Here is a 131,630-nt window from a genome sequence, read left to right on the forward strand (position 1 = left end):
TGCATGAAATATTGTCCAAAGTAACACACAAAGAAAGAAGTAAATAAAAAATTATAAGAGTAAGAAATTATAAAATGCACAAATATTTGGAAAGTAAACAAATTCTACGAAACCAATGAATCAAGAAGTCACAGACACAAACAGGCCCTGAACCAAGATGGCAGAGTAGAAGGACATGCTCTCACTCTCTCGTGAGAACACCAGAATCACACCTAGCTGCTGGACAATCATCGACAGGAAGACACTGGAATTCACCAAAAAAGATACCCCACATCCAAAGACAAAGGAGAGGCCACAATGAGGTGGTAGGAGGGGCGCAATCACAGTAAAATCAAATCCCATAACTGGTGGGTGGGTGATTCACAGACTGGAGAACGCTTATACCAAAAAGTCCACCCACTGGAGTGAAGGTTCTGAGCTCCAAGTCAGGCTTTGCAACCTGGGAGTCCGGCAATGGGAGGAGGAATTCCTAGAGAATCAGACTTTGAAGGCTAGTGAGATTTGATTGCAGGACTTCGACAGGACTGCGAGAAACAGAGACTCCACTCTTGGAGGGCACACACAAAGCAGTGTGCTCATCAGGACCCAGGGGAACGAGCAGTAACCCCAGGGGAGACTGAACCAGACCTACCTGCTAGTGTTGGAGGGTGTCCTGCAGAGGCAGGGGGTGGCTGTGGCTCACCGTGGGGACAAGGGCACTGGCAGCAGAAGTTCTGGGAAGTACTCCTTGGCGTGAGCCCTCCCAGAGTCTGTCATTAGCCCCACCAAAGAGCCCAGGTAGGCTCCAGTGTTGGGTTGCCTCAGGCCAAACAACCAACAGGGAGGGAACCCAGCCCCACTCATCAGCACTCAAGCGGATTAAAGTTTTACTGAGCTCTGCCCACCAGAGCAAGAGTCAGCTCTACCCACCACCAGTCCCTCCCATCAGGAAACTTGCACAAGCCTCTTAGATAGCCTCATCCACCAGAGGACACACAGGAGAAGCAAGAAGAACTACAATCCTGCAGCCTGTGGAACAAAAACCACAATCATAGAAAGACAGACAAGATGAAAAGACAGAGGGCTATATATTAGATGAAGGAACAAGATAAAACCCCAGAAAAACAACTAAATGAAGTGGAGATAGGCAACCTTCCAGAAAGAGAATTCAGAACAATGATAGTGAAGATGATCCAGGACCTCGGAAAAACAATGGCAGCAAAGATAGAGAAGATGCAAGAAATGTTTAACAAAGACCTAGAAGAAATAAACAAACAAACAGACATGAACAATGCAATAACTGAAATGAAAACTGCACTAGAAGGAATCAGTAGCAGAATAAGTGAGGCTGAAGAACGGATAAGTGACCTGGAAGACAGAATGGTGGAATTCACTGCTGCGGCACAGAATAAAGAAGAAAGAAAGAAAAGAAATGAAGACAGCCGAAGAGACCTCTGGGACAAGGTTAAACGCAACAACATTCGCATTATAGGGGTCCCAGAAGGAGAAGAGAGAGAGAAAGGACCAGAGAAAAATATTTGAAGAGATTATAGTCGAAAACTTCCCTAACATGGGAAAGGAACTAGCCATCCAAGTCCAGGAAGCGCAGAGTCCCATACAAAATAAACTTAAGGAGAAAACACCGAGACACATAGTAAGCAAAGTGGCAAAAATTAAAGACAAAGAAAAATTATTGAAAGAAGCAAGGGAAAAACGACAAATAACATACAAGGGAACTCGCATAACGTGAACAGCTGATTTCTCAGCAGAAACTCTACAAGCCAGAAGGGAGTGGCATGATATACTTAAAGTGATGAAAGGGAAGAACCTACAACCAAGATTACTCTACCCAGCAAGGATCTCATTCAGATTCAATGGAGAAATCAAAAGCTTTACAAACAAGCAAAAGCTAAGAGGATTCAGTACTACCAAACCAGCTCTACAATAAATGCTAAAGGAACTTCTGCAAGTGGGAAACACAAGAGAAGAAAAGGACCTACAAAACCAAACTCAAAACAATTAGGAAAATGGTCATAGGAACATACATATCGATAATTACCTTAAACGTGAATCGGTTAAATGCTCCAACCAAAAGATACAGGCTTGCTGAATGGATACAAAAACAAGACCTATATATATGCTGTCTACAAGAGACCCACTTCAGACCTAGGGACACATACAGACTGAAAGTGAGGGGATGGAAAAAGATATTCCATGCAAATGGAAATCAAAAGAAAGCTGGAGTAGCAATACTCATATAACATAAAATAGACTTTAAAGAATGTTACAAGAGACAAGGAAGGACACTGCATAATGATCAAGGGATCAATCCAAGAAGAAGATATAACAATTATAAATATATATGCACCCAAGATAGGAGCACCTCAATACATAAGGCAACTGCTAACAGCTATAAAAGGGGAAATCACCAGTAACACAATAACAGTGGGGGACTTTAACAGCTCACTTACACCAATGGACAGATGATCCAAAGTGAAAAAAAAATAAGGAAACAGAAGTTCTAAATGACACAATAGACCAGACAGATTTAATTGATATTTATAGGACATTCCATCCCAAAACAGCAGATTACACTTTCTTCTCAAGTGTGCACAGAACATTCTCCAGGATAGATCACATCTTGGGTCACAAATCAAGCCTCAGTGAATTTAAGAAAATTGAAATCATATCAAGCATCTTTTCTGACCACAACACTATGAAATTAGAAATGAATTACAGGGAAAACATGTAAAAAACACAAACGCATGGAGGCTAAACAATACGATACTAAATAACCAAGAGATTACTGAAGAAATCAAAGAGGAAATTAAAAAATACCAAGAGACAAATGACAATGAAAACATGACGATCCAAAGCCTATGGGATGAAGCAAAAGCAGTTCTAAGAGGGAAGTTTATAGCTATACAAGCCTACCTCAAGAAACAAGAAAAATCTCAAATAAAAAAACAAACCTTACACCTAAAGGAACTAGATAAAGAAGAACAAACAAAACCCAAAGTTAGCAGAAGGAAAGAAATCATAAAGATCAGAGCAGAAATAAATGAAATAGAAACAAAGAAAACAATAGCAAAGATCAATAAAACTAAAAGCTGGTTCTTTGAGAAGATAAACAAAATTGATAAACCATTAGCCAGATTCACCAAGAAAAAGAGGGAGAGGACACAAATCAATAAAATTAGAAATGAAAAAGGAGAAGTTACAACAGACACTGCAGAAATACAAAGCATCCTGAGAGACTACTACAAGCAACTCTATACCAATAAAATGGACAACCTGGAAGAAATGGACAAATTCTTAGAAAGGTATAACCTTCCAAGACTGAACCAGGAAGAAATAGAAAATATGAACAGACCAATCAAAAGTAACAAAATTGGAACTGTCATTAAAAATCTTACAACAAACAAAAGTCCAGGACCAGGTGGCTTCACAGGTGAATTCTATCAAATATTTAGAGAAGAGCTAACACCTATCCTTCTCAAACTCTTCCAAAAAATTGCAAGGAAGGAACACTCCCGAGCTCATTCTATGAGGCCACTATCACCCTGATACCAAAACCAGACAAAGATACTGCAAAAAAAGAAAATTACAGACCAATAACACTGACAAATATAGATGCAAAAATCCTCAACAAAATACTAGCAAACAGAATCCAACAACACATTAAAAGGATCATACACCGTGAGCAAGTGGGATTTATCCCAGGAATGCAAGAATTCTTCAATATACGCAAAACAATCAATGTGATACACCATATTGACAAATTGAAGAATAAAAACCATATGATCATCTCAATAGATGCAGAAAAAGCTTTTGACAAAAGTCAACACCCATTTATGATAAAAACTCTCCAGCAAGTGGGCATAGAGGGAACCTACCTCAACATAATAAAGGCCATATATGACAAACCCACAGCAAACATCATTCTCAATGGTAAAAAACTGAAAGCATTTCCTTTAAGATCAGGAACGAGACAAGGATGTCCACTCTCACCACTATTATTCAACATAGTTTTGGAAGTCCTAGCCATGGCAATCAGAGAAGAAAAAGAAATAAAAGAATCCAAATTTGAAAAGAAGAAGTAAAACTGTCACTGTTTGCAGATGACATGATACTATACATAGAGAAACCTAAAGATGCCACCAGAAAACTCCTAGAGGTAATCAATGAATTTGATAAGGTTGCAGGATACAAAATTAATGCACAGAAACCTCTAGCATTCCTATACACTAATGATGAAAAATCTAAAAGAGAAATTAAGGAAACACTCCCATTTACCACTGCAACAAAAAGAATAAAATACCTAGGTATAAAACTACCGAGGGAGACAAAAGACCTGTATGCAGAAAACTGTAAGACACGGATGAAACAAATTAAAGATGATACCAACAGATGGAGAGATATACCATGTTCTTGGATTGGAAGAAGCAATATTGTGAAAATGACTATACTACCCAAAGCAATCTACAGATACAGTGCAATCCCTATCAAATTACCAATGGCATTTTTTACAGAACTAGAACAAAAAATCTTAAAATTTGTATGGAGACACAAAAGACCCTGAATAGCCAAAGCAGTCTTGAAGGAAAGAAATGGAGCTGGAGGAATCAGACTCCCTGACATCAGACTATACTACAAAGCTACAGTAATCAAGACAATATGGTACTGGCATAAAAAAAGAAACGCAGATCAATGGAACAAGATAGAAAGCCCAGAGATAAACCCACACACCTATGGTCAACTAATCTATGACAAAGGAGGCAAGGATATACAATGGAGCAAAGACAATCTCTTCAATAAGTGGTGCTGGGAAGACTGGACAGCTACATGTAAAAGAATGAAATTAGAACACTCCCTAACACCATACACAAAAAGAAACTCAAAATGGATTAGAGACCTATATGTAAAACCGGACACTATAAAACTCTTAGAGAAAAACACAGGAAGAACACTCTTTGACATAAATCACAGCAAGATCTTTTTTGATCCATCTCCTAGAGTAATGGAAATAAAAACAAAATTAAACAAATGGGACCTAATGAAACTTCAAAGCTTTTGCACAGCAAAGGAAACCATAAACAAGATGAAAAGACAACCCTCAGAATGGGAGAAAATATTTGCAAAGGAATCAACAGACAAAGGATTAATCTCCAAAATATATAAACAGCTCATGCAGCTCAATATTAAGAAAACAAACAACCCAATCCAAAAATAGGCAGAAGACCTAATTAGACATTTCTCCAAAGAAGACATACAGATGGCCAATAAGCACATGAAAAGCTGCTCAACATCATTCATTATTAGAGAAATGCAAATCAAAACTACAATGAGGTATCACCTCACACCAGCTGGAATGGGCATCATCAGAAAATCTACAAACAACAAATGCTGGAGAGGGTGTGGAGAAAAGGGAACCCTCTTGCACTGTTGGTGGGAATGTAAATTGATACAGCCACTATGGAGAACAGTATGGAGGTTCCTTAAAAACTAAAAATAGAATTACCATATGATCCAGCAATCCCACTCCTGGGCATATACCCAGAGAAAACCATAATCCAAAAAGACACATGCACCCGAATGTTCATTGCAGCACTATTTACAATAGCCAGGTCATGGAAGCAACCTAAATGTCCATCGACAGACAAATGCATAAAGAAGATATGGTACATATATACAATGGAATATTACTCAGCCAGAAAAAGGAACGAAATTGGGTCATTTGTTGAGACGTGTATGGATCTAGAGACTGTCATACAGAGTGAAGTAAGTCAGAAAGAGAAAAACAAATAACGTATATTAATGCATATATGTGGAACCTAGAAAAGTGCTACAGATGAACTGGTTTGCAGGGCAGAAATTGAGACACAGATGTAGAGAACAAACGTATGGACACCAAGGGGGGAAAGCAGCGGGGGTGTTGGGGCGGTGGTGTGATGAATTGGGTGATTGGGATTGACATGTATACACTGATGTGTATAAAATTGATGACTATTAAGAATCTGCTGTATGAAAAAATAAATAAAATAAAATTTTTCTTAAAAATGACACACACACACACACAAAAGGAAGTCACAGGATGGGAGTTCCTTGGCAGTCCAGTGGTTAAGAACCCGCCTTACAATGCAGGGGATGCGAGTTTGATCCCTGGTCGGGGAACTAAGATACCACATGCCATGGGACAACTATGCCCACACACCTCAACTACTGAGCCCACGCACCACAACTAGAGAGAAGCCCACACACCACACGAAAGATTCTGCATGCCGCAACTAAGACCTGAGGCAGCCAAAAATAATAAATAAATAAATATTAAAAAAAAAAAAGTCACAGGACACTTAAAAAAGTACCTTGGACTAAATGAAAATAGAAACACAACATCAAAATCTGTGTGTGCAGGGACATCCCTGGCTGTCCAGTGATTAAGACTCCGAGCTTCCACTGCAGGGGGTGCAGGTTCAATCCCTGGTCAGGAAAGTAAGATCCCACATGCTGCATGGTACGGCCAAAAAAAAAAAAAAAATTGTGTGATGCAGCTAAAGCAGTTTTCAAAGGAAAATACAGAGCCTTATGCCTACATTGAAAAAGAAAAACAAAGCCTCAATTCATGAGCTTAAATTTTATCATAAAAAAGCAAGAAAAGGAAGGGCAAGGGGGCTTCCCTGGTGGCGCAGTGGTTGAGAATCTGCCTGCTAATGCAGGGGACACGGGTTCGAGCCCTGGTCTGGGAAGATCCCACATGCCACGGAGCAGCTGGGCCCGTGAGCCACAATTGCTGAGCCTGCGCGTCTGGAGCCTGTGCCCCGCGACGGGAGGGGCCGCGATAGAGAGAGGCCCGCGCACCGCGATGAAGAGCGGTCCCCGCACCGCGATGAAGAGTGGCCCCCGCTTGCCGCAACTGGAGAAAGCCCTCGCACGAACCGAAGACCCAACACAGCCAAAAATAAATAAATAAATAAATAAGAAAATCCTTAAAAAAAAAAAAAAAAAAAAGAAAGAAAAGGAAGGGCAAGTTAAACCAGAGTACAGAAAATCCTAAGGAATCCAAAAACTAAATAAATAAAGCTAATAACCATGTTAACCAAGGTTGCAGAATACAAGATAAATATGTAAAAATCAGTCGTATTTCTATACACTAGCAATGAACAAGCCGAAAATGAAATAAAGAAAACAATTCCACTTACAATAGCATCAAACAGAATAAAATACTTAGAATCAATCCAACAAAAGTATAAAACTTACCCACTTAAAGCAACAAAGTGTCATTGAAGTAAATTTTCAAAGACCTAAATATGTCAGTCCCAAACTCCCTATACACACTGCTATATTAAAAATGGATAACCAACAAGGACCTATTCTACAGCACAGAACTCTGCTCAATATTATGTAACAACCTAAATGGGAAAAGATTTTGAAAAAGAATAGATACATGTATAAGTATAACTGAATCACTTTGCTGTACACCTGACACTAACACAACATTGTTAATCAACTGTACTCCAGTATAAAATAAAAAGTTCAAATAAAAACAAATATAAAGTTCACATTTTCATATGTTTATAGAAATACACAACAATAAAGTGGCAGTTATGATAGTAAAACATAAAAAAATTTAAAATAAAAGACCTAAATAAATGGAAAGACACATACCTCATATTCAAGGATCAGAAAAGTTAGTATTGTCAAGATGGCAATACTCCAGAAATCGAGCTACAGATTCAACCCAACCCCTATCAAAATCACGGCTCTATTCTTTTACAGAAATTGACAAACTAATCTTAAAATTCATATGGAAATGTGAGTTACCCAGGATAGCTAAAATAATCTTGATAAAGAAAAGTTAGAGGGCTCTCACCTTTCAATTTCGATTACTCTATGTTTACAGAAAACACTCCTGTTTTTCCCCTGTATTACTGTAACACTCTAGTCACAGAATACTTCTGTATCTCAATACTACTTCACTGCTGGTCACTGAATGTGTAGAGGTTTTTCACATTACCAAACAATTCTGCAACACCAGCAGGGTGTCCTACAATTCAATTCAGGCCTGACTCTACCTACCTGGACTCCACAACAGATCTTACCAGTTAGAAGTTCAGCTCAACAGGACTGCCCCTCCTTACACTTCAGATGCCAATTACAGGTCCAGATTGCCACCTGTGCTTGTGACCAACTTGCTATAAATGGGACAGCCTCATCCTCAGGTTCAGTTAATTTGCTAGAATGGCTCACAGAACTCAGGAAAATAGTTTACTTACTAGATTGCCAGGTTTATTACAAAGTATACAACTCAGAAATAGCCAGAGGAAAAAGCTGCAAAGAGCAGTCTTCTATGCCCTCTCCAGGAGCATAACCCTCCCAGCACCTCCACGTGTTCACCAACATCAAATCTGTCCAAAGCTCTCCATAGTTCAGAGATTTTTATGGAGGCTTCATTATGTAGGAATAATTGCTATTAGTGATTAAGTGAACCTCCAGCTCCCCCCCACCTCCCTAGAGGTCAAGGGGTGTGCCTTCAAGTCACAACCCTCTAATGACTTAATTGGTATCCCTGGCAACAAGCCTACATCCTCAGGGGGGGTTCCAAAGGTCTCCTCATTAACATGAATTCAAGCATGGTTGAAGTGGCTTGTTATGAATAACAAAAGACAACTTAATCTCTCTTATTACTTAGGAATTTGCAAGGGTTTTAGGAACTCTGTGCCAGGAACAGGGATGAAGACCAAATATGTCTTTCTTATAAATCACAATATCATACTATGCTACTAAGGTATAAGAACAGACATCATAAGAATAAAAAAACCTTAAAAGTACAATGGAATACAATTGAGAGGCCAGAAATAAACCCTTACATTTATGGACAACTGAATTTCAACAAGGGTGCCACAATTCAATCAGAAAAATAATACTCTTTTCAATAAATGGTTTTGGAACACCTGAATATTCACATGCAAAAGAATGAAGTTGTACCTCTGCCTCACACCATCTATAAAAATTAACTCAAAATGAGTAACAGACCTAAATGGAAAGACTAAAATTGTAAAAAATGTAGGGAAAAAAGAGGAATAAATATTTTTGATTTCTGGTTAGGCAAAGTTTTCTTAGATTTGACAAAAACAAACAAAAGAAAAATAGACCAACTGGATATTACCAAAATAAAAAATTTCTGTGCTTCAAAGAACTCCATGAAGAAAGTGAAAGCAACCCACAAAATGGGAGAAAATATTTACAAAAATTTAACTGATAAAGAGGCTTGTACCCAAATCATATAAGAAATCTTACAAGTCAACAACGAAATGACAAATAACCCAATTTATTAACGGAGAATGAATGTGAACAGACATTTCTCCAAGGAATATATACAAACAGCCAATAAAAAATTAGAACACGAAAAGATGCTCAACATTAGGGAGATGCAAATCATGACCATAATAAAATCCCACTTCACATTCACCAGGAGGGCTTTTAAAAAAAAGACAGACAATAACAATGACTAATGGTAGTTGTGGGAAAACTGTAACCCTCATTCATTGCTGATGGGGTGGTAAAATAGTTCCACTGCCTTGGAAAATTGTTCTGGCAGTTTCTAAATTTGTTGAACAGTTACCTTATCGCCCAGTAATTCCATTCTAAGTATATACAAAGTAGATTGGAAAACTGGGTACACACAAAAATGTTTACACAACTGCTCATAACAGTCAAAACAGTCATAACAGTCAAAACAGAAACAACAAATGTCTATCAACTGATAAACTGATAAACAAAATGTGATATATCCATACAACTAAATATTAGCTTGGCCAGAAACTGAACTGGATTACTGATGCGTATTACAACAGTGATGAACCTTAAAAAGGTCATGCTAAATGAAAGAAGCCATTCACCAAAGGGTACATATTTTGTGATTCCATTTATAGGAAACCTCCAAAATAAGCAAATCTCTAAAGACACGGAGTAGATTAGTAGTTCCTAGGAGCTTGGGAGCAGGAATGGAGAGTGACTACTAAAGAGTACAGGGTTTCTTTTGAGGGTGATGAAATTATTCTAAAATTAAATAGTGGTGATAATTCCACATCTCTGTGAACATAGTTTAAAAAAAGCACTGCACTGCACAAATTAAAAGGGTGAATTTTTGGTACAAGAATTGTACCTCAATAAAATTGTTATTTAAAAAAAAAAATTCTGACAAAGTAAACTTCAGGTCCACATTGTTTCTGTAGTGAATTCTAGAGTGAATTTTTAAGGAAGAAATGACACTAATTTTATAGCACTAGGAATAGGAGGAAAAGAAAAGATCTGACAATGAGAAGCTATTTAAGGCATATGACTAACATCATACTTAGCAGTGAATAAATGAATTCTTTCACATTAAATCCCAGCCTGACTGAAAAAGAAATTAAAGTGCACAGAGATAGAAAGAGATAAAAAAATATGCTTATTTACAAATCACACTATTTAGTATGTAAAATCAAAACCAAAAAACTAGAACCCATTAGCAAGTAGCATCCATACAAGAATTCAAGAGTAAGTTACCATTCTAAAATCCATTTCAGCTACCTCGAAAATTTGCAGATTAAAGAAAATAAGCTATACCTTTACTACAATACATACAAAAAGGTATTCAATATAACTCAAGAGTGTACATTCCTGACTCAAGTAAAATCTTAGCAAACTAATCATAAAAGGAAAATAACTTACATTGATAAAGAATGTATAAAACAGGCTGAGAGCAATCTGAAATCAAGAGTTAAATCCATCACACCACAAAGTGGGAAATGAATAGAGAGCTGACCTCAGATATGTTCATCTTCTGTAGCGTTTAGGAAGGTGCAGAGGACTGAAGATTCAGCTGGGGGGACAGAAAAAGGACACTGTCAGGACACCTGGCCTGCTTTACAGTTCCTACATTCATTCACCTCCCAATCACATCAGCAGCCCAGCTGAGAAGCAGCCTCCCTACAGCATCCCTTCAGCCCTTGAAATGGCAAGGGAAAGATCCTGTGGAAACACCATCTGTCCATCTACCAGTTTGAAATGATCACGGGGCTTAAACCTACCGCTCTCATTTGGTAAAAATAATTTTGTCTATTGATTTAAATTGATTTAATTAAATACAAACAAAAATGGAAAAACAGATGATTGAAGTACAGCAAAGGATGACACTACTTCATTAAAATTAACAGTAAAAAAAAGAGACACAGGCTGCATCCTTTATCTATTTTCCTAGCAAAACTGTTTACCCCTTGAGTTAGAGAATCCACAGACTGCCCAATAAAAAGGATGCGGTGCTTTATGGCAAAGTGTTAAAACTTACTACTTTCTAGTGGGCTGAAGTTTCTCAAAAGGGACTCTTGATAAGTTTCTTTTGATTGACTGAACAGTATGAACGACTGTTCGACTCCTGGCTCTGTCACAATCCGGTTAAGCCTAGAGAAGTCACCGGCCCTCTCAAACTCAGGACCACCTCACCAACCTGAGACTCAGATTTGCTTTTTGCTTAACGTGTGTCTAATGCAGATGCTCATACCGTTATCACGAGATAATTGGGAGGCTTATGTAAACCACCCAATGAAAAGAACAAAGTGCCTTCTAAATAACAACATTATCACTTTTTCGACGGTTAGTACCTGGCACTTGGCTCTTTTTCCAAACGACCCATACAGAATTCTCAGAACAACGCCATGAAGCAGGCATTATTCATAGCCTCCTTTGCAGACCTGACTCGCCCCCAGGTTACTTCTCCCGCCCACAGTACAGGTGACACGGCTGTAACTGACCGGGTCTCTCCCGCTCCAGAGCAGGGCTGCCCAGCACACCCTCCGCCCGCGCTTTCTGGCCCGCTCACGGCCAGCGTGACCACCGCGCTTTCCCTCCCACTGTCCGCCCCGGCGTCCCCCCGTCAGATGCGGGCGGGGCCGGGCATTCCGTCCCCACACGCACCGTCCCCTCTCCTAACGGGTCTCAGCTCCACCGGCCCCCGAGACCACAAGGCCCGAACCGGGATCGCCCCACCCACCTTCCCAGGGCGGAGGTCCAGGCCAGACCCGGGCACTGCAGTCCCGCCTGGGCCAGAGGACGGCCCGAGACGTCCCGCGACGTCCCGCTTCTGCCCCCGCCACAAGAACGCCGCTCTCAGCGAAGCTTCAGGCCACGCAAGTCCTGCACCTGCCACGACCAAAGCTCCAGGTTCTTCTCACCTCGAGGCGCATGAAAGCGGAAGGGGTGAGGCGGGCCCTACGTTGCACATGCGCAGAGGAAGCCGCTAAAGACCAGGAAGACAGTAAGAGGGAGAAAGACTACATTTCCCTTGGCCCCCTGCACCCTGGGTTGACTGTGAACCAAGCAATCAATTTAGTACTTCAGAGTAGAAATACGGGGGGAAATGCTTATCCCAGGGTCCTGGGTGCCCTGAGACCCCTGACTGGGTGTGTGTCTGAGGCAGGAGATAGAGGGGCCCCAAGCCAGGCATTCACAACTAACCTCCCGTTTACATTTCATGGGGCAGGAAAAAGTGGGCTTCCGACACTTACAACTTAGTCTCCTGTTTACATTTGCTGAGACAGGAGATAGATGGGCTTCAGTTTAGACATTTAAAATCAGCCTCCTGTTTGCTCTCTGAAATGGAAGTAACTGCAGAAACAGGGTAAATACCCAGGCTTTGTCTCCCGTGAACACCTTAAGATAACAGTCATGGCAGGAATAGAGAGGGGCTAACCCTTGTTTGAGTCAAGGATCAAGAGGTCATATATTTCCCATCCTTGGGGCAAGGGAGACACTGCACATGTGCAGAAAGGTTCCTTGGGGGTCAAAAAGGAGGGCACACCACCCCAGAATATGTGATGCTAAGGCCGTCTCATAGGCCTCTGGGCTGAAATCCATCTTGGAAAAAAGTTGCACAGGCATATTGGGGAGGGTCCTAGGGCAGGTCAGGTGTAGAAGAAGAAACCAGATAATTGGCCAAAGGTACACAAAGACCCAGAAGAACTGCCCTGTATAAATGATTTAACCACCTTTTTACTGCGCTTCTCCTCATTAGGGGGGACGCCCACACCCTCTCTATCCAGATGTGCATCTCTGCCTTGCTTCTGTCTTAACTAAACAAACTGTTTCTCTGTGTGCTATGTCTCTAATAATAAACTTTGTACCTGTTTTTACAGTTTTTGCCTCCGTGAGCAATGCATTTTTCACTGGGGGCAAGAGCCGGGGGTGTGGTGGCTAGGATTCCTGGTTTTCATCCAGGCTGCCCAGGTTCAATTCCTGGGCAGGGAATTAAGATCTCACTTCATGCCACCACTCACTGCTGCCTCTCCAAGATCATGTCCACACTGTGGCTCTTAGGCCATCTGTATACCTGGGTCCCAGGGCAAAACTAGGAAAGCTCGTAGCTGAAATCATATTCTCCAAATTGCTAGATCCTGATAGTCCCGAGAAAATATCCTCCTAATGGAATAGAATTTTCCGTCTCTGCATTAATTAACCTACTTGGCATCAAGGGGGCATCCTTTGTGAAGGACAAATAGCATATTTTCTCAAGAGTGAGTTCACTGGTTTAGTCATAATGGAACAGACTTCTTTTTTCATTTATTGCAATTTTCAAACCAAGCAGGATGCTGCAGGGCCTTTCTGGATACAAAAGCCTTTCCCTGTCCTCTGCTTCTTTGGAGGAAAAAGGTTTCAGCTCCTAGACTGTTGTCGCTGAGTTGCAAAGGACAGATTCAGACAGTTACTAATAAGGAAGAAGAGAAAATACAGAAGCAAAGGAGGGGCAGTCAAAAACAATAGGGTAGCTATAAAACGGGGACCTGTTTCCTCCTCAAGGGATATACATAGCAATATCTATGTATGTGTCTTGTTATGCATAACAATATGTGCAGGATCTAAAACTCCCACTCTGCTGGAGGATGGTAACTTCAGATTGAGTACAATATTCCTAAACACCACCCAGTCACCTCATTACCAACAAAAGTCACACATCCTATAGGCTTCGCCCCAAATTTTTACTATAAAAACTCTTCCACAAAAATCATCCAGGAGTTCAGGTCTTTTGAGCACGAGCCACCAGTTCTCCTTGCTTGGTCTTTGCAATAAATCTTTACCTGCTCCAAACTTCGACGATTTTGTTTGTTTGGCCTCACTGTGCATCAGGTACATAAACTGGCATTTGGCAATCATTTCCTATGTAAAAATCCATGAACTCCTAACGTTAAAGGTAAATATGAAAGTATAATGAACTGACAGCCATACCATGTTTGTTTTATGCAAACCAGATGGCCCTCCTCATGACATAGGCCTAGCAAAATACTCAATATTGTTTGCAAATTTTTTGTTCATACACCTCCAATTCTGACCTGAGCAAGGCTGTTGAAAAATCATTATTCCTTCAACACTTGATGGAATATTTTCTGTGTTCTTTATTGTATATAAATATATTTCAACATTTTGTTTTAAATTATACAAAAACACAGGGTCAGTTTAATCAAAAGCATAGTGCTTGATGGGATTATTGGAGGAAATTTCCACTCTGCATCTCCTTCCCAAATGGAACCAATGTTCATTAGCCTCAACTTTATTCAGTGCAGTCCACTACACAAATACATTTTTCAAATAGGAGCTTTTCTTTTTTCCACTTATTTACAACTCATTTTGACTCAATTAAAGTGTAGTCATATTATCAAGTCAAATTATTTAAAACTACATAGTTGGGCTGCAACACAGAGGCTTGAAAGAATGAAAAAAGAGCCCAAAATCAGCGACAGAGACATCAACGATTTAATGGATGGAGGATCTTACATGTCTGAAGTGTGGTCCTTGAGTGACATCCCACCCTGTGCAGCAGGCCACAGGAAGGACGTGGCAGTAGTCTTCCCTAGCAGGGGTTGGGGGGAAGATACCAGTTATAGGGGGAATTGACCTCAGATTGGTTCATCAGTTACCAGGGAAACCAACAGAGCTACATGATTCTCACCGTCCCTTTGATAAGCTATCAGCGTGGCGATGTTCTGCTCTAAAGCTAGAACAGTCATTGGCTGGGGCATGGGGCAAGTATGCAGGAAGGTTACTCTTCTGAGTAGGGTGTAGGTGAAGCAAGCACTGGTCAAGCAGGAGATGTACAAAGAGCAAGAGAACAGGCATTTTGAGTGGCCTGACCATACATACATCATACTTTTTCTTGGCTGCATGATATTTTATTGGAGGGGTATATGATTTACTTAATAAAAACCTTTTACATGGATGTTTAGTTTGTTTCCAAATTTCATTATTGTAAATATGCAGTAAATATTTGTGTCTATACTTCTTTGCATATTTGCATTATTTCTGCAATACAAATTCCAAAATATACAATTGCTAAATTAAAATAGATACGTAAAAGTTGGTAGATGTTAACAATAGGCCATCAAAGAAGCTATGCTAATTTATACTCCCACTAGGATTTGTGAAAGAAAAAGCCTTTCTGACACTTAGTAAAACAGTAAGACTTTTTTCAAGAAAATTACAATAGGGCAGAGAGATCAGACTTAACTCCAAATACAGCAAAGAAAGCTGGGGACTTATAGCTGATGAGCAAAGTGAGGGAATATGTGGATGGAAAATGACTAGAAGGAGACTTCAAAAGTAAAGGGATTCTTACTAACCTGACCTAACGAGATTCTTGCTAAAGAGAGGCCAAGTGCTTAGATGTCAAAGGTGAGGGATGAGGCTCAAGGATGAAGATTCTATCTAAACTGACTTAGCAGGATTCTTGCTAAAACTGGACTGTGTACCCCTGTCAAGGATGGGATGGATATGGAATGCTAAGGTCAAGGCTTAGTCTAAAAGAGGGTTTAGAGGAACCTGACTGAAGTTTGGTCAAGAAGGGCATTTGGGTCACATTACATGAGAGTTCCACTCCCCTCATCCCTATTCCAATACAGGATTTCACTGTTCTTTGATAAATAGTTATTACAGAGGCTAATCGAATAGATGATTTACATCTACATATTTCCATTGGGCATTTTCTTACTGTATGTGTGAGAGTTACAAGTTCCAAATTTTTTATACAAATAGGTTCTGAGACCAGAGTCCTTTGTATTATTCTGAAAACCAACTTATATTACATATAAAATTCCATTATATATTTGGATCTATTGATAGAGTTTTGTTGTTGTTGTTCCCTTGGTCTATCTATCAATGCACCATTTACACAATGTGTTCATTACTTTAGCTTTCTTATAGATTTAACTATGGTAATCATATCTTTTGACTCAATTTTCAGAATTTCCCTAGCTATTCTCACAAGCTCTTCATCAAGAGAAACAGTATAACTTTCTAGGGCCAAATCTCTAAAAATAATCATGCTGAGGTTCTGATTAGCATCATACTTATGAATTGAAGTGAGACATAATATTGTTACAATGGTAAAATAATGACATTATCCAGTCTGCCAATAATATACTTCTGGCCACTGTATATCTCACTCTCCTTTAGATCCCTTATGTAGTTTAATAGTTTTCTATATATAGATATACATATAGGCAAACATTGATTCAGTTCTTTCAACTGGATTCTTATAGTAAATGAAACATTTTCACATATGGTATAATATGTATTTATTTGCACATGGGAAAGTTGTTGGTTTTGATATAGTAACAATGTTTTTTGCTTTATTCTCTGATTTATTTTTTCAACTAGTTTTAATGTTAATGATCTTGGATATTCATGCACATAATGACAAGCCACTGATTTTCAACATTTATCATTATTTGTACTTCTATTATGGGCTGAATTGTGCCCAACCCCTCAAATCAATATGTTGAAGCCCTAACCCTGAGTACCTTAGAATGTAACTATATTCAGAGTTAGAGCCTTCCAAGAAGTAATTACATTAAAATGAGGCTGTGAAGGTAAGCTCTAATCCATTCTACCTGGTGTTCTTATAAGAAGCTTTGGCTACACAAGGAGACACAAGGAATGCATACATACAGAAGAAAGACCATATGAAGACACAATAAGAGGGCAACACTAAAAAAGTCCCAGAGATCTCAAGCACGATATAGTGAATATAAACAACAGTATTGTATTATAGTCATCAAACTTGCTAAAAGACTAGATCTTAATTATCACAATCACCAAAAAGAAATGATAATTACATGACATGATCAAGGTGCTAATTGTCACTACAATGGCAATCATATTACGATACCTAAATCTACCAAATCAACATGTTTTACACCTTAAATTTACACAATATTATATGTCATATATTTCAATTAAAATTGAAATATATTTCAATTAAAATATGTCAAATATATTTCAATGTTATATGTCAAATATATTTCATCTCTCCTTGGCTTGAGACCATCTGCAAGCCAAGCAGAGATGCCACAGAAGAAACCAATTTACTGACACCTTGATTATGAACTTCTAGCCTCTCAAACTGTAAGAAAATACATTTCTCTTGCTTAAACACCCAGTCTACACTTTGTTGTTATGGCAGACCTAGCAAACCTATACACCTTATAATGAATTAAACATAATGAGCACAAAAAAGTCTGGTGGAGCTATATTAAATAAGTCATAATAGACTTTACATAAAGATTAATAATAGAGATAAAGTATATATAATCATATACTATATACATAATATATATAAATATCTTTTCTGTGTATTTATTATTTATTCTTTGTAATTCTTATAACCTGTCGTGTGACACCTGGTCTTCCAGATGCCGGATTGACAGCAGGGAAAAAGAAATAAAAATCCCTCTACTCTGCTCTTGGGTTTGTGTTCAGGGTTGTGTGGGGAGCCTATTAGATGGAGTCACAGCAAGAGAGCAAGGGAGTATGTCCCTACCTGGCAGAAAGTCCTGACGAATTGGGTGCTGCTCCCTTAGGTGGAGGTGCTTGGTCATGGCTGGCCCTTGGTTCAGTATAAGATAGACCAAAGATGAGCCTTCCTCTCATCTCACTTAACGAATCTTAATGGCAAAACACAAAAAGATCAAACAGGTTACAAATGACAGAAATACATCTCAGAACCAAGCTCAAGAATATTTATATGTCTACAAAATATCCACCACCCAGCAAGTCTGGAATCCAATTAAAAATGACCAGATTTAACAAGAAAATGGGACCCATGAGGAACAAAATAAATCAGTTAAGACTGTTGCTAATCTGGGAATTCCCTGGTAGACCAGTTGTTGGACTCCATGCTCTCCTGCGGAGGACCTGGTTCGATCCCTGGTCAGGAACTAAAATCCCACAAGCCACATGGCATGTCTGGAAAAAAAATTTTTTTTAAATTGTTGCTAATCTGACACAGGTGTTAGAAGGGTATTAATACAGTCATTAGCACTGTATTCCATACAGTCATTATCCCTGTATTCCATAGATTCAAAAAGTTAAGTACAAGCATGAGAGATAAAACAAAAGATTCAAATTGAACTTCTAGATGTAGATAAAAACTACAATGCTTGATATAAAAAATAAAATGGATGGGATTAAACAGCACATTATACATTTCTACAGAAAAGACAGGAAAAAAACAGAGGAAAAATTAGCAATGAACAGCAAATGGTACAACAATTTCAAGTGGTCAGATAAATATGTAATTGGAGTTCTTACAGGAGTGTGAGGGAGTAGGGGAGAAAATTGAAAGAAATAATGAGTGAAAGTTTTTCAAACTGTAAATCCATACATCCATGAAGCTTAGTGATCTCAAGTATAAGAAACATAAAGCTACACTAAGGCACATCACAAACAAATTGATCAAAACCAGTGATAAATATAAAATATTAAAAGCAGCTGGAGGAAAAAAAATTGTTTGTACAAAGAAGCCAAGATCGGGGGGGACCTTCAAGATGGCGGAGGAGTAAGAGGTGGAGATCAACTTCCTACCCACAAATATATCAAAACTACATCTACATGTGGAACAACCCCTACAGAACATCTACTGAACGCTGGCAGAAGACCTCAGATTTCCCAAAAGGCAAGAAAATCCCCAGATACCTGGGTAGAGCAAAAGAAAAAAGAAAAAACAGCGACAAAAGAATAGGGACGGGACCTGCACCTCTGGGAGAGAGCTGTGAAGGAGGAAAAGTTTCCACGCACTAGGAAGCCCCTTCACTGGCAGAGACAGGGGATGGGCGGGGGAAACTTCGGAGCCACGGAGGAGAGCACAGCAACAGAGGTGCTGAGGGCAAAGCGGAGAGATTCCCGCACAGTGGATCAGTGCTGACCAGCACTCACCAGCCTGAGAGGCTTGTCTGCTCACCCACCAGGGCAGGTGGGGGCTGGGAGCTGAGGCTCCAGCTTCAGAGGTCAGATCCCAGGGAGAGGACTGGGGTTGGCTGTGTGAACACAGACTGAAGGGGGCTGGTGCACCACCGCTAGCTGGGAGGGAGACAGGAAAAAAAGTCTGGACCTGCCGAAGAGGCAAGAGACCATTGTTTCGGGGTGCACGAGGAGAGAGGTTCCTTCCCTGTGTGCCCACAGAAGGCAGAGCACTGCCTAAGCAAGTTCCAGAGACGGGAGCGAGCTGTGGCTATCAGCTCGAACCCCAGAGACAGGCATGAAATGCTAACACTGATGCTGCTGCCACCAAGAATCCTATGTGCAAGCACAGGTCACTATCAACACACGCCCCCAACCCTGAGAGCCTGTGGAGCCCACCACTGCCAAAGTCCCTTGATCCAGGGACAACTTCCCTGGGAGAACACACGGCATGCCTCAGGTTAGTACAATGTCATGCCAGCCTCTGCTACCAGAGGCTCACCCCACATTCCAGTTATGACTACCATACCCCTCCTTCCCACCAGCCTGAGTGAGCAAGAGTGGCCTAATCAGCCGCTGCTTTAACCCCTCCTGTCTGGGTGGGGAACAGATGCCTGAGGGTGATCTACATGCGGAGATGGGACCAAAACCAAAGCTGAACCCCAGGAGCTGTGCAAACAAAGAAGAGAAAGGGAAATTTCTCCATGCAGCCTCAGGAGCACCAGATTAAATGCCCACAATCAACTTGATGTACCCTGCATTTGTGGTATACCTGAATAGACAACAAATTGTCCCAAATTGATGAGGTGGACTTTGGAAGCAACTGTACACTTGGGTTTTGCTGTCTGCGACTGATTTGTTTCTGATTTTTATATTTATCTTAGTTTAGTTTTTAGCGCTTGTTATCATTGGTGGATTTGTTTATTGATTCAGGTGCTCTCTTATTCTTTTTATATATTTTTTATTTTAATTACTTAATTTTATTTATTTTTTCTTTCTTTTTTTCTCCCTTTCCTTCTGAGCCATGTGGCTGACAGGGTCTTGGTGCTCCTGCCTGGTGTCAGGCCTAAGCCTCCGAGGTGGGAGAGCCGATTTCAGGACATTGCTCCACCCGAGGCCTCCCAGACCCACGTAATATAAATCAGCGAGAGCTCTCCCAGAGCTTCTGTCTCAATTCTAAGACCCAGCTCCACCCAATGGCCGGCAAGCTCAAGTGCTGGACGCCCCATGCCAAACAACTAGCAAGACAGGAACACAACCCCACCCATTAGGAGAGAGGCTGCCTAAAATCATACTGAGTTCACAGACACCCCAAAACACCACCAGACGTGGCCCTGCCCACCAGAAAGACAAGATCCAGCCTTATCCACCAGAACACAGGCACCAGTCCCCTCCACCAGGAAACCTACACAACCCACTGAACCAACCTTAGCCACTAGGGGCAGACATCAAAAACAATGGGAACTACGAATCTACAGCCCGTGAAAAGGAGACCCTAAACACAGTAAGTTAAACAAAATGAGAAGACAGAGAAATATGCAGGAGATGAAAGCGTAAAGTACAAAATGAAGAGGATATAGGCAGTGTAACTGAAAAACAATTCAGAGTAATGATAGTAAAGATATCCAAAATCTTGGAAATAGAATAGAGAAAATACAAGAAACGTTTAACAAGAACCTAGAAGAACTCAGGAGCAAACAATGATGAACAACACAATAAATGAAATTAAAAATTCTCTAGAAGGAATCAATACCAGAATAACTGAGGCAGAAGAACGGATAAGTGACCTGGAAGATAAAATAGTAGAAATATCTGTCACAGAGCAGAATAAAAAAAAAAGAATAAAAAGAATTGCGGATAGTCTCAGAGAGCTCTGGGACAACATTAAACGCACCAACATTCGAATTATAAAGGTCCCAGAAAAAGAAGAGAAAAAGAAAAAGAAATATTTTCAGAAGAAAATATTTGAAGAGATTATAGTTGAAAACTTCCCTAACATGGGAAAGGAAAGAGTCAATCAAGGCAAGGAAGTGCAGAGAGTCCCATACAGGATAAACCCAAGGAGAAACATGCTGAGACACGTATTAATCAAACTAACAAAAACTAAATACAAAGAAAATATATTAAAAGCAGCAAGGGAAAAGCAACAAATAACATACAAGGGAATCCCCATAAGGTTAACAGCTGATCTTTCAGCAGAAACTCTGCAAGCCAGAAGAGAGTGGCAGGACATATTTAAAGTAATGAAAGGGAAAAAATTACAACTAAGATTACTGAAAATCTGAAAAGTAAATTAAGAAAACAAACCCATTATCAACTTCAGTACAAAGAATACAATACTTAGAAGTAAACTTAACTAGAGGTGAAAGACCTGTACACTGAAAAGTGTAAACAATGATGAGGAAAATTAAAGAAGACACTGATAATATGGAAAGACATCCCATGTTCATGGTTACTATTTTTAGAATGTACATACTACCATAGTGGTCCACAGATTCAATGAAGTCCCTATTAAAATCCCAATGGTGTTCAATACAGAAATAGAAAAAGCAATCCAAAAATTCATAGGGAACCACAAAAGAGCCCAAATAGCCAAAACAATCTTTCGAAGAATAAAGCTCAAGGGATCACACTTCCTGCTTTCAAAACATATTACCAAGCTACAGTAATTAAAACAGAATAGTACTGGGTTAAATACAAACATATAGACCAACGGAACAAAATAGAGAGCCCAGAAAGAGACCCATGTATATACAAGAAACAAAATATCACCACTGAATACTCTCAATCAAATACTTATGAAAAGTCCTAAATACACTTTTGTCAAATGTTTGAATCCTAAACGTTAGTAGCATGGAACATAAAAATACATCCAAAAAAAACCAACACCATTTTATATTAATTTAAAATAAAGTCACAAAAAAATGGTATAGGCTTCTCATATCATAAAGCTTCCTTCCAACCTGTAACAACCATTACATCTTCCCAAATGCAATCTGGATTTCAACAAACAGGAGCAATACCACCACCACCACCACCACCACCACCAACAGCAACAAACAGCTGTAACAGAAAATCCTGATGGGAAGGGAGAATCTGATTTCCGGAATTTCTACTTTATGTTATTTAACATATAAATTTTCAACAAAGAGTTATGAGGTATGAAAATAAACAACAAAGTATGATCCATGAATGAGGAAAAAAATGTATATATACATATATATATATATTTATATATATGTGTCTGTGTGTGTGTATATATATACATACACATTGTCCACACAATGTGGACATACACATATACACATTGTCCAGGCATAAAAAAAGACTTTAAATCACTCTCTTAAATATTCCCATAGAACTAAATGAAATTTTGGACAAAGAACTAAAGGAAATCAGGAAAATGGTGCCTCACCAAGCGATGAATACTAATAAAGAGAAAGAAATTACAAAAAGGAATCAAATATATATTCTAGAGTTGAAAAGTGCCACAACTGAAATAAGAAAGTCATTAGGGGGATTCATTAGCAGATTTAAGCAGGCAGAATAAAGAATTGGCACATTTGAAGAAGAACTGATTGAGACTATCCACTCTGAGGGGTGGAAAGAGGAAAGAGTGAAGAATAACGAGCAGAACGTAAAAGACCTACAAGACATCATCAAGTATGACAACATATCCATAATAGGAATCCCACATGGAGAGAAAGGGATAGAAAGTCAGGGAAAATATTTGAAGAGATAATTGTCCCAAACTCCTCAAATATGATAAAATACATGAAAGTACATATCCAAGAAACTCAATGAACTCCAACAGGAGATCTACACAAAAACACTATATTAAAATTGCAAAAACTAACAACAAAGAGAATTTTGAAAGCGTCAAGGGAGAAGGCTGGTGGATTTCATATTCACGTGTTGAAAGAAAAACACTGTTCACCAAGAATTCTATATCTGGTAAAACCATCTTCCAAAAATGAAGGACAGCAGTGATATAGGTAAGATGGCAGAATAGGAAGCTCCAGGTATGTAACCCCATGAAAACTCTGAACTAAACAATAGAATACAAATAGCTTTGTGGGAGCTCTAGAAACCAGCCAGTAATCTGAAGCAACAAAGTGAATGCCCAGTAAAGAAAGAGTCACTCTCAAAATGAGAGCAAATTTCGTGACATTTTTGCTCACTCTTATCCTAACCCATTCCTGGCTCAATATGGTGCAGTAGAGTGAAAGCTGCCCAATTACTGGTCCTCCATTGGGAGAAAAGTAAAAGAGTGCAACTTGATTGCAATGTGTGGCATGCCAGGCAATGTCTGAGAGTCTGATTTCTGTCTCACATGACTCAGAGCTGAGATAGGAATAGTGGAATATTTTGTATATCAGATTGGTGGCTGTGAAAGCAATGATGGATTCAATGGCCCATGAAAACTTCATGGCAACTGTAGACCTGCACACACCTGGAGGGCAGAGATTATTGACAGAGGAATACAACAGAACATTTAAGGGCCAAGAAGCCAGGGGTGAGGCTCTTGGAGAAATGAAACAATTAAAAACAGCTGTGTGTGTGGCAGAATTAGGGGCTTGAAGCTGGGCTTTACACACAGGCCCAGTGAAGGCACATCCTCATAAAAGATCGGAGACGACCTGAAGCCTTTACACCAGGCTGATTAGTGAAGGTTTTCCTCTGCAAGTATCCAGTCTACAAGGCTGGGAGAGGTGGCTGTTTTGTTCAATATGCAATTTTTGACAAAAACTCACAAAATACAGAAAAAACAGGGAAATGTGGCCCATTCAAAGGAACATAATAAATCTCTAGAAAGTGACACTAAAGAAACACAGGCTTCAGGGGCTTCCCTGGTGGCGCAGTGGTTGAGAATCTGCCTGCTAATGCAGGGGACACGGGTTCGAGCCCTGGTCTGGGAAGATCCCACATGCCGCAGAACAGCTGGGCCCGTGAGCCACAATTACTGAGCCTGCGCGTCTGGAGCCTGTGCTCCGCGACAGGAGAGGCCGCGACAGTGAGAGGCCCGCGCACCGCGATGAAGAGTGGTCCCCACTTGCCACAACTAGAGAAAGCCCTCGCACAGAAACGAAGACCCACCACAACCATAAATAAATAAGTTAATTAAAAAAAAAAAAAAGAAACACAGGCTTCAGAGTTGCTAGATGAACTCTTGAAAACAACTGCCTAGGAAGTCAGGAAGGTGATATATCAACAAAGTGAGAATATCAACAAAGAGACAATTTATTTTAAAAAAGCAAATGTGGAGCTAAAAGTGTAAATTGAATATTTCACAAGAGGGGTTCAAAAGCAGACTGCAACAGGCAGAGGAAGGCATCAGCAAAGTTGAAGACAAATCACTTGAAATTATTAGTTCTCAGAGCAAAAAGGAAAATGAATGAAGAGACGTGAACAGACCCTAATGGAATTATGGGAATCCAAAAAAGAAGACATTATGGGAATCCAGGAAGAAAAAAGAGTGAGAAAACAGCGGAAACCTCGTCTGAAGGAATAATGGACAAAAACTTCCCAAGCTGTGAAATACTTGGATATAAAAATACAAGTTAAACGAACTGTAGGGTGAAATCAAATAGACCCACACTAAAACACAGAGCTCCTTAACAGATGAAACAAACATTGATGGAAGGGAGAAACAGTAAGAGTTGGAGACTTTGATAGCCTTCATTCAGAAATGGGAGAGAACAACCACACAGAAGATCAGGAAGGAAACAGAAGACTTAAACAACAGTATCAACCAAATGGACCTAACACACACATATATACACAGCTCTCTACCCAAAGACAGTAAATTATAGATTTTTCTCAAGTGTACATGTAACATTTCCAGAATAGGCCATATGTTAGGCCACAAAACAATTCTTAATAAAAATTAAAACTATTGCAATCACACAATGAATCTTTTTCTATCACAACGGAATAAAAGTGGAAATCAGTAACACAAGGGAAACGAAAATTCACAAACATGTGGAAATTAAACAGCACGCTTTTAAACAACCAATGGGTCGAGGAAGAAATTACAAGAGAAACTACAAAATACCTTGAGACCAAAGAAAAAAAATACAAAATACCAAAACTTACGGGATGGAGCACAAGCAGTGATGAGAGGGAAATTTATACCTGTAAAGGCTTACATTTAAAAAAGAATAAAGATCTCATATCCACAATCGAACATCTTCCTTAAGGAAGTAGAAAAAACTTAACCCAAGGCCAGCAGGTGGGAAAAATAATAAATATTACAGCATACATAAACAAAACAGAAAAACAATATGGACAGTCAATGAAACCAGGAGTCGGTTATTAGAAAAGATCAACAGGTACCTCAAGATGGACACAGAAGAGACTCCTGAATTTCCCTCCTTCCATGGATGCACTGAATATACAGCTACACACAGATCAATTCCCTCTGAAAGATATCAAGAAACTAACTTTAGTGACTCCTACACATTGGGAAACTGAGAAAATACCCACAAGGAAATGTGTAGGAAAGGATGAGACACACTCTTACTATAAACCCCACCCAAGAACAGCGCCTTATAATCTTTCTGAAACCACCAACTCCTAGCCTCTTCCCAATTAGCGCACTGTTTGCACCACATTTCTAATGTCCCAAATTTTAAGGCTGCCGCCTGAGGGATGGGCCCCCAAATCATCTAGCTCTGAGAGCCAAACGGGCTTCCCTTCACAAGTCCCATGGTATTAGAGCAAACAAATAAGCAGTTTTTACAAGGTGCTTGAGCACTCCCTCTGGCTATCTCCCCAAGCTCAGAGCAGAGGGAACACACACAAATGCTTATCTCCCAATTTCTTCCTGGAGGGTGTTGGACTACATACTTTGCCAGCTACTGTCTGAGGGCCCAGCTTCTAATCAGCTTGCATTTCAGCTGACTGGAATCCTGCCTAGAGCCCCAAAGAGCCAGTGGGTACTTACCCTGCTCTCTCCCCCCAGCTTCCTTCAACAATAAAGCCAAATCTCCTGCATGTCCCTGGAGGGAGCTTGTCTACACATTTAGAACCCTGACTTTTAAAACTGCCACCTGAGGGATGGACCCCAAAATAACCTGCCTCTGAAAGTCAACTGGGCTTGCATTCCTGAGCACCACAGTACTATAGCAAACAAAGAAGCAGTTTTTAAATGGATGCATGAGGATTCCCTGTAGCTATACACCCAGACCCAGCATGGAGGGAGATGACAAAATAATGCCCATCTCCCAGTTTCTCCCTGGAAGGAAGTTGTATATTTTCCTAGCTGCTGCCTGTGGTTCTGGCTTCCAGTTAGTCAGCATGTGGAAGCTCACTGGGATCCTTTTGTGAGCCTGGTAAACCTGGTGGACATGTCCCCTGCTATCTCTCCCAGCTCCAAGTAAGACCAAATTTTTATCTTCTCTCCTGAAAGGAGCTTGTCCACACCTCTAGCACACCAGTTTTCAACTGCCACCTAAGGGACTAGCCCCCAATTCACCTAGCTCTGGGAGCTGAAAGGGCTCAGCCTTCATGAGTCCCTGGGACCACTAAAAACAAAGGCTGTTTTACTTGGACAGAGAAGCATTCAGAGCAACTATTTCCCTTGGCTCAGCACAGAGTGAGGAAGAAAAAACTCTTCCAGCTCTGGATTCTTCTTCATAGGGGCTACCCGGCATATGTCATATTCTGACTTTTCCAACTCCTGCCTGATAACTGGGCTTCCAATTCACCTGCATCAGGGAGTTAAAGCAGCAGGCAACTGGCAGTTGTCCAGAAGCCTACACAGGCATATGAGCATTAACCACATCTTTGAGGACACTGATGGGTCTTGGAACACCCTCAACTACTGGAAGTCACTAAGAACAAAGACAATGATTTCAACAACCAGGCCAGGCTGATTAAGGAGGTTCATATCCTACACAAGGCCAATCTGTCAAAACTGGGAAAAGTGGCTGTTTTATACAAAAACCAACACAGAGAGTCAAAGAAAGTAAAGAAACGGGGATGTTTCAAACAAATAAACAGATCTCTAGGAGCTGACCTTAACGAAGTGGATATAAGTGAATTACCCAACAGGGAGTTCAAAATAATCGTAATAAAGATGCTTACTGACGTCAGGAGAATAAAGCATGAACAAAGTGTGAGTTTCAACAAAGAGACAGAAAATATTAAGAAGTACGAAACAGAAATCATAGATTTCAAGAATAAATGAACCGAAAAATTCAATACAGGGCTTCACAAGCAGACTAGGCCAAATGGAAGAAAGAATCAGACAAGGCAGTGGAAGTCATCTAATCAAAAGAGCAAAAAGAAAGAAGAACAGAAAAATGTGAAGATCACATAAGGGACACCAGTAAGTGGATCAATATATGCGTTACAGGTCTTCAAGAAAGAGAAGGAAAGAAAGGGCAGAAAGCATATTCAAAGAAATAATGCTAAAAACTTCCCTAATGTGGGGAAAGAAAGAGATACCCAGATCGAGGAAGCCCAAAAACTTCCAAAGAAGATTAATCCAAAGAGATCTACACATAGACACACTATAATGAAATTTTCAGCAGATAAAGACAGAATCGTAAAAGCAAGAACAGAAAAGCCACTTGTCTAATACATGGGAATCCTCATAAGATTAACAGATTTTTCAGCAAAAAATATTGCAGCCCATAAGGGATAGGAATGATATATTCAAAGTGTGCAAAGAAAAAAAAACTGCCAAGAATACTGTATCCAGCAAACTTGTCCTTTAGAATTGGAGAGACAGAATTTTCACAGACAAACAAAAGCTGAAGGAGTTTATAAAAAAGTTGTTAAAAGTTCTTCAATCTGAAACTTGAGGAGACAAGAATATACAATGGAGAAAAGATGGCCTCTTCAATAAGTGGTGCTGGGAAAACTGGACAGCTACATGTAAAAGAATGAAATTAGAATACTCCCTAACACCATACACAAAAGTAAACTCAAAATGGATTAAAGACCTAAATGTAAGGCCAGACACTATAAAACTCTCAGAGGAAAACATAGGCGGAACACTCTTTGACATAAATCACAGCAAGATCCTTTTTGACCCATCTACTACAGAAATGGAAATAAAGACAAAAAAAACCCAAATGGGACCTAATGAAACTTAACAGCTTTTGCACAGCAAAGGAAAACATAAACAAGACGAAAAGACAACACTCAGAATGAGAGAAAATATTTGCAAATGAAGCAACTGACAAAAGATTAATCTCCACAATTTACAAGCAGCTCATGCAGCTCAATATCAAAAAAACCGAACAACTGAATCCAAAAATGGGCAGAAGACCTAAATAGGCATTTCTCCAAAGAAGATATACAAATTGCGAACAAACACATGAAAGGATACTCAACATCACTAATCATTAGAGAAATGCAAATCAAAACTTCAGTGAGGTATCACCTCACACCGGTCAGAATGGCCATCATCAAAAAAATCTACAAACAATAAATGCTAGAGAGGGTGTGGAGAAAAGGGTGCCCTGTTGCACTGTTCATGGAAATGTAAATTGATACAGCCACTGTGGAGAACAGTATGGAGGTTCCTTAAAAAACTAAAAACAGAACTACCATATGACCCAGCAATCCCACTACTGGGCATATACCCTGAGAAAACCATAATTCAACAAGAGTCATGTACCACAATGTTCATTGCAGCTCTATTTACAATAGCCAGGACATGGAAGCAACCTAAGTGTCCATCAATAGATGAATGGATAAAGAAGATGTGGCACATACATACAATGGAATATTACTCAGCCATAAAAAGAAACGGCATTGAGTTTTTTGTATTGAGGTGGATAGACCTAGATCTGTCATACAGAGTGAAGTAAGTCAGAAAGAGAAAAAGAAATACCGTATGCTAACACATATATATGGAATCTAAAAAAGAAAAAAAAATGGTTCTGAAGAACCTAGGGGCAGGACAGGAATAAAGACACAGAGGTAGAGACTGGACTTGAGGACACGGGGAGGGGGAAGGATAAGCTGGGACGAAGTGAGAGAGTGGCATGGAAATATATACACTACCAAATGTAAAATAGATAGCTAGTGGGAAGCATGCACATAGCACAGGGAGATCAGCTCAGTGCTTTTTGACCTCCTAAAGGGCTGGGATAGGGAGGGTGGAAGGGAGAAGCAAGAGAGAGGAGATATGGGGATATATGTATATGTATAGCTGATTCACTTTGTTATAAAGCAGAAACTAACACACCATTGTAAAGCAATTATACTCCAATAAAGATGTTAAATAAATAAATAAATGGAATCATATGGTATTCATGATTAAGTATATCTGCTACGCCCAAATACATTATAAAAACACCTTCAGAGTGGAATCCAAAGAGAATCCCATAATAATATTGTAATTATCGAAATCTTTTTTTTGACACACAGGGTTAACATAAATTAAAATGGCACATAAATGATGCACATGGGTCCAATTATATAGTACAACACGTATGTAAAATCTGACAAAAATCTTTCTAACACCTACATCTAACAGCAGCTCTTTAAAGAAATTCCATAACATTTCAAAATCTGTGGCTCCTAAACCAGGTCAACTCCCAAAAAGAATATGGTGTAAGATTAGAAAAGTATATCTGGGGAGTGAAATTAATGAACAAAGCAGAAAGAACTTCCAGCCAGTAACATTTTTGGAACTTTCCACTTTATTAATAATAACCTCTTATGGCTCCTAAGTACTCACCTCAACATGAATATGTCTCCCCATTAAAGCAACAGCAATATAATTAACAACACTTCCTACACTCATGTTGTGCCTCTCTTTCCTTTTTCCTGTGGCCAACTCTTGAAAGTGTCATTTACGTTTCACATCCTCCACTTCCCAGCCCTACTGACACCCAGTCCATGGCAATCTGACTTGCGTCTTAACCCATCCATTAAAACTGCTCTCACTACAAGTCATTAACCGTCAATTATTCCTAAAACCAACAGACACGTTTCAGTCTCTGTCTTACTTGAAAGCTCAGCGATACTTGCCTCCTACAATTCTCCCTCTCAGTTTCCTTTGTGGGCTTCTTGCCCTCTGACCACCTCTCTAATATTTATGTTCCTTGGTCCTCTGGCCTATGTCCTATTCTCTCTCACTCTGTTTACTCTCGCACTGGAAGTACAAGCTCAGCATGTCCAAGGAACCAGGCTGATAATGCCAGAAGCTAGTCATTGATTTTAGCTTTACCACAAATGGGATGGCCAGACATTGTGTGCTCTGATGTGTTCAGTGTGACATACAAAACTAGTAAGAAATTACTCTTATTAGAAGCCGTTAATGCTCATTTTCAGTTGTAGGAAATTCAGGACATAGAGGAAGAAGTTAGAAAGCACCACGAGGAAACAGACAGATCTAGATTGTAGAACATCCTACAGGAGAGCAAATCAATGGTGTGGAAAACCACTCAGGATTAGAAGATATTTAAGAGTTAACCACAACATGCCATGTGTGGACCATTTTTGGATTCTGATTCCAAGAAATACACTGTCAAAGAGATGTCTTTATGATAATCAGCAATATTTTAATATGGACTATTGGATGGTAAAAAAGAATCATTGGTAATTTCTTCAGAGGTGGTAATAGTTTTATGAGAAAATGACCATATTTTTAGAGATGTATGTTAAGGTGTGTAGAGGTGGAATGAAAATAATGTTTGGGATTTTATTTCAAATACTTCAACAACTCAACAAAAAAGAAAAAAATTAAGTTATCATATTCCTTCCTCCTCTGCCCATCTGAATCTGTCCCACCTCGTGTTTTATTATCTCAGTAATATCAGTGGCATCACTCATTTGCTCAACTAGGAAATCCTGATTCTCTGGTCCCTGAGCTTCCACTTCTAATCAAAGCTTTGTAAAGCAAAGTTTTGTCAATTATATCTCCTCAATATCCCTCAACTTGTCTCCTCTCTATCCCAACTGTCTCTACCGTACATAATTTTAATCCACAATTTCTACAATGACCTCCTAGTTGGTCTCTTGGGCTCCAGTCTGATCTCTCGTTTATCGTTTACCTCACCACTAGAGCCTAGGCATTTTTCTGAAGTGCATCTCTAACCATGTCAGTGCGTCTGTGATCTGGCTCATGAGAACTCCTCCAGTCCCAATTCTTGAACTCTTATCTTGAACTCCATGTCTGAAACAGTGACCTTATTATAGTTCCTCACAAAATGCAGTATCAATGGCCTTTTCCAGTTATGACAGAGTTGTCTGCTATTGGAATTACCCTCCCACCATCAATAATTATAAAATGGACATAAAAATATAAAAATGGACAAGTCATATGAAATAACTGTTTTTAGGCATTAGTTAGTAGACAGCACAGGACTGCCATTCCTAAAAGAAGATAAATATATAAGGTGGGTCCCACATTCCGCTGTTTCTCTGCCTAACGGAAATCTCCAAAACTGCTATGTAGGAAAATGGAACCCAAGCAGAGAGTTGAAGTTTTGCCAGGCAGAGGAAACAGATTCTAATGTGTCTGGAATTTGCAAGGCAGAGTACACAGAGGAAAGAGCCACAAAGAAAGGTGTCCCAGAAATCTGCACAGCTGTTCCCTCGAAGTTCCTGGCCAAATCCAAAACTGCACACAGACAGAGCAAGATTCCACAAGACTCACGCAGAGCATTGAGAGTGAACAGAAATTTCATAGGTAGTACAGTGCTGGAAAGACATTAGATTTCTGAACCAGACAGAGTAGAGAGACATTGGTGAAAACCCTAGGCATTCAGTTGAGACTCAGAAAGGCCATTCTTTGGGCATGAGGACTAGAAGAAAAACCAAAATAGGCCCGCCCTAACAAAGTCTAATTCCAAGCCTCAGTAAAACTAAAGTGATCCATCAGTAGGTTAATTGTCTGTCAGAACAAAGCACACAACACTCTCTAGAGAAATACATAATATAACCCAGAGTCCCTGTATCATAGCATTCATAATGTCCAGCAAAGATAAAAAAATAATAAGACTTGTAAAAAAGCAGGAAAATAACAGCTTTAATCAAAAAAAAAAACATTCAGTAGAAGCAGACCCATAGAGGCCATATGTTGGAATAATTATAAATAATTGTATAAATAGTTTAAGACTGTGAAAAAATATAAACAAATTGGCAGAGAGGAGAAATCCAGCAAAGAAATGGAAATTTCAAAAAAATACTTGAAATTATAGAACAGAGGAATATAATACCTGAAATGCCTAAAAATCCCTGGACAAACCAGGGGTAAAAGATCGGTGAAACTGAAGATACAATCAATATAAATTATCTAAACTGAAGTAGAGAAGGAAAAAAAGATTTTTAAAAAACAGAGCCTCAACGATTTGTGGAACAAAGTCAAGAGGTCTAATATACATGTAATTGGATCTCCAGAAAAGAGAAAATAGGTTAAAAAAACTTTTAGAAAATATAATGCCTAAAAATTTTCCAAAATTAATGAAAGATAGCAATCTTCAGATCCAAAAAGTCCTGAAAATCCCCAGCAGAATATATACAAAGAAAATCACATGTAAGCACATCACAGTCAAATTGCTGAAAACCAAAGATAATGAGAAAATCTTAATGTCTGCCAAATAGAAAAGACAGAGGGAACAACAATAAAAATGGTTGATTTCTCACTGGAAACAATGGATACCAGAAGAAACTAGAATGACACTTTTTAAGTGCTGAAAGAAAAAAACGCTTCTCGCTTTTTTAGCTGGCCTTTCCAGACTCACCAGTTTAGATTGTGTCCCTCCTACGTGCTCCTGTAGAATACTGTACTCCCCTATCACAGCACTTGCTTAATTATTGATCTGATATCATGATTATAATCTCAATAAAGATACAGACTATTTCACCATGTTTAATATTGTGCCCTTAACTTTTAGCATAGTAAGTTCATATTAAGTGCTCAATTACTATTCTCTAAGTGAATAAAAAATGCTATAGTAAATTTATAAAATGATGGCCTGCATCAATGAAATATCAAATAGGCTAAAAGTATTTAGGAACATTCTATGTAGACTTTACATAAGCTAAATCTAAAAGGCAAAAAGTAATCTACTTAGTAACTATTTCTTATGGTTAATTAATGCTTATGTGGTTTTCAGTGACCATGAAGATATCTACTTAGGAGCTTACAAAAAGCAACAACCTGGATTAAGAATATATTCAAGGTAAATTATCCTATGAATATAGTATAAATTAAAGGCTAAGTTATTTCACATGTATGACTTAGATATAACTTCTTTAGAGCTATTCTACTTAAAAAGACATAGACAACTTAGGAAAATTCTTCAGTGATGTAGTTTTCAAAAATAAAACCGTCATTAACAACATTTAGTCATACGATATAGAATTGTAATAACAAGGTTGGAAATGTACAGAGAGACAAGGAAATAAATTGTAAGATAGCCTTACAGCAATAACTTGGAGTTGCTGGCCACATCAGTTCAGCTGGCCTAGATCTGAGGCCCCTGCTGTCAGTGTAAATTCCAATGCTCTTAAAACATAACAGATACTCAATACTAGAGATCTCAATTGCACAGAGAGCATCCACTGGTTGATGTGCAATAAATGACAGTGTAGGGTCATGGGAGTGCAGCATCCTGTATGGAATTCTTTCTCTCCTCAAGGGGTATCTCAGGAATCCTGATTGGAATCCTACACAGAGCTGTTCGCTGAAGATGCCCATCCACTGGACATTGGTTGGGATTTGGAGCTCTTTAAATTTTCTGTGAGAAATTTTCTTGCTCTGAAACAGCTTGTAACAGAAGATTTGGCTTTTCCTAGCCACACAGAGGCATGTATGGGCCCCTTGGCACACTGTTCCAGAAGTCACGGTCTGGCACCCTTTGGTTTCTGCCAGCTTGTGAATATCAGTCTTTCGTCCATCCAAAGCTGACATGGGAAACAGCTGCACATGGTGACTTCGTCCTGAGATCACTGCAACCATCTGGCCATGGGGGATAAGCTCAATCTGGTGAATCTTCTTCATGTAGCCAATGCGAATAATTTCTACACAAATAAGCATATTTGTAAGTCATTTTAAAATTCATAATAACTTCTGTTTACTTATTTCAACTGTTCTCCAAATTTTACTCATAAGCAACTAAGAAATTTTTCCCAATAAAAATGATCTGATAAATCTTCTTAGTGTCATCAACTTGAGTAATTTCTCTACAAATAAAACAGCAAGTCACCTTCAAATAGCAATGTTTTCTTATTTTTTTATTTTCTTTATTGAGGTATATTTGACATATAACATTATACTAGCTTCAGGTGTACAACATAATGATTCAATATTTGTGTGTATTGAGAAATTGTCACCACAATAAATCTAGTTAACATCCAACACTGTAGATAATTACAATTTTTTCTTGTAATAAAAAATTTTAAGATCTATTCTCTTAGCAACTTTCAAATACACAATATAGTATTATTAACTATGATCATGTTGCTGTACATGACATACCAAGGACTTATTTATTTTATGATTGGAAGTTTATACCTTTAAAACCCCTTCACCCATTTTGCCCATTACCCCCACCTCTGGCAACCACAGATTGTTTTCTGTATCTATGAACATGTTTGTTTAGATTCGACATATAAGTGAGATCATATGGTATTTGTCTTTCTCTGTCTGACTTCTTTCACTTAGAGTAACAACCTCGAAGTCCATTCATCTTGTCATAAATGGGAAGATTTCTTTCTTTTTTATGGCTGAATTATATATATATATATATATATATATATATATATATATATTATATATATATTTTATTTATAATATATATAATATATATATGTATGTATGTATATATATCTCACATCTTTACCCATTCATCCATTGGTAGACACTTAGGTTGTTTCCATATCTTGACTATTGCAAATAATGCTGCAAGGAACATGGAGGTGCGATATCTTTTCAAGTTAGTGTTTTTGTTTTATTCGAATAAATGTCCATAAGTGGAATTGCTGGATCACATGGTAGCTCTATTTTTAATTTCTGAGGAACTTCAATACTGTTTTCCATGTGGCCGCAACAATATACATTCCCATCAACAGTGAACAAGCGTTCTCTTTTCTCCACATCCTCACCAACACATTATTTCTTGGCTTTTTAATAATAGCTATCCTAACAGGTATGAGGTGATATCTTATTGTGGCTTTGATTTGCATTCCCCTAGTGATCTTGAGCACCTTTCATGTATCTGTTGGCTATCTGTATGTCTTCTTTGGGAAAATATCTATTCAGATCCTCTGTCCATCTTTTAATCAGATTGCTTAGGCTTTTTGCTATTGAGTTTTATGAGTTTTTATATATTTTGGATATTAACCCCTTATCAGCTATGATTTGCAAATATTTTTTCCCATTCGATAGGTTGCCTTTTCCTTTTGTTGATGGTTTCCTTTGCTGTGCAGAAGAATGTTTTCCTATTTTAAAATTCTTTCCGATTTTTACTCCAATGGATTTAAATCAGGTTCTAATAAAATCACAGACATAAACGCAAAGGGTAGGTTTGAGAAGGACCAAAAAGGGATAGGAAGAGGATAAGAGATCAAAAATTATATAGGTTAAAAAAAAAAAGATAATTATTCCATAGATAACATAATTACCTTAAACATAAAATTAGCATAATAAAGCACTAAATTCAGTCCTGAGATTCCAGACAGCAAGGCGAACACCCTCAATGTCTGACAAGTGGAAATATACTGCTTCTTCTTTTTTTTTTTTTTTGGCCTTGCCATGCAGCTTGCAGGATCTAGATCTGAACAGGGATCAAATCCAGGGCCCCGGCAATGAAAGTGCCGAGTCCTAACCACTGGACCACCAGGGAATTCCCAATATACTGCTTCTTTAGGGAACAAAACTGTCCTTTTTTTTCTGGCACTAAATTGATTCCTTTATTACACAAACATTTGTTGATTGACTACTATGTGCCAGGCACTGTTTAAGTGCATAGGATACAGTGCTGAACAAAGAGAGACAAGTCCCTGCTCTTATGCTGGCACCTGGTGGACCTTTCATGGGTCTCCTCACCAGGACTGAGTCACCCACACAGCATGGGAAGCCTTCAATGGAGAATAGCTAATGCCCTTCAAATGCAGGTTCTCCTTTAACTAACTTATCATTAGAGTGCAAGACATTCAAGAGAACATCTATATTACAATGACTCCTCTTCATTTCATCTACTCCCCCATTTCTCCCTCAAACAACCATGAGAGCCAAACAAAAACAAACAAAACAAAAACAGAAACAGAGAACTCTGCGGTCTTATCTGAGAAGTATTCACTTTATGTTGTTACTCTTTGTGGTGTCAATGTACTAGTGGGGGAGGGGGATTCAAGCAGAAGTGTTTCCTTTCATGCACCAACTTGAAGACGGTAAACTAAGTTCTTACAGCGCACTTATTAGATAAAATCACTTGTGAAGATATTTGGACACACTACTATATATAAAATAGATAACCAAGAAGGACCTACTGTATAGCACAGGGAGCTCTACTCAATCTTCTGTAATAACCTATATGGGTAAAGAATCTGAAAAAGAATGAGTACATGTATATGTATAACTGAATCACTTTGCTGTACACCTGAAACTAACACAACATTGTAAATCAACTATACTCCAATAAAATTTTTTTTCAAAAGATATTTGGACTCTGGAAGATTATGGATCTCTGAAAGGAGAAAAGTCATCAGTTGACTTGAAAACACATCGAACCAGATGTGGAAAATTTCTTTTACAGAAAAGAAGAGAAGAACCTGATATTATTACTATTAGAGTTTAAAGTTATTCCAGAACAGTAAATACTCTCCTTACCATCTATGGTAACGTGGACAACAAATAACCCTTCTTCATTTCCCAGAGCGATTCTTTTGTGATCTATATTTGACACATAAATTAAAATATCAAGTATTTTTGGGGGCAAACATTAAGTGAAGCTAATAAGATAAACTGGACAAGTTTATCAATGTTGAAAAAGTGTAGAAATCAAATTAAGTATATATTTAGCAATACTACAGTGAAAAGAAACATAAAAATAAATAATTGGCACTATGATTTTTCTTTCACATTACAGAAATAAGCATAATAAAACATTACTTTTCTCAACAGAAAGATCATTTTACAAAGTAATCTTTATGAATACTTAGAGAAAGTATAATATTCAAGTAATGATAAACTGTCAAATTTGCTATAAATAAGTGATGTTTCATGAATGAAAAAATTTTATAAAATAATTTGGTGACCTTGGCCTGAGCTAAAACAGCATGGGGAGGTATGTCACAACAGAGTGAGAACTAAAAAAGTGCAAAGATAGCACATTACGTGAAGGCTTTGAATACAAAGCACAGATATTACATATATAAGCTCATTTAATCCTCTCCATAACTGAAAAACTGGAATTATCTGCATTTAACACATGAAGTTTAGTAACTAGCTCCGTGACCCCCAGGAGGAAATAGCTAAGTGGCTCTATTGTCACCAGTATCTAATGCAGAAGAAATGCTGTTTAAGAGATGCAAGTATTCTTGTCTATTGATAAAACTTTCAGTATTGATCTTAGCATTTCATTCATTGATTCACTTGATTTTCACTTATTTATTGAGTATTGGGCGTTGGGATTTGAAAGACAGTCTCTGCCCTTAAGGCAGGTAGTTCACAGTTACACACAAGGTCACACCCCTTATGTGTTTGGGGCCAGATGTGTTTGGGAGCTCATAATTTTTCAGACTTGAAAAGGTAGATTGAAAAGACTTGAAAGGTAGATTAAAGAAACGCCCTTTTAGGCAGGACCTGGGGAGCCATCATATAATCAAATATATTTTTGCAGAGAATCTGATGAGTAGCTGTGGGATAGAAGTGGGAAGACAACCCTCCACCCCCGGGTAAGCCTCATTCACTCAGGTTTTGCTGACAAATGAATTGTGGATAAAGTTAAGGTTTTCAGATTTCAACATTGGGACTGTGGTGAAAGGTAGGAACCTAGCGGGATAAATGTTGTAAATCCATACCTATGATTGCAGCTGTCTGGGTGGTTTTGATCAGGGGTAGATTGTTGTCATAAGCCTCTTTCAGAACATAGACTGAGCGGTCTCCGGAATGACTTTTTCTCAATATTTTGTGCAATTCACTCAGCACGCTCACCCACTCACTCTTCTCATTCTCGCTATCTGCTAAGATTGGGATTGAATATCTATTACTAGGTGCTGAGAGCTGGGAAGCTGTGACCTAGAATGATTTAAGGAATATCTAGGTTATAAGAAAGCAAGCATTCTTTATGCCAGCCTGTCTAGCATTTTTCATAAAACTCACCATTGTTAAACGAAATGTTAAATAACATTACCCTCTTCCTGGTAGTAAAATAGATGACGTGAGTATCAGAAGCAGGCCCAAAGCAAAGTGTCAGAAGCACTTCTATTTTGATCCTCATAAAACCACCGGTGTTCTCTGACTACCTAAAGTCTTGTACTTCATCAAATGGAAATAGCTACCATTTATTGAATGCTGACTCTGTACCAGGAACTGCTCTAAGAAATTGACATGTGTTAATTGATTAAATCCTCACAGAAACCTCAGTGCCTAGTTACTGCTATTCTCTCCATTTTATCAGTGAGAGGACAGGAGCACAGCAGGGTAGAATGCAGGCAGTCTGATGCCAGAACCTCCACTCTGAGTCTCTCTATTGCTTTAATTCTAACACACAGCTTTGCATCTTTAGCTTATCTCTGAAACGGCAATGTGTTTTGCAATGGCAATCATCATAATCAATTGTGATATTACAGAATGTTCAGGAGTTTTTTGTTGTTAAGTTAGAAATATTCAAAAACACATGTTTTCCTTGTTGCTACATGCCTATAACTTACATTATACTAGTAAATGGCAAATCAGATTTAAATTTTAAGGTATATAATTAAGCTAGCAGAACTCTAATATATAAAACTTTCTTTTGTGAGCATGAAGTTAGCAGCAATGACATCATAAATTCCCACTGTAAGTCAGTTCCAAATGGCCAGGTCTTTGTAGTCTCTTGGTGGTTGGGTACAGTCTAAATAGATGTCTATCTTTGCACTAAGGAACTAAGAATACTCCTGTCTGGCCTTTGTTAAACCAAGATTCCTAGGTTGACTGTAACCACATGGGTCTCGAGGGGATAACAGTCCTTTGCTTTCTCTGTCACTTTATTTAATCCATTCCAGAATCACTTTTATTTTTTACATGAATTTTAAAGAGCAGAGTGTCTATTTTTTAGAGTTTGCAAAACAACATCTTTCCCCAATTTTTCCATTTTGTACTCTTGGCTTGAATCTGAATTATGACTTCAAAATATTGTCTCAGAGGAGACTTATTTTACCAAGTACCTCTAGTTTTAGAAGTTGCACATTCATGCTATTGTAGGTCCATGAATCGGCGACCTTCCTCTATGTCTGACCCAGAAGTATATGGTCTCTCTTCCTCTGTTACTGTTTTTTCCTTCTTCTTTCACACCCCCCACCCCAGTACCATTCTGCTTTGTAAGCTTCCCCTGTTTTCAGCTATGAATTAGATCTGTCCTGTTACCTTAGTGTGGAATGAATGGACACCCTCAGGAACATTTGTATCTTAAGTCTCAGATTTAACTGTAGAATGAAAGATGTGACACCTGCCAAAAGCTATTTATAGTATTTTTGAATAAGAATAAAGGGCTAGATTTCTTGTGGCAAGTGGGAGAGGGAGGGAAACTATCCCACAGCACTTCTAAAACCTCAACCTCCAGGTACCTTCAGTAACCCAAGGAGCCCTGACCTCTAGGAACAGGCAGAAAAGGGATGAAACAAAACATACAAGGGATCCAATGACAGTATGCAAGCTTACCTTAAACATACGAGGCATTTCCTTTCTCCTTGCAGGAATAAAATCAGAGGGCCAGACTGAACTAACAGAAAACGCTCCATCCCTGAAGGAAAAGCAAGACACTGGGAGTGAGTAGAATCACCGGAAAGCGAGTAAAACAATACATAAACATAATCCTCAATTTTAATTTCCCTGATTTTTAACATTCTTTTTTGTAGTAACTGACAGTGGTCAAAACATTGTATCAGCAGTACCCGGCCTGTCGCATATTATCAGAAAACGCAAGTTAACTCTGGGCTGTCCCTGACTCACCATTCACAGGGAACTAGGAAGGAGCACCTGTCTGACTCCAAAGCCACGGTCCCTAGAAGATGGGCCATGTGCCCTCAGATCAGCTCATTTGTATATTTTTTAAATGTTACCGAGATAGACTTGACATATAATAAACTGCACGTTTTTAAAGTGAACAATTAGGTAAGTTTTGATCTATGTATACACCTGTGAAACCATCACCACACTGTAGGTAATGAACATGTCCATCACCCCCAAAAGTTTCCTGGTACAGCTTTGTAACCCCTACCCCCCATCCTTAGCACTCTTCCCTCCTCCCCCACTGATCTGCTTCCTGTCACTCTAGATTAATTTGCATTTTCTAACATTTTATAGAAATGAAATATACAATATGTGGTCTTTTTGTCTGGCTTTTTCTCAGCATAACAATTTTGTGATGCATTCATGTTGCCACATGGATGAACACTTCATTTCTATGTATTGTTGAGTAATATTTCATTGTATGGATATGCCACAACATATGCGTTCACCCATTAATGGGCATTCGGGTTGTTTCAAGTTTGGGGCTATTTTAAATGAAGCTGTTATGAATGTTCATGTATGTCTTTATGGACATATGCTTTCTCTGGTAGAAATACCTAGGAGGAGAATGACTAGATCATATATTAGGTGTGTGTTTAGCTTTTTATGAAACTGCCAAACTCTTTTTAACAGTGGTTATATGATTTACAAAGCAATATATGAGAGATCTAGGTCCCCCACATCCTCCCAATACTTGAAATAATCTTTTTAATTTTAGTCTTTCTTATGATGTGAAGTGGTACCTCATGGTTATTTTATTTGAATTTACCTAATAATTAATGGTGTTGAGCATGTAAGTATCTGTTATGTGCTTATTTGACATATGTATCTTCTCTATTGAAGTATCTTTTCAAATCCCTTGCACATTTTTTTTAAATTGGGCTATTTTCTTATTATTGGGGTGGCCAAAAATTGCCTTTGGTTTTTAAATAAAAATAAAAGACACATTTTTCATTTTCACCAAGAACTTTATTGTACAATGCATTCACCCTCTTTTTCCACTACCTTCTGCCATTTTTCAGGCAACTCCATAATTCCATCTTCCCAAAACTTTTTATCTTTTTGAGCAAAGAACTGTTCCAGGTGCCTTTTACAGTCTTCCAGGGAATTGAACTTTTTTCCATTAAGAGAATTTTGTAAAGACCGAAATAAATGGAAATCCGAAGGTGCAATGTGTGATGAATACGGAGGATGAATCAGAACTTCCCAGCCAAGCTGTAACAGTTTTTGCCTGGTCATCAAAGAAGCAGGCAGCCTTGCGTTATCCTGATGGAAGATTATGCATTTTCTGTTGACTAATTCTGGACGCTTTTCGTTGAGTGCTGCTTTCAGTTGGTCTAATTGGGAGCAGCACTTGGAATTAATCCTTTGGTTTTCCGAAGGAGCTCATAATAGAGGACGCCCTTCCAATCCCACCATATACACTTTGGTGTGGTTTGGTGGTGGTTCATTTCTCTTGCCCCACGATCTCTTCCATTCCACATTGTTGTACAGTATCCACTTGTCATTGCCCATCACAATTTGTTGCAAAAATGGAACTTTTTCATTACGTTTAAGTAGAGAATCACACACGGAAATATGGTCAAGAAGGTTTTTTTCACTTAACTTATGTGGCACCCAAACATCAAAGTCATTAACATAACCAGGCTGGTGCAAATGATTTTCAACACTTGATTTGGATATTTTGAGTATGTCGGCTATCTCCCACATAATCATAACGTTGATTGTTCTCAACTAATGTCTCGATTTAATCGCTATCAACTTCAACTGGTCTACCCGACCGTGGAACATCAGCCAGCAAGAAATCTCCAGCACGAAACTTCGCAAACCACTTTTGACGTGTTTGATCAGTCACAGAACCATCTCCATACACTGCACAAATCTTTTTTTGCATTTCAGTTGTGTTTTTACCTTTCTTGAAATAATAAAGCATAATGGGCCGAAAATGTTGCTTTTTTCCTTCCATCTTCAATATTAAAATGGCTACACAAAATTCCACCAATTTTGATAAGTTTTTTTTTAATGCACGCTGATATGACAGCTGTCACATACAATCTAACAAAACTGTTTCGAATGAAGTCAAAGACAACTTAGTGCTACTAGAGCCATCTTAGAGAAAAAAACAAATGAACCTTTTGGCCAACCCAATATTAAGTTTTAAGAATTTTTATATATTCTAGATATAAGTCCTTTACCAGATATTTGATTTGCCTCCAGTCTGCAGCTTTTATTACTTCTCTTGACAATGTATTTCAAGGAGCAGAAGTTTTAAATTTTGATGAAGTCCAATTTATCAATTTTTAAATTTTACCTGTTGTGCTTTATGTTGTATCTAAGAACTATTTGCCTTATCCAAGATCAGAAATATTTTCTCCCATGTTTACTTCTAGGTGCTTTATAGTTTTAGGTTTTACATTTAGTTCTATGGTCTATTTTGAGTTAAATTTTGTATATTGTAAAAAGTATAAATCAAAGTTGATTTTTTTACACATAGATATCTAAAATTCCAATTTCATTTGTTGCTAGATTTTGCAACTTGTTGAAAATATTGTATATATTAAAGTAACAGAAAATGCAGAAATATAGTTACAAATGTTTTATATATGAAAGTATATTTTATGTGCATGTTAAAAATATATATGTAAATATATTTTATATGTATATTAGAAATATATATATTTGTACATATATTTCTAGGTTTGTTTTTTTTTTTTTTCAAAGTTGTTTTGGCTCTTCTAACTCTTTTGCATTTTCCTATGACTTTTAGAATCGGCTTGTCAATTTCTACAAAAAGAATTAAGAAGCCTACTGGGATTTTGATTAAGATTGTGTTAAAACTATAGATCAATTTTGAGAACAATCACATTTTTAAAATATTGAGTTCTGCAATGCATGAACACAGTCTCTCTCTCTATTTATTTAGATCTTTGTTAATTTCTTTCATCAATATTTTATAGTTTTCAGTGTACAAGTCTTGCACATCTTTTGTCAGATTTATTTCTAAGTATTTTTTTAATATTTATTTATTTTATTTGTTTTCCTTATTTATTTATTTTTTAATTATTTTTGGCTACGTCAGGTCTTAGTTGCAGCACATGGGATCGTCCTTGAGGCATGAGGGGTCTTTTTGTTACAGCACATGGTCTCTTCGTTGTGGTGCTTGGGCTTCTCTAGTTGTGGTGTGTGGGCTTCTCCCTAGTTGTGGCACAAGGGCTCCAGAGCACATGGGCTCTGTAGTTTGCAGCACGCAGACTCTCTCATTGAGGTGCACAAGCTCAATAGTTGGGGCTCGCAGGCTTAGTTGCCCCAGGGCATGTGGGATCTTAGTTCCCCAACCAGAGATGGAACCCATGTCCCCTGCATTGGAAAGCGGGTTCTTTACCACTGGACCACCAGGGAAATCCCTATGTTTTGATGCTATGGCAAATGGCATTACTTATTTAATTTTGATTTCTGATTATTTGTTGCGAGTATAAAGAAATGCAATTTATTTTATATATTGATCAAGCATCCTGCAAACTTGCTGAATTCATTGATTAGTTCTAATAGCTTCTTTGTAGATTACATTGAATTTTCTCCATAGATATTCATTTTGTCTATGAATAATTTTGCTTCCTTCTTTCCAACACGGATGTATTTTATTTCTATTTCTTCCCTGGCCTGGATTTCCAATACAATGTTAAATAAGTGTGGTGAGATCAAACATCTTTGTCTTGTTCCTGATCTTAGGGAGAAAGCATTGAGTCTTTTGCCACTAATTATGATGTCAGCTGTGGGATTTTCATAGATGCCCTTTATCAGGAGGAAGATGCTCCCTTCTAAGTGTTCATCAAGAATATATGATTTTGTCAAAAGTGTTTACTGTATCTACTGACATGATCTTTTTCATTTTTTGATACGGTAAAATACATTGATTTTTTAATATAAACCAGCTTTCCTGAGATACACTACACTTGCTCAAGATGCAATATAATTTTTACATAATATTGGATTCGATTTGCTAACATTTTGTAGTTTTCCTCACATGTATGTGCTGATCAGTAATCTGCTGAATCCTCAAGCTAGATCCTCTGTAGATCCATGCAGAGCTAGTGCATGCTCTCAATCTCTCCCTCCCTCCCTCTCTCCCTCTCTCTCTCTCTCTCTCTCTCTCACTCTCTCTTCTCTAGCTCTGTACTTTGTCCTGTGAACTCTGGCTACTGGGTCTCTCTGGACTCTCAGCTTCATCTCTTCAGTTCAGGGAGTTCACCTGGGTCTGCCTGGGATTCCAATTTCTGTGTTATATACTGGAAGCTCTCACAAGGCAGTAACCTGGGGCAAGTATAGAGCTCACCTCATTTACTTCCCTTCATTGTCTGATATCCAGAACCTTAAATCAGTTCTTTTGTTATTTCACGGGGAAGGTTAAATATAAATATGGCCCCTGTTACTCCGTCTTGGTTGAAAGTAGAAGTCTGTTTGATTCAGCTCACTTGATAATTTTTGGCTTCTCCAACACTTAAAACAAACTCATTTCTTTCCCCCAATGCTACCATTCTCCATTATATCCCTACAGCTGTCAATGTGACCCTCAGTTTTTCAGTCTTGATGACTTAAAACCTCAGTACCATCTGGTATTGCAACTCTTTTCTTCATCTTCCTTTTTCTGCCACTCACCATGTCCCATGAGGTCACTTTAGTAATATTTCCTGCACCTGTCTCTTCTTTTGTAATTCCTGCAGCCACCGCTTTAATGCAGACACTCATTTGATCTGAAGGATGGACAATTGTAAGCTGGACTCCTTGGCTCCAGCACCACTTTAATTTTCCCTGTCCCCAAAATGAAACACACACACACACACACACACAAACACACACACTCCCAAACCAACTTATTAAAAATCTACATCAAGAGTAACTTTCTAAAGTCACCTTCAAGATTATCTAGTTTCCTGTATCAGTTATTTAAGGTAATACCAAATTTCTGACAAAGATGACATGAGCTGATGTGAAGAATACAAAACAAAGTTTGTGAGTAAGGAATCAAAATAAGACAGGATGAATGTAGAGACCCACAGAATCTGTGATAAGGAGAAAGTTCAGGCTGAGCAAGCACACAGCCATCACAGGGCAGGTTACACCTGGAAAAGAAGTGTAAGGGAATACTATGAATAAATGTCTCACTACCTGGAGCCACAGGAAGTGAAGGGACCACCCAGGGAGTGTGCAGAGAAGGAAGAAAAGAAGGCCAAGGACAGATGCTCAGAGACACTAAGAGAAAAGTGTAGAGGAGCCGAAAAGATGCAGAAGAATCAGGGGGAGCAGAGAGCATATTGCCTTTCCCCGAAGGATACACTTTCTATAAGTTCACCGATTCAATATTCTTTATTAAACACTTAAAGAGTGTCTGGAGTGACATTTGCAACAATGGCAGAGTAAGGATCTCTGAAGATTCTCTCCTTCATAAAAGAAATGAGAAAACTAGCAAAATTCATCAGAAACAACTTTTTTAGAACTCTATAAATTAACCAAGGTTTGTGGCAATCTGAGGAGGATTTATTTAAAATAAAAAAGTAAAAAAAAAGCCGAATCTTGGTAAGAAGTATGAGCTTTGTGGTAGCTTAACTCGCCCTAGTCCCATGCTCCATTTCCAGCTCCTCAGTAGCCTTGAAAAATGGCAGCCTGCATTCACAGTGCATCCTAGAAGCCACTGGACACCTGAGGGACCTGGAAAGAGGAGGAAGAAGGAGAAAGGAGCTGGAGTATTAGGCTTGATTCAGAGGTCTCCCAGGGAAAAGTCTATTCCCCAAGGGGAACTTATAAAAAACTATTTCATGCAAGCATTTTAACTGCATAGCTGCCTATGCAGTGCTTAACAGCTGGACAAAATAATAGATTAACCAAAACTCTTAAAAGGAAAAGTTAGAAAATGAGATATCCATAGGGGTTTTGAAAAGGTCTGACATATTGCTAAGAATCTAGAGCATCATGCACATGCATAGAACTGTGAACATGCCTAGGGTTATGCATATGCTCAGGAAAGACCAGAGAAGGACATAAGTTCTCACCTCTGGCTGACATTGGATGCATAGATAAATGTTTTTCATCAAATTTCAGAGGTTTTCTGCCATTATCTCTTCCAATATTCTTGAGGCTTTGCACAAGTATAACGTGTTGTCAACTGCCTGGCTGAGTGTTGAAGAAGTGACCCCACTTGCACACAGAGCTCTTCAGCAAAGTGTGGGAGATTCACTGGTTCCAGATGTTTAAAGAAATCTCTGCAAAATCATTAGCTAACTACTAAGCTAACAAAGTAGAGACATCAAATAACTACACATGACTAAGAATAAAGACTTTATAGATTAGTTTGAAAAATTCACTGAACAAACAAACAACAACTACAACAAACAACAATAACAAATCCTGGAGAAGAAGTAGAATTTGATAACTAGAGCTGACAATAGTATTATTTGAAATGTCCAGTTTAAAAAAATATATACTGTATGACTTGCAAGGAAGCATAAAAGTATGACCAATACACAGGAAAAAAGCAATCAATAGAAGCTATCTCTGAGGAAACCCAGATATTGGATTTACCAGACCAAGATTTAAATCAGCTATTTTAAATATGTTTGAAGACCTAAAGGAAATCATGCCTAAAGAACTAAATGAAAGTATGAGAATGATGTCTCACCAAGTAGGAAATATAAATAAGGAAATAGAAAATACAAAAAAGAACCAAACAGAAATTCAAAGGTTGATGAGGACAATAACTGAAACGAAGAATTCACCAGAAGGGGTCAACAACAGAACTGAGCTGGCAGAAAGCAGAATCACTGAACTTGAAGACAGGTCAATTAACATTATCCAGTCTGAAGAAAAGAAAGAAAAAAGAATGAAGAAAAATTAATAAAACCTCAGAGTTCCTTGGGACACCATGAAGAATACTAAACTATATATAATGGGAGTCCCAGAAGGAGAGGAGAGAGAAAAGGGGTCAGAAAGGATAATTGAATGAAAATCTCAAATCAATATATAACCTAACTTTCCATCTTGAGAAACTAGGAAAAGAAGAGCAAACTAAACTCAGAACAAGCAGAAGGAAGGAAATAATAAAGTTTAGAGTGGAAATTAATAAAACAGAGAATAGAAAAATAAGAGAAAATCAAGAAAACCAAAAGTTGGCTTTTTGAAAAGATCAACAAAACTGGATAAACTTTTAGCTAAACTGACCAAGAAAAAAATGAAAGAAACCTCAAATTACTAAAGTCAGAAGTAAAGTGGGAACATTACTTCTGACCTTTCAGAAAATAAAAGGGAATACTATGAACAAGTGTATGCTCCCAAAATTAGATAATCTAAAGAAAATGGAAACATTCCTAGAAAAACACAAGGTACTAAAGCTGACTCAAGAAGATGTAGAAAATCTCAATAGACTTATAACAAGTAAAGAGATTGAACTAGCAATCAAAAAATATCCCATAAAGGAACCCCCAGGACCAGATGACCACACTAGTGAATTCTACCAAACATATTTAATACCAATCCTTCACAAACTCTTTCAAAAATAAAAGAGAAGAGAGTACTTTCCAACATAATCTGAGGTCAGTATTATCCTAATACCAAAACCAGGCAAAAATATCACAAGGCAACAAAACTATAGACCAATATCCTGTGTTAATATAGATGCAAATATCTTCAAAAATTCTATTGAACCCAATCCAACATATTATAAAAAAGATTAGATACCATGACCAAGTGGGATTTATCCCAGGAATGTATGATTGGTTCTATATACAAGTAACAATTAATGTAATACATCATGAGAATTAAGGGGAAAACAATCATGTGATCTTCTCAATAGACACAAAAAAAGCATTTGTCAAAATCCAACACCCCTTACAGATAAAAACACTCAACAAACCAGGAAGAGAAGGCTGTTTTCTCAACCTGATAAAGGGCATCAGCCATGAAAAATAATGAAGTATTGATACATGCTACATGGGTGAGTCTTGAAACATTATGCTTAGTGAAAGAAGCCAGTTACAAAACTCCACATGTTGTATGATTCCATTTATATAAAATTCAGAATAGGCAAATCCATAGAGATAGAAACAGATTAATGGTTGCTGGGGCTGGGGGCAGGGGTGAATGTAGAGTGACTGCTAACTAATAAAGGTTTCTTTTTGGTGTGATGAAAATGTTCTAAAATTAGATTGTAGTGATGGTTTTACAACCTTGTGAATATACTAAAAACCACTGGGTTGCCCATTTTTAAATGGTGAATTTTATAATATACGAATTATATCTCAATATAAAGAGCATCTGGTTTTAAGGTTGTATTTCCTTTTCTGCTACACACACACATACACACACACACACATAAGAATATAAACTTCTGACTAAAAAAAATAAATAAATAAACTATTACAAATATTACACAATTACAATCCATACCCAAGAGGTAATGATGCAAACTTTAGGCAGAAATCTTCTATTTTAAAGTTCACATGGCAATGGAGAAAATTAGAAACTTAACATAAGTTAAATGACAACACTATTTTTAAAAATTTCAGAAACCATTTTTATTCCCAGATTTTTTTGATAAAAAATACTCTCCCTTTCGAAGCTTACCTCATGTCAATCACTTGACTAACTACAACATTGGGTGTTGAGTCTTCTTCTTCATCCATATCATACAGGAAGAGTTTGAAGTCACACACTACAGCCAATGCCCTCTGCCATCCTTTTTTCATCCCTGCTTTCTTTGGAATCTTTAGTTTTTATTTTTCAAAAAACAAATAAAAGCAATCCAAGCTGAAACATCAAATACTACCCAATTATTACATATAAAATTAAAATAATAAAAATGAAAAAAAAATGTGTTATAAATCTACCACTTGTTAAAGATTGGAACAGAACTATATAACATAATTCCTTTGAGGACTAAACAATTCTTAGGTTGTGAAAATAAGATCAATACCATTTCCATTAACACTAGTCACAGCGTTGCCTCTACCTAAGATTAAATTCAATTTTGGTAGCCTCAAATTCAACTCAGATTTTAAATATTTCTGAAGAAGATTCTTTCACTTTTAGTTTCATAATTTATTATTACTGACTGGAAGTCAAATTTACACCATTAGAAGGGATTTTAGCATTCGTTCATTGCAAAGTAAGGTCTAAACAGAAAACTTTGGGAAATTTGAAAATATCCTATCGGGGACACTTAAACTTTATTCTGAAATCATATTCTTCAGATGATTTTCAATTGCATATAATTAATATCATATAACATATCATAAATATTTCTGAAAAATATTGTGCACACATGGTGAAAAGTGATTAATAAACTCTTTAAGACTTCATCTGAAACCAAAATATTGACACTTACCCAGACATGGCCTTCATAGGCTGTTCCCATGCCTTTCTGTGAGTCTAGACAGAAGGCACCTTTCTTCTGATGAAAAGGCACGGGACAAGTTTTTGGAGCTTTTTCTACACAGGTTGTGTGACATGAGAACCCACATGCTTTTTGAGGGAAATAAAGAGATATGATTGTAGGGGATATGATGGTTTGACTCCCTCAACCCCCATTGCAATTCTCTCTACTACTGTAGAGATGAAATGCTAAAAACTACATTTCCCAGACTCCCTTGGAACTAAGTTTTGGACCTGATGTAAGCTCCACTAATAAGATAACTCTCTGTAAGACTTTGAGTTGAGTCAAGATGGGAGAGATGCCTGATGTAGCACATCCATTTTACTGGCTTGGATCTTGACAGAGGGAGTGTGAGGTCACAGCTGCAGTGGTGGTTTCTGAATTTGATGGAAGCTCTCTTAACTCTGCAGCAACAGGGTCTTTCCTGACTCTGGCAGAAGTTGCAGGTTCTGAGGGCTGCAGCAGTGGTGGCAGCTTCCAGATTCACCATCTTCTTGTGACAAAGGTGGGGCTGTCCCAGGCTCAGCAGAGACTGAGTAATGCTGGCAGCAGGAGATGCTCCTGGGAGCTCAGCTCAGAGCCTGCCTCTGCTGCCCTAGGAGAATTGTATGGGCACATAATTCCCCATTTAAAATCCTATTTTCTTTAATATGCTAGGACACATTTATGGTTAAGGCATCTCTGACTGTCACAATGCTGAGGGCAGGAAAGTTGTCCTGCTCAGCACTGTGTGTCCCTGAGTGGACACTCGACAGGACTGGCTGGGGAAACCAATGAGTACGGAGTCTGTTCCCTAGGATGACGTATGAGGTGCCTGTGTAGCACTGTGATCCACTGTTTGATATTTCCAAAAAATATATTTCTTTCTTTCAACGATATCTGCTGTAATAAATTCATTGAGTAAAATAAAAGGATTACAGCTCAAGGATAGTATTCCATTTTCCTGTCACATAAGCTGGTGGATGTCATCCTCATACTCTACTGAGTGTGTACAGGGGCTACCTGCTTTTTCTCAGATCTTCAATTTATTCCCCTCTTTTCAGCACCACATGTCACCTCTGCCTCCTAAAGGACTTGGTGTCCCTAATCCCTGAATCCTTCTAGGTTTCCAAAGTATTAATTATCTTGTGACTTTTTGGCAAGTCATTTCTAAGCACCTGACATTCATATTTCTCAGCTCTCCTAACCCCTCACTCAGGTTCTTCCATCTTTCAAAATTATGTTGACTTATTTGTCTACTCTCTCTCTTTAGTCTGTTTAACAAGTTTCATTAGAAAGCAAAAGTGTAGGCATTTTTGAATCTACTATGTTTAACCAGAAGTCTCCAAGAAAAAAGGAAGAAAAGAAAGAAGGGAGGAAAGGAGAAAGGGAGGGAGGGAAGGGGAGGGGGAGGGAGGGAGGGGTTAGAGACCAAAACGAACTTATTCTCATTTTTCAAGGACCTGCTAAGTTTATAACTAAATCAAGTACCTGAGTTGGAAAGAGGATTCTATTATGATATTCCTTTCTCTTTATCGTTGGGGTGTGAACTGGAAGGTGAGCAGAATCTGTGATCTGAATCAAAGAGACAAAAATAAATATAGGCAAGTTACCTGTCACCAAAATTATAAGAATTAAATTATTTCTCAAGTAAGACAAAAGAATAATACTTGTTAGACAAAAACACAATAAAACTAAAATTCTCACAAAGCTGAAAATATATTTTAAGTAATTTAAATCTATGCTTTCAATTTCTACAAACAAAATACATGTATATTTCATATACTTTATATCAATTTGGCTATTTTTAAATGTGTGTCATAGCATGTGCATGTAGACTACATTAAAAGGAGAATATTAATCATACACGTATTTAAAGATACTTTCATTAAGTAGATATACGATCAGAATCTTCAAAAGATTTCTTCAACTACTTGTCTTATAAATGTAGAAGGGATTTATGGCTGTAAATATGTAGAAATACATTAAAATCAATTATAGAGGGTTCAGCAAGATTTTGTGAATACTACTAATCTAAAAATGGGTGCAGGTAACTTAGATTACATTTCTTAAATTAGACTTCAAAAGCATATGAAATTGGGCTGTTTATATGATATAAAATTTTTCTTTCCGAGGAAATAGTAGAAAATACGTTTTGAAATGGAAAGAATTGGATGCTTACAGATGTTACTGGGGAATAAGGTTTGATTGTAAGTGAAGATGCTGCACAGCTGAGCAGAGCATATAAGTATATAGACTTGAATAATGACAAATACAATGGAGAAAAAATACAAGAAATTGATAGTAAATGCAGGAGATTCAGAACATTTGCCAAATTTTCAAAGTTATGAAGAAAAAAATGCCTCTTTGTGACACTTGATGAACCTACACAGACACATCGTAATCACACGAAGTCCATAGTCTACATTAGGGTTTACTCTTGGCCCTGTACATTCTATGGGTTTGGACAGATGTATAAGGACATATGTTTATCAGTATGGCACCATACAGAATCGTTTCACTCTCATAAAAATCTTCTCTACTCTGCCTGCTCATCACCTCACCCCCAACCCCTGGAAACTACATGATCTTTTTACAGCATGTAGTTTTGCCTTTTCTAAAATGTCATATAGTTGGAATCATACAGTATGTAGCCCTTTCAGATTGGCTACTATCACTTGGTAAGATGCACTTTAGATTCCTATGTCTTTTCATGGCTCCATAACTCATTTATTTTTATCACTAAATAATATTCTATTGTCTTGACGTATCACAGTTTATTTATCCAGTCACCTACTGAGGGACATCTTGGTTGCTTCCAAGTTTGGGCAATTATAAATAAAGTGGCTATATACATCCACGTACAAGATTTTGTGTAGAGGTAAGTTTTCATTTCATTCGGGTAAATACCAAGGTGCTAAGCTGCAGGATTGTTTGTTTTCTTATTGTAGAGTTTTAAGAGTTCTTTGTATGTTTTGGATAACAAATCTTTATCAGATTTGTCTTTTGCAAATATTTTCTCCCTGTCTGTGGCTAGTCTTCTTAGTCCCTTGACATTGTCTTTTGCAGAGCAGAGGTTTTTAATTTTAATAAAGTCCAGCTTATCAATAATTTAGTGGATCATGCTTTTGGTTTTATATTTAAGAACTCATTACCAATCTCAAGGTCAATGAGATTTTCTCCTATGTTGTAGTTTTGCATTTTATATTTAGGTTTATGATCAATTTCAAATTAATTTTTATAAAGAATGTAAGGTCTGTGTCTAGGTTTATATTTTTCCATGTGGATGTCTAGTTGTTCCAGCACCATTTGTTGAAGAGACTCTCTTTGGTCCACTGTATGCTTCTGGGCTCTTTATTATATTCCATTGATCTACTTGTCCATTCTTTTGCCTTAAAAAGGATTGAAATTCTGACACATGCTATAACATAGATGAAATGTGAAGATATTAAGTGAAATTAGCCAGACAAAAAGGGGCAAATATTGTATGATTCTACTTATATAAAATATATAGAATAGGCAAATTCATAGAGACACAAAGTACTTCAGAGTTTACCAGGGACTGAAGGGAAGGGAAATGACAAGTTATTGTCTAATGAGGATAAAACTTACTTCTGTTCGGGGAGATGGAAAAGTTTGAGAAATAAATACTGTAATGGTGATGTTTGCAGAACATTGTGAACGTAATTTATGCCACTGAACTCTACACTTAAAATGAATAAATAGAAAATTTTATGTTATGTATATTTTACAACAAAACAAATAAGTAACTAACTAAAAATAGCTCGTACATGACAGAAGTGACATTACAAATTGTTAGGGAAATGATAGACTAGTCAGTGAATGGTACTTGGACAACTAACTTTCATGGTATCAGGGTGGCAAAAGTTAGATTCCTACTTCATAGCAAACAAAGATATAATTTCCTGGTGATTTAAGGACCTAAATGCAAAAAAGCAAAACTTTAAATCTTTTCAAACCTTTGGGGACAGAAGGATACTATAGAAATGGATTTCTTAGAAAAAAAGCTCAAGCAATAAAAGGAAAGACTGATAAATTTTAGTAATTAGAATTAAAAATCTCTGCATGACAAAATGAAAGCAATAATAAGACACCACTTCATCAGAACTACAAAATTTCAAATGTCTAGTAGCAGCAACGGTTGACATGGGTATAACAAAATGAGAACTCTTACATGCTGCTAAGTGAGAGTGGAAACTGGTTTTTAAAAACTCTATTGCCCAGCAAAGTGAGAAGAGCATGCACATGGAGGGTAATTTAAGGTGGGGACGCAGAACCCATGTAGTGTGAGAAGTGATGGGTTAGCTGCAGAGATGGCAGATTGGTCACAGAGAATAGAGCCACTCAAATAATAAGCATATTGAGAATAATAAAAGGCAAGTTTCTCACTATCATCACAGAAAGGAGCTACAAATATGGAAAGAGAGAAAACGAGAATGAACCCTATAATGTTGGATTGAAATTAGAGGTATGAATATGTGTATGAACTCATAGTTTTTATAGGTAAGTAAGTAGACAGCTAGGTAGGTAGAGATGATAGATGGACAAATAGATGATAAATAGATACATATAGAGAGACTGATATATAATATATTTTTCTCCATCTCTATCCAATAAAACGTTCTGGAATACTGATACCCCAATAGCAATAAGCACACCTAACACCCAGATATTGACTTCTAAATACCATTTTCCACTAAAAGCAATCAGAGTGCCTTGGAGAAATGGCTAAATCTAGGGCTGGGAAAATACAGATGAGCTGTACAGCCATTTGAATGCCAGAATAAATTAAGACTATAATGGATTATAAGCCATGGATAAAATTAAAAATACTATGTGTCCATACAGATATAAATAAATTGCAAGTTTGGTGAGAAATGGGGTACTTACCATTTCAGAGTACCTCTCTACAAAGTACTCATTAATTACAAAGGAGAAAAAGTAATTTCAACATGGAGAGGCCTGGAAAAATCTCACCTTAGTGCAGAGGTCAAAGTAAACATCATCAATAATGGAATAAGTCAAAATCATATACCACCTGACAGGATACAATGAGAAGACCCCAGTATCACTTCTGTGATATTCTTAACAAAGATGCATAATCTGAATCAAGTCGTGAGGAAACACTTGTATAAAAAGAGAGACATTCTCTTCTACACCAGCCTGTGACTTTCAAGAGTATCAAGGTAATGAAGTAAAAGAAAGACTAAGAAATTCTTCTATATGGAAAGAGACTAATGAGAGATGACAACCAAAAGCAAAGTACAATTTTGAACTGCATCCTTTTGCTATAATGGACACATGGGGACAGTTGGTGATACCTGAAGTGGTCTGAGGATTAGATGATAGTAATGCATCAATGTTAGTGAGATGGTTGTATTATATATTATAGGAAGTAGGAGAATATTCTTATTGGTCAGAGTACAAGATAAAGAACTCAAGGTGATGGAAAATCAAATGACAACTTTCAAATAGTCTAGGAAAAATAAATTTATACTCTACTTGAAATATTTCTGTAAAATTTGTGATTGTTTCAAAAACATTAAGCCATCAGTTGGCAAAATTTTACATTGAAAATATGCATTTCACCACCCAACAACTAACAAATTCTCCCATATGTATATAGGCAAGTGGGTCCCAACGGGCTCATTATAATAGAGAAATTGTAATAAGGAAAAAAAGTCATCAACTGATCAAAAGGAGCATGGTTATGTGAATCCAAGTATATTTATACACTGGAATACTACACAGAAGTTAAAATTAATGAGCTGTTTTGACATGAATAAATAGTGTGAAAATAATAAGTTGTAAAACAATAGGGATAATATTTGTGTGTTTTAAGCAGACCAAGAAATCCTGTGAACTTGAAGGATACATGCTTATGATATAAAATATAAGAAGGTGAAGGGAAGAATGCACACCATTTCAGAATATTCAATCACCTCCCAGGAAAAAGAAGAATGAAGCTAGATGGGCTCAACTGTTCAGTATCAAATTAATTTTCTTTTTATCTGAATCAAAAATGGCAAACTGTTTTGCTAAATTTGTGGGTAGTAGGTTAATGGGCTTGCGATAGATTATTCCTTGTACCTTCTTCCATGATGGAAATATTTTATTGTTAAAAATTTAAAACAATAGAGCAGCTCCCGCAGCTCCTGCTCTGGTCCGCCTCGGTCCGCGGCGGCCATCAGACCCCTCGGCTTCGGCTCGAGGGGCCGGGAGCCGCGCGCTCGGCTCGGTCAGACCGACACCACCCTCCCCGCGCGGCCCGCAGTCCGCCCCGCGCGCTCCTCCCCGAGGAGCCGAGCCCGCGCCCGGCCCGCTCGCCCGGCGCTGCCCCGGCCCTCTCCGCCCGCGTGAGGCCGCCCGCGCCCGGCCCCGCCGCCGCCGCCGCCGCCGCCGCCGCCGCCGCCGCAGCCCGGCCGCGCCCCGCGCCCCGCCGCCGCCGCCGCCATGGGCTGCCTCGGAAACAGTAAGACCGAGGACCAGCGCAACGAGGAGAAGGCGCAGCGCGAGGCCAACAAAAAGATCGAGAAGCAGCTGCAGAAGGACAAGCAGGTCTACCGGGCCACGCACCGCCTGCTGCTGCTGGGTGCTGGAGAATCTGGTAAAAGCACCATCGTGAAGCAAATGAGGATCCTGCATGTTAATGGGTTTAATGGAGAACAATATTACCCCTAGATGATGGCTTCAATTTCTCATCTTCCCGGCTATGTCCCATCACACTTTGCATGCTGGAATTGCCCGTCTTAGGAACTTCTAATAAGAATACTATTCTGTTGGGGAGGGGGGAGGGGGCCCTACCACCTAACCTCTAAAGATAACAAAAAACACCAAAAAAAAAAAAACAAAATAAAAAAACAAAAAAAGGAATCCCTAATTGACAAAACTGTAGTGTATCAACCATCCAAGGCATCTACATAAAAAGTGATTGACAGTTTACTGTACCAAAAGTTGGCATTTGAGAGCTATGACACATCCTTACTGAGCCACCTACTGTGTACTAGATGCTATGCTAGACCCCTGAACCCTTCTAATACCTACTAACAGCCTGCTCTTCTATCTGTGACTCTGTTCTACAAGTAGAAATAAGTATTAACATGTGATAAATAAAAATTATCTGCATGTCTCAGCAAAAAAAAAAAAAAAAAAAAAAATTTAAAACAATAAAATAAAAGTGTTATCAAAATTTTAGAGGCTCTGAGCAGAATTTGAAAACAAGGTCTGGCCTGGCTATAAACCACACTGAAATTTTCCAAAGCAGACCACATGTCTCCAGAAGAACTCTCCATCTCGCCTCCAGAATTCCAAAGTGGGCAGCAAAGAACCCTGCCCAGATTATTCAGGGTGAATGAGATGCAGAGAAAGAAGGGAATAGCATTTTTGAAGAGGGAGAATATGAGCTGGGAGACACCAAACCCTTTCACTTGAGGAAACATTTTCTTTTGCAGAGAGTCAAGCTCTCTGATTAACATGAAGGGCAAATAGTTGTTTTATGTCCCATTATATAGGAGATATGAAATTATCTTTAATTTTAAGTGCAGTCACAAATGTATTTCTTTGTTTTGTTTTTGTTTGTTTGTGGTTTCTTGCATGACGGAAGGTCTCTGAGGGTTATTTGTATTTTTTGTTTGTTTTTTTTTTTGATTTTATATTATAGTTGATTTACAATGTTGTGTTAGTTCCAGGTGTACAGCAAAGTGATTCATTTATACATATAAACATATCCATTCTTTTTCAGATTCTTTTCCATATAGGTTATTACAGAATACTGAGTAGAGGTCCTTGTGCTATAAAGGAGGTCCTTGTTGATTATCTATTTTATATATACTAGTGTGTATTTGTTAATCCCAAACTTCTAGTTTATCCCTCCACCCCATGTTTCCCCTTTGGCAACCATAAGTTTGTTTTCGAAGTCTGTGAGTCTGTTTAGCAAATGTATTTTTATGCCTTACATAATACCAGACTTGATGTTATGATATGATTGTGTAAAATATTCCTGTTACAGCATGACTCTGTAATGTTAATTAAAACACTGCAAATAACAAGAAAATTTTCCCTGCCAGACCATGTCCCCTCATGCTTTGTACCACAAGTTTTACTGACCATTTCATCATTCACCTAACTGTGCTCTCTGCTCTTTTAAATCCTTGCTTCATAGTAGACCCCATCATTAAGTTCTCTGTTCAAGTGCAGGTAGAATTTTTTCTTTTTTCACTGATTTTCAGGAGCAGTTTTCTCATTTGAATTTCAAATCTTCCTGTGTTATCAGTTAAACTTAATATTCTCTATAGACTCTTCCTAAGCAATGCATCTGATTAGGAGAGAAACAGCAATGTTTCTGAATGGGATTCAGTCTCCCTTTGTTTGTTACAAGTGAAAAGTTCTGAAGCAAAGCTACCCCAGAGAGGCACCTTCACTGGGTCTGCTTCGTCTCCACTGTATGAGGATGGAGATGTGGATCTGGAACTGATGTAAAACTTGATATTTAGATTCTGTTCAAATATGTTCTCAATTGGATCAGCCTAGAAAAACAAGTTAGGGAAAACAAAATTTTAAGAGATCACTGTGAAGAATTCAGGACTCTTAATGGAAGTCATGAACATTACAATGCTTCCTAATAATGGGTGACAAAATTATTATTTTAGTATATTTGTTAGAAATATGTCAACCCACAAAACCATAGCCATAATGCTTCAATAGTGGACACAGCTGTTCCCACCTGCACCTTCTCTTTAGCAGGTGTTGTTTCACATCCATCATTCCATCCCATGTGGAGGTACCATGACATTAAAAAAAAAAAATTGAGCAGGTAGATTTCATCCACAGTGGGTAATAGAGAAATGAACTAGAAACTAAAGATAAGAATTCTATCCCTGAGGGTACCTAGTAAAAAGATTCAGAATATATCACCCCAAAATATGCCACTTTGACATATTAATTATTTGAATTAAAATACTTGAGAAACAGCCATGCAAGGACACTGTGACCCTCCTTTGTCCTCCTGAAGGCAAGATATAGACCTCCCCTGTGAAAGGCACCCTCCCTGTACCAGGAGGAGGGAAGACATTCTTATCACCAGACACAGCGAATTTAAGGCCATGAAGGCTGCATAAACAAACCTTGTTAAACAACCCATATCTTCCTTGTTACTTCACCATTCATTACCCATAACCCAAACCACTTTGTCTATCAATTCTTCACAAATTTACTGTTTCTTTGACTAAAAAAGTGTAAAAGCTTCTTACTCTGGTCACTTCAGGTCTTCTTTCTCTTGGGAAGGCTCCCATGTACATGTAAAAATTCAATAAAATGTGTATGCTTTTCTCCTGTTAATCTGTCTTACGTCAATTTAAGTCTTAGGCCCAGCCAAAGACCCAAAGAAGGTAGACAAGAATTTTTCCTCCCCCACACCAGATTAGGCATTAAATGAAAGCAAAAGAAACTAATCATTGTGATTAATAATTGTGACTAATGGTGCAAATGCAAACCCCTGCTTATTTCACAGTGTAGAAATCCTGGCACTCAGGCGTCGCCATCTTTTATGTTTAGAAATTTTTAAACTTTACTTTGGAAGATCATATTGTTACCAAGCCGGCTTGCCACATGACAGGCCAATAAATTGGGAGACAAGGTGCTGAGGCAAGGAATAAGGACTTTATTCGGAAAGCCATCAGACTGAGAAAATGGCAGACTAGTGTACCCAAAAAACCCACCTTATGGGGTGTCTGGTTGCCAGTTTCTTTTATAGAACAGAGAGGGGGAGGAGGGGAGGAAGTAAAGTGAAAAGGCCATTTATCTTGCAAAATATCTCCTGCTCACTTGGCCTGCATTGGGGAGGGGATGTGTTAATTTCTTCTTTTCTGTAGCAACTCACAGGTGGGCAGGGTCAGAATGTCTCCCTGTGAGGTGAACAAAGGCCTTTTAGTTTAACAGTCAGGAAGAGGGGCAGGGTTCCCTGTGGCAGGCCAGTGATTGTAACAATAACAAAAACAATGAAAAGCAAACGTTAAAGTAAAAGAAACAGAATCATGGAGTCAGAGTTTGCTCTTCCCTGTTACACTATAGTGCATAATTTAGTGAGGAGGCTATAGGGCAGCCCTCCTGGAGTTGCATACACTCCATATGGTACTTCATATGGTTCTAGAGAATAAAAATAGTGTTTTGCTATTTTCTTTACACATAATATGTAATATACATGAGATGGTTGTGGTGGTGATAGCAGTTGTAACTGGGATTTAGGGGTGGGGGGAGCTGGTAGAGATTATAGAAAGGCTAACACAGCCCTGAGCACACCTTAGTCGTAGACTCTTAGAAAGTCCTATGGGTTTGTATGAGCACGTTTTTTGGCTAACAGAATAAACTCTCTTTAGAGAATAAGGCCAAATAATAAGGAACAGAAATAATAGATGATGTGCAAAGCAAAAAGCTTTGGTTAGTAAATTACTTCTTAAGCTTGCTGTCATTTCAAGGTGGCATCAGACATGTGGCTTAAATCCCCAAATGCCCAGTTTATTTTCTCAGTATCTTCCATTGTTAATTCATGTGACCACTGTTATGAAATACAGTGTACTACTATTCATATAACATTTGATTAATTTTTTTTTTTTTTTTGGTGTGGTGAATTTAAAAGTCTGCTTTTGGATTGATTCCTGGTACAATTTTCTATGTGGCTAATACTTTAGAGATCAACAAGTCTCCCAACAAAATACTTGAGCCTAACACTGAAGGCTGGAACTTTAAAACCAGCGAGATTTGCCTGTTGCTAATAGACGTGTTTCCTGGTAGGGCCATGAGCCTCACTGGGACAGAGTCCTCATCCACCTTGCGTGTGCAACTCTCAGCACAATGCCTGGCACAACTGAAACTCAAGTCTTCCCACCTCCATTAGCTGCCTTCTCCATATGCCACCCTCCCACCCTCAGATCACAGCCACATCCTTCACAATCACTACCCTCTACTTCACCAGCTGGTCTGTTTATATCCTCTCTCTCTCTCCTTTTTTTTTTTGCAAACTAGTTTTTCAGTGTGAGGTGTAGCAACTAAATGGAAAAAGGGCATAACTCAAATATATAATGCTAATTAAGTATTATGATGCAAACAACCAGGGACATACCGCCTATGGCAAAAGAAGCCCCTCTTGTGTCCCAGTCAACTGCCTTCCTTCCCCAAAGGAAACTACCTCTGATCATCTCTTTGCATTTGTTTAGAATTTTAGCACATTACATTTGCATCCCTAAACACTACTGTAGTGTAAGTGCCTGAGATTAAACTTTGGATTGTAGTGTAAGTGCATGATATTAAACTTTGGATTGCTGAGGCATCCATTACAAAAGACATCCATCGTGAATAAACATCTTGCCTGCCTATGACACAGCTACCAGCATAACAACCATATAAGGAGTTGTCACCCCAGCCATGAAGTTTCCTTTCAGAAAGCCCTCAGCAACCTAGATAACTGACCACTTGAGCCACCCGTTTATCCCTTCCCATGCCCTGAATCCTGCTCTTAAGCTTTAAATTAGACAATAGTGAAACCCTGAAACCCGAGACACCCTACCCTCCATCTTAACAAAAGCAGAGCCCTGGGTCCACTTTCTCTCCTGTTCTCTCTACCTGCCACCTCGTTGTGTGGCCACTGGGTATGCCATGTACCCTCCAGGACCTGTGAGTGATCAATCCTGTTCCTCAAAGTTCCCTGATAGTTTTTACTGAAGCACATCCTGCTATCATAATAAGAACCACAAGGCTTGGTCCAGCCACAACAATGGGCCCTGTGGTGGTGGAGAGGAATGTCTGTGGGACTCACTGCAAGTACTATGGCCCAGGTGAGTGCCCCGGGCATTCCTAGCCAAGAGCATCACTACCAATAGGCTGAAACTAACACAAAAACCATAGTTTAATTTTGCTCATAGTGTGTTCTTTTTTGTGCCTGGCTTTTTTCACTCAACATTATGCTGAGAGATTCATTCATGATGTTGTGTGCAGCTATAATTTATTCATTTTTATTACTATAGTGCATTCCATTATATTCACATAACATAATTTCTTTATTCATTCTACACTTTGATGAACACTTGTGTTTTAGCTGTTACAAACATTCTTCTACGTATCTCCTTGAATAAAATGTGCAAGCATTCCTGTAGGATGTATTTCTAGAAATGAAATTATAGTATATGCATGTTCATATTGCTTCAAATACGCACCAGCACTTGTTTTTATAGTCATTTTATTTTAATTATTTTAAATAGTGGCATCTCATTAGGTTTAGAACTTTTAATACGTTTATTGTCTATTTGGATTTCCTCTTTTATGAGTAGCCTGTTAAATTTCTTGCCACTTTCCCACTGGGTTGACTGTCTTTTTTGTATTGATTTACAGGGCTCCGCACATATTCTTGATATGAGCCTTTGTTAGTTGTATGTGTTACAAGTATCTATCTCCACTCTAAGGCTTGTGTTTTAATGGTCTTTTTCCCACTGTTCTACACTACTAGCATTATAATAAATTAAGTATTCCTAATACATTTTTTCTGGGAACTGTTGTGTTCCACTGGTCTATGTGTCTATGCTTTTGCAAATACCATACAGTTTTAATTACTGTAGTTTTATAATGTCTTGATACTTTTGAGTGCCAATTTGTTCTTCAAAAGCATTTTTACTTTCTTGGCTTTTTGTGTTTCCATATAAATTGCGAATTCCATAAAAAAATAGGATTTTAATCAAGATTATATTGAATCTTGATATATTATATTGAATCTTCAATCTTGGTGGAATCTTGATTGAACTGATATATTATCAGTTAAGGGAGAATTAATATCTTTATAATATTCAGTCTTTCAATCTAGGGTTATAGTGTTACTCTCTATTTAATTTAGGCCTTTTCAAGTGTCCCTCTTTAAATTTTATAATATTTCTTCCTAGAGGCCTTTTAGCTATTGTTAGATTTGTTTCTAAATACTTGATTTCTTATGCTATTGTAAATGGTGTTTAAAAAGGTAATTATTTAATATTTCTTCTTCGTCCATAGAAAGACATTTGAGTATATTGATGTGATATATATCTATTTCTGTATATTACATTGTAGTCAATATATTCTGTACATACAATATACTCTGTATATTGATTTTTGTACATTGACATGGTAGTTAACCACCTTGTGAAACTCTTTTATTAATTCTAAAAATTTATTGAAAGACCCTGCATTTCATAATGATTAGAAATAGTCATAGCAGGCATCTTTGTCGTGTCCCTAAATATAAAAATGGAAAAGTTTCAGTATTTTACCACTAATTACACTGTTTGCTATGAATTCTGTTGCTGGTGCTGATACCTTCCATCAGATTAAGGAAGTTCTTTTCTATTTCTAGTTGGGAAGAGGGGTTTTGCTTTTGTTTTTGTATCATAAAAGAATGTTGAATTTTATCAGATGTTCTTATGCTTTTATTGATATATGGTTTTTATTTTTAATCTGTTACTATGTTATGCTCATTCATTTTCTAAAGTCAAACTTTGTGTATCAGGGATAATACCAAATTAGTCATGCTGTGTTATTCTTTTTATATATAACTGGATTCCATTTAGCAATGTTTTTTAAAGAATTCATTATGTTCAGCATTTCATGGGAATTCCCACTGTAGAGCTAAGAGTGTACAAAAGATCAGATTTGGTATGTGTTTTATGAAGATGTTCTACCACTGGGCAATAACGATGAAATATACTGAAAACAATGTATATAATCTTTGAAGTGGTCCAAGGAATGTCATTGCTAGCAGCACAGATAAAGCCATACATGTTCTTGTTAAAATTCAAACTACAGTTCAAAGAATGCTTCTGTATTTTCAGCCCAAAGCCTGGATTGTGTACCTTTGTCTTTAACAGCCATAGGAACATTGTTATCCTAGCCTTACCCTCAATAATCTTTTAAATCAGTGGCTAAAAATTAAAGCTCTGTTTTCAGTTAAGACAAAACCTTTATTTTTCACAACAGGTATAAAACCAACAATATACTCATTAATGTCAAAAGAAGAATTCTGTATGTTCACAAGTAAGATGAGACTACAATCTTCCCTTCTAATATTGTCCTCATCGGGTTTTGGTATCAGGTTACAGGAGCCACATACAATAATTTGGAGAGTGTCTTAGTCAACTACAGCTGCCAAAACAAAATACCATGGACTAGGTGACTAAACAACAGGGATTTATTTCTCTTCGTTCTAGAGGCTGGAAGTTTCAGATCAGGGTGCCACCGTGGTTGGTTTCTGGTGAGAATTTTCTTTCTAGTTTGCAGACAGCCGACTCCTCACTATGCCCTCACGTGGAAGAGGCCACCAATACTATCAGACTAGGGTCTCACCCTTATGATCTCATTTAACCTTAATTACCTCCTAAAAACTCTATCTCCAAATACAGTCACACTGGGGATCAGGGTTTCAATATGAGAATTTAGCAGGAGACAAAATTCATTTCATAGTTTGCTGCCCCACAAAATTCATGTCCTTCTCATATGAAAAATACATTCATTCCAGCACAACAGTCACGAAGTCTTAACTCATTTCAGCATCATCCCTAGTGCCTGAAGTCCAAAGTCTCATCTAAATATCTAAATCAAGTATGTTTGAAATTTGAGGTACAGTTCATCCTGAGGCAAACTTCCTCTCCAAGCTGTGAATCTATAAAACCAAACATATTATGTGCTTCCAAAATACAATGTTGGGACAGGCATAGGATAGACTTTCCTACTCCATGAGGGAGAAATAGGAGAGAAGGAAGGGGTGGCAGGTCCCAAGCAAGTTCAAAACATAGCAAGGCAGACTCCATTAGATCTTAAGGCTCCAGAAGAATCCTCTTTGCCTCAATGTCCTACCTTCCTGGCCCACCGAGGTGGCAGCATCACCCTCACCCCCCACTCCTCTGTGGGGTGACCCTGCCCCTTCAGCTAGATGGGACCTGCCCACATGGCTTTCTACAGAAGCTCTGCCTCTGAAACAGAGGAGCAAATAGTTTTGTCCCCTGGGGCTATGATGTGAGTGGCAGCCCTCATGATCTCTGAATTGCCTTTCGGGTCATTCTTGCCTTTCCTTTAAGAATAGTGCAAGTTCACAGCCACATAGCTCTAGGTCCTCTTCTGTAGAACCCAAGAAGTCTGACAGCTTTCCTTCATTCTCCCTGGCTTTCTCTGTCCCCTTTACTTCAAACTGGCAGTGTCTCTGCTGGTTTAATGCCATCTCTATTCCTGGCCTCTGCTGAGATGACTCATTAAATCCCTGTGTCATACCCGTGATCTTGTTATCAAGTGGCTGTTCAGCCACACCCTCAGTGTTCTCTTCAGAACAAGCTTTCTTTTTTTGCAATATGATTGGGTTGAGAGTTTTCTAAATTTCTAATTTCTGGTTCCTTTTTGCTTAATAATTCCTTCTTCAATTCATATCTCTCCTCTTGCATTTTACTGTAAGCAGTAAGGCGAACCCAAGCCACACCTTCAATACTTTGCTTAGAAATCTCATTTGCTAAATATCCAATCTCATTGCTTGCAAGTTCTACCTTCCACAAAACACTAGAACACCCTTCAGCCAAGTTCTTTGCCACTTTATAACAAGGATCACCTTTCCTCCAATTTCCAATAAGCTCTTCCTCATTTCCATTTGAATGGCCCTGAACATCTACACTCCACCAATATTCTGTTCATGAATATTTATATATTTTTCTAAGTAGATGGAGGCTTTCTCTCCACCTCTCCCTTTTTCTTTTTGAGCTGTCAGCAGAATCACCTTTAATGTCCATATTTCTACCAACAATCCCTTCATAGCAATCTGGGCTTTTCCTAACATGCACCTCAAAACTCTCCCATCCCCTCTCCTTTACAGTTCCAAAGCCGTCCACATTTGTAGGTATTTGTTACAGCAGCACTTCTCTTCTAAGCACCAAAATCTGCCTTAGTGTTCTCGAGAGGAACAGAAACACCAGGAATGTATATCAGTATCTGTATCTATATATCTATATCTCCTATTGGTTATGTTTCATAATCATGTGAGCCAATTCTTTTTAATATCTGTATCTTTTTATGTATCCTTATGTATGTGTGTATATATATATATATATATGTTTTTGTCTTATATAAATATATATTTATATGTATATTTTATATATATTTATTTATTGTAAGGAATTGGTTCACATGATTATGCAGACTTAGAAATCTCAAGACCTGAAGTCAACAAGCTGGAGCCCCAAAAGAGTCAATGATGTAGTTCGAGTCAAATCTGAAGGCCTGGGAACCAGGAGAGCTGATGGTGTAAGTTCCAGTCCAAAAGCCAGCAGGCTTTTAGACCCAAGAAGAGCCAAAGTTCCAGTTCAAATCCAGAGGCAGGAAAAGACTGATGTCCCAGCTCAGTAGTCAACCAGAAGAAGTGATTCTCTGGAGGGTTAGTCTTTGTGACCTATTCATGTCTTCAACTGATTAGATGAGGCCCACTCACATTGGGGAGAGCAATCTTCTTTACTTAGTCCCTCAATTTATATGTTCATCTTATCCAAAAATACAGTCACAAACACACTCGAATAATGTTTGGCCAAATGTCTGAGCACCCTGTGGCCTACTCAAATAGATTTCAATAGTTATCTTTAACTATCTGCCCCAGATATAATGCCTGTTTTATCATTTTTCGTATTGGTTTTATGTGTCTTTGTTTGTTTCTTAATGAACCATGTCACACTTTTGTCAATTTTGTTAGTTTTATCAAGGTTGAAACTATTGGCTTTACTGTTCCATTCTATTTTATGTTACTTTTTTACTTCATTATTTTTTTTACTTTTGCCTGCCACCTTCTTTGGGTATAAATTGCTTTTCTTTTTGTAACTTCTTAAAATGGATGCTTAGCCCATTAACTTTTCAGGCTTTCTTCTTGTCTAGCTTATGTACATAAGGGTATAAATTTTTTCTAAATACTGCTTTAGCTGCATTCCACAAGTGTTGATATGTAGTATTTTATTACTGACTTCAAACTATTTTCTAATATCCATTAGAATTTCTCCTTTGATTCATAGTTTACTTAAAAAGGTATTTCTTGATTTACATTAGGAATTTAACATATATTTTAAAATATTGATTTATAACTTAGCTTTCTCATGGTCAGAGAGCATACTTTCCATGAGTCCAATCCATTTACATTTGTTGTTGAGTCTTAGTTTGTGGTCCATCTGCTTATTTTTGTTAATGTTTTTGTGATTTTAAAGAGAAAATGCATTCAGCATGTGTTATGTGAACTGTTCTATATTTGTCCACTTTCCATATTTGTCCACTTTTGTTAATCATTTTATTCAAATATTGTCTGTCAATTACTGAGAAATGTGTGTTCAGATCTTCCACTATAGTTGTCAGTTTGTCTATTTCTTCTTGTAGTTCTGTCAAATTCCATATTATTTATATTTAGACTACATTATATGGTCAATATATATTTAAGATTAGTGTGACTTCCAGGTAAAATAACCTTTATTATATAATTGACTTGCTTTACCTACAATAATTTTTTTTGCTTTAGATTTTATTTTATCTGATATTTATGTAACTTGTTTTAGCTAATGTTTAGATATTAATGCTTTCTGTATACTTATGTTTTACATGTTTCCCTTATGGACAGTATATGTTAGATTTTATTTTTATCTAGTCTGACAATCTTTATTTTTTCACTGGAGTAATTTTCTTCCCTTTTAATCATTTTAGTTACTGACTTACTGAGATTTATTTCTATCATCTTAGTTTGTGCTATTTGTCCCATCTATTCCTTGTTTCTTTTCCTCTCCTTTCTTGTCTTGTTAGATTAGCCAAATATGGTTATAATTACTTTTTCACCTTTGAACTTGTTAATACTGTTCCTATCCTATTTGTAGTTTCCCTAGAAATTAAAGCATGTACAATTAACTCCACAAATCTGAATTTAATCAAATCCTTACCCTCCTCCTGAGCAATACATGGATCTTGGAACACTTTCAATTCATTTACCCCTCTTTTGAATTAAATGTTATTATCTCCATTTGAAAGTCCATCTTGGTTTGTTTTTTAATTCTGTAGAGATTATCACTGTTTTATTCAGTCAATGCTAATTTACATTTGCTTATATATTTACCACTTTCTTTGTTCTTTTTTCCTTTCCTATCTTAGACCTACCATTTGGGATCAGTTTCCTACTGCCTAAACTACACTCTTTAGAATTTCCTTTAATGAGATTTTGTTGCTGACAGATCCTCTTCTCTTAATTTTCATTTATCTGTAAATAAAAAATTCATCCTCATTTTTGATAGCTAGGTTTACAGTTATTTTCTTATAGTACATTGAATATATCTTTCCTCCTCTAGCTTCTGTTGAAATTTTTAAGAATTCAGCTATCATTCCCTCTGTTATTATTTTTAGGGTAATCAATCTTTTTTCTCTGGATGACTTAAAGATTTTGTTCTTCATCATTTTCTGCAGCTCTACAATGTATCTAGACATGAATATATTCTCCTTTATCATGCTTGGAATTTCTAAGCTTCTTGCGTCTGTGGATCTAGTCTTGAGTCTGAAAAAGTCTCCGCTATGACATTTTTAACTATTGCTCTGCTCTCTCTACTCACCTTTCAGGACTTGAGCCAACTGCTGGGAATTTCTCACTTAATTCCTACAATTTTTATCCTCTCTGCTGTATTTTCTCTTTTCTCTCTCCATTTTGTTCTGGTTTGTCTTTTAATTCACAAATTCTCCCTTCCACTGTCTTCATTTTGCTTCCAGTTATGTCCACTGATTCTTTTTTTAAATATGCCATGCCATATTTTATTATTGCTTCCCTGAATTTATTTCCAAGTTTATCATTGACCATATTTTACAACTTCTAAGATGCACATTTTTTTTTACATTTTAACATCTTTGAAATAGAGATATTTCTGAAAATCACTATTATTTTACAATTATCATCAGCCAAAAAAGCAACCAAATCATTTTGTGCACAAAACTGAACCTACAAATTGGTATAAAAGGAACAAAAGCATTTGTAAGATTGGTAACTATGAACCAGGTACAAGAGCTTCTTAAAATTTTTCTCCCATAAATATAAGAGATGCAGAACAGGAGCTGAAACTACAGCCACCATTTGATTAAGCTTCAATAAACTACGGCATTCTCCAATATCTATGTGCTTTTGCACAGGGCAAGTAGGTGATTAAAAGAGATTGAAAAAGACAACCAGCCCTGCATTTTTCAAATCTTTGCACTACCCTCTTCAACTGCCCCCAGGACATTGGTATTGCTTTTGCTTTACTATTTGCATTAGTTTTCTATTGCTGAGTAACCATTTACCACAAACGTGGCACCTTGAAACAATACCCATTTATTATCTCACAGTCATGCATGTCAAGAATCTGGGCTTGACCCAGCTCCCAGAGAAATGGAAATAAGAACACAAATAAACAAATGGGACCTAATGAAACTTAAAAGCTTTTGCACAGCAAAGGAAACCATAAACAAGACCAAAAGACAACCCTCAGAATGGGAGAAAATATTTGCAAATGAAGCAACTGACAAAGGATTAATCTCCAAGATTTACAAGCAGCTCATGCAGCTCAATAACAAAAAAACGAACAACCCAATCCAAAAATGGGCAGAAGATCTAAATAGACATTTCTCCAAAGAAGATATACAGATGGCCTACAGACACATGAAAGAATGCTCAACATCATTAATCATTAGAGAAATGCAAATCAAAACTACAATGAGATATCATCTCACACCGGTCAGAATGGCCATCATCAAAAAATCTAGAAACAATAAATGCTGGAGAGAGTGTGGAGGAAAGGGAACACTCTTGCACTGTTGGTGGGAATGTAAATTGATACAGCCACTATGGAGAACAGTATGGAGGTTCCTTAAAAAACTACAAATAGAACTACCATACGACCCAGCAATCCCACTACTGGGCATATACCCTGAGAAAACCATAGGTCAAAAAGAGTCATGTACCAAAATGTTCACTGCAGCTCTATTTACAATAGCCAGGACATGGAAGCAACCTAAATGTCCATCGACAGATGAATGGATAAAGAAGATGTGGCACATATATACAATGGAATATTACTCAGCCATAAAAAGAAATGAAATGGAGGTATTTGTAATGAGGTGGATGGAGTTAGAGTCTATCATACAGAGTGAAGTAAGTCAGAAAGAGAAAAACAAATACAGTATGCTAACACATATATATGGAATCTAAGGGAAAAAAAAAAAAAAAGGCCATGAAGAACCTAGTGGCAAGACGGGAATAAAGACACAGACCTACTAGAAAATGGACTTGAGGATATGGGGAGGGGGTGGGGTGAGATGTGACAGGGTAAGAGAGTGTCATGGACATATATACACTACCAAATGTAAAATAGATAGCTAGTGGGAAGCAGCCGCATAGCACAGGGAGATCAGCTCGGTGCTTTGTGACCACCTAGAGGGGTGGGATGGGGAGGGTGGGAGGGAGGGAGATGCAAGAGGGAAGAGAAATGGGAACATATTGTATATGTATAACTGATTCACTTTGTTATAAAGCGGATGCTAACGCACTATTGTAAGGCAATTATACTTCAATAAAGATGTTTAAAAAAAAAAAAAAAAAAAAAAGAATCTGGGCTTGGCATGGCTGGGTAATCTGCTCAGAGTCTCACAAGGCTGAAATCAAAGTATCAGAAAGGCTGGTTTCCCATTTGAGGTTTGGGGTCCTCTTTCCAGTTCATGTGGCTGTTAGCAGAACTCATTTCCTTGCAGCTATAAAACTCACGGGGGCTGCATTTTCAAGGTCAGCATAATAGCATCTCTCTGACACTCAACCTTCTTGTAAAGAGTTCACCTTATTATGTCTGGTCCACCTAGCATAGTCTCCCTTTTCATTAACTCAAAGTCAACTGATGAGTAACCTAATGATAAGAATGATATTCTATCATTTTCACTGATCCTCCCCACACTCAAGGGGAGGGGATTTTACAGGGTATGTACAGCAGGTGGCAAAAACTAATTCTAAAGGTCAATTCAAATTCTGCCTACCAGACTACCCCAAAGAGAAGGCCTCAGGGCTTCCATCTGGCTCTTCTTACCATAATAGGCCTCCCTCACTCCCCAGACTGCAGAGATCATGCATGGATCATACCAGTTTTTTAGTATATTTATTCAAATTATATATTCAGTAACCACAGGTTAGATTCACGGTCCCTTGGAGTCCACTGAGACACAGTCCCAGCCCAAAATGTCATTTACCTCCTGTATGATATAGCTCCAGGCTGACTTGTGGACATTGGTGGTGCTTTGTGTCCCAGAAATTAGCATTGACAAAGAGCCAGTGTTTACCATCTCTGAAAAGTCTGGTGTTTCCTTTTGCCTAGTGCACAACGATTCTGTAATTGCCTGCAGAGCCCTTCCTTCCAGCAGCAGTGGGTCCTGGTCCGCAGTCTCCTTCTACACTCTGTGAACCAGCCCCATCTTCTAAGCTTCTAGGTTCTTAAACCCCAACCCCTTCCTTTTGTTTTTCAAGCTCCAGAGATGGTAGCTTCTCCTGCCTCTGTGTCACCTCACCGTTTGCTTTTTGCATTTTTAGTCCTCCAATGTCTGTTTAACCAATTCTCTGTTTTAAAATAAAGGAATGAACCCAGAGGACATTATGCTAAGTGAAATAAGCCAGTCACAGAAGGACAAATACTGCATGATTCCACTTATAAGAAGAATCTAAAATAGTCAGACTCATAGAAGCAGAGAGTGGAATGGTGAATGTCAGTGACTGCGGGGAGAGGAAAATGGGGAAATGTCTGTCAGTGAGTGCAAAGTTTCAGTTACGCAAGATGAATAAATTCTAGAGATCTGCTGTACAACGTTGTGCCGATAGTTAACCATACGGTTAAATGCACTTAAGAACTTGTTAAAAGGGTTTATGTTAAGCGTTCTTACAGGAATTCCCTGGCAGTCAAGTGGTTAGGACTCTGAGCTTCCACTGCTGGGGCCCAGGGTTCAATCCCTGGTTGGGGAACTAAGACCCTGCATGCCACACAGCAAAGAAGCATAAAAAACAAACAAACAAAAACAGTGTTCTTACAACAACAAAGAAGAAGCACAAGGAAATTTTTGGAGGTAATTGATATATCTATTACTTTGTGGTGATGGTTTCATGGGTGTATGTGTATGTACAAAGTCATCAAACTATATACGTTAAATATGTACATCAGTTGTATATCAACTGCACCTAAATAAAGCTTTTCAAAAGAAATAGATAAAATAAAATGTCTCCATTAAAATAACTGTTACAGTTCCTATTTTTCTGACTGGAGCCAGACGTATATCCAAGGGTTCCTCAATAATAGAATGGGTAAATAAACTACAATATATTCATATAATGGACCATCATATATATTGAAATACAGTTGAACATATTATTGCTGCACATGGATGAAACTCACCCATGCTGCGACACAAAAGGACATATACAGTATGATTCCACTTACATACATTCTAAAATTAAATCCTCTTGTGTAGGGATGCATACATCGTGTGTAAAAACATAACAAAAACAAGGACGTCCTTACCATGAGCAGCAGAGTAGCAGTTGCCCACAGCAGAGAGGGAGGGCTTGCTACCAACTAGAAGGGCACACTTCTGGGGCATCAGTCGTGTTTCCTGTCTTCACCTGAGTGCGGACTATAGAGGTGTTTTTTACACTTTGCTGTACGTGTGTCATAGTTCACAGTGTAAAATATTTTGTTTGTTATTTTAATTCTAATACAGATGACCTTGTAACTTACATAAACTTGCAGCCTTACTTTCCATGAAAACTGTTTCTTTCCTATGTGCTTATATCAAGACTTCAGGCCTCTCTCAGGGAATAATATTAAAAACAGTTTTATTGCAAGAAGAAAGTGCCACTCTGAGCACATCAGTGACTGCTGAAGTGGCTGTAGAACATACTCAAGAAGTTTAGTACTTACTTCACACTGAGCCACGGCATAGGTAGTTGTATTAAAACGTGCCAAGGAAGATGAACTTGGGTCTGGTAGCACTAAACCTGGAACACAACAGCAAACATTTATTAAACTCAGAAAATTGAAACTAACGTTCATGCCTTTTTGGACCTTAATCTCTTTAAAATTGTTCTCAAACCATATTTTCAGAGGTAATCTGATCTATCATCTATATATACTTAAGTCAAAGGATGTTTATATTTATTTGTGTATGTTAAGTACATTTAATATGTCTAAGCATTCTGCATCTCAAACGAAACAATAATTTTTAGCAAATTTATGGTAAACTTATCATGGAAGTATATAAATAAATTATATAAGTTTTCATGAATTAACTCCTGTGTGTCAAATCACAGCTTTCTTTTCCCTAATAGTATTAGGTTTATATAGAACTTGAAACAATTTTAGAAGCCCCAAGGGGATTTCAGCAATATGGTGATGCCAATGATGGCTGCTTTTCCTATGCTAGTTTCTCCCCACTTCAGGAATCAATTTCAAATGATTCCTCTTAGGTACCTAGTACAATTACCCCTCAGTATCCAGAGGAGATTCATTACAGTACCCACTGCAGATACCAAAATCCTCTGATGCTCAAGTTCTTTATATAAAATGATGTAGTATTTACATATAACCTACCCACATCCTCCTGTATACTTTAAATCATCTCTAGAATACTCATAGTACCTAATACAATGTAAATGTTATGTAAATAGTTGCTGGCAGGTGGCAAATTCAACGTAAATTCTATGTAAATAGTTGCTGGTGCATGGCAAATTCAAGTTTTCCTTTTTGGAACTTTCTGGAATTTTTTAATTTAATGTTTTTGATCTGAGTTGGTTGAATCCACAGATGCGAAACCCGCAGATATGGAGGGTCAAATGTATGCATTTCTTTGCCTAAGTTTCTATAAGAAGAACACAGGCAGACATAAAACAAATATTAATTATACTTAAAACTTTTATCATATTGTCAAGGCTTTGTTTATTTAGACAGAATAAAGTATCCAACTACAAGGTTTTTTTCCTTAAAGGAACTTTAAAGAAATTCCATGCATTATCATTTAGCAATTTTACTAACTTTAAATATATTCAAAATGAAGTCTTATTGTAAGATTATAATTTTACTTAAATATGAGAGAAGAAAAAGCACGAATTCAGACTTTCTCTAACAAGCATACCTTTAGCAACTGACATTGCCAGGAGTATGAATTTTCCAGCTATAAATCACTAAACCCAATTGCTTAATACTCAAACAAGGAAAGGTGTTCAGAAATGCCACATAATACCGCACAAAGATATTATTGCTCTGCAGCATTTAGAGAAAAACTAATGGTAAAAATAAAATTCCAGGATAAAAATGTTAACTTGATAAAGTATTGTGATTATATAGATATATAGAGATATATATAGATAGATAGATATGTAGTCTTTCTCTTTTAGGTTCCTTCTAAAAATTGTCAAACCTATCATTACTCCCACCTATCAATGTTTTGTTATCCAAAGTACCCCATCCGCTGGTGCTGTGTAGTGAGCGATACTCTGGCCTTGACTTCTTTGCTGCAGCCTGAGCCCCGGAAGCACCACCACCTGAGCACGCTACATCACTTACCCTACATTCAGTGCTTCCTACGCCTCTCTTGAATTAGAACCTGTCTTGGTTCTCATCTTTGCAAGGGGACTCAAGTTCTCTTTAATTGTTTCTTCTATTGCCCATAAAAAAGTCCACTCACAACTATTTATTGGACAAATATTTACTTCCAGAGTTTGCCTATCCTGAATTCCTTATGAGCCTACTCTCTCCCTTCCAGAATATTCATCAGCTGGCACAGGCCCAGAGTCATGGGACTCTAATCCAGGCCAATGTGAGCCAAAAAACTGGGGCATGAAAGGAAAGGGGAACTCAGACAGGTAGAAGCTCCACTAACTCATTTGCATAAGAAATGGCTTCTGTTAAGACAATAAAATATCCCTTCAGTTAAAAGTAACATCCAGAGTTTTTTTAAAAAATTAAATTCTCATATTATTAATATCCTCATAATGAGAAAAACTTAAGAAACCCATGTACTGAAAAGGGTGACACATTCTTAGCTTCCAGAGTCATGGGCAAATGTCAGGAAATCTTAGTGGAGAACAAAAAGGTTAAGAGATAGTTGAAAATGGCTTAAAGCGGGATCGCGGAGGATGAAGAGCGGAGGAGGATGAGGGGCATCGTGATGCAAGTCTGAGGGAGTGTCCCATGACGTCTCCGCAGCTGCGCTTTGCCGTATCCCACTCTGCCTCTTACAGCTCTGAACACACGGACCCGTGTTGCCTCGACTCTGTCCAATTTGAACAACAGCCGACTTCCCCATCGCCAGAGTGGTTTGCCTCATGCTGCAACACATGGGAGCATTCCAAAACTGGGAAGTGATTGGTATGAATTGAAAACTTTTACCAATGACAAACATGTTTTATGAAATATTTCGTCATGCTGAAAAAAAGGTAGTTCCAGTTAAGCATAATATTTTGCTTTCTTTGTGATAGAAAAATCTCTAAATTGTATAAAATAAAACCCAACAAAATGGCTCTTCGAATATTTTACCAAATGAGAGTAGAAACACACACACACACACACACACACACACACACACAGTAACCTTGGGCTCTAAGCTGGCTTCCAAGAGCTAATCTCCCACCTTCATAGTAACCTGGCTCCCTTGTAGCCAGCTGGGCCCATGGACGTGTAGCGCAATAGGTCCTGATTTAGGCAACACTGAGCCCCATACCCTTTTAGGTCTGAGTTCCTCACCCTTATTCAGGTGTTCAATTTCTAACCACAGGTCAGATTGGTACTTCTCTCTGGCTTTCATTTTACTAAAAGAGGCAGAAAGAAGGGAAGACATCATTAAGTGCTAAGTGCAAGAGACTGACCTATAATTGGATCCCACATAACTGGAATGTGGGGCTAATACAGTTAGTCTTCAGTCAAGCTGAACGTCTTACAACATTCCAAATAACATTCCTTGTTTCATAAGGAACCCAAATAATGGAGCAAATAAATGTGTATATTTATTAACTTTCAATCTGATTTACATGCCTACTTTTGAGCAGATATGAGAACTGAGATGCCCTAAGCATAAGATGAAATAACATGTTTATTGTGGACGATTACACAGATGTTATTTGATAGCTCTTTACACTGTATCATTCACACAATGAGAAATGTCTTTTCCTTTTCATGTTTAATAAAGTATACTGGTCTTATAACTGGATCATTTGCAGCATATAAAGCTTTTGGCTTTAAATAATTCAACTTCTTGCACTGAAGTTGATCCACATGTTAACGATTACAGTTAAGTGAATAAGGCTTTAGGCATGAAAGTGGCCCTCAGAGGCTTATGTTTCTTCTCATCTCACTAAAATGACTCTTTTGGAGCATGTTTATATAAGAAATGGATGTCATATATAGTTTTTCACACTGGTTTGAATTTTCTTTCTTTTCTTCCTTTTACTCTGATGTATTCATTAGCTATGTTTATTGTCTATTTGTATGATTATCATCTACAGTGTTGGAGTTTAATTTGCTCTATTTTTGTGGTAAGAATGAAACAAACTGCTTCACTAACCAGCAAACAGAATGGAGAGAGGAGCCCTTTAAAAAATATACATGTTGCAATATACAAGTTACAAGCTATAATTAAAAATATGAGAAAACCAACCTCAGTAGACCCTTTAGAAGTTAAAGGTCTATGGGAAATAGGCCACATTTTGAGTTTACCTCATTCTATTTTCATTCAAAAATTTTTTTCCTACATATACGAGGTGTTTCTTACTAGAGGATTTTGGGTGCCTGTGAATCAAGGAAATTTTGCAAATAAGGAGAAAACAACAGAAACTTCATTCACAGATGATTCAGTTTTCAGTATTATTGATACCATTTTGTAGAGATGCCAGAATCAATTAAAGCCTGTTGAAAGTACATATGTTATGGGCTTCCCTGGTGGCGCAGTGGTTGAGAATCTGCCTGCTAATGCAGGGGACACGGGTTCGAGCCCTGGTCTGGGAAGATCCCACATGCCACGGAGCAGCTGGGCCCGTGAGCCACAATTGCTGAGCCTGCGCGTCTGGAGCCTGTGCCCCGCGACGGGAGGGGCCGCGATAGAGAAAGGCCCGCGCACCGCGATGAAGAGTGGCCCCCGCTTGCCGCAACTGGAGAAAGCCCTCGCACGAACCGAAGACCCAACACAGCCAAAAATAAATAAATAAATAAATAAATAAAATAAGAAAATCCTTTAAAAAAAAAAAAAAAAAAGAAAGTACATATGTTAAAAGTAACTAATTGCTTTCAAATTTTCATTACTTTTCATTTCATAGAAAAAAACTATTCTTTAAAAAAAAAACACTAAACTTTATGTCATAGGAAGAAACTAAACACATAACTATGCTTTAAGTACTTTGCAACCAGATTATAAATAAGTCGTTTTAAAAATGGTGTCAGTCGGTCTCACCAGTTTAGAGTGCTTGGAGCAGCCTCTGGGAGGATCTTTCTGGAAATTCGCTCTCTGTCGAAAGCCAGCTCCAACTTAAGCATAGCTGACATATCCAGTTTATCAAATCGCTCCATTGCCCCTGGCATTTTCTACAAAATCAGATAAGAAGGTTTTGATTTCCATCTTATATTTACAAAATTTTAAATCACTTCTAGAAAAACTTAGAAGGTGCTGGGGACCATTAGTTTTCTTGAATAGTGAATAGAAAAACTGATTGTTAAATTGTATTATTTTCATTAAATTTGGGGATATTATTAAAGATTCATATGAACAGTCTCATTTTTCTGCTTATAACTATGATAGCTGCCTCCCCTCCCAAAAAAGCAGGGCTCATCTCTTATGAAAAGGCATTTTTCAGGTTGAGATCTAGACAAATTGACATTATTCAGCAACTTTATTATCATCATTTTTAGCTTTCCTTTTTTCCATTCTATGAGTCTTCCTGGGCTGTGACTGACACTCACTCTTGCTCCTTTAACCAAGCTGGAATTTCGTAAAGACTCCACTTCTTTGGTTTTTTCTAAGATCAAGTCCTGGGCATCCTTTTCATCCTTGATGCTGCAATATAGAAAGAAAAAACAGATATAAAATGCAAACATGGAAAAAAATTAATCAACCTAAATGAGGATATGAGAAAGATACATGACAGCAAATCTTAGCATAAGACTATTTAAGGAGTCATAACAAGTAATTTACGACCAACAGAAAAGAGTAAAAATCTAGAGATGCTACCAAAATATATAGCCCTGGATTTTCACAATGCTCTTAGAAAATGTGAAGTGGCTGGCTGGATTTAAGGAACATTGGACAGGAGTAGACGAATTCCTAGGTTCAGACCATGTAGTTGGGGAAATCATTAATTCAAGGCAAAGACAGTTTTATGGACTTAATTAAGAAATGTCACTATTCCGAACTGTTTATTCTTAATTAGAGATTAATGTAAATATTAATGTAAGCATTGAAAATCTACACTACACCCATCTGTAAAATAGCTTACTGGTAAGCATTACGTACAGTCTACACCACTTATTACTATAACGGCCTTAAGCCTCCATTCCCAGAAGGATTGCTCAGTTAATGAGATGGTTAGTCCCATCACTCCCTAGCAAGTTCTGTGCTGGCAAATAAAAACTCAGGTATAAAAGAGAACGAAAGAAAATTTTAGACATACAAAGAGGTAGAAAGTTTATAACACACAGACTTTTCTGAAAGAATTCTTCCAGGATGTTCTCTAGTGCAAAACAAAAGCTGAATTCAAGAGAGAGGGAAACAGGATACAAGAACAGTGGCAACAACTATAATTGTAACTTATGATTAAGTCTAATATACTGTCAATAAATTATAATCTGGATCTAAAATCCCATATGATATCAGCGTTAGATCTGGAGTGGAACTCTCAGAGTTCTGGGCCAAATGCAGGGAGAACACAAGAGCCCTACTCTCACTGTCTCCACTGGCCATTCAATCTTCGTGAAGCAGCAGTCGTCATAGAATAATGACTCTGCTGGATCAAAATCAACGCCTACCAGTAAATAAGCAAATTCTTTGAGCACCTTAGAAAAGATGTGCCTTATAGAAACAAATTACACAATTTTGAATATTTTTATTGTTAATGAAAACTTAGAGCATCTTGTATCCTTACAGTAAGACGTAATATCACAGATTCTCATATAACTGAACTTGAAAAATACATTTCTTCGAATCTGATCTCCAGAAACTTTGTTAGGCTCAATTATGATGTTTTTGTATTAAGTGTGATTATAGTGGAAATTTTTGAAATAAAGCTGCATCTCACATATACTTACATGTGATACATGATATGAAGGGCTTTCAGGAGAAAAAAATATTTCTTGTGTGGCTTTCCTGCATGTTAATAATCAAAGAAGCAAACTGAGCACAATGCTTGAACAAATTCTTATGGAATTTAAAAGGAAATAACTGCCTACGAACAAATCACAACTTAAAAAGTTTAGGCAAAACACAAGACAAACACAAACCAAAATATGTGCAGGGAAGAAACAACAGTGAAACTAGTATAGGCATTGGGTCACATATTCCTGGGAACCAATTTGGTTCTAGCTTCTAGGATTTATGTGAACCTAAGTATATTAAAAGCATCTCTGGGGACTTCCCTGGTGGCACAGTGATTAAGAATCTGCCTGTCAATGCAGAGCGCACGGGTTTGATCCCTGGTCTGGGAGGATCCCACATGCTGCGGGGCAGCTAAGCCGGTGCGCCACAACTACTGAGCCCACGTGCTGCAACTACTGAAGCCTGAGCACCTGGAGCCCGTGCTCCACAACGAAAGAAGCCACCACAGTGAGAAGCCTGCGCTCTGCAAAGAGGAGTGGCCCCCACTCACAACAATTAGAGAAAGCCCATGTGCAGCAACGAAGACCCAACGCAGCCAAAAAATAAATAAAAATAAGAAATAAAATTTTAAAACAGCATCTCTGAATTAAGACACAAAATGGAGTATTAATATGTATTTAACTGGCAGAGTAGTTAGAAGCATCTGAAATATATACATTCAAAAAATTGTGTGTGTGGGCTTCCCTGGTAGCGCAGTGGTTGAGAATCCGCCTGCCAATGCAGGGGACACGGGTTCGTGCCCCGGTCCAGGAGGATCCCACATGCCACGGAGCAACTAGGCCCGTGAGCCACAGCTGCTGAGCCTGTGCGTCTGGAGCCTGTGCTCCGCGTCTGGAGCCTGTGCAACGGGAGAGGCCGCGACAGTGAGAGGCCCGCGCACCGCGATGAAGAGTGGCCCCCGCTCGCCACAACTGGAGAAAGCCCTCGCACAGAAACGAAGACCCAACACAGCCAAAAAAAAAAAAAAAAAAGAACACTTCTTACATACTCACAGTACAAAAATAAAAACCTGGAAATCCAACATCAACACAACACTATTAACTAAAATATAGCCTATATTTAAATTTTGTTAATTTTCTTTATATATGTGTGTGTGTATATATATATATTTGCACATTGTGGACACACAGCTTTTTTGTTGTTATTGTTAAATACACACCAAAAAAGAGCTTACAGAAATTGTCTTAATTTTTAATCTCAGTCAAAACTTTAGACTTGATAATTCAGGAAAGTGAGCTGAAGAATGTTTAAGAGTAATAAACACATTTAATTTCCTAATTCATTAATTTCATGATGTATTTAAATATAGTGCTACCTGTATTTCAAAGCACCATTTCCTGTTATAATTTGTAAGAAAAGAAAATAGAAATTTAGCTAAAAAAAAAAGTATTCTTTTGAAAGCAGAAGCCCTGAAACCCAGCTCTAAGTATAAACACTATTTAGCATATATTTTTAAAAAGTGTAATTGAGTTATTACTGGTAAATTAATAGGAAAAGAACTGCAGACATGGGCCTTAAGTACCTTCCTGAGGCATTCTGTAGGGGCTTAAAATCATTCACCCTACAGAACAAGGGCGTTCTGTCCTTGCTCATAGTGACACAAACAGTCCCAGGGTTTCCCCTCCTGGAGATCTTGGTGGAGCAGGGAGGCCTGAAAGTCTAGCTCCAAGTCCTGCAACTGTCCAAAGGAGCTGCCAGTGTGAGGCCAACTGCTGCTCCCTGAGGCTGGAAGGGTCCTGCCCCAGGATTCCAAGGAAGGCACTGGCCTCAGTGGCAGTTAAATGAGAAGACCTAACTGTACAGGCTTGATGGGCATCCATGTATAATGGCCCATCCTGTGGGAAAGGAGGAAATCCTTCCCTGGATCATAGGGTGGGAGAAATCCAAAAGGGCATTCTGGTGATGACATTGTGATACTGAATCATTCAACATAGCCTTTGAACTCTGAACTTTCATATACATACATATATATACAAAATATATATGATTTTATATATATATATAGGACAAGCAGAAATCACTCTAAGTCATTTCATAATTTTTTTATTCTGTTTTGTTTTGTTGAGATATTTCCTTTTGGTAACCATTAATTTTGATAAAATTTCAAACTTGCAGAAAAGCTTAAGAATAGACAAAGGCCTCCTGTAAATTCTTTATCAAATTTACCATTTTAAACATTTTGCCCCATTTACTTTACCTCTCTCTTATTCTCTCACTCCATTTGTTTCTTTGTTTTGTTTTGTTTTTTTTCTGAATCATTTGAAAGTAAGTCATAGACATTAAGCTTTATTACCCCTGAAATACTTAAGAATTAGGACACTCCTTACATAATCACAGTACAAAATTAAAAACCTGGAAATTCAACATCAACACAACACTATTAACTAAAATATAGCCTCTATTCAAATTTTAATTGTCCTAATAATGTCCTTTGTAATTATTTTTCTCCAGGTTCAGGATGGAATCCAGGACTGCTAGCTGCATTTAGGTGACATCTTTAATCTGGAGACGTTCCTCAGTTTGTCTTTGTCTTTTATGACTTGGAGGCTTTGACAAATACAGATCAATTATTTTCAGTTTGGTTTCCACATGATTAGATCCATGTTAGCAGCTTGGAGAGGAATTCCATAAAACTGACGTTCTGCCCAACTGCACCCTCTAAGATGGCACAAACTCCAACACCATGCGCCCCAGGGACACTTGATGTCCATTTGTTGGTGATATTAACTTTGGGTAACCAGATTGTTTCTTTACTGTAAATTTTCTGTTCTCCATTTCTAACTAATAAGCTGTTCTGTAGGAAAATATTTCAAAACTAAGCAGTTATCCTGTTCCTCATCAAACTTTCATCCACTGATCATTCTTACCTGAATGTTATTAATATGCTCTGAAGACAGGTTTCCAATGCCATCATTCCCTCTACATTTGTTAATTGGCATTCACTATAAGAAACAGCTTTTCCTTTTCTCTCACTTATTATGTATTCATTAATTTATTTATACCTGAATATACTAATGGGCTCCGATTTCATCTTATTCCTTATTTATTTTGATGCTCAATTGTCTCCTGTATTAGTCAGCTCAGGGTACTATAACAAAATACCATAGGCTGGGTAGCTTAGACAACAGAAATGTCTTTCTCACAGTTCTGGAGGCTACAAGCCCAAGAACAAGGCATCATAAAAGTAGGTGTCACCCTGAGCCTTCTTCTTTTGGCTTGTAGGTGGCTGCTGTCTCACTGTGTGCTCATATGGCCTCTTCTTTGTGTGCGCTTGGAGAGAGAGAGAGCGGTTTTGATGCCTCTTATAAGTGCCTCACTCTCATGACCTCATCAAACCTAGTCACCTCCCAAAGCCCCCACCTCCAAATCCCATCACATTGGAGGTTAGGACTTCAACATATGAATTTAGGAGGGGAAAATATATTGATCCCGTCTGGACAATTATCTCCTATTGGTCAGAGGGAAACACTTCAAGCCGACTCTTCAGTCCTTTTCACAAGCTCCAATATTATTGGAAGGCTTAATTGTTTTCTGGCATAAGATGTACCAAGGTCATCTTGTTCTTTCATTGTCCTAGATATGGAATCAAGAATTTTCCAAGGACCCCTGTTTCTTTTTATGGGGAGTGATATTTAGAAAACAGCACACTATATGTGATGTTTGCTACTGGCTTATTGCTCACTGCTACTGGCTTATCCCTGCTCTCGGTCCTCTCAGCAGAAAGAACTAGGTGAACATGCAGATATATGCACACACATATACATATACGCACACACATGTACGTATACAAACATACATATACACGTACACGTACCACTCAAATACACATACCCATGTACACACACATGCTTGTATGCATACCACACATGCACAAACTTATATATACACACACAGACACAGAGACACAGACATATATACATGTATATAAGCTTTGTAAAAATAATAAAATGAAACACAAAATAGACATTTTAAATCTGATTCCTGAACCTGACACTATCACAGAAGCATATCTCTTAGGAAATGGAGTAGGAGCTAGACAACATGGTGAACAAACCTCATAGAATCAGGAGTCATTGACTCTTACCACACCTGTTCACCTGAGAAGCAGCTGTGAAGCATGCTAAGCAGAGTGGCAGCTGTATCTCTTAGCAATACCTTGAGTCTTAAATGTTCTGTGTTCAAAATCTCTACTCTTATAGTCACAAAGGTCATATTCACATTTACTTTAACGTTGGAATAAATATGGCTATATAACAACAACTCTTAGTCTGTAAAACATAGAGATGAATACCTGTTTTCCTTGGGGACTTTGCTAGTGCAAAGCCTTCATTTGGTTGGGCTCATACTGAATGATGCACAAAGAGGCAAGTAGTGGATCAAGGGAAGGCAAGACTCCATGGGACACAATCTAGTCCCTAAATCTCAACTCTAGACCATGAGGAAATTCTCATTTAAATGAGAATTAAATGCAGTTCATTCAATGCTCTTAGCTATATTAAATTAATAGGTAATATTCTATATTATAAATCTCTTTTATAATGTAATCTTTGAGGGCAGGATTGATACACTCATAGCATTTTAGTGGACCTTCTGAAATTTGCTTCGAGAAGACTGGAAGGCAGTGTGAAAGAATGCTGTATCAAGGCTTGCTGAATGATGGATGTTATCAATGAGACCATCCAGTGTGGGTCAGCTCAGGGACACTCCAGATGATGGTTTCCAAGACAAGAGTAAATAAGGACCAGTTGGTCTGAAAAGTGTAATTGGAAACTGTTCTATATACGTCAAATTGTTTAAGAAAATTAATTAATTCAAGGAAGATAAATGATTATCCGCCACCATATGAAGTTTTGCTTGTTAGTGAGGGATTACACACATACACAACCACACACAATATTATTGAAAAAATTTTAATGATGGTTCTTTCCAGAATACTGTGTTCACTACTACATCTGGATAAGAGGACCTGTGTAGAAATCGTATACAAACTCCTCTAACCTCTTCCAACAAGCTCTAGTTTCTCCCCATTTTAAGCCAAAAAGAAAAATGATAAAACTTCAGCCCTCAGCTAAGTTTACCCCAGAATGACTATAAAATAAGACTAAAATAGCATAAAACAAAAATCCAGGTCTTTGAAGCCATTTGAGGACAGCCAAAGCCACCAAGATACCAGAGTAAAGGGAAATACATAGAGTGGGCCTTATATTCACCACAACCCTTTCCTTCAGAGCATTTGTTAGTTTGCCATTCTGCGCACAGACACAAAACAAAAAATAGCAGCCCAGAGCTTACAGCAATCTCACTGGGCTGCAGGAGCTGATGGCCAAAATTTGAGAAGAAAGGGAACCAAAGAGGACTTGACATTCTGCATGCAACTTCCTTCTGCACAGGGCATTTGATAAATTCTAGGCTGTACGTATGGATCAAAGAAGACAAGCAAAAAAGCAGTTTTAAGAGACTATAAAATGAAAGCAGAGTTTCAGCTGTTTAATAGTGCTGGAGAAATGGAAGTTGGAGTTCAGAGCCTATCAAAGAGCAGAAGTCCTGGTCAACATTCGAGGTTTTCATTTGAGACCTCAGAAAGTCTTCACCATGGGAGTCAGAACAAACTAGAAAATGCCAGCTTTAACAATGTCTGAAATACTATCTGAACTGGATTCAGGTGAACTACCCACTCTCTATCTGCCTACCAGCAGAAAATCCAATCTAAGGAAAGACAGCTTCATCCTGAGCCTCTATAATTGCTTATGAAATTTCTGTTATTTAATGAAAATGCAGTGCACTAAGAATTCCAGAAACATGATCAGGTAAACAAAAATACAAAAGTAAAAACAGACAATAGAGAAAACCCACAGGTAAACCATATCTTGTCATGTCTCCAATCCCGCAGAGGCCAACTGTGAGTCAGAGTTTATTCAGAAATGCACTCGTGAGCAATAATTATGGAAGGGAGGGTACAGGGGCAGTACTGGGAAGAGAGAGAAGTTGAGTCATCATGAAGACCCAATTATAGTTTAACTGACTCCATGGAGAACTCTAGACCAAGAATGGGCTTTCTGAGTTGTGTTAACTTGCGCAAAGATAGGCAGACATTTATGTTCCTGATCAGTCAATGGATGTGGGCTCCCCTAGGATGGTAAGACCTTGGCAAAGTGGTTCTGCATCTACAGCTGAGGCAATCCCTGGAGTTACTGAGAGCTGAAAGCTGTCTGCTGACAGAACTCTGAGCAGTGGAGCCAACAAACGTTTCAGTGAAGAGGGAATGTGGGTACACATCACATGTTCAAGAGGATGTATAAAAGATGAAAGATAGATACAACTAAACTGGGATTTAAAAAAGATGTCGTGTTATTGGGACCTACGAAAAAACAGAAGCCAAGACAAGATTCAATGTGCAAGATATTTATTGGGAGAAACACTTGTAAGAGTGTATTAATCATGTTTGTTATTTTCTATATTTTATGATGCTTTGACATCTTGAGGCCTTATGGACCCAGAGAGAGATTGACCCTTGCAGGGTTAACTAACTCCTAGAGATAGCAAACAACTTGCCTGAAAGCATGCCTCTGATATGCAAACCAACTAATCCAGAGCCTATATTCCCAACTACTTCCTTTATCTAATTCTCACACACACCAAGCCAGTACTCCTCCTGCCCTACATCACCTCCGTGCCAGGTACCAGACAACTAGGGATGACTTTTATAGCCCAGAGTCCACCAAAATCATTCAAACTATCCAATCTTAGACCTGCTCAGATGCTTAGCCTGTCTTAACTTTCCTCCCCATGAAACCACACTAAATTCTCTGGCTCATGCTTTCGCCTCTCCTTCTCCCTCCTGACTGACCCTGGTGCTTCCCCATGTGGCCCTGCAGGGCACAGTATGCTCCCTCCCCTCGGGAATTTTAAGTAATAAACTCCTCCTTCAAGGCAGTCATCAGTCCATATCTGTCATCTTACCATACCTAATTAAACCAAATCCAAGCACCCACCATAACAGAGAGGAAATGGAGAGGGACCCTGGGAGAACCCAGATATGACCCCAGGAGAAAGAAAGAGAGAAAAAAGGAACATGTGTGGAAGGACCTTATACTGAAGTGCAGTTCTAAGGTATGCCTGGCAAGGATGTCAGGGACACCTTAAGGCAAACTCTCCTGGCAAATGAGTCCTCCATCTCTCAGGGCCATCCTGACCTTGGTATTCCTACAAAGCTCACTGTCTGGGATCAGCCTGTGGGAATCACAGCCCCAGTACAAACACTGTGATGAATTTAGAATGCAGCTGCTGAGACCAATGGTCAATTAAATATAGTCCCTACTTTGGGAGGTAAGAGGTGCATTCTCATGGCCACAAAAAATGGTAATTCTAGAACACAAAACATGTAACTTGAAACAGAGATTCAACAGATGGGATATTAGTGAACAGGAAAATGGGTCAATAAAATTTTTTTCGATAGAAAAATTATGGGAAGGGAGAAGGAAAATACAGAAAGTTTGAAGACTGTACATGAAAAGCAGTGAAAATGTATAACAAAAATATTTATAGTAGAAGAATAATGAAGAGGGAGAATTGGACAAAAGTAGTATTAGAATAGGTACTGATCAAGAATTTTCCAAAATTAATATCAAGTGACAAATTCAGAAAGCGCTACAAACCTCAACTCTGGCAAACAAAAAATAAGCCAAATCTAAGTTTATCTTACTAAAATTGCCGATAATCAGTGACAAAGAGGGGGAAAAGAATCATTTTGCTTTCAAACAGAAAACAATAACATTTTTCAGAAAAATTATGGGAGTAGCTCTCTCATTATTTGGTCAATAAAAGAACAACATTTTTTAAGTGCTTAATGAAAATAACTGCCAACTTACAATTCTATACCCAGTAAAGAATATACTTCAAAAAAGCATGTGGTTATACTGGAGATATAATATGGAACATGATGAGTATCGTTTACATGGCTGTATGGTATATTTGAAAGTTTTTAAGAGAGTAAATCTAAAGAGCTCTCATCACATGGGAAAAAAAAACCATTTTTAGCTATATGAGATGATAGATGCTATCTGTAACAATTACAAATTCACATACTCTTTCACTCAGCTATTCCACATATAAGAATTTATACTACAAATAAACCCTCAAATGTTTGCAAGAATGTACGGATAACATTATTATCCGTGGCTTTTGTTTAAGGACAGTAAATGGTTAAATCAATTTTCATACTTTGACTCAATGGAATACTAAGTGGCCATATCAAGGAAATGATCGTGTATTGATAGATTGATCGCCACTATACTCTTAAGTGAAAAAAGCAAAACATATAACAGAATACACAGTATGCTATCTTTTGTGAAAAGGAGAGTATAGAAGTATATATGAGTATTTGTATCTTCCCTGAATGTATGCATAAATTTTCTTTGAACAAATATGTTACAAATTAATAATATTGCTTGCCAGCAGGGAATGGGATTGATTAAGTGGGAAACAGCAGAATAAGGGAGATTTTTCACTGTATGCTCTTTTGTAACTTGTAAATTTATTATCTATTCTGTCCATTATTTTTTTTTAAGTAAACACTGGAAGTTTCCAGTTCTGGTAAAGATGGAACAAGTACGCTCCATCTTATTGAAGGCAAATAAAATCCTAGGGCAGAATAAATGGAACAGCTATCTGAGGACTCTGAAATGTAAATGGTAAAAGGTAGATTGAAGAAACAAACCAGAATCCAAGTAAGAACAATCCAGCAGTGAGGTTCATAGATATTTCCCCCCCCCCTTTGGTATCTCCTGACCTGAATTCAAAGTCAGCTTGAAACCTGAAATTGCACACAAGGTGTAGAGAGAATGAATTCCAAGAGAAGCCTTTTCTTTCTGATCTACCTTTAACAATAAAGAAGGGTGACTTGTGGGGGATACTCAAGATCAAGAGGTGAAGTCAAGGGCCAAGGAGAGTTATTTCTAGACCTTGAAACCTAATTGAGGAACCCCCAATATTTACCTGGCTAGATTTCAGAACGTGTATGGTAAAGAGACTACTTTTTTACCTTCCATTTTATCTCGTTTTGAATCACAATGTCTAAAGCTTCTATCCTATGCCTGCTATCATGCCCTTGTATAATTCCATTCTGCTGAAGGTGGGTGGGCCACGTGACCTGCTTGTAGCCTATAGAATATGTCAAAAGTGATAGCATGTTACACCTGTGACTATATTGCCTTATATAAAATTCTATCTTGCTAGCATAGATTCTCCTTCAGAGCATGATGAAGTAAGTATCCATGCTGGAGAAGCTCACATGACAAAAGCAGATGGCCTATAAGGTCTGAGAGAGCCTCCAGCTGATAGCCAGCAAAAGTCATATAGCTGCAAGAAAATACATTCTGCCAACAACATGAATGAGCCAGAAGTAAATGCTTCTCCAGTTAAGCCTCCAGATGAGAATACAACCTGACCAACACTTTGATTGCAGCCATATGAGACACTAAGCAGAAGACTCATCTAAATTTTATCTGGACTCTCCTGACTCACATAACCTCTGAGATAATAAATGTATGTGCTATTTTAGCCACTAAGTTTAAGGCCATTTGTTATGCAGCAATAGAAAACTGAATATAGTGGAATGAAATGCACTGAACCACAGAGAGAAAAATAGATTGGAAAACAAAAAAGGAACAGAGCCTCAGACTTATTAGACAACATCAAAGGGTTTAATATTTGTGTCACTGCAGTCTTAGAAGAGAAGAGAATGTGTGCAGAAAAAATATTTTAAGAAATCATGACTAAAAACTTCCCAACATTGGCAAAAGACATAAACTTCCACATTGAAGAAACTCAGTGAATCCAAATAAATCCTTACTCAGATACATCATGAGCAAACTGCTAAAAAAAAAAAAAACAGAGAAAAATAATGCATAATACAGAGAGAAACAGTGATTTGAATGATGACATGTTTCTCATCAAAAACCATAGTGGCATAATTCAAAAAGAGTTATGTACCACAATGTTCATTGCAGCTCTTTACAATAGCCAGGACATGGAAGCAACCTAAGTGTCCATCGACAGATGAATAGATAAAGAAGATGTGGCACATATATACAATGGAATATTACTCAGCCATAAAAAGAAATGAAATTGAGTTATTTGTAGTGAGGTGGATGGACCTAGAGTCTGTCATACAGAGTGAAGTAAGTCAGAAAGAGAAAAACAAATACCATATGCTAACACATATATATGGAATCTAAAAAAAAAAAAAAAAGGGTTCTGAGGAACATAGGGGCAGGACAGGAATAAAGACGCAGATGTAGAGAATGGACTTGAGGACACAGGGAGGGGGAAGGGTAAGCTAGGATGAAGTGAGAGAGTGGCATGGACTTATAAATACTATCAAATGTAAAATACATAGCTAGTGGGAAGCAGCCGCATAGCACAGGGAGATCAGCTCAGTGCTTTGTGACCACCTAGAGGAGTAGGATAGGGAGAGTGGGAGGTAGACGCAGGTGGGAGGAGATATGAAGATATATGTATATGTATAGCTGATTCACTTTGTTATAAAGCAGAAACTAACACACCATTGTAAAGCAATTATATTCCAATAAAGATGTTAAAAAAACAAAAAAAACATAATGGTCAGAAGACAGTGGAACACATGTTATGCTAGGAGAAAAAAATCCATGTGCATGTAAAATATTATTCAGGAATGAAGGCAATAAAAAGATATTCTCAGGGCTTCCCTGGTGGCGCAGTGGTTGAGAACCTGCCTGCCAATTCAGGGGACACGGGTTCGAGCCCTGGTCTGGGAAGATCCCACATGCCGCGGAGCAACTGGGCCCGTGAGCCACAACTACTGAGCCTGCGCGTCTGGAGCCTGTGCTCCGCAACAAGAGAGGCCGTGATAATGAGAGACCTGCGCACCGCGATGAAGAGTGGCCTCCACTTGCCACAACTAGAGAAAGCCCTCACACAGAAACGAAGACCCAACACAGCCATAAATAAATAAATAAATAAAAATTAAAAAAAAAAAGATATTCTCAGATGAAGGAAAATTAAGAGAATTTGTCACCAGCAAACCCACTGTAAAAGAAATGCTGAAAGAAGTTCTTGTGAAATAACACCCGAAGAAAATATAGAATTTCAGGAATAAGAAAAGAGAAAAATAAATAGTATCTATTTAAATATTTTAAAATTTTCTCTGCTTAAGTTCTTTTCAATATGTGTGACAACTAAAATCAGAAATTATAACATTGTCTTATAGGATTTTGAATATATGTCTACAACATAAATGGGGGAAAGTTAATGGACTCTTGTTGTGGTAAAGTTTCTATATTCAACTTGAAGTGGTAAAATGTAAAATTCTTAGTATAATAAGAAATGTTAAATATGTATATTTTAATACCTAGAGCAATCAATAGAAAATTACAGAAATATTATTTTTAAAATTCAATAGATAATTTTAAATGGAAACCTAAAAACAATTCAAATACTTCAAAAGAAGTCAAGAAAGAATAACCAGGAACAGAAAACAGAGGGAATAAACAGAAAACAAGTAATAGGAGAGTAGACCTAAATGCACACATATCAATATTATGTTATTTGTTAATGGTATAAACACACAAATTAAAAGACAGAGATTGTTGGAATGGATTTAGAACTGACTGTATGCTGCTTGGAAGAAATGCAGTTTAAATAAATGATACACACAGGTTAAATGGGAAAGGTTGAAAAAAGGATAAACCATGCAAACACTGGTGAAAGCAGGAGTGGTTACACTAATATCAGACAAAGTAGATTTCTGAGCAAGGAAAAACAGCATGAATAAAGAAGAACATTAAATAATGACAAAAGTGTCAAATAACAAAGAATACATAACAGTCCTAATGTGTATGCATCAAACAACAGAGATTCAAACCGCATGAAGCAAAAACTGAAAGAATGGGCAGATCTACAGTTACCGTTGAAGACTTCAGTATTCCGTTCTCAGTAATCAATACAACAATCAGAGAGTAAATCAGCATGAATATAGAAGAACTGAACAATATCATCTAACAACTTGATCTAATATTTATAGAACACTTCATCCAACAGGAGCAGAATTTTCATCAAGAGAGATCATATCCTAGGTCATAAAACAAACCTCAACAGTCAGACAGACTGTTCTCTGACCATAATTAAACTATCTAGAAATCAATTATAAAAAGATAACTGAAAATTCTCCAAATATTTAGAAACAAAAAACACACTTTTAAATAATCTATGTGCAAAGAGGAAGTTTCAAGGGAAATTAGAAAATATTTTGAACTGAATGAAAATGAAAATATAGCTCATCAAAATTTGTGGAATGTAGCTAAAGCACTAGAGAGAAATTTATAGATTTAACTGTTTATTTAGAAAAGAAGAAAAAATTCAACTCAGTAATCTTAAATTTCCAACTTAAAAACTAGAAAAAGAAGAAGGAAAAAATGCAAAACTAGTGGAAAAAAAAGAATTAGTACAGATAAGAACAAAGGTCAGTGAAACTGAAGACAGAAAAACAGTAATGAAAATGAATAAAACCCAAAACTGATTCTTTTTAAAAAATTAATAACTTTGATAGACCTCTAGCCAGAATAACAACGAAAAAGAAAGAGAAGACACAAATTATCAATAACAGGAGTGAAAAAAAAAGATACCACCCCAGACCTCACAGATATTAAAAGGATAATAAGAGAGAAATATAACAATTCTAGGCACATAAATTAGACTTAGATAAAATAGACAAGTTCCTTGAAATCCATAAACTATACTAAAGCTCACCCAAGAAAGACTAGACAAGCCAAAGAGTACTATATCTAACAAGGAAATTAAACTCATAATTTAAAAATACCCCTTCACAAAAGACTATAGGCCCCAATAGCTTCACTGGAAAATATTATCAAATCTTTAATGAAGAAATAAATCTTCATAAATAAATGGTGCCAGAACAATTAGTTACTTGTATGCAAAAGAAAAAAACCCTCAAACTAAACTTCACACCTCATACAAATAGTAACTCAAAAGTGTACCACAGATCTAAGTGTAAAATGTAAAACTATAAAACTTTTAGAAGAAAACATAGGAGACAATCTTAATTACCTTGGTTGGGCAAAGTGTTCTTGGCATGTTTTAAAAGAAAAAAAATAATAAATTGAATTTCATCAAAATTAAAAACTCTTGCTCTGTAAAATATATTATTAAGAGAAAGAAGAAACAAGGTATAGACTAGGAGAAAACATTTACAAAACACTTATCTGACAAAGAACTTATATCCAGAATATACATATATTTTTTAAAATTTCCAAATCTCAACAGTAATAAAACAAACCAACTTTTTTAAATGGCAAAACATTTGAACAGACATTTCACCAGAGAAGATGTATTGTTGGCTCATCAGAAGATTCTCAGTATAATTAGCCATTATCTATTTGGGAAATGCAAATTAAAATCATAATGAGTTATAGTTTCACACCTATTAGAATAGCTTAAATTTTTTAAAATGTCAATGCCATGTCTGGCAAGAACACAGGGTAACTTGAATTCTCATACATTGTTAGTAAGAATGCAAAATGATACAACCACTGTGGAAAAGAGCTTGGTAAGTTCAAGAAGTTAAATATACAAACACTATATGACCCCAAAATCCTAATCCTGTGTATTCACTCTTGATAAATAAAAACATGTTGACAGAAAATCTATACACAAATGTCTATAACAGCACTCTTTATAAATCATCAAAAGCTGCCAACTAGAGAAATGTCTTTTAATAGGTTATTCAGTAAATTCTGATACATCCATACAATGGAATATTACTGAACAATAAAAAAAACCTAAACTATTACAATACACAACTTTGATAAAACTTAAGGACATTACACTCAGCACAAAAATCCAACCTCAAAAAATTATATACTCTATGATTCCATTTATACAGTACTCTACACACATGCTCAAACTCATATACAACTGTACACAAAAGAAAGCCGACTTACTATATGTAAAATTTTTAAATAATATAAATTAAAATAAACAATGCAAATGAAGCTGTAGGCAAGAAGCACAGGATTCCTCAAAGACTTTCTAGTTGATAGTGTGTGTTTTGTCCTGGTGCTTCTCTAAATTCTTTAAAAAATTTTTTTCCTATCTGCAAACAGCAAATGCTGGAGAGGGTGTGGAGAAAAGGGAACCCTCTTGCACTGCTGGTGGGAATGTAAATTGATACAGCCACTATGGAGAACAGTATGGAGGTTCCTTCAAAAACTAAAAATAGAACTACCATACGATCCAGCAATCCCACTACTGGGCATATATCCTGAGAAAACCATAATTCAAAAAGAGTCATGTACTCCAATGTTCACTGCAGCACTATTTACAATAGCCAGGACATGGAAGCAACCTAAATGCCCATCGACAGACGAATGGATAAAGAAGAAGTGGTACATATATACAATGGAATATTACTCAGCCATAAAAAGGAAAGAAATTGGGTCATTTGTAGAGAGGTGGATGCACCTAGAGTCTGTCATACAGAGTGAAGTAAGTCAGAAAGAGAAAAACAAATATTGTATATTAACACATATACGTGGAATCTAGAAAAATGCTACAGATTAACCAGTTTGCAAGGCAGAAATAGAGACACAGATGTAGAGAACAAACGTATGGACACCAAGGTGGGAAAGCAGGGAAGGGGTGGTGGTGGTGGTGGGATGAATTGGGAGATTGGGATTGACATTTATACACTAATATGTATAAAATAGATAACTAATAAGAAGCTGCTGTATAAAAAATAAAATTAAATTAAAAAAAAAATTTCCCTACAGTTGTGGGTGAGCTAGGAATCATTCCCCATTTGGCTCATTTGTGGTTCAATGAACCAATCTCATAATTGGCCACTTGAGAATGGAAAATTCTCATTTGGGCTTTCCCTTTAGCCTTGTCCAAGTATCCTACATTTTGACTGCACTAAAAGATTACTAAATACAAGAAAGGAAAAGGAGAAAGGAGAAACATATTAACCTGTGCACTTACCATATTTTATACAACTATCATCAATCTACAGGAGGGCCAGTTCCACAGCTAAGGTGCTAAGGTCTCCCAGAGCCTTCTGCTATGGCCCAACTGCACCAGAAGGTTTGAGGTGAACTGACTATATGTAATAGAGGTTTAATTCTCGTGGTAAGGTAGCAAGTGAAAGATGAAGTACAGCAAGGGACAGGTACGGCCAGAAGAATTTTTCAGCAAACTTTCTTTAATTTTCTACTCAACATTAGTAATAATCAGATATTCTGGGGGTGATATTTCCTTCCTTGAATGGTTTATGGAAAAAGCCATCACCTACCCTTCCTGAGACAGGCAGAAAAAGAGACAGACTTGTGTACACACAACTCCATAAACATGACATGGAGGTCAGACCCCTGCCTCACTCACTCATGTCTGAGATGACTGACAGTAATGCTATCTGATTCTAACTCCTTCTTTCTCATTTGGGACTCAGGGAAGTGGGCCACCTTTAAGAGAAATATCACCAAGTAGGAAGCATATAAAAGTTCCCTTGGCAAAGAACAGACACACAGACTTCACCAGGTCTCTCATGCTTTTATTCCCTCTCTTGTAACTTAGGTAAATGGCCTTTTGGGAAGACAATGGTCCCGCCTCATGGTATTCTCAAGTGACAGCTTGGCATATCTATCTTTTCTGAAATGAAAAAGAATTGTTACAGCACAAATGGCCAAAAATCTTGTCCTGCAAAGTGGTATTTTCCAAGGGGCCACTGAACACCAGGCAGGCTTGAGTTTCCTTAATAAAGTCCCAAACCATTGTCAGTGCAGCTACAGCCAAACTCAGCTACAGCCTTGGCCTCTGTCATAGTCCCCCAACATCCAGCAGGTACCCCAGACACTCACATCTGTCTAATTGTTACCACTTTTGTGGCCTTTTCCCAGCCCACACATTTGCTTCTGTCTTTCCCCTGACTTCATATTTGCCCCTGTTCATACCCTTGTTTCCTCCAGCCTTTTCCTACCCAGTCCCCACCACTTCTCCCCATCCCCCCTGCTCACTTATTTCAGGATTTTCACTCAATCCCTTTTCTTCTCAACAGTTCTTTTCTGTTTTTCTAGTCCCTCCCGGTCACTTGGTCATTGATCAAAAGACATCTTTTGAGAGCGATAATAAAAAGTTTTGGCAAGGATGTGAAGAAATTGGAACCCTCATACAACGCTGGTGGGAATATGCAATGGTGCAATTGTCAGAGAATAAAGTCTGTCAGGAGGGAATTCACAGAACCTGTGGAGTAGGATGTGCCAGGAATCTGTCTCTCCATCTAGACAAAAATTGCACTGACAGAATCTGTCTGGTGTAACTATGTGGGAAATCTGGAGCCTATTGAAGGCTTGCAACTTCCAGGGAAGTCTTGGATGGTAAATTGCAGTCAATTTGGGGCAATTTCAGCTCTTACCACAGTAGCAGCTACCCATCCCCCAACTACAGCCATGTGGCAGGCAGCTGTGCACGTGTTCTATGCACAACCTGAACAGAGCTTGTAGGAGATGGGATGAGGAAAAAGGAGTCTATCCTCCAAATATGGGGGGTCTGTGCTCTAATTGTTTTTGGGGGTTTTTTGGTAATGTATTTTTTTAACATCTTTATTGAAGTATAATTGCTTTACAATGGTGTGTTAGCTTCTGCTGTATAACAAAGTGAATCAGCCATACATATACATATATCCCCATATCTCCTCCCTCTTGCATCTCCCTCCCACCCTCCCTATCCCACCCCTCTAGGTGGACACAAAACACCGAGCTGATCTCCCTGTTCTATGAAGCTGTTTCCCACTAGCTATCTATTTTACGGTTGGTAGTGTATATATGTCCATGTCACTCTCTCACTTTGTCCCAGCTTACCCTTCCCCCTCCCCGTGTCCTCAGGTCCATTCTCTATGTCTGTGTCTTTATTCCTGTCCTGCCCCTAGGTTCTTCAGAACCAGTTTTTTTTTTTTTTTTAGATTCCATATATATGTGTTAGCATACAGTATTTGTATTTCTCTTTCTGACTTACTTCACTCTGTATGACAGTCTCTAGGTCCATCCACCTCACTACAAATAACTCAATTTCATTTCTTTTTATGGCTGAGTAATATTCCACTGTATATATGTGCCACATCTTCTTTATCCACTCATCCGTTGATGGACACTTAGGTTGCTTCCATGTCCTGGCTATTGTAAGTAGTGTGCTCTAATTGTTGATTGCTGCTTCTGGTCACAGAGGCACAGATGAAGAGGCATGCAATCATTGTTGCTGCACCTTTGCCCACTGTTGCAAGCCCCTCCTATTTTGGCTAATGTGATTTCCAGGAAATTTCAAGGGCTGGTGCCATTTTATCCCACTACATGTTTTGCTTTTCCTCATTCAGAAGCCAGACATTAAAGACTAGGACATCCAAAAACAAGCGCACATACAGGAAAAATTTAGAAAGTTGCTGGGCATGCCTAAAGTATCAGAAAAGACAGAAGAAGACATTAAGTTTATATCACAGGCTGATGCTCAGCACAGAGAGGCTGCAATAGTCAACAAAAACAAAACCAATAGACAAAAACAATGACAAAAAATAACAAGCCCTGGGGAAGGCTAGAAACCCTGATTTCCAGAGTTACTGAATTATTAAATTCAAGTGTCCAGTGTTCAGAAAAACCACAAGGCATACAAAGAAACAAGAAAGTATGGCCCAGGGACTTCCCTGGTGGTCCATTGGGTAAGATTCCATGCTCCCAATGCAAAGGGCCTGGGTTCAACCCCTGGTCAGGGGACTAGATCCCACATGCATGCCACAAGTAAGAGAAGTCCACATGCCGCAACTAGGAAGTCTGCATGATGCAACCAGAAGATCATGCATGCCGGACTTCCCTGGTGACGCAGTGGTTAAGAATCCACCTGACAATGCAGAGCACACGGGTTCGAGCCCTGGCACGGTAAGATCCCACATGCCGTGGAGCAACTAAGCCCGTGTGCCACAACTACTGAAGCCCGCGTGCCTAGAGCCCGTGCTCCGCAACAAGAGAAGCCACCACAGTGAGAATCCCGCACACCGCAACAAAGAGTAGCCCCCACTCGCCGCACCTAGAGAAAGCCCGCGCACAGCAATGAAGACCCAATGCAACCAAAAATAAATTAATTAGTTAATTAATTTAAAAAAATAAATGGATATTAAAAAAAAAGATCCCGCATGCCACAACTAAAGATCCCACATGCCATAGCTAAGACCCAGCACAGCTGAAATAAATAAATAAAAATAAATAAATAAATAAAATATTACACACAATAAAGAAAGTATGCCTCATCCAAAAGAAAATAATAATTCAACAAAATTTGTCCCTGAAAAAGACTTAACATAAGACACATTAGACAAAGTCCTCAGAATGACAGTCTTAAAGATGCTTGAAGAATTAAAGGAAGATGTGGAAAAAATCAAGAAAACGATATATGAACAAAATGGAAATATCGATAAAGAGATAGAAAACCTTAAAAGAAATCAAAATGAAATTCTGGAGCTGAAAATTAAAAAAACTGAAATTTAAAAATTTACTAGAAGGATTCAAAGACAGTTTTGAGCAGGCAGAAGAAAGAATCCATAAACTTAAATACAAGACAATGGAAATTATCAAGGTTAAGGAACAAAAAGAAAAAAAAGAATGAAGAAAAGTGAACATAGCCTAAAAGAAATAGGGACACCATCAAAAGAACTAACATATGCATCATGGGAGTCCTAGAAGAAGTAGAAGAAAGATAAATGGGCAGAGAGGATACTCAAAGAAATGATGACTGGAAACTTCTCAAATTTGAAGAAAGACATGAAAATAAACATACAAGAAACTTGATAAACTCCAACTGAGATGATCACAAAAAACCCACACCAAGACACATTAGAATCAAACTTTCGAGAGTTAAAGATAAAGAGCAATCTTGGAAGCAGCAAAGGAGAAATTAATCATCACTTACAAGTGATCCTCACTAAGATTATAAGCAGATTTCTCATCAGAAACTTTGGAGGCCAGAAGACAGTGAGCTGATTTATTCAAAGTGCTAAAAGGAAAAAAAACTCTCAAGCAAGAATACTATATCTGGCAAACTGTTATTCATAAGTGAGAGGAAAATCAAGACATTCCCAGAGAAACAAATGTTAAGGGAGTTTCTGACCACCAGACCTTCCCTGCAAGAAATGATCATTAAAGTCCTATGAAGTGAAATGAAAGGACAAAGATGGTAACTCAAAGGTGTGTGGAGAAATAAAGATCTTAATAAAGATAGATACATGGACAAATATAAAAGCTTGTATTACTGTGACAATGGTTTGTAACTATACTTTTTGTTTTCTGTATATTTTAAGAGACAAATACAGTGGGATAGATTTAGAAATCAATAACACAAAGAAAACTGGAAAATTCACAAAACGGTGGAAATTAAACAACACACTTTTAAACAACAAATGGGTAAAAGAAGAAATCACTAGGGAAATTCAAAAATAGAGATGAATGAAAACAAAAACATACCAAAACTTATGGCTCTCAATGAAAGTGGTGTTAAGGAGGAAATTTATAGCTATAACAGCTTACATTTAAAAAACAAGAAAGATCTCATATCAACAACCTAACTTTACAACTTTAGGAACTTAAAAAGAAGAACAAACTGAAACCAATCTAGCAGAAGGAAGGAAATAAAGATTAAGCCAGAGATAAATGAAATACAGTATACATAAACAATAAAGAAAATCAATAAAACCAAAAAGTGTTTCTTTCAAAAGAGGAACAAAATTGGCAATACTTTAGCTAGATGGACCAAGGGAAAAAAAGAGAGAAAACTCAAATTACTAACACCAGAAGTGAAAGTGGGGGCATTACTCTCAATTCCACAGAAATAAAAAGGAAAGTACTGTGAATCTTTGTACTCAAAAAAATTGAATAACTTAAATTAAGTGGACAAATTCCTAGAAACACAAAACCCACCAAGACTAAATCACAAAGAAATAGAAAGAGAATAGACCTGTAACTGGTAAGGAAATTGAATCAGTAATCAAAAATGTCCCCAGAAATAAAAACCCTGGATCTGTTGGCTTCACTGTGAATTCTACCAAACATTTTAAAATGCACTAATACCAATCCTTCTCAAATTTTTCAAAATATTAAAGAGGAAGGAACAGTTCCTAACTCATTCTATGAAGCCAGCATAACCCTGACACCAAAGCCAGACAAAGATACTACAAGAAAACTACAGACCAATATCTCTTATGAAACTTGATGCAAAAATCCTCAACAAAGTACTACCAAACAAAATTCAGCAGCATGTTAAAAGGATTACACACCTTGACGGAGCAAGATTTATTCCCGGAATGCAAGGATGGTTCAAAATATGAAAATCAATCAATGTAATATGCCACATCAAGAAAATGAAGGGAAAAAACCACATGATCATCTAAATGGATGCAGAAAAATTATTTGAAAAAAATTGAACATCTTTTTACAATAAAAACTGTCAACAAAATAAGAATAGAAGGAAACTACTTCCACATAATAAAAGCCATATATGAAAAACCCATAGTAAACATGTGATGAAAGATGGAAAGCTTTTTCTCTAAGATCAGAAACAAGACAAGGATGCCCACTTTCACTACTTCTATTCAACGTAATACTGGAAGTTCTAGCCAGAACAATTAGGCAAGAAAAAGAAAAAAAAAGACATCCAAATTGGAAGGGAAAAAGTAAAATTATCTTTGTTTGCAGATGATACAATCTTATATGTAGAAAATCCTGACAACTCCAAAAAAATATGTTAGAACTAATAAATGAATTCAACCAAGTGATACAAAATCAACACACAAAATTACTTGCATTTCAGTACACAAATAATGAACAACCTGAAAAGGAAATTACAAAGACAATTCAATTTACAATAACATCAAACAGAATTAAATATTGATACTTAGGAATTATCTTAACCTTAACCAAGGAAATGGAAGACTTATACAATGAAAATGACAAAATATTGGTGATAAAAATGAAAGATGACAAAATAAGTGGAAACACATTCCACATTCAAGGACTGGAAGAGTTAATATTGTTAAAATGTCAGTATTATGCAAAGCGATCTACAGATTCAATGCAATCCTTATTAAAATTCCAAAGATATTTTTTGCAGAAATAGAAAAATCCATCCTAAAATTCATATAGAATTTCAAGGGACCCCAAATAACTGAAACAATATTGAAAAAAAAAGAACAAAACTGGAGGACTCACACGTCCTAATTTCAAAACCTAATACAAAGCTATCATAATCAAAACAGTGCAACAAGTGCAACATTGGCATGAAGACAGACATATAGATCAAAGGAATAGAATAACGAGCCAGAAATAAGCTCTTTATTATATGGTGAAATGATTTTTGACAAGGTGCCAAGACCATTCAATAAAGGACAGTCTTTTCAACAAAAGGTACTGGGAAAACTGGATATCCACATGCAAAAGAATAAAGTTGGAAAGTTGGACCCTTACTTAACACCGTATATAAAAATTAGCTCCAAATCAATCAAAGATTTAATGTAAGACCTAAAACAGTAAAACTCTGAGAAAAAAAAAAAACAAAACATGGAACAAAAGCTTCACAACTTTAGATTTGCCAGTGATTTCTTGGATATGACACCAAAGGCACAGTCAACAAAAGTAAAAGTAGACAAATTGAACTCCCTGAAAATTTTAAATTTTTTGTCAAGACATTATTCACAGAGTAAGAAGGCAACCCACAGATTGAAATAAAATATTTGCAAATCATATGTCTGATAAGGGATAATTATCCAGAATACACAGAGAACTCCTAAAACTCAACAACAAAAACAAACAACCTGATTCAAAAATGGGTAAAGGACTTTAATAGATATTTCTCTAAAGAAGCTATACAAAAGGCCAATAAGCACATGAAAAGATGATCAACTTCACTAATCCTTCAGGAAACGCAAATGAAAGCTGCAATGAGATACGACCCTACACCCATTTAGATGGCTACCATCTAAAACAACAACAACAAAACAATGTGTTGGTGGTGAAGTGGAGAGATTGGAACCCAGTGCAGTGTTGGTGGGAATGCAATATGGTATAGTCACTGTGGAAAACACCATGAGGTTCCTTGAAAAATTAAAATTGAATTAGCATATGATCCAGCAATTCCATGTTTGGGTATATATCCAAATGAAATGAAAGCAGGGTCTCAAGGAATATCTTCACACCCATGTACATAGAAGCATTATTCACTACAGCTAAAATATGGAAGCAACCCAAATGTCCATCACCAATGAATAGGTAAGCAAAATGTGGTACATACATACAGTGGAAGATTTTTCAGCCTTAAAAAGGAAGGAAATTCTGCAATATCCTACAACATGGATGAGCCCTAAAGACATTATACTAAGTGAAATAAGCCAGTCACAGAAAAACAAATATTATATGAGTCCACCTATATGAGGTACTTAGAGTAGTCAAAATCATAAAGCGAGAAAGTAGGATAGTGGTTGCCAGGGGCTAGAGGGAAGGGAGAAAGGAGAGTTATTATTTAATAGGTAATAGAGTTTCAGATTTGCAAGATTTGTTGGAGGGGATGATGGTGATGGTTATATAGCAATGTGAAAGTATTTAATACCATTACACTTAAACGTAGTTAAGAAGGTAAATTTTACGTTATGTGTATTTTAACACAATTTTTAAGAAGGAGGAAAAAGTCTGGCAGTTCCTCAAAAGGTTAAACTTAGAAATACCATATGATCCACCAGATGGTGGATCAACTAGACAAAGACAACTGTCTTTGAAATAACTGTCTTAAGGATGTTCAAAGAACTCAAGGAAGATGTGGTTAAAGTCAAGAAAACAATGTACAAACAAAATGGAAAGTGTCAATAAAGAGATAGAAAACATAAAAAAAATCAAAAGGAAATCATAGAGCTGAAAATTACAACAACTGGCAAAAAAAAAATCACTAAAGGAATTCAAAGGCAGATTTAAGCAGGCAGAATAAGGAATTTGTGAACTTGAGGAAAAGAAATTATTGAAGCTGATGAACAGAAAAAGACTGAAGAAAAGTGAAAAATGCCTATGGGACTTATGGGGTACTATCAAACAGATCAACATACCCATAGTTGGGAGTCCTAGGAGGAAAACAAAGAGACAGAGAAATTATCTTAAGAAATAATGGCTGAAAACTTACCAAGTTTGATGAAAGATATGAATACAAACATCCCAAGAGCTCAACAAACTCAAACTAGGATGAGCTCAAAGAAATCCACACCAAGACACGTTATAATTAAACTTTCAAAAGACAAAGACAAAGAGAGAATCTTGAAAGCAGCAAGAATGAAGCAACTTGTCACATACAAAGGATCCTAACTAAGATTATCAGTAGATATTTTTCATCAGAAACTTTGGAGGCCAGAAACAGTGGGCTGATACATTCCTAAGTGCTAAAAGATAAAAAAAAATGAACAGCTAACAATCCTATAACCAACAAAACTGTCTTTCAAAAGTGTGAAAGTAATTAAGACATTTCAGGTAAACAAAAAATAATGTAGTTTGTGACACTAGACCTGCCTTGCAAGAAATTCTAAAGGGAGTCCTACAAGTTGAAATGGAAGGACACAGACAGTAGTTTAAAGCTGAATGAAGAAATAATCCTCAAGAAATGTAAATATATGGGCAATTATAAAAGCTAGTATTATTCTAACAACAGTTTGTAACTCCACTTTCTGTTTCCTCCATGATTTAAGAAACTAATACATAAAAAGTTATTAGTCTAAATGCTAATATTATTCAAACTTTGGTTTGTAACTCCACATTTTGTTTTCTACATAATTTAAGAGATAAATGCATTTAAAAAAAATTATTAGTTCATGTTTTTGGACACACAATGTATAGATGTAATTTCATGACATCAGTAACTGAAAGGAGTGGGGACAGAGCTGAAAAGGAGCAGAGTTGCTTTATGTTATTGAATTTAAGCTGTTATAAATTCAAATTAGAATGATTTAACATGAGGATGTTAAATGTAATCCCCAAGGTAACCACAAATAAAATAGTTAAAACATGAAAGCAACCCAAGTGTCCATCGATAGATGAATGGATAAACAAAATATGGTGTATGAATACAATGGAACATCTTTCAGCCTTAAAAAGGAAGGAAATGCTGCCACAGGCTACAACATAGATGAACACTGAGGACATGATGCTAAGTGAAATAAGCCAGTCACAAAAAGACAAATTCTGTGTGACTCCACTCATATGAAGTGCCTGGGGTAGTCAAATTCATAGAAACAGATAGTAGAATGCTGGGGGCCTGGGGGAAAGGAGGAATGAGGAGTTATTGTTTAATGGGTAGAGACTTTCAGTTTGGCAAGATGAAAAGAATTCTGGAGATGGATGGTGGGAATGGTTGCACAACAATATGAATCTATTTAATGTCACTGAACAGTACACTTGAAAATGGTTAAGATGGCAAAAACTATGTTACATGTATTTTACCATAATAAAAAAGAGCAAGGGAGTGGCTGAGTTCCTGAAAACAGGTGTGTGGGTGAGGGGACTGCTCAAGCCTTCAGAGCTTGGAAGTATGAGCTCTGGAGTGTAGTCTTCCCTGTGCTTTCATGTTGATGATTTTGCTTGGACCTCACAGTCATCTGTGCAGAAGGCAGACCCTTACTTCCCCATTTTAAAGATCAGACTAGAAACAATAAATGCTGGAGAGGCTGTGGAGAAAAGGGAAAATTCTTGCACTGTTGGTGGGAATGTAAATTGATACAGCCACTATGGAGAACAGTATGGAGGTTCCTTCGAAAACTAAAAATAGAACTACCATACGATCCAGCAATCTCACTACTGGGCATATATCCTGAGAAAACTAGAATTCCAAAAGAGTCATGTACCAAAATGCTCATTGCAGCTCTATTTACAATAGCCAGGACATGGAAGCAACCTAAGTGTCCATCAACAGATGAATGGATAAAGAAGATGTGGCACATATATACAATGGAATATTACTCAGCCATAAAAAGAAACAAAATTGAGTTATTTGTAGTGAGGTGGATGGACCTAGAGTCTGTCATACAGAGTGAAGTAAGTCAGAAAGAGAAAAAGAAATACCGTATGCTAACACATATATATGGAATCTAAGAAAAAAAAAAAAAGGTCACGAAGAACCTAGGGGCAAGACGGGAATAAAGACACAGACCTACTAGAGAATGGACTTGAGGATATGGGGAGGGGGAAGGGTTAGCTGGGACAAAGTGAGAGAGTGACATGGACATAGATACACTACCAAACGTAAAATAGATAGCTAGTGGGAAGCAGCCGCATAGCACAGGGAGATCAGCTTGGTGCTTTGTGACCATCTAGAGGGGTGGGATAGGGAAGGTGGGAGGGAGGGAGACGCAAGAGGGAAGAAATATGGGAACATATGTATATGTATAACTGATTCACTTTGTTAGAAAGCAGAAACTAACACAGCATTGTAAAGCAATTATACTCCAATAAAGATGTTAAAAAATAAAATAAAATAAAAAAAGATGTTCTTCAGGGAGAAGGAAAATAATACAGGTCAGAAACTCAAATCTACATAATAAAGAGTATCAGAGAATGAATAAGTTGAAGGTGAAATAAAAACATATTTTTCTTATTCTTTTGTTCAAAATAATATTAGCAGCAAGGTATTCAGTTATGTATGCTTATGTGTGTATGTATGTGTATATAGTAAACATACTCTTACCAAAAAATCCAACAATAGCACTTTTTGGTATTTACTCAAATGAACTGAAAATGTATGACTACGCAGAAATCTGCACATAAATGTGTACAGCAGCTTTATTCATTCATAATTACCAAAACTTGGAAGCAACCAAGACATCCTTAAGTAGGAGAATGGATGAATAAACTGTGATACATCCACAATGGAATACTATTCAGCACTAAAAAAATGAGCTATGAAGCCATGAAAAGACATGGAGGGACCTTAAATGCATATCTCTAAGTGAAAGGAGCCAACCTGAAAAGGCTACAAGCCACATGATTCCAACTACTGTATATGACATTCTGGAAATACTAAAAACTATGGGGACAGTGAAAAGACTAGCGGTTGCCAAAGGTTAGAAGAGAACAAGGGATGAATAGCTGGAGCACAAAAGATTTTTAGGGCAGTAAAACTTCTGTATCATACTATAATTGTAGATACCTGTCATTATAAGTTTGTCAAAGCCAGTAGAATGTATAACATCAAAAGTGAACCCTAATATAGCCTATGGACTTTGGGTGATAATGATGTATCAGTGTAGGTTGATCAATTGCAACAAACAGACCTCTCTGGTCGGGGACGTAAATAGTGGATATTGATAGTGGAATAGACTGTGCCTTGTAGGGACAGGGAGTAAATGGGAAATTTCTGTGCTTTCTGCTCAGTTTTGCTGTGAACCTAAAACTGCTCTAAAAAAGAACTTATTCATTAAAAAAAAAAACATAACCACAGGTAGCAAAGACATGAACAGTATTGTTCTGTTGTTATTTTTATGGTGATTACATTGTTAATTTTCCTTACAGGAAGTGAGGAAGTGTTTTAGCTATATTAGTAAATTTCTAACCACCTGCTCATTCCCTTGGGAATTCTAAGAGGTTTTAGAACTCATTGGGAAAACCACTTACTCTCCACAGAAATGCAGCTTTAGTATTTAAATCCACATTTAATCACGGAAATAAAAAGGAACACAGTGTTAAGTGGGTAGCCTTGCAAACGTCTTAAACACTATTGTGCAAACCTGCCATTGAGAAGTCCAGCTCAAAGAAATCCAGCAAAGGGGATTGGCATGTTGTCAAACTCGTCCTACTCCCTGTGGATCCTGAATGTTTGACTCCAGAAACCTGGCACTTCATTTTAATCAAGATTTTCAAGAAGACACAGGACATTCCTACTTTCCTTGGCTCCTTCCCCATTTCCAACACAAATAAGATGTGCTCTGGGCTCAGGACTAGCATGGCCACACACCCGAACACTCAAATGTTTGGAATGAAGAAGGAGTGGTTATTAATTTCCTCCAGTCTGTGACATAAAAAACAAACAAACAAACAAACAAACTCAGTTTGAGAGCTCAAGGTTGCAGACAAAAAGCACAATAGGATTTCATTTTAAAAATCTGATTGAACACAACTCGGTCCAGAATTTGGGAGAAGGAAAGATTTTGGGGCTCCACCTAGGAGGGTCTGGACCCTGCATTTGGAGGGCACTTTGCTCAAGATGGAGAACAAGCTGACTTTCAAATCAAGTAATTATGAGAAACGAGGAGAATAGGGACTATAAGGAGTTTAGAGCCTCCCTTGGCCTCCGCTTGGCGCTGCCCTGATTCCACCACCTCCTTTCTGAGCGCCTCTCTGAGTCCCTACCACTTGGACCAACATGGCAGCTCATGATGGGCTTTTATGTTGCCCTATACATAATTTGGCTTGAACTTTATGCTAACTAGAACAACCCGTCTTGTGGTCTATGAAACATACATTGTACATCTGCTTTAACCATTAAAGAAAAGGGTGCATTGTCCAGGGGTAAAGAGTGTCCATCTGGAAGACAGAGATAAATGCCTCCCTTCCTGGGGCGCCTTTGATGGTAAGGCTTCCTTCCTACGAGCTAAGGCCATACTGACTCGCTGTGGATGTGCCAATCTGTCTTTCTTGAAACCTTGAAGAAATGTACCCCCATCAGGTTTGATGTTCTGTTCCGACAAAATATCAAACTGTCCTGAAAACCATGCTTCTCTGGAGCATTTCCTCAGAGCTATCTGAGAAGCTGTCTTCTGGGCTGTAGTCCCCAGTTTGGCTTGAATAAAACTCTCCTCTATTCTTACTATAGATTGGTTTATTCAGTGTTTCCAGTGACATCAGCAATCTTAGCGAGCACCCTGTCAAACCCCTTCATCTACAGATCAGGAAACTGAGGTTAAGAAAGGTGGAATGACTCACCTGAGGACACCAAGAAAATAAGCAGCAAGCACAGAAGGGAGGTCAGTCACCAATAGGTTACCCTTGTTCACTGTGCCAAGATGAATTGTGCCAACTGTCTGACTCCTTCCTTTAAACCTTGCTGATTGAGGTGGGAGGAAGAAAGGGCGTGAAATATAAACATGACACAGAGGGTCCTTTTGCCTTATTCTCTGATCATATTTTTGTTCAGGGTACATATGAATGCTTTCTTCAACCTAGATGACCCAGAGGAAGCCACAGGTGTGCATGTCTGGTCCACCTCTGCTGGGGATCCTGGCAAGTCACCTAGTAACTCCCTAAATTGGCTCTGAACACATCCTCCAACTTCCAGGTAATGGGTCCCTGCCCTTCTGTCACCACTGAAACTGGAACTTCTCCAATGATTACAATAACTGCCAGTTATTACTGTCTATTACTGTGCTAGGTGCTTCATATTTATTAAACCATTTTCTCTTCATGATAATCCAAGAGGGAATTACCATTTCCATGGTACAGATGAGAAAACTAAGAAAGCAGAGGGATTCTTTTAAATGTGCGGAGAAGGTTAAAGCTAGGACAGGAGACCAGACCCATTCACCTGGGCCTGGGCTACACTCATTCCCCCGCTCTGGGGACTGTGGCCTTCTGTCCCCACTCCAGCTCCCAGACATGGGCCTGCAGCCTTCCCAAAAGAATCAAACTTAAATCTTTTTTTTATTCCATGAACACATCACAGCTGGAACCCAAGCTAGACCCAGAGCCTGGGGCTCCTTGACTATCTAATAAAGAAGATTGGTATGATTACTTTGTTTCAGGGTCTTCATCTAATAAAGAAATGTAATAGATGGAAAAATAGAGAGAAGAAAGGAGAAGTGAGGAAGGGAGAGAGAAAGATACTAAAGCAAACCTCCCTATACTGGCTTATCTCACTACCCTGGCGGTATTCATAGTAGTGCAAAGCAGTACATCAATACATACATGCATACATATACATACACACATGCATGCACATACAAACACATGAATGCATGTGTATATGCAGGAGTGCGTAGACATGAATATATATGTAATGTATATATTTGACTCTAATGTATAAAACTAGTAAGGATTGGTTGTACATGATTGTGAGTCATTGAAATGGAAATGCTAAATGCATGTGAAAAGATGCTTCCTGAATGACAAATGCAAGTCATCCATCTCAACCAGTGGAACAGGAAGAGGGGACACTTGGGCATCCCACGATCACCTGGTGGGATCTGAATAGCTCCGACTTCTCTTTTTCCCTGTCACTGGGGAAGGTCGTTAACTGTGCTGGGTGGAAGGTGCCCCGCCCCTGCCTCTGTGCCTTTGCCCACGCTGTTCCTGTCTCCTGAAAACCTCATTCCCAACTCCCTACTCAACCCCTCAGTTCATCCTCCTCCTCCTTAAACGGCCCAGCTTAAGTCTTCCTATTCCAGGAAATTTTTTCCTGATCAACACAAGCTCACAACTCTTTTCTTGTCTGAAACCCTATACAATGAGTTCTTCTTTACTGTTATTTATTGTTGAGATTGTCATGAGGAGTTAGGGAGATAAGTGACATAAAAGCTCCCAGCACTAAGTCTAAAACATGATAGGTACTCAACAGTGAAGACTGCTATGACTATGCTGGAAATAACATAGAACAGGAAGCAAAATAAAAACAAAAATGTAAGTTTCTTGTAGAAATGTTTCATTTTAAAACATCTGGATTTTTTTTCCCACACAATAGTATTAAGGGTCTAGGTGAATGTAGGTTACGTGCTAGACACAGTTCTGAGCACTTAGCATGTGCTGTCTTGTTCTGTCTTCTTTATTCCCCCACGGTCATCCTTGGAAATGAGTTCCACCATCATCCTTGCTTGACAGATGAGGGAACGAGGCACACAACTAGGAAGAGGGTGTATGGGGCTTAACCCATCCTCCAGACCACTCTGCACCCCCTTGCTCTCCCCAACACGAAGCACAGATCTTGTAAGGTCAGAAGGTTCACCTTCAAAATAGCATTTCCTTTAAAAAAATGTTTTTTTTAATTTTATTGAAGTATAGTTGATTTACAATGTTGTGTTAGTTTCTGCCACACAGAAAAGTGACTCAGTTATATATATACATATCGTTTTTCATATTCTTTTCCATTATGGTTTATCACAGGATATTAAATATAGTTCCCTGTGCTATACAGTAGGACCTTATTGCTTATCCTATATATAATAGTTTGCATCTAAAATAGCATTTCCTTTTGTCCAAGCCCAAAGCCCAAAGCCCAAAGCCCCTGGTGACTTTAAGTTCACGGATCTGTTTGTATGACCAGCAGAGTTGAGAATTGCAGTGTGCCTGGGACTTCCCTTTAAACAGCATGCTTCCCACTGCCTAGTACAAAAGCACAACACAGGAGAACAACAAACATTATCAACAGCATTTTTTCTCTTGAGTGTATTCATTTTAGCAGTTCAAATTCATTTTTCAAGTTTCCTATAAGCAGTTTCTCTATTAAATTGGACTCCTCAGAACTCACGTAAACTCTTCACTCTTTTTTCCTTCCCTAGTAAATTACATTTGTTTTGTTTTGTTTTGGAAATAGGATTTTGACTAATTTTGTTTCCTTTGAAAGAATAAAGCAGTGAAAAGAATAAAACACTTTTAAGCAGGTAAAATTCTATTCTTCTCAGGAAGTGGAGAAAAGTTCACCAGCAGAACCCAGGGAAGATCTGGGCTGATTCCAGGCTGGCGTTGGGTTAAGCTGCAGTGCCTGATTCAGGGGCAACCGCACTGGGCAACCGTCCATCTGAGAGATGAAAATCCCTCAACTGCTGCTGGCGTGAGTCTCCTTGGTGGCCCAGATGCATTTCAGGGCCCAGCGCTCACTCCTGGCAGAAGCACTGCCCTGCAGTGGGCCCTGGAGCTGCCTCCAGTTCAGACACGGCCAGCTCACTCAGGGATCACTCAGGGGCCATTCAGGGCTCCCCCATTTGGCTCGATGAACCTTCAAGAGAAGGTAGGCCACTAGAATCATTTTCTACATTCCAGATATTTATCTGATATGACCTTTGAGCCCTTTATAAAGATATTCTCTACAGGTGCATAGTAGTAGTATTAAAGATCACCAATTAAGAGAAGACATTTTAATTAAAAACTAATATAGTCATTGGAAAGAATGTTTATATTTTGCTCATTATAGGGAACAGAGATAGAGTTTGCTAAGGACCAAGGACTCCTGGCCCTGGGTCCTCTCAGTGGCTTCAGAACCAGGATGGCCTCTGCCACAGTGTTTCCCAGAGCTGCTCCCATCCATCGACTCCTCCTATTCAGAGAAGCGGAGAAAACCTGTCTATAACAGGTCTCCTAAAAGACAGTGAGGGGTCACGGGGTCCCAGCTCATGCAACTAACTTATTCCTGCCTCTCTGTACCTTGATGGGTAATGGCCGGACCACAGGAAGTATTTGCAACTCCTAGAAAAGAAGGGGATTACAAATTAACACAATGTAAATATAATAAAGTAAAATGTTATCCTAAAACAGAGAGGTGCACAACTGTTTTTCTTTTACAACGTGTCTCTGTCTCTAACTAGCTAGGTGACTTTGAACAAGTCACTTTATCCCCTGTCCTTCCGCCCCTGAGTTGTTCCCTCTGAAAAATGACTGAATTTGAACTTGATGGCTCCTGCATGCCCTTCATGCCCCGCAGTCCCGGGCACTCTGGGCTGCCATGCGGGGATGATGGCTTCTTGGCAGCTGAGGCATCAAGTGAGAGCAGCATGGTGTACCAGGTACTTGCAGCCACAACTTGATTTAATTTAAACTGTATTTCATGAGGTAGATATTAATATCCCCATTACAGATGGGAATACAGAGGTTTAGAGAGAATAAATGATATACCAAGATTCCTAGAGCTGGTTAAGTGGTAGAGCCTGGATTCAAACCTTGAAAACCCATGCTTTTGGTGGCTCTGCGTTGAGATCCTGCCACTATGCTAGACATTGGAGTAACAACCCCAGGTACACAGCACTTACCAGGAGCCAGACACAGTTCTAAGCACTTTGCATATACTAATTCGCCTAATCCTCACAACGGTCTCATGCCATTTCACAATTGAGGAAACTGGGGCACAGAGAGATTAAACAACTTGCCCAAGGTCACAGAGCTGGTATGTATAGGAGGGATATTCATAAACACAAACGATAACTTAGAACTGGGTTTCTCCTTTAAAATAAAGTATGGAAATACTATTTTTTTACATCTATCTGTAGAATATTGGCACAGAAATTTTTCCAATACCAAATCATCTACCTTTCAAAACTTCCTCCAATACTAAGATTCTGTTCCCCAAGAAACCTAGTCTCAGCGTCACGCCAGGACCCTCAGGTTGGGTATACTATAAAATACATTCGTTTCTAGAACAATTAATTTATCCTTCTTTAAGAGGGCTCTCCTAATTATGTTAATCTGCACTTTTAAAAAAAATGTGTAACGTAGTTATCCAAAACTTGAAAGATGAATAGGATTCTATAACATTATAAATTGTTTATTTGTAGTATCCTGAACTGCAACTTAATAATTTCACCAAGCATAAAATAAGCTCTTGTTTAAGTAAAATGCTGGACAATCATTGCTTGGACAATCTAAGATCACCCTTTTGAAGTTTTTCAGGATTTAGGATTCAAAATAACATTTTTAAATGACTCAGTGTTTATACAACACCAGCACAGGGAGATGTGGGTGAAGGTGAGAGAGCAAAACACAGTGCTCATATATTTTATAATTATTTATTGAGTATGCACTAGATACTTGTGAATACAGTGATGGAAATATTGTCACAGCTCCTATCTTTGGTCAATGGAGAAGGCAGACATTAATTCATACATACACAACTACATACTTAGGTTTTATTACGTGAACCCAAGAAGTGCAGAGTCCTGAAAAATAAAGAAGTGCAGAGTCCTAAGAGAGCTTATAACTCAGGGAGGGGAGAGCTCCCTGAGAAAGTAATGTTTGAGCTGAGATCTGAAGGATATATATCTCAGATCGTGGTTGAGAGATGAGAGCATCCTAGGTACAGAGTGTGCATTCCAGGTACATGTGCCAAGATGCACAGCAGAGGAAAGGAAGGGCTAGTGGGGATGGGACGCAGGAGGAAGGGCGCTTAAGGATGGGGCTTCAGGTAACGGCGTGGCTGGCACAGTGGCACATCCAACTCTACTCCCTCTTTCCCGAAAACAGAACCCCACTTTATTCAGGCAGTGGGCAGAGACCCCTTGATCTCAGGGAAGGCAGGCCCAGCCCCCAGACTCAAAAGATACGTCATAACCGGTTGGCTAATTCTTTGCCTCCTTTCCCAGTGACCGGAGAGGGGTTGGCAAGTGGCCAGTTCTGACCAATAAAGGAAAAATGCAAGAATGCTGGAGGGTTCTTGGGAAAAATTAGATTTCCAAATAAAACCTCAGAGATCAAGAGAAGACATCCTTTTTGCCTTGCCCCTCTTGTCCTGACTGTATGTGACAGTGCGGCACTGTGGTCATCTGGAATGCATGACAATCTTAACAACACAAAGCCACCGGGTGGAGGATGGCAGAGTGGAAAAGTAGCATCTGGGTCCTTGACATTTCCAAGCCTCTGAGCAAACCCTGGAACTGCCTCCCCCAGGCTCCTTGATATGTAGGATCATGGAAGGCCTTTGTTTAAGTCATTATTGCTCAGGTCCTCTTATTCACAGCCAGATGCAACCAAAACTGATATGTGGGGGAAGACATTTGTTTCAGTGGTCTATTGTTAAGTCATGAACCACCTCAGAACTTGATGGCATAAAGCACCCATTTATTATTATCTCTCACAGTTCTGTAGGTTGACTGTGCCCAGCTGGGCAGTTCTCACTTGAAGTCTTACAGGTGGTTGCCGTCATACAAAAGCTGCAGTCATGTGAAAACTCGACCAGGTTGGATGCCCAAGGTGGCTCACTGACGTGTATGTTGGCTGGGTGCTCAGCTGGGGCTGTCAACCATTGTGCCTATTCATGGCTTTTTCACGCAGCTTTAGCAGCTCACAGTATGGTGGCTGGTTTCCTAGAGGGAGTATTCTAAAAAACAGTGTTCTAGCAGAAACAGTAAAGTTTTTTATGACCCACTTTCAGAAGCCACATGGCATCACTGGTCAAAAGCAAATTGCAGAGCCAACCCAGATTCAAGATGTGAATACCAGGAGGTGTAATTCAGTGGGAGGGTCGTCTTTGAAGACTAGGTGCCATACAGTTGAAGGATTTTAAGTGATGAGTGATGTAGTCAGATGGTTGCTGTATCGAATGGATCGGTGGAAAGGAAGATAAAATCGGGAGACCAGTGAAGTGGCTTTCGAGGATTGTGATTGACTCCAATATCCATTCTGTTCCTCCCATCGGGTATCAGCAAATCATCCCTTCTCTCCTTTACACTGACTGATTCAGGTGTGGACAGATCCAAGTCATGCAGACCAGGGAGACTTGAGCAGAACTCTCAGGGTCTCTTAGAAAATTCGTTCCTTGCTCTTAAGAAAAAACCTCTTGAAACCAGTCTCTCTCTTTGCCTGGACGTGAACATGGAATCATGCAGAACTGATTACCATCAGCTGCTGTCTTATAGCCAGTGAGGAGTACTGGTCTTAAAATTATCTTGATATTGGTCTTACAAAGAAGTTGATGCTGTGGGTAGTGGAACAAAGATCTCAGAAGAACCAGAGGCTTCAATAGCTTTGTTGAGCCACAGGACTGGAGTTATCCAGGGATGACCTGAACCTCACTTTTTAAACTTTTCACAAATTATTTGATTGATTGATTATCACTGCATATTTTGCAAGGCTACGGGTATAATTAAAGACATTAGAGCATGTGTCCAGAAGGACAAGGGATGAGAATGGGAGTGGGGACTGGAGACAAAGTGGGGGGAAATGAATGGATGGATGAATAAAGAGACTACAAGTGATTTATAAACTTAGCAGTCTGAATAACTCAACTTTATACCCCTACAATAATAAAAATAATACTAATGAATTGAGAGCCCTTAAGAAATATTATCTAAGAAAGGGTTGCAGGAATGGATTCAAGGGTGTGTATACAAAACTACCTGTTTGATATACTGCAGGGTAATGGGAGATTTAAGGGATTTTCAGTTAATTTTAATAATATGCCAACAAATCTATTTGATTTTAGATCCAAACAGAAGTTTTTCTACATCCCACAATAAGATATTTTTCCACTGTTCAATACACATAAATCACTGATAACAGTGACTGACACATAATGCTAAATACGTTAGGTAAAATATTATAAAGAACAATTAAAGATACAACTTGGCTTAATTTTGATTTTTTTCCCATTTAGTACATATACTATATACACATATACATATATACTTACGTATATTATAGCTTAAGAATTCAGATAAAAGCACGAGGTTTATAAAAATAAAAATCTGTCCTGGCCCACCCTTCCCCAGCCCAGATTCCCATTTCCAAAAGGCAACTACTTCTTTGAGTTACTTCTAAAAATTTCTTTATATTTTTAAGCAGCTTGCTCTTCTTGTATTTATGATGTTTTCATTTTGCTGTTATTCGTTAACAACATGTTATAGAAGATGAAGATTCAGGTGTCTTAACATTATCCCTCACACACATTTCAACATTTCACCAACTCCCATCTTCTCAATATAGTTGAACCCATTTTTCAGTTAAGTTCATTCACAGTGTTTCTATTATTAAATGACTTTAAACGTTGTTCACTGTCAAGCCAAATAGTGATTCCTCTCTGTAACATTTTTCTTCTGGGTTTAATTGCCTCTTTTTGTTAATTTTCTTGATGTTGGACCCACTTAGATCCATTCCTTCTGTCCTCCATCCCGTTAATCCAATTTGGCCTAGTCACACTTAGGCCTGCCCACAGCTGTCATCCTGGAATCTCCTTCCCTTCTTTTCTGTGTGAGGTGTCCCATGCCATCTTCTTTCTTGTTTTGCTACTCATTTGGGAGTGGCATATCACCCAGGAGTTTCTTGAGAAAGAGTACCAAGGTGGATCGGTTATTAAGAACTTGTGTGCAGGCATCAGTGCTGTTCTGTTTTCCAGACATGGAGTAACATCACACCTCCTCGCCACATGAGTAGAAGTGGCATGTCACCTTCATGCCACAGCACTAATTGCTAGTGTGAAACTGGCAGTAACACAATGATAGGTGATGTCCAGGATGGTGGCTGTTGTGTTGGCCTGGATCATGAAAAAGGGCAGTGTTGCAGAATCTCCCCTACTCTCAGATTTACAAAGGGGTGTAGCATAAGCAAGAAATAAACTTGTTATAATAAGCCACAAAGATTTGGGGGATGGTTGTTACGGTAGCATCACCTAACTGATGCTAATTGATATACACTGTATGTCTTCATTCTACTTTTATTATTGAGTAATAGTTAATGATAGACTCCTTTGTTGGAAATCATTTCCTTCAGAAGTTTGAAGGCATTGAGGACTTCCCTGGTGGCGCAGTGGTTAAGAATCCGCCTGCCAATGCAGGGGACAGGGGTCCAATCCCTGGTCCGGGAGGATCCCACATGCTGCGGAGCAACTAATCGCATGTGCCCAACTATTGAGCCTGCGCTCTAGAGCCCACGAGCCACAGCTACTGAGACCGTGTGCCACCACTACTGAAGCCTGCATGCCTGGAGCTGGTGCTCCGCAACAAGGGAAGCCACTGAAATAAGAAGCCTGCGCACCGCAAGGAAGAGTAGCCCCTGCTCGCAGCAGTGAAGACCCAACACAGCCAAAAATAAATAAAATTAATTAATTAAAAAAAAAAAGTTTGGGGCTTCCCTGGTGGCGCATTGGTTAAGAATCTGCCTGCCAATGCAGGGAACACGGGTTCGAGCCCTGGTCTGGGAAGATCCCACATGCCTCGGAGCGACTAAGCCCGTGAGCCACAACTACTGAGCCTGCGCGTCTGGAGCCTGTGCTCCGCAACAAGAGAGGCCGCGATAGTGAGAGGCCCGCGCACCGCGATGAAGAATGGCCCCCACTCGCCGCAACTGGAGAAAGCCCTCGCACAGAAACGAAGACCCAACACAGCCAAAAATAAGGATAAATAAATAAATAAATTTAAAAAAAACAAAAACAAAAAAACAAAAAAACAAACAAACAAAAAAAGTTTGAAGACATTGGTCTATGCTGTCTGGCTTCTAATATTGCTAATGAGAAGTCTGACCCTATATTTACACTTGATCCTTTTTATATGACCTGTCCTCCTATCCCCCCTTTTAGAAGATTTAGGAGCTTTCTTTATTTTCATTTTTCTTTAACTTTACAATGGTATAAGTAGTTGTGGGACTTCTTATAATCAGTATGTTGGGCACTTGAGGGAGCCTTTCAATCTGGAAACTCATGTCCTTTGGGGAATTTTCTTCTATTATGTCTTAGATTGTTTCCTCTCCATCTTTTCCTATGTGCTGTCTTTCTGGAACTCAAGTATATGAATCTTGCAATTCCTAAACTGTTTCTCTCATCTGTATGTCTTTTGTCCCTAATTTCTATCTCTTTGTTTTTTGGTTATATTTTCTGGGACATTTCTTTAACTTTATCTTTCAATACTTTTAACACATTCTTTCATTTCTGCTTCCATGTTTTTTGTGTGTGTTTTTTTTTAATTTATTTTATTTTTATTTTTATTTTTGGCTGCATTGGGTCTTTGCTCTCTCTAGTTGCAGAGAGCGGGGGCCACTCTTCGTTGTGCGGGCTTCTCATTGCGGTGGCCTCTCCTGCTGCAGAGCACGGGCTCTAGGGGCGCGGGCTCCAGGGGCGCGGGCTTCAGCAGCCACGGCCCGCGGGCTCCAGAGCGCAGGCTCAGCAGTTGTGGCACACGGGCCTAGCTGCTCCGCGGCACGTGGGATCCTCCCGGACCAGGGCTCGAACACATGCACCCCGCATTGGCAGGCGGACTCCCAACCACTGCGCCACCAGGGAAGCCCTGCTTCCATGTTTTTAATTCCCAAGAGCTCTTCCTTATTACCTAGATGTTCCTTTTTATGACATATGGCTCTTGCCTCATGGTTGCATTATATTCTTCTTCTTTCCATGAAACTATATTTTTTCCTTCTTCATTTCACATTAACCCTGTTTCCCCAAGTTCCTTTTTTGTAAAATAAGCTTTTTATTTTACAGTAGTTTTAGATTTACAGAAAAAATTGTGACGATAGTAGAGTTCCTATATAACTCACAACTAGTTCCCCTATAATTAAACAGCTTATACTAGTATGGTGCATTTGTCACAACTGCAAAGCCAGTTGTGCCAAGCTCTTTTTATTCTTTGTTTTGGTGTTTTTCTTTCATGTTAAATTATTTTTTCAACTCTGCGGTGACTCTTGGATGACCATTAATATTTAAGAGTTAGGAAAATCCTGATATATAAAGTAAATGGGATTTTACTGGGCTTTAATAAAACAGTCTTTTCAGTGACTATGGTAAAGTCTGTCACTATATTAACATTCACTTTATTCAGTGTCTGAGTGGGCAGCAGTCCAAGGTAGGAAAAAATTAAAATTTTAGAAATTTTTTTTAAATTTTAGAAATTTTTTCAAATGTACTGGAAACTAATACCTAATATGACCAAATAGAAGTAATATCTGAGGAAATATGGTTAATAGGGAAAACAGGAGGCCATCTTAAAGTAAATGTAGTTAATATACCCAGAAAGTGGTGCTTTAAGGCAGAGCCTTTATACCTCTTTTCTCCTGTATCTACACTCATTTCCATTTCTATTCCTTACCTCTCTTCTGAACTTCAGATCCAAACATCCACCTGCCTATGGGACATCTCCATGTAGATGTCTAACATTTGCTTTCAAACTTGCTCACCTTCAGTCTTCCCCATCTCAAAAAATGGTAATGCCATTCACTCAGTGATTCAGGCTAAAGACCTTGGAGAATCCTTGATCTACCTTTCTCTCCCATCCCACAGTGGCAAATCTTATCAGTTCTATCTTGAAACTGTCTCTGGTATGATGACTTCTCACCTCATCCAACTCTACCACCAGCGTCTAACTAAGTCAGGGCCTTTGCAGTAGCTCCCCTCATCCTACACCAGCCACACTCTCGTCTTTGGTATTTCTTGAACTCCCAAAATATTTTCTCATCCCTTGGTCTTTCCCCTACCTATAACACTCTTTCACCAAACATTCATAAATTTCATTCCTTTATTAAAAGTTCTGCCCAGGGCTTCCCTGGTGGCGCAGTGGTTGAGAATCTGCCTGCCAATGCAGGAGACACGGGTTCGAGCCCTGGTCTGGGAAGATCCCACATGCCGCGGAGCAACTAGGCCCGTGAGCCACAACTACTGAGCCTGCGCGTCTGGAGCCTGTGCTCCGCAACGAGAGAGGCCGCAAGAATGAAAGGCCCGCGCACCGCGATGAAGAGTGGCCCCCACTTGCCGCAACTAGAGAAAGTCCTCACACAGAAACGAAGACCCAATGCAGTCATAAATAAATAAATAAACCCAAAGTTTAAAAAAAAAAGAAAAAGTTCTGCCCAAACAACAACTCTTTAGAGAGCCTTCCCTGTCCACTTTCTGTAATTCTTTATCTCTATACATACTTTCCCTTTCTTCATAGCATTTCATGACATTAAGCCGTATATTTTGTTGTTTATCTGTTTATTACCTGTCTACCCACTAGAGTGTAAGCACCAAGAGGGCAGGGATGTGACATTTTTTGTGCATTTCTATGCTCCAGTGCCTTAGGAAGTAAATGCTCAATAAATAAATGTTGATGAATTCCACATCTAGAATTTTAAATAATTTACTTCTCTAGAAATTAAAAATGATCACTGAAATTAGATTTTAAATCAATGACCTGATGGGCTGAATAGGCACAACTAAAGACAAAATGGTGGACTAGAATATTGACACCAGGAATTTTACCAAAATGAAGCTTAAGAGGACAAAAATTGGAAATGTTGGAAAAAAAGTTAATCTATACAAAATTTAAATACATACATATAAAGAAAAAGGAGTTCTTTATTGTGGTAAAACATACATACATAACAAAATTTACCATTTTAACCACTTTTAAGTGTATAATTCAGCACCATTAAGCATCCTTTTATGTGCTTAGTGACTATTTGTATACCTTCTTTGGTGAAATATCTGTTCAAATCCTTCGCCCATTTTTTAACTTGGTTGTTTGTTTTGTTGTTTTTGTTCAGTTGCAGGAGTTCTTTATACATTCTGGATATTAATCTCTTATCACTTACGTAGTTTGCAAATATTTTCTCCCATAAATAAAAAACTGTTTTAAAGGTAACATAAATAATGAGGTAGAAATAGTCAAAAAAATTGTTCTAGAACTGAAGAAAGACATAATGCTTCAGCTTGAAAGAAACCACCTAGTACCCAGCAAAATAAATGAAAAATGTTTAACATTACTACATATAATACTTGTGTGTGTTGTGTTAGTCTCAGACTCTTGATAGTGATGCTTATGGTTAGGAATGCCTGAGACACTTGCCCAGGGCCTATATTACAAGCAGCCAGTCCCCACAGACATTTCCCTGACCTGAGCCAATGTTGTGGCTGGTCTGGTCCTTGCAGTACTTATTATGATTGCAGGATGCACTTCAGCAAAAACCATCAGGGAACTTTAAGGAACAAGGTTTATTACTCACAGGTCTTGGAGGGTACACGGCAAGCTCCAGGGCCACACTGTGAGGTCATGGAGAGGGAGGGAGGGAGGGAGGGAGGGAGGGATGGCGGGGCGGGGGGGGGGGGGGGGGAGAGAGAGAGAGAGAGAGAGAGAGAGAGAGAGAACCTAGCAAGAATCAGGGGCTCTGCCTTTGTTAGGGTCCCAGGTTGGGGTGTGTAGGGTTTTGCAGGTTCACTCTGTCAGGAGGAAGAAATTTTTCTCTACCCTTCTAGGTTCTTCTGGCTGGTCTAAGAATTAAATTGACATGAAACAGATTAACAGGAGAAAATCACACAAAATTTTAATAACATGTATACATTGGAGAGACCCAGGAAAACCGCATAACTCACCAAAATGGCAGGAACCCTCACCTTACATATCATCTTCAGCTAAAGACAAAATAGGATGTTGGGGATAGCAGTTTGGGACTTCAAAGAGGGGGAAGGCAATTTACATGGAGATGGAAAAGCAACTGTTTGGTAAACAGATGTTTGCTGGCCATGCAGAGACAGTGAGACAGAGAGGAATTTTAAAAAACACACTGCTAGGTTCCTCCCTGTGTACACACCCAGTTCATACCATAGTTATCTATGGTGATAGCTCCCTTCCTGAAACAGGTCCTCTATCTACATTCTTTAGGCAGTTAGGAGGAAGGTCAAAGGTTCTTCCTGAGTCTTTTGGGCTTTGATTTTTTTCAGCTCAAAATAATCTGCATGCCAAAGAAACATTTTGGGGTGAGAAATTTTGCTCCTCTGTAGTCCCACTTTTGAAACTTCAGTTTCACAGTCCAGAAGTTAAGTTGATAGATTGCTTTATATCTCACTGAACCAGTATCTCAGTCCTGATCAGTTCAGTTACTCATTTCAGGAAGCAGAGATGCAGGTGGGCTCCCAAAGCTAGGCCTATAGGGTGTGAGAAGTTGGGTATTTAATAAGAGGCATTTCTACAGAGACAAAGGAAAAACAATGGTTAATGATTGGAGCAAGTTATAAACTCACTGTCTGAGTGAGTTCTGATTGCTGCCAGTGCAGAAGGTTTCTTGATGTCAGGATTGAAGCATCTTTTGCAGTTTGAAATGTCTCTGAGGATGTCATCAGGTGTTCAGGTAAACTTTCTGAGTGCCTTACACAGCAATAAGCACAGAGATGGTCTAAACATGGGCTATTGAGGTAACCTCTCTTAAGTTTATTCAAGTTGTTCAGTTTCAGTTCACAGGGCTTCAGGAAAAGGGCAGTTTTAGTTCTCAACGATTCCAAGTCCAAAGTGGGAGAAAAATTGGAAACATTAGTTTGAAAAGTTGTAGTAAAAGATTTGAGTAAACTAGAAGAATTCAGGATCCAGACCAGCTAACGAGTGGAAAAGCAAAACCTTGAAGACAATTAACAGAACTAGAATCTAATACCCATGACTGTGTATTAAAGTTCTACTGAAAAACAACTTTTTTCTCTAAAGTCATCCTCATTTCTAACAAAGATAGCTGAATTAACATTTAATTTGTTTGCCAAATAAATTTAGTTTCATTAAACCTAGCCTGATTACTTAAATCCAGAAAGAATAGTGATTGACCATAAAGACTATTTTAAATTTGCTTCACTGGAACTTTTCACAAGGAATCCCAGATTAAATTTTTATTAGCCTATGGAGGCCAGGAAGCCATGAAGCCACACCAAGGACTTGCCATCTGACTTGCCTGTAATACCTATATATTTGGGTGAATTCCTCTCTTCTTGAGGTCCCCCAAATATTCTGAGATTCTTGTGCCTGCCAGGAAGTGACCTTCCTTACTCACCTGGTAAGGCCACTGAGAACCTGTTAGCAGGGTACCAGGCTAACTTTCCAAGGGATTTTATGGCTCCCTAAAGTCAGCCTCAGTTCCTTAAGGCTGTCTGGTTGTATCTGATTCTATGCACATTCTCAAATATGACTTTCCAGCCAAAGCCATAGCCAAAGTTTCCAATTGGGTCCTGTTATAAGGGGAACAGATTCTTAGTGAACTTATACAAATAACTATATTGCCATGAAAATAAGAATACTCACGAAGAGTCTCCAAATTCTGGAGCAATCAGGTAGGGAGAAAAAAAGATAAATGTTTCAATGCTACTTACAAATGTATAATTTACCAAGTAGCTATAATATTGTCAGCTTAAGAGGAAAGATTTCCTTATATCTGGAAAGCAAAGATTAAAAAGCCTGTAATAGTTCAGATGAAAAATCATAAAACTTATGATCATGTTCATCAGTTCATTCAGTTTGGTATAATTAATTCTTATTGATCTTGATCTTTGTTAGCAGTTTTATGAAACCATCAGGGTTTTCATTAGAGTTCTGTAATTTCTTACTCAGTTAAGTATATGATTTGAAAGTTATCAGACAGGTATATATGTCAAAAAATTCTTTCTATAAATCTTCTTGAACATGAAGCATTTTTGTAAAAGCATCAGAGTAAAACAGTAACTGTCTATAAATGACAAAATACTTAAAATGGTATGGTTAAAGATCTTATTATAATGCAATTGACAAGGAAATTTGGTTATTTCTGTGACATACAACATTATAAAATAATAACTAGAATTGTGATGGATATTATACCAGGACATATCTGAGTTTTAAGAATTTTATATAATTTCTATAACATTTATATTAGTAACATTCATTCATACAATATAACCTAAGGTTTATCTCAAATTATCACTCATTTGACAATGCTTTCCATGTAATTTAACATACCAAATAAGCCTAATAAGTTTAATATCTCTCTTTGAGGTTTTTCAGGGGCGCTCTGAAAACCTCAAAGTTAGCTAGAGGTCAAAAAGACTTCATCTAGAATTTGATTTGGGGAAATTTGTCAAAGATATCAAAAGGTTTAAAACACTTGGTCAAATAGGATCATAGGTCACTGTGAAAGAATACTTATTCACTTAACCGAAGTGACAATAAGATATTTCAGGGGCTTCCCTGGTGGCGCAGTGGTTGAGAATCTGCCTGCTAATGCAGGAGACACGGGTTCGAGCCCTGGTCTGGGAAGATCCCACATGCCACGGAGCAGCTGGGCCCGTGAGCCACAGCTGCTGAGCCTGCGCGTCTGGAGCCTGTGCGCCGCAACGGGAGGGGCCGCGATAGTGAAAGGCCCGCGCACTGCGATGAAGAGCGGTCCCCGCACCGCGATGAAGAGTGGCCCCCACTTGCCGCAACTAGAGAAAGCCCTCGCACGAACCGAAGACCCAGCACAGCCAAAAATAAATAAATAAATAAATTAATTAATTAATTAAAAAAAAAAAAAAAAGAATTGTTTAAAAAAAAAAAAGATATTTCAAAGGCAAATACAGAAACTTACAACAGATTATTTAAAAGGTAAAGAAATTTTACAATCTGCTATCAAAAACAGATCAATATTGCAAGATAACTTTGTCCACTTAACAGAGAGAAAAATTCAAATTCTAGTTTTGAAACAGCTTAGTTTTAATATTAAAATTCATTCACTCAACTAAATTTATTATATTTATTCTAGATTTATTCTATTTTATTCTTAGCCAGTCCTAACCACGCACAAAAATTTTTCTCAGGGTTTCTTTTCCGTAAACCTCTATAACACCTTTCTTTTGTATATTCAAATTTTGTCTTATGCTTTCCCTTTCTCTCTCTCTCTCCTTTTTTTTTTAACTTCTTTTTAGGACAAAATGACTTGTTTTCCCCTTAAGAAAATGCATTTCCATTCCTTATACTTTTTTCGCCTTACATATAAAGATGTTTTCCGTATTAATTTTAATAATTTTAATTATTTATATTAATTAGAGTTCTTAACCCATAGAAACCTTAATTTCTAGTGAAAACTAAGGAGTGAGCAATTGTGACCTGTTTGTTATACCAGTATTTTTTGGTTGGCAAACATGTGAATACATTTCATAATTTCTAGAAACATACATTTCCTCATAACATAATAATTTTTTTTCAGTGTGGTACATGACGTGTTTCTAATAAATCTAAACATATTCAGTTTTTCTGTAATAAGAAGACAAAAAGTAGGTACATTTATACTTGTTTAGCAATTAATATTTCAGCAATTTATCATATTTGGAAATGATCTAGACATTCGATGAATTTTCATCATTTAATTTAACTTAGCAAAACTGTACAGTTTTGTTACCAAATTATTTTGGAAGCTGTTTTTAAGATTTAGCTTACTTACATTTATCTACATCACTTGTTCCCCAAAATTATGTTTAGATCACCCTTGAAAACTTCAGGACACATTAGACAAAGTCGATCAACATCCCAAGCTATTTTTCTTGCTGGCAAATTTTGTATCAGAGATAACATAAACTTATTTGACTTTTAATACATTTTTTGGGGAATTATTTATTTATTTATGGCTGTGTTGGGTCTTCGTTTCTGTGCGAGGGCTTTCTCTAGTTGCGGCAAGCGGGGGCCACTCTTCATCGCGGTGCGCGGGCCTCTCACTATCGCGGCCTCTCTTGTTGCGGAGCACAGGCTCCAGACGCGCAGGCTCAGTAGTTGTGGCTCACGGGCCCAGCTGCTCCGCGGCATGTGGGATCTTCCCAGACCAGGGCTCGAACCCGTGTCCCCTGCATTGGCAGGCAGACTCTCAACCACTGCGCCACCAGGGAAGCCCCCTTGACTTTTAATAAACCTAGGTTGAATAAAAGTTTTACATTTAATGCTGACAACTCTAAACACATGCCTATTTTAATTGAACTGATAACCTTAAATTTACTTTTATTTGTTAAAGATTAATCCTGGATCACATGAACTTGAAAAATATTTGGGTTTGTTTCTATTACATTTAAAAATATTTAATTTGTAAGCACTTTTAAGCAAAGTAAACAGAGCTCTTTTACAAATTAATTTCAATAATACTATCAGAGGTAGAAAAAAATACCGTATCTCCAACATACACCACAGACATACAGACACAACCAGTGATCTCATAGCTTCATTTTAAAACTTCAGTCATGAATCAGGTATTACAATATAAAACTCACTAGTTTCTAAATAACAGTTGGAATAAGCTGTTTATCTGCTCAGAAGACTAAGGTTTTTTACTATTTGTGGAAGAGACTTTTAAGATTTGCATTTGTCCTTGAAAAATCTTTACAGAGAGTATGAATTAGATTTTGGGGCAAGGAAGTCTTTCCAGCAGGTTGTACTTTTTGAAAGCTCTCTTTCCCTCTTTTTTCCCCCTTTGGTTTCAGGTACTACCTGACTGAGGTCACAGGGCCCAGTCTTAGGCAATAATGAGCTGTGTTTACATTTCTGATTAGGTAGAGATTACAAGACAATGTTTTCAATTTCCCCAAAGAACTGGGTTGCTGCCTAAATGATATGAAAAGGCTGACTTGCTGGTCCCATTACATTTTCTTTCACTTGCTTCTTTATATCAAGGAGATTTCCAACAACTAAAATGGAAATCAAAATATTTCTATGTTCTAGAATTTCGGGGTTTATGTACCACATCTTTAAAAAATCTGCACAAGGCATTCAACAAAGGCCCTCTATCTGAGTGCATAAGTCAACCCTAAACCAGTTCACCCTAGGGATAAAAATCCTCCGCTACTACTCCTGTCAACCCCCAGTTTCCACCTTACACTACGTGGGATCAGGCAACCCTATTGACTTCTTTTAGTATCTTCAATTCACGTACGACGTTGCCCAAAAGGTGGATTTATATGGCCTGTCTTACAATACCAGGCAGGGGAAGCATTCCACAGTGAGACACAAAGTTCACTCCCACAAAACAATCAGGCAAAAGAGACACAATCATTTTACATAAAGCCCATTCAAATATTCCCATTTTCTCCAAACTGAGGTAAATAGAGCAGACTTGTTTGGGGCCCTTTAATGTTGGGGGGATGAGTAGGGGAGTAAGTACCCACATCAGTGTTTGTTTTATATATCACACTTCTTAATAATTATCAAAAGATTTTCATTCCTCTGTGATGAATCCCATGATTCTTCCTTTTTTGATTCCTCTTTATTCTGCCTCTAGCAATATTTGTTAGACGTAGGTTGTTGTGAGGTTGCCCCTGAGCAGAGCTATTTACTTAGGTGGCAGCTGCCATTAAAAGTGCTAAAGAAATTCAGGCAGGGCAAACTTGACTCAGAGCAAAGTGTCAGGTTTGCTTTCTCACCACTCAAGTGGCTTATTTTTCCTTGTTAGACCCTAGCTGATACATTGCTTCTAAAATGATCCCATGAATCAATTTTCAAAGAGCTGGCAGAGAAATCCTGGCAAATGCAAGCCAGAGCATGTCTCTCTTCTGTTCAGAACCCTCCAACAGCCCCCATGTCATCTGGGAAATGGCAGAGTCCTGAGAGCGACCTACAATCCCCATAAGACCAGGCTTCTTCCTCACTCCTAACCTCACCTCCTACTCTTCTGTCCTCTGGCTCAATCCAATCCAGCCAGATTGGCCCCTCATTCTGCCTTGAGCATTCTGAGAATGCTCCAACCTTAGGGCCTTGCACCTGTTAGTCTCTCTACCTGCAAAGTTCATAGGAGCTGAGAAATTTTTGTAGTGTGTAGCACAAAAGACAATAGTATTGACTAGGTATCTGCATGGCTAGCTCTTTCATTTGCAGCTAGGATTTAAGTCAAAAGTTAACTTCTCAGTAAGCCTTCCCTGGTCATCCGATCTAAAATATCAACCTCGCAATCAATTTATAATCCCCTTCCCTGCTTTATTACTTTCTCTCTAGCATTTATCACTATCTAAGACACTATATATTTTCCTTGTCTGTCTTGTTTCTTTCTGGTTCCCTTAGTAGGATATAAGCTCCAGGAAGAAAAAGATCTTTGAAGATTTTGTTCACTTCTTTGTCCCTATCTCCTTAGGCTTATAGTGGGTACTGGTTAAATATCAGTTGAAAAAGTAAATGAAAAGAAAATGTAACCTCATGAAAGAAGAACTGACTGTTATGAATAAGAAATAATGAGCCAACTGAATTGCTACATTCACCAGAACAAAATACCACAAAACTACAGTGAATTAAAAAAAACATGGTGCAAACCACTTAATGGCAAAGGAATAGTATCTAGATTACACAAAGAACTCTTAAAACTGAACAGTTAACATAAAATCCAGTTGGAAAATGGGCAAAAGACAGAAATAGACATTTTACCAAGGTTGATATACAGACCTCTCTCATCCTTATTTAATAACAAATAAACATATGAAAATTGGAAAATGCAAATTAAAACTACAGTGAGATATAATTACATACCTATCAGAAAGGCCAAAGTAAAAAATTGTGACAACACCTGGTGAGGATGTAGAGAAACTAGATCACTGACATGTTGCTGAGGGGAAAGCAAAATGGTACAGGCACTCTGCAAAATAGTTTGGCAGGTTTTGTAAAACTAAACATAAAATTACCATATGACCCACCAACTTCACTCCTGGGTATGAATCCCAGGGAAATGAAAGTTGATGTCCACACAAAAATCTGTACACAAATCTTAATAGGAGCTCTAAAACTGGAAACTACTCAAGTGTCCTTCAACATGTGAATGGCCTAACAATGAGCAGAGCTAACAATGGCCTAACAATGACCTAACATCCATATCACAGAATACCACTCAGTAATGAAAAGGGAAACACGATTGATACATGCAACTTCCTGGATGAATCTTAGGGAATTACGCTGAAATTTCAATGCCAATCTTAAAATTTCCCCTATGGTATGATTCCATTTATATAAAATTCTAAAAATGCAAAATTATAGAAATGGAGAACAGATTAGGGGGTGTCAGGGGACAGAGACTGAGGAGGGAGAAGGGGAAGTGGGTGTAGCCATAAAAAGGCAAAATGAGGGATCCTTGTGGCAAGGGAATGCTTCTGTATCCTGACTGTATCAATGTCAGTATTCTGGTTTTAATATTGTACCATAGATTTGCAAGATGTTATGATTGAAGAAAACTGGGTAAAGGGGACATGAGATCTCTCTGATTTATTTCTTACAACGCCATATGGACCTGAAAATATTTCAAAATAAGTAATTTATTTTTTTTAAGTAATATTGTATCAGAATGGGCACAAATAAAATAGATTAATGGAATCAAATAGATGCTCCAGAAACAAACTCTATCAAGTTTGGTTTTCCAGAAGCAGACTAGGAGGCAAGGATATGTGTGAAAATGATTTGTTAAGAAGCATTCTCGGGAAAAACTGGTGGGAGAGATTGGTGGTAGGATCAGAAAAGAAAGGAGGCTGTAGTAAGTTGAATAGTGGCCCCCAAAGACATGGTTTTATCCCAATCCTAATCCTACATTGTAAATGTCACCTTATTTGGAAAAAGGGCTGTAACAGTTGTAATTAAGGATTCTAAGATGAGATCATCCTAGATTATCCAGATGGGTCCTAAATCCTGTGACAGTATCTTTATAAGAAACACAGAGGAGACATACACAGAGAAAGAGGAGAAGACCATGTGAAGATGGAGATAGAAATAAGAGTGATGCAGCCACAAGCCAGGGAATGAATAGAGCCACCAGAACCTGGAAGAAGAAAGGACACATTCTCCCCTAAAGCCTTCAAAGTGAGTACAGCCCTGCAAACAGCTTGATTTTGGATTTTTGACCTCTCAGAATATAAGAAAATAAATTTCTCTTTTTTTTTCTCCCACCCCATTCGTGGTAATTTCTTATGACAGCCCTAGGAAACTAATACAGATTTTGGTACTAGGAAGTGAAGTGCTGCTGTAACAAATACCTAAAACCATGGAAGTGGCTTTGGAATTAGGTAATGGATAGAGGTTGGAAGAATTTTGAGGTGCATGAGAGAAAAAGATTTGAAGAGTCTGCAAGTAGAAATATGGGCTTTAAGGATAATCCTGGTGAGATCTCAGAAGAAAGTGAAGAGCATGGTAGAGAAAATGTCTGTCATCTTAGAGAATGGGGATCCCATCATGACCAGAATGTTAGTAAATATGGATGTTAAAGTCCTTTCTGTTGAGGGCTCAGAAGGAAATGTGGAACATGTTATTAGAAACTAGAGGAAAGGCAATGGTGGTGATACAGTGGCAAAGAACCTAACTGAATTGTGTCCTGTAGCTACGGTGGAAAGCAGAACTTTTAAGTAATGAACTTGGATAATTAGCTGAGGAAACTTCTAAGCAAAGTGTTGAAAGTGTGGTCTGGTTCCTTCATGCCGTTTCTTCAAAAATATGAGAGGAAAGAGGTAAATTGAGGAAGGAACTGTCAGGCAAAAAAGAACACAGCACTTGATGACTTGGGAGGTTCTTGGGTTATCCATATTGCAAAGGATGAAAAAATTAGTAGAGTCACTGTTGGGAAAGTATGCTCTGGAGAGAGGGCCAAGGATGCAGCTGGACAAACTTTTTGTAAAGAGATTAACTATGTGACTCATGGATCCACTCAATCATCTCAGCAGAGCCAGAAGTAGAGACGGGGTTATTCAGACAAGATCTCTGGAGGACTCTCTGTTTATGGCACAGTCTCATGACGTACATGGGAGACCCACAAGGTTTCTGAGAATGTTGTATCAGCAGAAACACGGTCAGCTTGGCCTGAAGGGACAGAGACAGGACAAAGTGAAAGAGTGCTGTTGAATTTCCAGAATTCTGTTGAATTTCCAGAGTTCTACAGGGCTGTTAAAGCTTCTTAGCTATAAGCATATGCTCCCCTTCAAGAAAAATGAAGAATGACTATAAGGGCAGAGCCATGGACTCAAGAGGTAGAAGCTGGAGGTGTAGGAGCAGAGACCTACCAATCTACCATAGGTGCAGAGGCCTATGGAGCTGTGTGCCCAGATGATGTAGCTTCATAACACAGAATTATTCTCAGGTCTTGAAACAAAATGAAACTGGCCCTGCTGGATTGCTAACTTTCTTGGGACTGATGACTCCTTTACTCCTTGCATTTTCTCCCTTTTGGAATGGAAATGTCTATCCTATTCCTGTCCCACCCTTGTATTTTGTATGTGACCTTCTGGCTTTACAGGTCAATAGATGGAGGATTTTGCCGTTGGATGGGTTATACCTAGAGATTCATTCATATCTGATTTAGATGACTTAGATGATGAGATTTTGGACTTTTTGAACTGATTTAGATGAGGGTTGAAACTTGTGGAAATGTTGGAACGGAGCAAATGTATTTTGCATGTGGGACAGATGTGAATTGTGGGCCAGAGATTGGACTGTAGCTGAGATGAATGGTGGGCCCCCAAAGTACATGTCCATGTCATAATCTCTGGAACCTGTGAATATGGTCTTATTTGGAAAAAAGTTTCTTTGCAGATATAATTAAATTAAGGCTCTTGAGATGACATCAGCCTGGATTATCAGGATGGGTCCTAAATCCAATGACAAGTGTGTGTAAAGAGACACATATAGGACAGAGAAGATCATGTGAATACAGAGGCAGAGATTGTAGTTGTGCAGTCACAAGCGAAAGAATGCCAGGAGCCACCAGAAGCTGGAAGAGACAAGGAAGGATTATTCCCCAGAGTCTTTGGAGGGAGTGCAGCCCTGTCGACAACTTGATTTTGGACTTCTGGCCTCCAGAACTGTGAGAGAATAAATTTTTGTTGTTTCAAGCCACCCAGTTTCTGATAATTTGTTATGGCAACCTTAGGAAAATAATACAGGGACCATGCAAGAGTGCAAAAGCCTTCAAGGTTCCACAGGGTACCCATTCCAGTGATCTATTGTAGCAGATAACTTCTACATAGCAACCAATCCCAAAGCAGTGGCTTAGGACAATAACAATCATTTGTCTTGCTCACAAATTTTGGGGTTGTCTGAGCTTAGCTAGACATTTTTCACTCAAAGTCTCTCAGGTGGTTGAACCAGAGGGTGATTAGAGCCAGGGTCATCTTGAAGGCAACTTCCCTTACATGTCTGGCACCTGGACTGGTAAGACTCAAACAGCAGGGGGCTGGAGCAGGTGGGGTCACTTCGCCATCTCTTTTCCTGTGTATGAGGTACCCACATGATCTCTCCACATGGCAGCAGCAATCTACTGTAGAAGTTGTCACAAGGTACACCCAGATTCAAGCAAAGAGAACATAGACTCTACCTCTTGATGGGTGTGTCAAAGAATTTGCACACAGTACCCTTGACTCAATCTAGAGGAGATGGTGAGGTTCACCCCTTCGAATTGTCTTGCTCTGTGCGGCCAGGAAGCTCCAATATTTTACACCCCAGCAACCATCAGTCACCCACCCACTAAAGGGCTGCCTGAGAAAACATGTTCTCAGATCCTTCCAGTTCTCCATGAGAGTAGGAAACATGGGTTCTGGCAGCCTGAAGGTAGGCCTCTGAAAATTGCAGGAGCTGGCTGTTGGGAGTGAATGCACCTGGGCGAGGCAGCGTGCGCAAGCGTGGTACTGGATCCCAGGGCACCAACATCATCGGGTACATAGTGGCAACTTCATGTGCAGTGCATAGTGCTGGTGCCATTTCACAGAATTTGGGAAAATCAGGATTACTCAGATAAATGGCACTGAGAAAAATGGTTATTCCTTTAGGAAAAAATAAAGGCCCATACCTCTCATCATACAAAAATATAATTTCCAGAATAATTAAAGAGCTAACTATGAACAACAAACTGAAGCATGGGAGGAAAACCTAAGTGTGGTGAAGATGGTCTTTCTAAGCAAGATACAAACCCACAGGCAATAAAGGAA

At 38.1% G+C, this 131,630-nt stretch overlaps 2 protein-coding genes and 1 long non-coding RNA gene across 3 annotated transcripts; 1 reads left to right on the forward strand and 2 right to left on the reverse strand.

Annotated features, from left to right (window-relative positions):
- Positions 1-9,291: 9,291 nt before the first annotated feature.
- On the reverse strand, positions 9,292-14,812 carry LOC130708358 (uncharacterized). The gene is made up of 2 exons (XR_009008583.1): positions 12,011-14,812; positions 9,292-10,843 (listed from the first exon to the last, which is right to left on the reverse strand). It is a non-coding gene; the product is annotated as an uncharacterized LOC130708358 (long non-coding RNA).
- A 3,008-nt stretch (positions 14,813-17,820) lies between these two features.
- Positions 17,821-80,849, reverse strand: LOC130708402 (serine/threonine-protein kinase MRCK alpha-like). Its single transcript, XM_057548369.1, has 12 exons — positions 80,779-80,849; positions 77,849-77,942; positions 77,343-77,473; positions 75,644-75,708; positions 72,824-72,900; positions 51,318-51,401; positions 49,040-49,179; positions 40,076-40,157; positions 38,236-38,452; positions 37,043-37,105; positions 33,637-34,233; positions 17,821-17,948 (listed from the first exon to the last, which is right to left on the reverse strand). The coding sequence occupies exons 1-12, from the start codon at positions 80,847-80,849 to the stop codon at positions 17,821-17,823; spliced, it is 1,749 nt and encodes a 582-aa protein (XP_057404352.1).
- Positions 55,992-56,967, forward strand: LOC130708357 (guanine nucleotide-binding protein G(s) subunit alpha-like). Its single transcript, XM_057548123.1, has one exon. It carries the CDS (start codon positions 56,301-56,303, stop codon positions 56,526-56,528), a length of 228 nt encoding a protein of 75 aa, XP_057404106.1. The 5' UTR covers positions 55,992-56,300; the 3' UTR covers positions 56,529-56,967.
- Positions 80,850-131,630: the final 50,781 nt, after the last annotated feature.

This window comes from Balaenoptera acutorostrata, chromosome 6, assembly GCF_949987535.1.
Source record: "Balaenoptera acutorostrata chromosome 6, mBalAcu1.1, whole genome shotgun sequence".
Lineage (NCBI taxonomy): Eukaryota > Metazoa > Chordata > Mammalia > Artiodactyla > Balaenopteridae > Balaenoptera > Balaenoptera acutorostrata.

Excerpts from the sequence above, each read along its gene's own strand:
- LOC130708402 (XM_057548369.1), bottom strand. The coding sequence starts at position 80,849 with ATGAGCAAGGACAGAACGCCCTTGTTCTGTAGGGTGAATGATTTTAAG. Across the intron at positions 51,402-72,823 it reads ATGCCGTGGCTCAGTGTGAA|ATCACAGATTCTGCTCACCT; the intron begins GTAAGTACTAAA and ends TCTTTGATTCAG. Across the intron at positions 17,949-33,636 it reads AGCAACTCCAAGTTATTGCT|ATTCGTTAAGTGAGATGAGA; the intron begins GTAAGGCTATCT and ends TTTGCCATTAAG.
- LOC130708357 (XM_057548123.1), top strand. The coding sequence starts at position 56,301 with ATGGGCTGCCTCGGAAACAGTAAGACCGAGGACCAGCGCAACGAGGAG.